A 110,893-nucleotide genomic window follows, 5' to 3' on the forward strand; every position below is an offset into this window, starting at 1 on the left:
CCACCAGGGGGCGTTGCTTCATTGCAACCAGAGCCATTATAGCACCTGAGGCAGAGGCCACAGAGCCATCCTCAGCGCCCTGGCCAACTTTGCTCCAATGGAGCCCTGGCTGCGGGAGGGGAAGAGAGAGACAGAGAGGAAGGAGAGGGGGAGGGGTGGAGAAGCAGATCGGTGCTTCTCTTGTGTGCCCTGGCCGGGAATTGAACCCGGGACTCCTACACGCCAGGCCGACGCTCTACCACTGAGCCAACCGGCCAGGGCTGTTCTTTCTTCTTCTTTAACCACTCAATGCCTTCTCAGATATATGGGATGGGGAGAGAAGGACCTGGAAGGACCCTCCAGACCTCCCTTCACCTTCTATAGAATTATGAAGCAGTGAAAGGGCAGGGTGTTCTGATCTAAATCCTAATATAATTGCACACAGTTTTGGAAAGAAAAACATCTGAGTACTGTTGGAAAGAAGTGGATGTGTGGAAAACAAACAAAAAACCCCAGAAACCAAACAATAAAAACCCAACAAATATCCATTATCCTAGGGAAGAGTCTTTATTTCCAGATGAATGTGCTCAACTACAGGGGCATGAAAAGGAGTTTAGCAACATAGGCCAAATGCAAAAATAAAATCACCAAAATGATCTTGAGAGAAAATTAAAACAGGCTTTCTGAGCAAGGGTACATTGGGAATGACTTAAAAAAATTTTTAAAGTTGAAGTTTTTTTAAAAAAAGATTTTATTTTATTCATTTATTCAGAGAGGAGAGGAGAGGAGAGAGAGAGAGAAAGAGAGAGAGAGAGAGAGAGAGAGAACAAAGGGGGGGAGGAGCAGGAAGCATCAACTCCCATATGTGCCTTGACCAGACAAGCCCAGGGTTTTGAACCGGAAATGTCAGCATTCCAGGTCTATGCTTTACCTACTGCGCCACCACAGGTCAGGCCCATTGGGAATGACTTTAAAAATAAGTAGATGTAGCCGGCTTGAGCAAGGTGCTACTCCGTCCGCTGAAGGCCTACGGTCAAGGCACATATGAGAAAGCAATCAATGAACAACTAAGGTGTTGCAACAAAAAACTGGTGATTGATGCTTCTCATCTCTCTCCATTCCTGTCTGTCCCTATCTATCCCTCTCTGTGACTATCTCTCTGTCCCTGAAAGGAAAAGAAAAAAAAAAGTAGATGTATTAATTAGGATGCAGTCTAAGCTGCTGTAACAATGAGACACTAAAAGTACAGTGGCTTAAACAAAATAAAAATTCATTTTTTTACTCATAGCACAGTTCAGAGGTAAGCAGCCCCAAACTGTCATCTTCCGTATAAAGCTTCCATCTCTGAGTTCAAGTTAGGCTGCTCTGACTCCTGCCATCAAATCTGCATCTAACCAGTGGAGAGGTAGAATGGGTTAGGCGGGAACATATTCTTTACGGAGTATGCCTTTTTTTTTTTTTAATTTTTATTTTTTGTATTTTTCTGAAGCTGGAAACAGGGAGAGACAGTCAGACAGACTCCCGCATGCGCCAGACCGGGATCCACCCGGCACGCCCACCAGGGGCGACGCTCTGCCCACCAGGGGGTGATGCTCTGCCCCTCCAGGGCGTCACTCTGCCACCACCAGAGCCACTCTAGCGCCTGGGGCAGAGGCCAAGGAGCCATCCCCAGCGCCCGGGCCATCTCTGCTCCAATGGAGCCCCGGCTGCAGGAGGGGAAGAGAGAGACAGAGAGGAAGGAGGGGGGGGGGTGGAGAAGCAAATGGGCGCTTCTCCTATGTGCCCTGGCCGGGAATTGAACCCGGGTCCCCCCCACGCCAGGCCGACGCTCTACCGCTGAGCCAACCGGCCAGGGCCCGGAGTATGCCTTTTAAGGTCATAACTAAGAAAAGATACAAATCACTTTCAGTTACATTCTGTTGGTTACAACTTGGTTGGCCATGCTTAGCTGTAGGGAAGGTTGAGAAATACTTTCTACCTGGGTAACCCAGATAAAATACATTAAATCTATCATAAAAGAAAGAAGGAAGGAGTAGATACTGGGGATAACTTGCAGTATCTGCCACACTGACATTGCCAAGTTCTCCTGAGGCTGGAGTAACAGTAGCTCTCATACACGGTTGATGGGAATACAAATGTATATTTTATAATATCTGTTATAACTGAAGATACACAATGCCTTATGACACAATTTCACTTCTAAGTACTGTATATATTTTGGACTTGAGATACTTTGTACATGTGTACAGGAGGCATGTAAAAGAATGAAGCCCTGATCATAGTAAAAACTAGAAGAAACTTAAATGATTGTTTATAGGAGAAAGGAAAACAAATAGTTTAATATTTCCCACAATGAAATATCAGACAGCAATTGAGGTGAGTGAACTATAGCTACACATATTAACATGGATGAATGTCACAAGCAGAACTCAGCAAAAGGAGCAAGTTGTGGATGACTATATACACTGGGCATATACCCAAAGTATTAAAAGCATGTATCCATGTTCACAGAAACATTATTCACAACAGTCAAAGGGTAGAAGCACCCCCCAGTGTCCTTTGCTAGAATAAAAGACAAACAAAATGTGGTATATACATTGGAATATTATTCAGCTTTAAAAGGAAGAAGATTCTGATACATGTTTCAATGTGGATGAATCTCGACTATTATGCTAAATGCAATAAGCCAGTCACAAAGAAACAAATACTGTATGATTCTACTTACTCATGAGGTACCTAGAGTCAAATTCACAGAGACAAATAATAGAATCATGATTCACAGGGGCTGAAAGAAGGGTTATTATTTAATGGGTATAGAGTTGTTGTTTTCTTCAGAGTTTCAATTTGGGAAAATAAAAAAATTCTGGAGTTGGATGGTAGTGATGGTTGCACAACACTGCACTGAACTGTGCACTTGAGAAAGGTTAAATGATAAATTTTATGTTATGTACATTTTACCACAATAAAAAAGACTACATTCAGCATGGTTTCATTTATAGGAAGCTCAAAAACATACACTTTACAAATATACTGTTAAGTTATCCAAGGTAAAAAAAACTATAATGAAAATCAAGAGGATTACAGATACAAAATCCAGGACAGTAGTTATCTCAGAGATGGGGTGGAGTTGAGGGAAGAGAATGTAGTCAGAGAGGATTATTATATACAGAAATTAAATTGTACACACATATTACACAGGTACATTTAAACACACATATATTTAAACATTAATATAAATGTATATCTCTGGAAACACAGATATATTTAAATATTAATATAAATTTATATCTCTGGATGTATAAAGTATTACCTATTTCTGTGTGGAAAAATTATAGAAGAATGAAGAAATATTAAAGTGGATTAGTTGGGGCCCGACCAGGCGGTGGTGCAGTGGGTAGTGTTGGCCTGGAATGCAGAGAATCCAGGTTTGAAACCTCAAGGTCGCTGGTTTGAGCGCGGGCTCACCAGCTTGAGTGCGGGGTCACTGGCTTAAGCATGGGATCATAGACATGACTCCAGGGTCGCTGGCTTTAAGCCCAAGGTCACTGGCTTGAACCCAAGGTTACTGGCTTGAGCAAGGGGTCACTTGCTTTGCTGTAGCCTTTGGGTCAGGCACATATATATAAGAAATCAAGCAGTCAATGAACAACTAAGGTGTTGCAATGAAGAATTGATGCTTCTCATTTCTCTCCCTTCCTGTCTGTCTGTCCCTATCTGTCCCTCTCTCTGTCTTTGTCTCACTTGCAAAAAAAAAAAAGTGTATTAGTTGAGGAACTCTTATAGAAAAACTGCTGTTCAGACATTCTTTGTACATTCTGAAACATAGCTCTAACTTGTATAGTTCCACCGGGTTTGACTGTTTGAGAATGACGTACAGTAAATGCTATTGTTTGCCTACAGAACATCCATTTCTTTTCTTCCTCCCTCTTAATAAAATAACCAATTTTATTCAAGTGTACACATCTCCCCTTACAGACCCCATGTTACTCAGAAAAAGGTAGTCATCTCCAGCTCTAAGAGTAGATCATAATTAATTTAAGACAATCATAGAGATAGTCATCTTCCTTGCCATTTAGCCATTTATTGGTTCAGAGATTCAGGCTTAACCTAATCAGCATGTGACCTTTTTTTTTTTTTTACAGAGGCAGAGATAGACAGGGACAGACAGACAGGAACGGAGAGAGATGAGAAGCATCAATCATTAGTTTTTCATTGCGCGTTGCTACACGTTAGTTGTTTATTGACTGCTTTCTCATATGTGCCTTGACCGTGGGCCTTCAGCAGACTGAGTAACCACTTGCTTGAGCCAGCGACCTTGGGTTCAAGCTGGTAGGCTTTTGCTCAAACCAGATGAGCCTGCGCTCAAGCTGGCAACCTCGGGGTCTCAAACCTGGGTCCTCTGCATCCCAGTCCAACGCTCTATCCACTGCGCCATCGCTTGGTCAGGCAACTCCTTATTCTACTGTTGGATTTTTCCCCTGCAAATCCTAACTATTGCTCATTGTACCCATCTACTTCCTTTTCCTAAATAAAAAAAAATTTGTTAACCTGGTTTTAAGTGTCCCATTCAATATAACACCTTCAACCCCCCACATCATGCCCTCCATGCTCACGCAAAGTGTCTTTCCATTCTCATTTCACCCCTTTTACCCCTCCTTCTACCTCCATCCCCCTTTTTCCTCTGGGACTTGCTACCCTGTTATCTGTAGCTACATGTTATGTATATATAATTCGGCTAATCTTTCACTTTCTTTGATCCTGTCCTCTCATCCCCCTTTCCTCTGACAGCTGTCTATCTGTTCCTCGTGACTCTGCCTGTTTCTATTTTGTCCCTCAGTTTATTGTGTTCATTAGATTCCACAGATAAGTGAGATCATATGATATTTGGCATTCTCTGCCTGGCTTATTTCATTTAGCATAATAATGTACAGGTCCATCCATGTCATCACAAAAGGTATGATTTTCTTTTTCATAGCCATGTAGTATTCCATTGTGTGAATGTACCACAGCTTTTTTATCCACTTGTCCATGGATATTACGGTGTTTCCAGATCTTGGCTATTGTAAACAATGCTGCAATAAACATGGGAGTGCATATCTTCTTTTGAATTAATGTTTTGGGACTCTTAGGATCTATTCCTGAAAGTGGGATAGCTGGGTCTTAAGACAGTTCCATTTTTAATTTTTTGAGGAAATGCTGTACTGTTTTCCACAGTGGCTGCACCAGTCTGCATTCCCACCAGCAGTGCAGGAGGGTTCCCTTTTCTCCACATCTTCACCAGCACTTGTTGTTTGTTAATTTGTTAATGACACCATTCTGACAGGTATGAGGTGGTATCTCATTCTGGTTTAATTTGCATTTCTCTGATGATTAGTGATATTAAACATCTTTTCATATGCCTATTGGCCATCTGTATGTCCTCTTTGGAGAAGTATCTATTCGTGTCCTTTGCCCATTTCTTAATTGGATAGTTTGTTTCATGGTATTGAGTTTTATAAGCTCCTTATTTATTCTGAATAAAAACTCCTCATCAGATTTATTGGCAAATATGTTCTCCCGCTTGGTGGGCTGTCTCTTAATTTTGTTGATGGTTTCCTTTGCTGTGCAAAAACTTGGAAGGCACCAAATGGTTATGCAGCTTGCCTAATTCATATAGGTATTTGTTTTGTTTTTATTTTTTTATTCATTTTAGAAAGGAGAGAGAGAGAGAGAAGGGGGGAGGAGCAGGAAGCATCAACTCCCATATGTGCCTTGACCAGGCAAGCCCAGGGTTTCGAACCGGCGACCTCAGAATTTCCAGGTCGACGCTTTATCCACTGCGCCACCACAGGTCAGGCTCATATAGGTATTAACTGATAAAAATCAGGATTCTAAACCTCACAGACTGCACACTACTTGGCCTTCTAATACAATTTTCTTTTTCAGGGAAATTGAAATACAACCTTTATAATAAACCAAATCGCCATAAATATATGGGGAGGGGTTTATGGACTTTCTCTTGTTTCAGTGATCTATTTGTCTCTTCTCACACTACCTTGTGATCATTTAAAATATCTATTCTGATGTTATGTACCCTAATTTAAATTTCAATAACTCCCTATTGACCTCAAGATCAAGTCCAAACCCTTTAGCAAGTCACATAAGGCTGCCTCCCTCCCACCTCATGCCTCTGGAGTCTGAGACTTTCCCCATATCCTAGTTATAAAAAACCTGGCAGTTGTCTGAACATGCAAAACACATTCATTCCACGTAGTATCTGTGCCTGTGCTTTTGTCCACATGTTTCCTGTGCATTTTCTTTATCTCATTCCCTGGGCAAGCACCTATTTATTTTTAAAGATTAACTCAAACATCACTACCTCTACTCTTTCCTCCCTCCATATACCAATAAGTAGAAAAAAAATCATTCTTTCCTTGAATGGGTCCACTCCCTTATATTTTATTATCTTAACATTCTTTGACTGTATTTATTCATATACATGTTTCTCTTTCCCACCATAATATATCAATGTCTTGAGGGTAGGACCACATCTTATTAAGTACCTAGTAAAACCTTAATAAATATGTATTGAGTAAATCAGTATAAAGTCACCACCATCAAAGTTGTGAGCAGTCATTTCATTCATAAAAAGATGCAACAAATTTAAAAATGACACAAAATATCATTTTCAACATAACATCAAAGAGTGAGTGTAACCACACTCAGCTCATAACAGAGCAAATGGGTGAGGGGAGCAATAACTCAGGCCGGAGCATGTTTCATACACTGAGAAAGGAGAGCTGGTTGAAGGAAAGCAGAGGAACTTTGCCTTTTAAAAGTATGGATATTAGAATCGAGGAGCTCCATAATCATCTGGCATCCGCTCAATGTTGTACCTGATCAGGACAAAAAATGAACACTGGTAAGAAAGTACCTACATAAAAATCCATCCTTTACTGACTGCAACACTCTCACCCCTCACTCACTATGAATCCTTTTTGTCAGTGGATAAATTTTAAAGGGATATAATGACAAGTGATTTAAAGTAAAGCGCTGACTATAGTATATTTCCTTTATTCTTTTTTTTTTTTTTTTTTGTTTTTGTTTTACAGAGATAGAGAGAGAGTCAGAGAGAGAGATAGATAGGACAGACAGACAGGAACAGAGAGAGATGAGAAGCATCAATCATTAGTTTTTCATTGAGACATTAGTTGTTCATTGATTGCTTTCTCATATGTGCCTTGACCGCGAGCCTTCAGCAGACCGAGTAACCCCTTGCTCAAGCCAGTGGCCTTGGGTCCAAGCTGGGGAGCTTTGCTCAAACCAGATGAGCCCGCGCTCAAGTTGGCGACCTCAGGGTCTCAAACCTGGGTCCTCCGCATCCCAGTCCAATGCTCTATCCACTGCACCACCGCCTGGTCAGGCCCTTTATTCTTCAAAGTCAGAAAGTTAACGAAACTGGGGGCCAGGCATTGAGTCCAGATAAGCCCAAATCCTTAGCCAATATTACTCCCTCTATACTGAGTTCTCCCCAGGCTGAAAGGCTGGACAATAATAGTCTGAGGACTCATATAGGAGCATCCAAGAAGGATAAACAGCAGATTAAAAAAAAAAAAGTTTTAGTTTCCCAGAAAGGTGCTAATCACATGCATTAGGCTTTCATAATAAAAATTTCTGGCCAAAATGATTAGCTTGATTTAAATTACTGCTTTGTGTTTAAAGCAATATCATCCTCTATTTCTTCTGGTAATCATATTGTAACAATGTGGGTGTCTGCCTGGTTCCTAAATCCTAGCTTTATCTTTTCCCTTGTTCCTGTAATTTTGTCTCATTTCTTCAAATACAACTATGTAAACATTTGACACAGCAATTTGAAATTCTTCCATAACCTGACCCTATTTTTAATTGATATCAACTATATACTTTTAATCACTTCCCCCCAAAGAAGTTCTCACCTATGGTTAGAAATGTACATGATGGGAACGCCAGGGATCTTCCTGATTCTTCGTTTAAGGTCCCGGTCAACTGTGGCTACAATATAGCACTTGTGCTGCAAGAGACACACACACCGAATTTATAGAGTCTACTTAGTGACACTATAATGGCACAACCACTGGCCAGTCTGAAGAATTAATTCATTTTCACAGTAAATAGCAAAGGAAAGGTTATAACAATTTGTTGAGTAGATACTATGACATAGGACAGGGGTCCCCAAACTTTTACACAGGGGGCCAGTTCACTGTCCCTCAGTCCGTTGGAGGGCCGCCACATACAGTGCTCCTCTCACTACCAATGAAAGAGGTGCCCCTTCCGGAAGTGCGGTGGGGGCCGGATAAATGGCCTCAGGGGGCCGCATGCGGCCAGCGGGCTGTAGTTTGGGGACGCCTGATAGGAGCTCATATTTATAAAACAAATCACGAGCTGTCCACACTGAATGTAGCTCTAAGGATCTTGAGGGGGAAAAGATTGAAAAACTAAGAGTAACAAACCATTTTTTTGTCTTACAAGTGGATGGCACTTTCACATCTAGGGTAGACAATACCTTGGTTTGGGAAAATGCCCCTAGGGACTCCACGCAAAGGCACTGGTAAGTGCCTTAGATTGGAAGGCACAGCTTTTGCCTTACCTTTTGGGAAACTGGAAGTCCTACTCTGAGGCCTCCTGGTGGCGGAGGTAGACTACCTTCTTGGCCCTGAAGCCAGAATATTATCTCCAGGACAAGGTTGAGCCTAGCAATTCTGAAAGCAGTAATATAAATCTGCTGGCTTGGGGGTCAGTTTATATTGTACTTTACTTCCATCCTACCCAAATTTCCCGTCTTTTTTAGAGACAGACACGAAGGGAAAGAGATGAAAAGTATCAACTTGTAGTTGTGTCACTTTTCTTGTTCATTGATTGCTTCTCATATGTGCCTTTACTGGGGAGCTCCAGCCGAGCCAGTGACCCCTTGCTCAAGACAGCATCCTTGGGATCATGTTGATGATGCCATGCTCAAGCTGGCAACCTTGCACTCAAGCTGGTGAGCCTGAGCTCAAGCTGGATGAGCCCACGCTCAAGCTGGTGACCTCAGAGTTTTGAACCTAGGACTTCTGCTTCCCAGGTCAACACTCTATCCACTGCGCCACCACTGGTCAGGCTCCTGTCGAGTTTTATAAAGAGTTGTAGCCTGATGTCAGTAGTGTTGTGGGAGATGCCAGCCATGCCTATAGGACAGAGTTGCTAAAGGGCTGGCAATGTAGTCACCCAATGAAGATGATTACTCTCAGCTGAAAGAGGCTCTTATAAGGGCAATCAGTAGCAAAAGTTCTTGTAATGCTTGACAAGGAACTAAAAACCCACTGATTCCAGGGTGCTTGAGAGATAGCACCCTAGGAGACTTAGATGTAAATGAGAATACTGGGTTAGGCATGGTTGACAGGAACAAAATTCCTTCATTGGGAAATGGAACCTTATTTCTGATTCACAGGGAGGTGAAATCTGGTATAAGTTGATCCTTGAACAACACGAATTCTATTGTTTGGGCCCACTTATATTTGATTTTTTCAATAAATATACAATACTTACATTGTTTTTGTTTTATATAGGGGCCTTGAGCATCTGCAGAGTTTGGTATCTGCAGAGGGTCTTGGAGCCAATCGTCCACGGATACCAAGGGAGTCAAAAGTTATACGATGACAAAGCTTTTCAATTGCTCAGGGGGTCAGAGCCCCTAACCCCAGTGTTGTTCAAGAGTCAACTGTATTATCTACTCCAGTGGTTTTCAACCACTGGTCTGTAGACCAGTGCTAGTCTGCCAGAAATTTTGTGCCAGTCCTTGAAAGAGTTAACCACCCTGATGTTGTATAAGATTACAGACTCAATGGTATCAGGCTCTATAATCTTCATACAGTATCAGGGCGATTAACTCTTTCAAGGACCAGCAGTTGAAAACCACTGGTCTATAGTCACTCACTTTAACCACTTTATAGAGAAGACTTATGTAATAAAGAATCAAATCAGTAAGTGTTCCAGATCACAGACATAATAAATAGAGGTGCTGTTATTAGAAACGCATGTCTCTTCCCCAAGTCCATGATCTTTCCATATGGTTACAGTATACAGTCGAATCCACTTTCTCAAGTATTTATCAATATATGAGGACATCTATGCTATGAAGGGATACTATGTGAATTTTTTTTTTACCATTTATATTCCCAGACATTTTTCTGACTGTGAACATTCAGGAGACAGTAGTTTGCCTTCTCTTTTTATTAAAGCACAAAGTAAACATTTGAAAACTGATGATACCTGAGTTACTCTCTGTACTAAGCAGTCGTCTGCATAGGTTCCTTTGTGTGTGCACGGTAATCGTTCAAATCTTGGATCCTTGGCGATCCTACAGGGTTATAAAAGTGGATTAAGAAAAACATTCTGGGGACTGGCTAACTTTGAAAACATTTTTAAAATTGATTTTAGAGAGAGGAAGGTGAGCGAGAACAAGAAAAAGAGAGACATCCATTTGTTGTTTTACTTATCCATGCATTCATTGTATGCTTGAACATGCCCTGTATGCTTGTACATGCCCTGTATGCTTGAACATGCCCTGTATGCTTGTACATGCCCTGTATGCTTGTACATGCCCTGCCTGGGGATCAAACCTGCCACCCCCTTGGTGCCTGGGACATCGCTCCAACCAACTGAGCTACCTGGCCAGGGTTGCAACTCAGGGCTGCAACTGGATACTTTCTGAGTCTCTCTCAATGAAATAAGAGTAACCTGATCTATGTATAGATTTTAAGGCATCCCTTTCCTCGTGAAGCTTACCTTTCTATTGGAAAGATGATTTACAGAAAAGCAAATTAAAATTTCCTGACTGAGGAAATTTTCTTAGGTCTTGTAATATAAAACTCTGAATTATTGTATTTCCATTTTACAGCTGATGTAGAAAATTCAGAAACAAATTAATTTGTTTAAAGTAACCCAGCTGGGAAAGCCAGGATTCAAAACAAAACCAATTACAACCCAACCAATTCACTTTTAGAAAGTTGTCTTACACAAATGTACAAGAATATAGGCACAAGGATGGCAACTGCAGCATAGTTTATAATAGTGAAAAATGGAGATAATCTGAATGTCCATCAACAAGGGAAAAGTTAAATAAATTTTGGTGCCCCTATCCTACTAAAAAAAATGAGGTAGAGTTGCATGCATAGATGTGGAAGGACCTATAATGAACTGTGTAATAAAGCAGGCCAATGAACTATTTATCATTCAGTTAAGAAACTACAAATCTCTTCTTTGATTCTTTCTCTAGATTGGCATTTGCCTGGAAAAATACATATTAACTACATACTAATCCTTCTCAGTTTCCAATCTCAGGGTAGGAGAACGCACAAAGTGTGAATATGGAGGGGAAATTTTATTTTTATTGTACAGGGTGTGGCAAAAGTAGGTTTACAGTTATTTGTATAGAAAATAATACAATAAATAATAATACAAGAATAAACTGTTTCACATACACACAACTGTAAACTTACTTTGCCCACCCTATATGTATATTGATATTGTTTGCCCTTAGCAAATCAAATTCATTAATTTCACACAACTTTGAAATAGAAAAACCCAAGTCTGCGATCCCCAGAGCCATACACTATTAGTCAGTGATGATGAGTCACAAATTAATAAAAATACAAGGCAGCATACAGGTACCTAGGGCAACAAAAGTATTCCAAATTGCAGGGGTTCAGAGCTAGGTCAACGTGGGCTGAGTATATTTAGAAAAAAATGACACGAAGATAAAAATAAAATGAAGATAAAAGAATGTTCCAAGCAAAGTGAAGGCAGGCACATTTCAAACAGGGCACCAACCATCTGTGAGATGGTCTGGGTGTGTTTGGGGAAGAGTGAGAAGAATGTCTGTGCAGAGGAAAGTGAGATAGGACTGGAAAGGCAGGCTGAGGATGGACTGGGTGTCTCCAATGCCAGGCTGAGGAGCGTGAGCTGCATGACACGGGCGATGGGGAGTCACTAATGTTTTCTCCAGGACAGAGTAATACAAGCAAAGCTTTGTCTTAGACTAAGCAGACTGTGGTGAGGACACACTAGAACAGCGGTTCTCAACCTGTGGGTCGCGACCCCGGCGGGGGTCGAACGACCTAAACACAGGGGTCGCCTAAAGCCATTGAACCGCTGCACTAGAAGGAAGGCAGACTGCTGCTGTGAAACAAGGTAGGCAGCAGTCTCTGCCTCTGCAATCACTATCTCCTGCTTCCCACTGTTCTTTTCCAGAAACAAGCCAATGTGCTCTTGTACCTTATCTACCTTTAAAAAGAAAAAAAAATCCTTTTTACTTGTACCAGCCCCTCTAGTTAACATCCCATTTCTCTGTCTTCCTAGCCAAACTTCTACTCTATTACCTCTATTTTCTCCCCTATCACTGTTTATTTTTAAAATAATTGCCTCTCTTCCCCTTTTAATTTGAAGTATAAAAAGTATAAGGAATAATGAGCTGTACCTACCATCTAGTTAAAGAAATAAAACATTACAAAACAAAATGAAGCCCCCTCTCTACAGCTATGATCTTAAATTCATTACGTATTTATTACTCCCACACAAATTTTACTGTGTATGTCACATTGCATATATATCTACCTGTAAACAACATAGACTGCATGTTTTTAAACTTTACATAAACAATATGTTCCACATAGTCTTGCTTATTTTTTAAGCTCTTTATTTTTTAGTGAATTTATTGGGGTGACATTGGTTAATAAAATTATATAGATATCAGATATACAATTCTAGAATACATCAACAGTATATTGTATTGTTTTCACCAACACAAGTCAAGTCTCCTGTCACTATTTATCCCACCTATACCCTCTTCTGCTTGCTCCAACCCCCCTTCCCCTCTGCTAATTACCATGCTGTTGTCTGTGTCTACAGTTTTTTCTTTCTTTATCAATTCCTGTACCTTTTATACAAAGCTTGTTTTTTTTCTCCACTTTTTTTTTTCAGTGAAAGGAGGGGAAGCAGAGAGACAAACTCCCACATGTGCCCTGACCTCAATCCACCTGGCAAACCCACTAAAGGGGCAATGCTCTGCCCATCTGGGGTGTTGCTCCATTGCTCGGCAACTGAGCTCTTCTTAGTGCCTGAGGTGAAAGCCATGAAGCCATCCTCAGTGCCTGGGGTCAACTTGACCCAATGGAGCCATGGTTACAAGAGGGGAGGAGGAGGAAGAGGAAGAAGAGGAAGAAGAAGAAGAAGAAGAAGAAGAAGAAGAAGAAGAAGAAGAAGAAGAAGAAGAAGAAGAAGAAGAAGAAGAAAGAGAGAGAGAGAGAGAGAGAGAGAGAGAGAGAAGCGAGAGGGGGGAGAGGTGGAGAAGCAGATGGGTGTTTCTGCCATTGCCCTGACTGGGAATTGAACCTGAGACATCCACAGGCTGGGTAGATGATCTATCACTGAGCCAACAGAACAGGGCTTTTTAAAAAAAATATTGGCCCTGGCCGGTTGGCTCAGCGGTAGAGCGTCGGCCTGGCGTGCGGGGGACCCAGGTTCGATTCCCGGCCAGGGCACATAGGAGAGGCGCCCATTTGCTTCTCCACCCCCCCCTTCCTCTCTTTCTCTCTCCTCCCCTCCCACAGCCAAGGCTCCATTGGAGCAAAGATGGCCCGGGCGCTAGGGATGGCTCCTTGGCCTCTGCCCCAGGCACTAGAGTGGCTCTGGTCGCGGCAGAGCAACGCCCCGGAGGGGCAGAGCGTCGCCCCTGGAGGGCGTGCCGGGTGGATCCCGGTCAGGCGCATGCGGGAGTCTGTCTGACTGTCTCTCCCCGTTTCCAGCTTCAGAAAAATACAAAAAAAAAAAAAAAATTTTATTTATTAATTTTTAAAAAAAATTTTTTTTAAATTTATTTATTCATTTTTAGAGAGGAGAGAGAAAGACAGAGAGAGAGAAGGGGGGAGGAGCTGGAAGCATCAACTCCCATATGTGCCTTGACCAGGCAAGCCCAGGGTTCCGAACCGGTGACCTCAGCATTCCCAGGTTGACACCCCATCCACTGCGCCACCACAGGTCAGGCCTATTTATTAATTTTTGAAAGAGGCGAGACAGAGAGAAAGGTGGGGGTGAGTGGGAGAGAGGAGCAGGAAGCATCAACTTGTAGTTGCTTCCCATATGTGCCTTGACCAGGCAAGCTCAAGGTTTCAAACCAGCAACCTCAGCATTCCAGGTTACTGCTTTATCCACTGCACCAGCACAAGCTAGGCCTTTTGCATTGTTTATGAGATATATCTATATTGACACATATAACTCTACTTACTTTCACTCTGGTATATTATTTTACCCATGAACATTCCACAATGTATTCATTATCTTTTTTTATTTTTTATTAATCTTTAGAGAGAGGAGAGAGTGAGAGAGAGAGAGAGAGAAGGGGGAGGGAGGAGCAGGAAGCATCAACTCCCATATGTGCCTTGACCAGGCAAGCCCAGGGTTTTGAACCAGCGACCTCAGTGTTTCCAGGTGGACGCTTTATCCACTGTGCCACCACAGGTCAGGCCTGTATTCATTATCTTAATGGATCTTTTAGCTGCCTGCATTTTTTTGCTGCAATACACATAAGAAAATTCCAATTTTGTCTCTAATATATGTATATGAGCTTTTCATTGGCAGCTGCCTCCCTCATCTTTTTTTTTTTTTAACCAGGCCCACAGTATGAAATACATTTTCCCTAGCACACAGTAAGCACATGTATACATACACATATAGAAGTGAAAAAATTTCTATGACACAATACTTAAGCTGTGCTACATGCAATGCATGATGGTATTTTATAGTTGATTCTGTATTTCATTAAAAAAATACTAGTTGTAACCCATTAAACAGATTTTACAACTTGCATATTTGTGATCTCCAGGTTAAAAGACACAGTGTTGCAAGAGCATGAACAACTTCATTTTTATCAGATATTATCAAATTGCTCTCCAAAATGATTGTCCAATTTATGTCCTTAGCAACTATGAGAATTCCTACTGCTCCACAACTCAACTACTCTTGCAATTGTCAAGCATACTTTCACTTTAACCAATCTGCTGGGTATAAAGTCATATTTTATTGTGAATTTAAGAATTTTGTCTTTGTTTTATGGATTTTTCATATATTTTAAAAATAAGCTTTTGCTTGACTGGTGGTGGCGCAGTGGATAGAGTGTTGAACTGGGATGCTGAGGTCCCAGGTTTGAAATTCTGAGGTCAGTGGCTTGAGCATGGGGTCATCAACATGACCCATGTGAGATCAGCAACAAGGTTGCTGGCTTGAAGCCCAAGGTTGCTGGGCTTGATCAAGGGATCACTGGCTCAGCTGGAGCCCCCTGGTCAAGGCACATATGAAGAAATGGAGAAGCTATTATGTGGGTGAAAGAGAAAGAGCTGGCAGAAGATACAGTGACGAAGACTGTAATATGCGAAAAGGCACGTAGTATTTACGGTGACTTGAAGAAGAAAGAACCATCAACCTCAAAAGAGGCAGCAGAAGATACGTTTAAGGCAAGTCACGGCTGGTTTGAAAATTTCAAGACCAGATCTGGCATCCACTTGGTGGTGAGGCATGGTGAAGCTGAGAGTGCTGACGTTAAGGCAGCTGATCACAAGGCAGGCTACATCCCCCAAGTGTTCAACTGTGATGAAACAGGATTGTTTTGAAAAAAATGCCCCGGAGGACTTTCATCACTGCAGAGGAGAAGCTGCCAGGCCAGAAACCCATGAAGGACTGTCTGACCCTTGCATTGTGTGCAAATGCTAGCAGTGACTGTAAAGTAAAGTCACTGCTAGTGTATCATTTCAAAAATCCTCGAGCCTTTAAGACTCAAAAGATTTGTAAAGAAAAACTGCAGGTTAAGTGGCTGCCAATGCTAGGACATGGGTTACGTGGCAGTTTTTTATTGAATGGGTAAATCTCATCTTTGGTCCTGCAGTGAAGAAATATCTTCAAGAAAATAAACTCCTGATAAAAGCATTACTAATCCTTGATAATGCTCCAGCCCACCCACCTGGTCTTGAAGATGACATTCTCGATGAGTTCAAATTCGTGAAAGTCCTCTACCTCCCACCCAACACGACTTCAATCTTGCAACCTGTGGATCAACAGGTCATTTCCAACTTTAAAAAGCTTTACACAAAGCACCTGTGCCACCGCTGCCTTGAGGTGACTGAGAATACAATTCTAACCCTTCGAGAGTTTTGGAAAGATAACTACAATATTGTGATATGTTTACGCATTATTGACTTGGCATGCCAAGAGGTTACAAGAAGAACCTTGAACTCGGCATGGAAAAAGTTATGGTCTGATGTTGTTGCAGATAGGGACTTCGAACCAGAGACTGAGACCAAGGTAGAAGCGTTTGAGGAGATTATGTCCCCCAGAAAGTCGATGGGTCTGAAGGAAGATGAGAGTGACATAAACGAGCTCATTGAGGAACACGAGGAGGAACTCTCAACTGAGTTGAAGGAGCTACAGATGATGCAACATACAGAGCTTCTGCAAGAGATTAGTAGTGAGGAGGAGGTAGATTTGGAGGAATTGATTTCTACAAGTGAAATTAGAGACGTGCTGGCAATGTGGGAGAAGCTTTCAAGTTTCATTGAAGAGAAACACCCAGAAAAAGTTCCAACTGGTCCTGCTTCAGCACTTTTTAATGACACTTTTTTGTCACATTTCCGTAACATTTTAAAAGGCAGGCAAAAGCAAACCTTTTTGTATAGATTTTTTTTTTTTTTTTTTTCCATTTTTCTGAAGCTGGAAACAGGGAGAGACAGTCAGACAGACTCCCGCATGCGCCCGACCGGGATCCACCCGGCACGCCCACCAGGGGCGATGCTCTGCCCACCAGGGGGCGATGCTCTGCCCATCCTGGGCGTCGCCATATTGCGACCAGAGCCACTCTAGCGCCTGAGGCAGAGGCCACAGAGCCATCCCCAGCGCCCGGGCCATCTCTGCTCCAATGGAGCCTTGGCTGCGGGAGGGGAAGAGAGAGACAGAGAGGAAAGCGCGGCAGAGGGGTGGAGAAGCAAATGGGCGCTTCTCCTGTGTGCCCTGGCCGGGAATCGAACCCGGGTCCTCCGCACGCTAGGCCGACGCTCTACCGCTGAGCCAACCGGCCAGGGCCTTTGTATAGATTTTTACTCAAGTCCTGCAAGTGAAAGTGCCGAAGGTGCAGCCAAAAAGGCAAAAACAGGTGATGATTAAATGAAAAATACATAATGTTAAGCTTAGGTTAAGTTTAAAGTTAAGAAAGTGCATTTTTTTACAATTAAGTTTTTGTGGTTTCATTTTAAGTAAAGAAAGTGCAGTTTTAGTTTTGTTTAAGATAAAGAAAATGCAGTTTTAGTTTACATTTAGTGTTAAGAAAGTGCAGTTTTAGTTTACGTGTCTACGGTGCCTGCATCCCTTCCTCCCTCCCTCCTCCTCTGCCATTCACCTGTTAGCCTCACTCATCTGTCTCCAAGGTAAGAATACAGTACTAAATAACACTTTTTTCTTTTATTCCATATATTTTGCTATGCATTGGTAAAGTATAAATGTGTGTTTATTAATTAAAAACATGTCTTTTTTCATAATTTAGGATGGTTTGGGGATGTTTCACAGGGCTGGAACGGATTAAATCTATCTCAGTTATTTTAAATGGGAGAAATTTGTTTGATACACGAGTTGACTGACTTACGAGCTTGGTTATAGAACTAATTAAACTCGTATCTCAAGGTACCACTGTATATATACTTGGTAGTATCTTCACTGATCTCAACAGAAAGGTCTTTAGTACCAGGATTGGGATAGCTCATGATTTTCTAAAACTTAAATTTTCACTTGAAAGGTCAAATTTTATCACTGGCAAGTAATACAGTAAGTTGTTTTCCTTAAAGTGACAGGTTCACTACATTTTTGAGGAAATATTTGCTAAATACCAAAGTCTGAAAAACCAGTATTTGTCAGGTGTTCTTCACATAAAAATTCTATCCCATGAAAAAGCAGCTGGTTCAACCCACAAGTCAAACAAGCACACAAATCCTTTTCACTGAGATAACCTTCACCCTTTTGTTATCAGCAGAAGTGCTTCACGTGTACTTCACCTTATCATGAAGCACACTGATGTGCACTCCAGGGTTGAGAGCTAATGAAGTTAAAATACTTTTCTGTTTCATAAGGACATTTTTAAACGACTGGTTGTTTTTTTTTAACTGTCAGAATGTGGCGGTGAAAATTACAAAGACAACTACCATTATTTGAGGCCATAGCCTTGATTTGTACTAGGGCACCAAACCAGTCTTTCCGCCATCAGTACAAATGTCAGCACAGTGACAAAGGCAATGTCTTGGTATTATTATGAAAACAGTTTTGCAAACTCCTTGCAAAGATCTCTGGGACTCCCAGGGATCCATGACCATATTTTGGGAACTGCTACTCTAAACTCAAGGGTAAACTCAAAACTTAGAATGTGAATTCTTTAAAAAAAATTTTTTTTAGATTTATTCATTTTTATAGAGAGAGGAGAGAGAGAGAGAGAGAGAGAGAGTAGAGGGGGGAGGAGCTGGAAGCATTAACTCCCATATGTGCCTTGACCAGGCAAAACCAGGGTTTTGAACTGGCGACCTCAGCATTCCAGGTCGACGCTTTATCCACTGCGTCACCACAGGTCAGGCAGAATGTGAATTCTTTAACTGTGAGATTCTGAAGGAGATGATGAGATAAACAGAAAGACATCAACAGAAAGACACTTTCTAAATAGAAACCTACCGACCAATATGACTAAGTAACTTAGTTCAAAAAGCTTCAGCTTACATTTTTTCACAATAGCCAAGGCATAGAATCAACCTAAGTGCCCTTTAGCTAATGACTGGATAAAGAAGATAAGGCATGCTTGACTGGTGGTCGCAAACTAGATAAGAGTGCTGACCTGGAATGCTGAGGTTCCAGGTTCGAAACCCCAAGGTTGCTGGCTTGAGCCCAGGCTTGCCAGCTTGAGTGAGGAGTTGCCGGCTTGAGCGTGGGATCATAGAGATGATCCCATGGTCACTGGCTTGAGCCCAAATTTCACTGGCTTAGAGCCCAAGGTCACTAGCTTGAGCAAGGGGTCACTGGCTCAGCCTGAGCCCCACCCATCTGGTCAAGGCACGTGTGAGAAAGCAATCAATGAATCAAGTGACACAACTATGAGTTGATGCTTCTTATCTCTCTCCCTTCCTGTTTTTCTCTCTCTTGCTAAAAAAAAAAAAAAAAAAAAGATATGGTACATAATACATACAATGGAATACTCAGCCATAAAGAAGGTAAAATACTGCCATTTGTGACAACATGAATGGATCGTGACCATATGATTTCACTCACATGTGGGGAAAACAAAAAGCAACAAATGAATAAACAAAACAGATACAGGCAACAGTAAGGTGGTTACCTACATTAACAGTAGGGGTCAAATATATGACGACAGATGGAGACTAGACTTGTGGTGGTGAGCATACAATGGAACAGACAGACATAATAAAGTTGTACACCTGAAATTTATATAACGTTATTAACCGATGTTACGCCAATGAATTTAGTTTTAAAAAACATTCAGCTTAAAAGTCTCTAACATTCAAATGTCTTGTGTTCTTAACCATAGTCAACTAGTGTCACATTTTTGTTTAATCTAATCAGACAAGAAATCTGTGGGCAGCAAACAGATGAAAGAAGATCAAAAGACTCTTCAGTATACCAATCTAGAACAAATCTAGACCAACCAGCTCCTTCCTACCTTAGAGCAACTCGATACTTCTGCCCCAATTTCTCAATTTCAGCCATGACACAGTCAGTTATACAAGGGATACCTGCCAGGGGGAAAACATGTCAGTAAAAGGACTTGTGAAGAAACTGATTTTACTCTTTCTGAATTATAGCCTGTTGAGAATCTTAAAAAGATCCACGAGACTTCTGGAATGAAGGAGAATAAGCACACTGAAATGAACAACAGGAACTACAGAAGGCCCTGGTTGGGTAGTTTAGATGGTTAAGAGCGTCAACCTGACATGCTGAGGTTGTGGGTTCGATCCTCAGTCAGGGTACACACAAGAATCAACCAACGGGCTCTGGCCGGTTGGCTCAGCGGTAGAGCGTCGGCCTGGCATGCGGGGAACCCGGGTTCGATTCCCGGCCAGGGCACATAGGAGAAGCGCCCATTTGCTTCTCCACCCCCCCCTTCCTCTCTGTCTCTCTCTTCTCCTCCCGCAGCCAAGGCTCTATTGGAGCAAAGATGGCCCGGGTGCTGGGGATGGCTCCTTGGCCTCTGCCCCAGGTGCTGGAGTGGCTCTGGTCGCAGCAGAGCGACGCCCTGGAGGGGCAGAGCATCGCCCCTTGGTGGGCAGATCGTCGCCCCTGGTGGGTGTGCCGGGTGGATCCCGGTCGGGCACATGCGGGAGTCTGTCTGACTGTCTCTCCCCGTTTCCAGCTTCAGAAAAATACAAAAAAAAAAAAAAAAAAAAAGAATCAACCAACGATGGCATAATAGGTAGAACAACAAAGTTGATGTCTCTCTCCCTCTCTTTCTCCCTTCCTCTAAAATTCAATCAATTAAAAAAAAATAAAAAAAACGAATAACTAGGGGAAAATAAAAAACTTACTTATAAAGAATCTCGAGAACTGTTCCAACCTCACACCACAGATTCTATAAAGTATTTGTCATATACATATCTGGAGAAAACAACCTGAATCCCTGTCATTCTTTATGTATTAAAATAAATTCTAGGATAAAAAAATTAAATATGAGCCCACCAAAACCCCATAAAATTAACCAGAAAATGTAAATTTGATAACATAAAAATATAGAACTTTGGTTTGACAACTATAAAACAAAAAAAACATACTAAAGTAAAACAAAAGTAAAACTAGGAAATATATTTCTATACTTTCCTCAAAGGGCTAATATCCTTAACATACAAAGAGCTTATAATAGCAGCTTAGAATTATGTGCTGTTTTCCAGGTACTATGGAAACTACTTTAAAAAAATTCCTATCAGGTAATGTTATTATTATTATTATTATTATTCCCATTTTATAGATGAGGAAGCTGAGGCACAAAGCAGTAACTAGAGAGCAAATGGTGAGGGTGAGATTTGAAATGAGACTGTCAGGCTATAGACGAGTTTCTTTTTTCTTTTTTTGTAGAGGTAGAGAGAGGGAGGGAGGGCGAGAGAGGAGAGGACAGGAAAGGAAAAAGATGAGAAGCATCAAATGAGAAGCATTTACTTGTAGTTGTGGCACTTTAGTTGTTCACTGATTGCTTCTCATGCATGCCTGGGGTAGAGGGGCTCCAGTTGAGCCAGTAATCCCTTGCTCAAGCCAGTGACTTTGGGCTCAAGCCAGCAACCTTTGGGCTCAAGCTAGTAACCATGAGATCATGTCAATGATCCCATACTCAAGCTGGCAACCCCATGTACCAAGCTGGTGACTTTGGGGTTTCAAACCTGGGACCTCAGCGTCCCAAGTTGATGACCTATCTCCACTGTGCCACAACAGGTTAGGCTAAGTAGGTTCTTAACTACCACATTATTTCAGTTCTAGAAGAAGACATACAAATAGTCAATGAGCATAAAGATGCTTAGTCACATTAGGAGATATAAATTGAAATAGGATTTCATTTCTGTTAGAGTGGCAAACACTAAACAGATGAAAATAGCCAATATTGAGGAAACAGGTATCTTCATGCAGTTAGAAGGTATACAAATTCATGTAACTATTTGAGGGCAATTTTACAACTCATTAAAGTGAAAAGATATACATAACCTCTGAAGTATCAGTATAGGGGGCCCTTGGGTTCTGACACAGTTCTGTTCCTGTAATAATGATGTAATTCGAATTATGGTGTAAGTCAAAATACACCCTACCTAGCCTCACACAAATGGAAACACTTGCCCTTTTTTTTTTTTTTTTTTTGTATTTTTCTGAAGCTGGAAACGGGGAGAGACAGTCAGACAGACTCCCGCATGTGCCCGACCGGGATCCATCCGGCACGCCCACCAGGGGGCAATGCTCTGCCCACCAGGGGGCGATGCTCTGCCCCTCCCGGGCGTCGCTCTGTTGCAACCAGAGCCACTCCAGCGCCTGGGCCATCTTTGCTCCAATGGAGCCTCGCTGTGGGAGGGAAGAGAGAGACAGAGAGGAAGGAGAGGGAGAGGGGTGGAGAAGCAGATGGGCGCTTCTCCTGTGTGCCCTGGCCGGGAATCGAACCCGGGACTTCTGCACATCAGGCTAATGCTCTACCACTGAGCCAACCGGCCAGGGCCAACACTTGTACTTTTAACAGTCCAAAATGGTGTAGGTAAGCGTACTGGGGGATGCCAACTCCCTCATTCATGTGCTGCATTAGTGCGTATTCTTCTGCCACGTGCAACCAAACTAGTTTACCAATGTAGTCCGTAAGTACGATGCTAACGGCATAAGCCGACACACTCACATCTCAATATTTTTAGGTTTTTATGGGAGTGAGCCTGGTAAACTTGAAATGTTGTATGTCAAGATGGTCGTAACCCGAGGACCCCCCTATTGCTCTAGAAATGTATATTAAAGAAATACTTCACTCTAACAGACATATTTACAAAGATCTTCATTATAGCCTTGTATATAACAGGGTAAAAACTAGAAATAATCCAAATGTCTAACAGACTATTGGTTTTTAAAAATTATTAACAGGCCCTGGCTGGTTGGCTCAGCAGTAGAGCGTCAGTCCAGCATGTGGAAGTCCTGAGTTCAATTGCCAGTCAAGGCACACAGGAGAAGAGCCCATCTGCTTCTCCACCCTTCCCCCTTTCCTATCTCTATATCTCTCTTTTCCCCTCCCGCAGACAAGGCTCCACTGGAGCAAAGTTGGCCCAAGTGCCAAAGATGGCTCCATGGCCTCCGCCTCAGGCACTAGAATGGCTTCTGCCGCAACGGAGCAAAGCCCCAAATGGGCAGAGCATCACCCCTTGGTGGGCGTGCTGGGTGGATCCTGGTTGGATGCATGCGGGAGTATGTCTGACTGCCTCCCCGCATATATATAAACAATTCTCTGTAACTTAAAAAAGAATGAGGTACATATATAGATACTGACACAGATGTTTGTTAATATTTTTTCAATATAAAAATCAAGAGAAAATGGATAAGATGTGATCTATCTTTACAAAATATCATTTGGTAATAAGACAAATGTACTGATATATGCTATAACATAGATGACTCTTAAAAATGTTATGCTAGGCCTGGCCTGTGGTGGCGCAGTGGATAAAGCATCGACCTGGAAATGCTGAGGTCGCCGGTTCGAAACCCTGGGCTTGCCTGGTCAAGGCACATATGGGAGTTGATGCTTCCAGCTCCCCCCCCCTCTGTCTCTCTCTCCTCTCTCTTTCTCTCTCTCTCTGTCTCTCTCCCTCCCCCCCTCTCTCTCCTCTCTAAAAATGAATAAATAAAATTAAAAAAAAAATGTTATGCTAAATGAAAGAGGACTAAGTATTTCATGATCTCATTTTAATAAAATGTCCAGAATAGGCAAATCTATAGAGATGGAAAGCAAATCTTGGTTCCCTAGGGATTTAAGAAATTACAATGCCCAGAAGAAAAAGCAGTTGTAAAATAGAGGTATGAAGTCAGTAAGATCAGATCACCATGAAATCAGAGGGCAATATATACCTTAAGAGGATCAATTTATGAGCCATGAAGCAGTTAAGCAAGGGCTTGCATCTGGAGCAGGGAAGCAGGCCCAGAAAAGTCACTACAAAGAAACGGAAAGTAACAGGGAAGAGGATTCACGGGCAGAAAAGAAAGGTGATGGGAAGCTAAGTATTCATCCATGCAGGAATATCAAATAGAAATGGAATATACCAGGAGCTATGAAAGTCAAAGAGGCATTATCAAAGCAAGAAGATATAAAGGCAAGTGAAGAAAAATTAAGTAAGCAGAGATTATAACAGTTAAGTTAATCTCCTAGGTGAATGGGTTTGCACTTTACTTAAATGTCTCTTCAGCCTTTAGTTTGAGGTATTATGTTACACAAAGACTGCAGAAAGTAGCATTTTATTTAATAAGCTTGTTTTTAGAAAAGGCATTATAACTGTACTCTAAAGTATCCATATCTAGAGAAAGCCTAACTACAGGGCTAGATAATAACAATGGAGCCATAGAGTCAAGGAGACCATTCACCTCCAAGGGCCCATACTCCAACCCTGGATCCATCTCATTTAGAAATAGGTCATAGCACTCCTGAGAAGCTAGAGAAGCAGCTAAGATAACTTTAAGAAATACCATTGAATATAAGGAGTCTACCAAGTTTAGTGTCTTTCCTCATATAGGGGCTCCCCAGACTTTACAGGCATGGAGTGCCCCAACTTCAGACTAATCTTTATTATTTCTAAGAGACTTTCAAAAAATTAAAGTATTACATATACATAGCTTTAAAAAGATATCCAGAAAGGCCTGTATGAACAAGTAATGGTCCCCTGGAACTTTCCCACTCCACCAATTCTAATCCTTAAGAGGTAACTATTTTACTCTATTTGCTATTTTGCTCACTTGGTGGTTACCTCTGTATATTAATAAAACTTATGCAATCATTTTTTTATATTTATTAATTCTGGGCATTTAAAGAATATAGCTCTCTTACCTATCACATTCTTACTTGCTAGTTCTAATAAATCAATAAACATTTACATTACTATCACTCCATAATATTTTTTAGTAAATAGCATCTTTTAAATATTAAAATAGGAGGTGCAAAATTTTTCCTTAGATTCTATAATATATTCTTTATAGCCAAATATAAATCTAACTTTCATTTGCACCTTTAATTAGATGACTTGAAAATATTATGAATACAACCCCACCACCAAATGCACCAGAACTCACTTTTAGGAAGTTATTCCCTGGTACATGGCCTAAATTTTTTTCCTACTCATGGTAGTGAAGGAAAGTCCCTGAAGGAGGAAACCTCCAAATACACAGGGAAATTGATTAATGGTAAGCCACATACCAAGGTGGAAATAAACTACCCCAACCCCCTTGTGGTACAAATAAATACCAAACTGAATAAACTGGGAATTGGTGAGCGTCATCACTTCCGGTTCTGTTATTATAAATGACAAAATGTCTTATTTAGCTTTTCTACACTGGAGTGGCATGAAGAGTACCCCCTCCACAAAGTAAAAGAATATACACATTAAGAAATAAAATAAATTTTCATTTATCCAGAATTTTAAAATCCAGACTTAAGAAACAGAAAACTCCCTTCCTCTGTTCAAAACTGATGTCCATAATGACGATCCAAACACTGTTTTCTGAATTGCGAAAGTTTAATTATTCCCAGTAAGCTTGCATTATATTTCAGTTTATTGAAAATGGTCATTGCTATGGTGAGCACATTAAATGCTCAGCAATTAAGTTAACTAGAACCCCATTCCTTTCTTTTCATGAATTTGGAGAAATATGATTATTTTGTATAAATGTCACAGAAATGTAAAAGTATGCTACTCACACTTGGCATAGAGACAGTCCATCATTGACTGCACTAAATCCAGTTTGGCTTTAATGGAAAAGTTGATAAAGTTGGTATCAACCAGGATGTGGTAAGGTGGGCCCAGCTGTGTGTTATATTGGAAGAACAAGCAAGAAGGGTATTGGGGGCTGAAAGAAAAAAGAAACAAAATACAGAGTAATATCTACACTGATACTTTGGTATCAACAAAAACAAGTCCCTACTTGGAGCAGTTTGAAGATTAAACTCCTTTTTCCTTGTTCTTCGAAATAAAATCCTAATAAATCCTGTGATGATTTATTCATCATCACTCCACAGTAAAATGAGAAAGATAAGGAAAATGTGCTGAAGTTTCATCAAATTAAATATATTTCTCTAAAAGAAACTTTACTCTGAAAATATGGTCTTACTATTTTTTTGATGATACATTTTTTCTTTTATGAAACGCCAGTGTGTTAATCAATGGCAGTTATTCCTTCTGAACGATTCTTGGCAAAAAAAAACAGCAACAACAATTAATGATCCTAGATTTAATCCCTAGGATTTTAGGGAAAATTTAATTGCTCCATGAAATTCAAAAATCTTTGAACCACTGGAGTTGGTTATGCTCATCAACATCACTTCATTTGCACAGTTCTGCTGTACTTACAAAGGACTAAGCAAATCAGTTCCAGAAAGCCTGGGTTTCTAAGAGGTCTATAGTTTTAGAATGTTTTAAAAAGGAAAACTTGAAAATGTTGACTACTTACACTTCTCTTTCCTTGAGTGCACTGGGATCTTTCTTTTCTTTTTTTTTAGGTTTTAATCTATCCTTTTCTTTACTAGGATAAAAAAGTAAATTAAATGCCGGAGAGAAGAAAAAACAATAGTTATAATCTCATTCAAAATTAAAGTTTCTCTTTGTCTTCAGATGAAATCCTACTTTGTGAAGCTTTTTACTTTTATTTTTTGTGTGACTTCTTTACATTAATAAAAGCATATATACACACACATATATATTTTTTTAAGTGACAGAGAGAGAGAGAGAGAGAGAGAGAGACAGACAGACAGCTAGGGACAGATAGATAGGAAGGGAGAGAGATGAGAAGCATTAACTCATAGTTGTGACACCTCAGTTGTTCATTGATTGCTTTCTCATATGTGCCTTGACCAGGGGGCTCTAGCCAAGCCCATGACCCCTTACTCAAGCCAGCAACCATGGGGTCATGTCTATGATCCCATGCTCAAGCTGGTGAGCCCGCGCTCAAGCTGGATGTGCCCATGCTAAAGCCTGTGACCTTGGGGTTTCAAACCTGGGTCCTGAGCATCCCAGGCTGACACTCTATCCACTGTGCCACCGTCTGGTCAGACAAGCATCCTTTTTTAAACCTTAATATAAATATACCCATTTTGAGTACAAATAACTGTGGGGGAAGTAGCCTGAAATTAACATAATTCATTAAACATAAATTTAAAAATCTCTAGCCAATAACCCATAAAAATTGTTCATGGATAAATAAAAAGTAGTTATACTATACAATTTCTTTCTTAGCCTGAAACTCTTATCAAGGATCAAAATCCACTTTCAAGTAGTGGGTAAAAAAGTGGATATTTAACTTCTGAGGACTCAGATGCTTTAACAGTAGAGAAAGGTGAGGCATACCCATATACCTTTTTTTTTTCTTCTTAAGTTAGAAGTGGGCAGCAGAGAGACAGACTCCTGCATGCACCCTGACCAGGATCCACCCAGCAAGCTGCCTACAGGGTGATACTCTGCCCATCTGGGCCCTTGCCCTGTTGCTTGGCAACCAAGCTATTTAAGTGCCTGAGGCAAGGCCATGGAATCATCCTCAGCACCAGGGACAACCAGCCATGGCTGCAGGAGGGGAAGAAAGAGATGGAGAGAAGGGAGAGAGGGAAGAGGTGGAGAAGCAGATGGCTGCTTCTCCTGTGTGCCTTGACCAGGAATAGAACATGGGACATCCTCAGGTCAGGCTGATGCTCTACCACTGAGCTAACCAGCCAGGGCCTCATATACCGTTTATAAAGGGTTAAAATGTAACAACACATATACAAAATTTAATCTTTACCTAGAAATGAAATATAATTAATGGGCAAATTTCCTAAAAATTACCCAATATACACAATTTAATACCTCTGAAGGCTTTAATGACCATTCCTTTGCATTGAGGCTCTCTCTCTCTGTCTCTCTCTTTATTTTTTTAAGTCAGAAATTAATGGCCCTGGCCGGTGGCTCAGTGGATAGTGTTGGCCTGGTGTATGGACGCCCAGGTTCGATCCTGGGTCAGGGCACACATGAGAAGCAACTATTTGCTTCTCTTCCCCTCTGTCTTTCCTTTCTTTCTCTCTTGCCCTCTTGCAGCCAGTGGCTGATTGGTTCCAGAGTCAGCCCTGAGCGCTGAGGATACCTCAGTTGACTCGAGCATCGGCTCCAGATGGGGGCTGCCAGGTGGATCCCCGTCGGGGCACTGTGGCAGTATGTGTATTTCCCCTCCTCTCACTTAAAAAAAAAAAAGTAAATACAAAATAACGAAAGTTTTACTACTTATCCTCTCGTGACTCTTATATCTCTGGGCAGTCAATGAACCCAGGTGGTTCCAAACACTTACAGTCTCTGATCTCTGAGACTAAGCATTCGCTTCATGGTCGCATACTTCCTTGTTTTCTTTTGCTTCCCCTTGAAAGAGAAACGTTAGAGTTAAAATTGTTGGAAATACATACCACGCCCGTGAGTTCCGTCTTTTATTTTGTCCATTCCCTTCCCTTCCCTTTTCCCCTCAAAAACCCAGCTCCTCTCATCCTCTACCCCGACCCGGCCCTCTCCCTACTAGTTAAATCATAACACGCACCGCTGGGAGCAGTTTAAGAACTAAGATCAGAAAGAAAATAAGCAAGGGGAATTCGCAAGAAATCTGGCCAAGGGCTGACTCTCAATCTTCGCCCAAAATGTGGTTTGACAACCTCCCTGACCAAATCCTCCTCTCTTACCATGTTCACACCGCACTCTTGTTTCTGCCGGAAACAGTGCCGGCGCGACACTTTTGCGTCATCCGTATTTGCTTCCAACAAAGGCTAGCCCGGAAGCGGAAGCCGCTTTGGGAAACGGAAAAGCCCGGAGCCGGTTACCAGCGGAGGTTTGTTCTTGTTCTCTCGTGGGGAGGATCGAGGGCTGGTCTTCTGCGGGGGTTTGCTGCTGCCTGTCAGGGCAGCAGAGCTGGGACGTCGCCACGCTGCACTTTCCAGCTCTGGTAACGTTTCTCTCCTCCATCACTTTCGCTCGGGGCAGAGTCCAGAGGACCTGCCCGCAAGAGAGTTCCAAAGAGAGAGAGGACAGGGTGTGTGTGTCGGGGAATAGCGGTGGAGTTCTGGATTGTCCAGTAGTTTTGGGAAACACATTTTCATCCCTCAGAGCTGGGCGTCAGGTCTCTATTGTGCAACTCGGAGGCTCTGGTTCCTACTTGGTCCTCCTAGCCAGCGTGGTGCTTCGTGCAGCTAGGTGGACGATTCTCAAGGTTCTTTTAGAGTACGTACCGTGTATTCCTCTCGGTGAAGAGAGGGACGAAGCAGCGTTTGAGGGTCGTTTTTAGAATGTTTTTAGAATTGAGGCATAATCTGACATATGTTCTAGTTACCAAACCAGGAAAATGGTGGGAAATAATTGACCTTTATTGTGAAGCCTTGTTGTGTCATTCGTAATGGAAAAGGGAGAGTTTTAGAGAACATGAAGGGAAAGATAACTTTCGTTTTTTGAGGACCTGCTATGTACTCCGGTGGTTCTTAACCTTTTGGAGATCACTATCCCTTGAAAGTTTATGGAAAGCCAACTACGATTCTAAAAAAATGGGTACACATACAGTATCTGTCATACAATTTAGGAGACTCCTGGACTCTGAAGTTCATTTGTGGACCCTCTAGATGTCTGGGAACTTAACCCTATTTTGTACACTGTACTTGGCACTTTAGTTATATTCTTTGACCTTCACAATAACTTAAGTATCCTCATTTTACATACGAGGAAGCTGAGGCTCAAACTTTATTCAAGGGTTTGTTTGAGTCCGTTTGAATCCCAAACCTGTACTTTTCTTATTGCATAAAGCTGTCCTTGTTTTTGAGATTCAAAGAAGTTTTTAGGTTTAAAAAAAAACAAGCTGACCATCACATGAGCTTTACTATGAAACATAATGTATTGGTTGTTATGAACTTTGGATTTGACTGATGGAGCTAAAATCCATGCTCTGCTTCTTGCCCATAGCTATATGACATTGAGTGAGAGTTCATTTACCTTTGCATCAGTTTTTTCATCTGTGAAATGGAGATAATTGTAACAGTACCTGTCTTACAGGGATGTTATTAGGACTAAATGAGTTAAAATGTGAAGTCCCTAGAACAGTGTACCCACCACAAGTAAACCTTATTAAAATGTTTTCTGTTACTGTCATTGTGTCTTCCAGCATAGTATGTGGTGGTGTTGGAATTTTATGTCAATTGTATTTTAATATATATAGTTGCTCTGTTTTGGAACCTGAATGTGTTAATAACCTGAAAAACCTTACTAAGTTTTCAGTTTTTGAAAAGCTCAATCGAAGGGTGATTTCTCATGTTGATTTGAGTATAGACAGTTTTTGTTCTGCTTCTTTCTCTTTTAGACATGCATACATTTAGATAGATTTGCAGTTCACATTTATGACTTTATAGGCTCTGAATTTTTTATGTTGAAATAGCTTTATTATTGAAATATGTACAGATACTGTATTTGCTTCCTGTAGTCACTGGAAGCTCCTAATCTTTTCAAAACAGCTTGTCAGCCAAACTGTCATTCATGGGTAGTGCTGAAGTGACCACTTTTTTGATACATTAGAACTTCTTGCTTTTTAGGCAATAAGCTTTTTAAGTAAACAGGACCATTTGTTTGTTTTTTTAAACATCTGGAGACTGATGAGTAGAGGTTTAGAGGGAGAATTGCATATAAATGAAATGGTAATTTGCATTTAAATTTGGGCATTGAAAAACTTGAAAACACTGTACTGATAATGTGTACTCTGAATTTTGAACAAGAATAAATTAAAAAACAAAAACAAAAGCCAAAGCAGTTTGTAGTATCCTGAGAATTTTCTGATTTCCTTGATTGTTAATACTTGATAGGGAGCTAAGTTAGTGTAGGGACACCAAAGGGGATGAGAACATACTTAGAGAAAAATGTTGTTTTTGCATTATAACTTGATTGCAGTCTGAGATTCTTATGGTTTAAGATTAAAGTACTCCCATACTCTATAGCGTGTTTTGATGGTGATAGGAGGGGGAGATGGTGTTGCTTTGTATTGGTGGGAGCAGAAAATACTTTTGATTATAGACTTGTGAGAAATAAATGACTTTAGCCCTTCTCAGCAGTCAAGAGGATTGTTTTGTATTTTTCTGCAGTCTTAAAGAGAAAAAATTGCTTAAGACATTCATCCCACAGTTAAACTCATAATTGGGCTTGGACTTCATCCAATTCACTAATTGGTTTAACCTACTCATTTAAGTTCATAACAAATTTCTTTATAAAATTATGGATGGTGAAAGATTCCATAAAGAACATCTTATAATTCAATGTTAGAAAGTTAAAGGTAGATTCATTTTTGTGGCCATCTAGGGGAGGAGAATTAATTTACAGATACTTTCTCCATTCTCAAGTTACAATTTCTACATGTGTTTTTATCTCATGTGACCTGAGTTTTTTTTCTCAACAAATATTAGTTGCTGTTAATTGGGGTTTTTTTGGGTATTTTTTCTGAAGTGAGAAGCAAAGAGGCAGACAGACAGACTCCCACATGCGCCTGACTGGGATATACTCCACATGCCCACTAGGGGGTGATGTTCTGCCCATCTGGGGCGTTACTCCATTGCAACTGGAGCCATTCTAGCACCTAAGGCAGAGGCCATGCAGCCATCCTCAATGCCCGGGCCAACTTTGCTCCAATGGAGCCTTAGCTGCAGGAGGGGAAGAAAGAGGTAGAGAGAAAGGAGAAGGGGGAAGGATGGAGAAGCAGATGGGTTCCTCTCCTGTGTGCCCTGGCTGGTAATTGAATCCGGGACTTCCACATGCTGAGCCAATGCTCTACCGCTGAGCCAACCGGCCAGGGCCGCTGTTAATTGTTTTTCTTTAAATGTATTCATTTTAGAGAGGAGAGAGAGAGAGAGAAGGGAGGGAGGAGCAGGAAGCATAAACTCCCATATGTGCCATGACTGGGCAAGCCCAGGGCTTTGAACCGGAGACCTCAGTGTTCCAGGTTGACGCTTTATCCACTCCGCCACCATGGGTCAGGCTGTTAATTGTTTTTCAATTAACTTGACTGCCTCTTGAATGTGGTAACATGGTATACAGCATTCTCTGCTCCCAAGGTATTGATATGGAATTGGTTTATAAGGGTGCCTCAGAGGTATATCACTGCTGAATATTTATTCCTTCAAAAGGCATTTATTGAGCGTCCATACTGCCCTAGACACTGTTGGTTACTCTTTAAGAGCTGAGGCTTGTATTGGAGAAAGATTTGTGAACAGATAAATTGTGGTAGGTGATTGACAGGTATGCAAATTAAAATATTTTAAAGGATTTACTCTACCTGTTAATCTTTCTGGAAGTGGTCCAGGTCAGAGTACTGTTGTATCATATTCATTTAATACTATAACATACCATATAACAGATCAAATTGTATGACCTTAATGCATTCTAGTATATCATTTTACCTTTTAAATGACTTAGCCATTTAATAGCTTAGGTTTAAATTTCAGTTATCTTTCTTTGTGTTTTTTTTTCTTTGAAGGGTTCATGAATATTTAGCCTTCGCTGATACTCTTTATATTGTAGTTTTCAAACTTTTGAGGTTGTTTGACCTTACTGTAGTTTGTGTGTGTGCACATGCCTGAGGCCTTGATATGGTGTTCTATCACCGTGATGTTTTCCTGATGGAAACTCTCAAAGCCTGTTCTGCAAACTGGTTTTAATAGAGAAAGGTGAGTATTCATTTACTTATTAGAAATCAAATAGTCATAGTATTATGTTTTGTCATTTAGCCTGACTTAAACAGTACCATGTGACTTTAATATGGACTTTTGTTGCCTTGTATATTTGAGGAATTTGCACCATGCTTTTCAGAGCTTTTGACTGAAGCATTCATTTCAGTGCAGTTTGCTTGTTGGTGTTGAGATGTGAAATAGTCAGTGTCTGTTCATTGTATTTTCTAGTCATTATCTTTTTTGGCCAGAGATGAAGTAAAGGTAACCTAATAATATATAACATCCATTTTTGTTTTCCCTTTGCTTTTATCCAGATATCCAGCACAGGCTATTTTAATCCCTCTCTTGTCCAGGTAGGAAAATTTAACTCTCAAGATCCCCCCTGGGGTATATGGTGAAGCTATTAGGAAGAGAAAACAGTTAAAACCTCCCAACTGTGATACAGTTTTTCATGTCTTGGTGAAGAAAGAAATCCAGCTGGGCTGCATAAATGGTTTATTGAAATGAACCGAAAAGGATTTGAGAAAACATTTCAGTCAACTGGGACAGTGACTAGGAAAGCATGATCAGAATCCTAAAGGGGAGTGAGAATGTAAAATGGCTAACCATATGTCATTTTTTTAAAGCAGATTTTATTTTGGAATAATTTTAGATTTATAGAAAAGTTGCTAAGATAGTATAGAGTTCCTGTATGTGTTTCATCCAGCTTCCCCTAATGATACTGTTTTACATAACCGTGGTACATTTGTCACACCTAAAAAAGCAACATTGGTACATCACTATCAGCTGAACTACAGACTTTTTTTTTGTTTCACAAGTTTTCCCTCTAATATCTTTTTTCTGTTCTAGGATCCAATCCAGGATACCACATTGCATTAAGACTATGTACAATTTTGATAAATAGATTGGGGTTTCCAATGAGCTATTACTTAGCCATGTATGTGATTCAGTAATCTCTTCTGACCAGTGCTGAAGAGAGAGGGTCATGAGCCATGAGAATAAGCAATACTGCATAGGTAGTGTTTTGCACCCCTTGACTCCCAAAGCACTGGTAACTCAGTGGAAGAGTTGGCTTTGCTCCCAGCAGGATGGTGTGAAGTTTTCTGAGAAGCTAAGAGCTGATCCTTATTGTGGGGCCCTTCCTGGGCTCCACGTACACTGTGTACTCACCTCATAGATTTTACCACATGGAACAATCATGTTATTTTCTTGTCTTCTTACTAACTTGTGCTTTTCTAGGGGGTCAGGGACCATCTTACTCATTTGGGAACCCTCAGGGTCAACATATTGCTTGGCATGTGGTTCTTAATCACATCTGAAGAAATGAACAGACCCTTGTTCGGTGACATTATTCAGTTAACAGAAGTTTTGTTTTGAATTCCTTAAGTGTACTCAAACCATCTTAGGTGGCCATTTATGTGGCTGGCTGAGTTTGTCTTCCTGGAATCTTAAAGAACTATAGAATGCTCATTTAAAGTTGTTCTTCTTTCTGATTATATAAGTAATTTATTTTTTCTAAAAAATAAGAGTAGAATGGAAAGTAATGGGTGGTGGTAGAGGAAGAAATTTTGTTAGCTTTTAAGTAAACGTGTGACAGTTGTGGTTCCACCCCCTGGGCTGTAGTCTGACTGTTTGCCTGCCACTTCATGCACAGTTAATGAAATAACAACTTCCTAGACTTATTGAGGGAGACAGCTTGTCAGATTGAGAGAATTAGTTAAAAAATTTCCCTGGTATAGCCAAGATTCAGTGGCCCAGGGTCACTTAAGCGTAAAAGCTGCCATGGTATGGGAACACAGAGGCCTAATTCTGTGGAGCAGGCACGGTAGAGCCCTTTTGGTGAATGAACAGAAACATCAGAATAGAAGAGAATTGTAAACCAAAGCTGCTATTTTCTTGATTTAGACTAATGTCTGCAACGCAGGCATAGTTGAGTCAGTTTACTATTTTGTTTTTCTCTGGATATCTCACGAAGTTACAAAATAAGCAATGATTAAATTGTACTTCCTGTTTTCCTCCTATTAGCTTAGAGTCCCTTTTTCTATAAATACTTTCTGAACTTCTGAGAATGGCAAATTGTATTCCAGGGGTGCAGTTGAATCTAAACTATGCTTTCATTTCATTTGGAGTCTGAAATATACATTTTGAATCTGAAAATGTACTATTATCTTGGTGAACTTAACCTTTAAAGCCTAAATTTTCTTTTAACCAGTGAGTGATAACTTTTTCCAGCCTTTCCTAGGTTAGAGTGACTCAATATGGTGAGAATGATCTTATAAAAGTTTCTCTTTAAAACTAGAAGGGTAAGTAGCTCATTGTCCCTGGCTTAACTTGAAGGTGCATGCTCTGGGTTTTGGAATTTTGTTGTTGTTTTAAGAACCAGCATCAGGGGTCCAGAAGTTTTATGTTAGTTTGAAGAGAACTGAGGGACTAAAAACCTTGGCTACATTTTAAAATGCCATTTATTAGGTTGAAGTGGGGGACATCTGTTAAAAGATAAAAATCTTTCCAAATTCTGAAATAGACTCAAATGGTGCTTGGTAATGTGGGAAGTTGAATTTGAAAGAAACAAAGGGATAATAAAACTGAATAACTAATTATAAGATAAATAGAATGCATGAGTTTTAAAACTCTTGTTAAAATTTTTGAAAAGGTTTTTTTTTTTGTGTGTGAAACTTCTAGATAAACTTTTATAAGAAAATCTTTATGACCTTGGGTTCAGCAAAGATTTATTTTAAAAAAAATGAGACACAACACAAACTGTAAAAAATTTGAATTTCAGCAAATTAAAAACTTTTACTCTTTTTAAACAACACTCTTTAAAAATGAAGAAACAAGCCAGTATTTGTGAAACGTATATCTAATGACGGACTTGTATTCAGAATATGTATAGAAGTTTTACAACTGAATAGTAAGACAAACAGCTCAATTTTTTTAAATGGCAAAAAATTTGGATACCAAAGGCTCACACATAGCCAAAAAGCACATGGAAAAGTACTCAATATTGTTAGTCCTTAGGGAAATGCAAATTAAAACCACTTCACATTTATTAGAATAGGTAAGATTTAAAAGATTGACAATGCCATTGTTGGCAGATGTTGGTAACTGTAGCTCATCCATTGCTGGTCGAAATGCAAGTTGGTACAGCCCCTCTGGAAATCAGCTTGCCAGTTTCTGGTAAGTTAAGTAGTATATTCTTTCTATATGACTCAGAAGTCCTGCCCTTTGTTGTTTACCCAAGAGAAATGAGAACGTGAGTTCACACAAAGACTTGCACTTGTATAGTCATAGAGGCTTTATCCATAATAGCCCCAAACTAGATGCAACTCAAATGTCCTTTGGCTGATGCATGGTTAAACAAATTGTTACATGTCCATATAATGGACTACTACACAATAACAAAGAGAAATGAACTTCTGATACATGTAGCAACATGTATGGATCTAAAAATTATGTCAGTGAAAAAAATGCAAACATGTAAAAGACGAAACCACTTAGTTCTTCAGGTACACTCGGTGCCATCTTCCTCATTGTGGGTTGGGCTCCCATGGCCTGGCCAGAAACCACCATCATGTCATATCCTGGGAGTCCAGCATCTTGGTTTGCACATAGAGCTCCATCTCCCGAGGCACTCCTGCAGTGCCAAGACGCCTGGATCTATTTTCCAGTCTCAACCGGTCCTCTCCAGGTCTTGCTCCTTCCTCTTCTCAGTGGATCTCCATTTGAGATCTGAGGTGACTGAAGAGAAGTTAAGTAACTTGTCACTCAGGAGTGAGATTCATACTCTTGACTACTACACCTTATGGTACTTATAATCAGTCTCCCTAGTTTGGCTCCAGGTGGTCTTTCTAAACACAGTGCATTCATAATGCTGAGCTTTTCATCACTCTTTCTTTTTTTCTCTCTCTCTATGTTTCTGAAGTGAGAAGCAGGGAGGCAGAGAGACAGACTCCTGCACGCGCCCGACCAGGATCCACCCAGCAAGCTCACTAGGGGGTGATGCTCTGCCCATCTGGCCACGTGGCAATGGAAGCCATTCTAGTGCCTGAGGCAGAGCCCATGGAGCCGTCCTCAGCACTTGGGGCCAACTTTGCTCCACTGGAGCCTTGGCTGTGGAAGGGGAAGAGAGAAAGGAGAGAGGGAAGGATGGAGAAGCAGTCGGGTGCTTCTCCTGTGTGCCCTGGCTGGGAATCTAACCCAGGACATCTACATGCCAGGCTGACGCTCTACTGCTGAGCCAGCCGGCCAGGGCCTCATCACTCTTTCTTGACTCAGTTCTTTTGCTTAGGTTGTTTTTTTTCTGCCTTGCACACTGGTCTTTTCCTTTTTTCTGCCTTGCAAATGCTTACTCATTCTTAAACAACAGCGATATTGTCTCTCCTGTGAAGACCTCCCCACTCTCTCAGGCAAAGTTGCCTCTCTCTTTCCTTTTCCCACTGTACATTGTTTATCCCTCTTCTGTGGTACTTGCCACATTATATTGTTCATCTCCCTCTCTGTCTCATTTATCCTTGTGACTTTAACTTTAGCACACAGTCTGGCTTAGAGCAAATGTTTAGGAAATAGGAAATGAATGAACAATAGAGAACCCAAAGATGTTTGTAGTCATTGGGGGAACATAGCGTGAAATGTAATTCTATTTAAAATGTGAGTATAAAAGCAAAAATAAAAAGTAAAAATAAATAAAATGCGAGTATATAGGATGAGTGGTAATAGAAAAGAAGTTGGGTGGAGTTATAGTGGTTTCCAAACTTTTCAGCGCAAGTACCTCTAGTGGTGGAGGATGGTGGGTGTGGCCCCCTGGGGGCGGGGAGTCGAGCTCCAAGCAGCCTTTCTGCCTCAAGTATAAAATACCTGGACATATTTTGAACATAATCCATATTTTAGGTTTAGAAATCCATGCATATTTTATTCTATTTTATTATCTGTGAATTTGTTTTAACATGGAAATACTTTTTCTCCTCACCCAAGTCATTTTCAAGTAACTGGATGCTGCAGGAACATGTGTCACGTATCCTCTGGCTTCTAGCACATTCTGGCATGCTTCCGTGCCCAAATCTGGGAAGCATGGAATGGGGTTATAGTCTAATATGGCACATTCTAGCTTTCTGCGATTTGGGGATTGTCTACTCAGGAGTATTATGTCATGGAACCGGGGAGGGTGAGCTCATCCTGTTCTGACTAACGCGGCTGTTCCTGGAAGGCTGCAGTCAGTTGGAGGCACCTCATTACCAGATCGCTGGAGACTAGCTGGAGAGAGTTCACAGAAGACCCACAGGAATGATTAAGAGACTGGAGGGGCTGACTGATGAGGAAAGAATATATAAATGAAAACTGTATAACTTGGCTGAACAAAGATAGCAGGAATACACAACTATATAAATATCTCAAGAATATAAACTTAATGTGGGAGGGCAATCTTTTATGGTAGGATTTTGGGGTGGGGAGAATAAACCGAGGGTGAAAGCAAGCAGAGGAAAATGTAAACTAATAATCTAAAGTATCTAATGGTGCACTTTATTTCTTGGAACCTCCTTAGACCACTAACCAATGGGTCTTTTGCTAATTGAATGATTTTTTTAAAAAAATTTATTTCCCTGAACTTGTGGCTGGTGCTTCTCTGTAAACAGTGCCTGAGATTGCATCTTAACAATCCAGTGTCTTACTTTTTGTTCTGTCTTCTTCTGTGGAACTCAGTGGGTGATGCTTGGAATCCTAGGTGCTGTCACTACCTCTCTCTTCACCAGAACTCTAAGTTGACTTCCACATTATTTTTCACAGCTTTTTAGAATAGCACTTTAAAAGTAGAGACTGAGTAGATGCTACTTACTGCAATAATTTCAGAAACATAGATATAGTCTTTGGTTCCAAGGTCCTGGTTTTAGGAAGATACAGCCTTGGTGAAAGGCAAACATGTTTGTATGAAACATGTACTTTGGGAAATGATTGTAGCAAAATTCCTACTTGCGGTGTGAGAGGCATAAAGCTTTTCAATAACAGTTGAAATCAGCTAGGAGAAATATTTACAAAATGTTGCTCTTTTCCTAAGAGGGGATAGTAGAAGTGGAAGAAAATGATTTTATGCTTTTTTGACTTATAAAAATGAGTTTGTTCTTAACTAAGACTTCTACACATAGCTTTATCTAAGCCTCTGCACCAAAGATTGGTAAACTTTTTTTGTAAAAGGTCGGATAGGAAAACTTTGTAGGCAACTACTCAAGTCTGCCATTGTAGTATAAAAGCAATCGTAGACCATATGTAAACAAATGGACTTGGCTGTGTTCATTTTTTTTTTACAAAACCTTTTTTTTTTTTTAAAGAAAACGGGCAGCTGTCTTGATTTGGCCTGAAGGCTGTAGTTGGCCAACTCCTGCACTAGACCTCTGGCTCCTCAAAGCTTGATCTACAGACCAGCAGCATCATTGTGACCTGTAAGCCTGTTAGAGATGCAGAATATTGGGTCCCTTCCCAGACTGACTGCAGTAGAGTCTAGCTCACGCTTCTCAAATTTAATATGTGCACAGGAATCACCTGGGAAACTGGCGAAAGTACAAACTCTGAGACAGACTCTGAACATCATACTAGCCACTGGGACGCAAAGATGAGTAAAACCCACTCAAGTTTCCTCAGGAAGCCCGTAATCCATTAGGTGTAACTATTGTGTAAACAGATAATTGTTATGTAGACTAATAAATGCTATAATAGAAGTGTCTCCAGATAGGAATATCACAAAGAAATAAGTGGTTAGTTCTGCCAGGCATTGGGGGAGCTACCCGGGGGGCCTGGGTGTTGTATCTAGAAAAAAGGTGGTGCTTGAATTGAGTTTTGAAGCTCATTAGAGACACTGAAGTGTTGGGGGTTTTGGGGGCAGCGGGTGGAGGGTTGGTCAACATGGTAGTTCATAGTGGGGCACAATAAAGATAATAGAACTAGGAGTTATTTGATTTAATAATCAAGTAGCAGATCACAGGGTTGGAGGCCCATTAAGATCACAATTAAAGAAATAAAAGTTGAGTGTGTTCTATTATCTTTAGCTAATTTTTTAACTTATTTGAAAAAAGGACAACTTGCCTGTTCTTTGCCTTTTTTAAAAAAAGTATTCTCCAGAATTAGAAACTTTTTATATGTTATTGCATCATTAAGAATTTGGAAAACAATAAAATGTAGAGGTAGAATACCTACCTGGCAGGGAAGATACCATGATCACGAAGGTGGTTTTCTCAGGGCGAGGTTTATCCATTGCACTCCAGTGGGCTGACCCCTGCAATTTCCCCACGTGTGGGAAACGCGACTGCATACCTTGTGGTAGTGGGGAATGGCATTTGTACTCTCCCATATAATAAAAAGAAGAAGAAAAGATGTAGAGGTAGAGAATAAAAGTTATTTGTTAATATAATTTTGTGCACCCAGAGATGACCACTGTTAACATTTTTGCGTTGTCCCAGTACTCTTTATGTACTGTCATATTTTTTAAAATGGGCTCATGCTATGTCAATAATTTTTTGCTTGTTTTTCCTCCAGCATTTTATTTGTGAGGGATTCCTTGTGTTGTTATTCTTTGGCTCCTGTACTTGGCAAGTCTGTCACCATATTTTCCAATAATCACACATTTATCTTTAATTATAAAAGTTTGCCAACTTGTTTGATCTGCTGGCGTTCACTCATTCTGTTCTCGTGCTTTTATTAGCATTTTGCGTTTTCTTTCCTGGTTTCCCGTGGTGGAGAGGCAGTAGAGTATTCATTGAAGCTTGGCTTCTGGGTGCAGGTTGTCTGGGTTTGACTCAATTTGATGAATTTGTGCATAATCTTGAGAAAGATCCTCAGTTTCCTCATCTGTAAAATAGAGATAAGTATAGCTCTGTATTGGGATTGTGAATTAGTACATATAAAGCACTGAAAACCGTTCCTGCCCTGTAGAAAGAGACTAGCTCTTCACGTAGTGATTAGTAGTCTCATTTGTTTTATGGTGGTTGTTTGTTTATGCCTTTCCTTAACCTCCTTTCTGCTACATTAGTTCATGAATATTTTTGAGTGAGTCTTACTTGACTGAACTTTATTAGTGATTCTATATTGAAAGCTCACAGATTTTCTCCCCTTACTCACAGTAGCATAGTTTGAAAGATAAGATCAGCATGTTTAACCGTGTCTTGGAAATGCATGGGGGGGGCCTCTGTAAGCTGGCCCCACCTGTTTGCTGGGCTCCTTTTTCTTCACTTTCTGCTCCAGCCCCATCAAACTGAAATGTGGTGCGTGCGGCTCCCTCTAAACCTGTGCTCGGGTTTGCTGCTACCGAAGAGTTCAGTGCTAGAGTTCCTTCCGAGAGTGACACAATTAAAGAAAGCAACAAGATTGCCACTTGACTTTTCTTGAGGTGTTTTAATTGGGAAAATTTGGTCTGAGTTTACCTGTCCTTGGTTATTTTTAATGCCCCAGGGTTTCCATTGCCTTTTCTACCTCCTCTTTTTTTGTTTTCTGGGATTCTTTTTGGGAAATAAAATCCTGTCCTACCACCCTTTTTTTCTTCATAGGACAGGACCCTTAGACAACAGCAGATGCGTCCTTTGGCCGTTGATTGCACCTTACACTAGAGAGAAGCCCAGGGATGATATATTTTGGGGTCATATTTCTTCACTCCGCAGTCATCTGTTCGTTCCAGAAACATTGACTGTCAGCTTCTTTGACACACCCTCAGTGAAGGGCTGATGAACAGACACTTTCCGTTGACTTTGCGGCTGTTTCCTCTCATGTGGAAGTTGAAGACAAGGTGAGAGGGCCAAGCTGCCTGCTTTGGTGAATAGGAGTGCTCCACTTGGTTCTAGAACATGGGCCCTCGTTTGAAGGTAAGGCAATGGTCTAATTAAGATTCACTTGTTACTGAGATGCAGAACATAGACTTGGTGACCAGTTCCTGCACCTTTTCAGCAAAGAAAAGCTGTTGAAGTGCACATTTGCAGTTAGAATCAACTTTGCTCCCAGCAGGGCGTCTTTGAGTATGAAGAAATCAATTCTCCATTTCTGGGAAATGACTTTGCACATCTGATCTTCAATGTTAGGGCTAAAATTTATTTGATGTAGTTATAAATCTTTATACTCCAAAAAAAGCAGAGTTTTACAATATGTATATCAATCAACTTTCTAAATTCCCTTGAGACAGGTGTTTTCAAGCCTTCCCTTCCCTGCTTTTGTAGGTGATGTGAGCCAAAGTGCTGCAGTATTTAGCAACTTGCCTGAGACCTTTTAGTAAGCAAGTGATATTTCTGCATTAGATAATTGATACTGCATTCCATTTTCCTCTGTCATGCTTTATTTTTATTTCAAAAGATTTTAAAAGGGGCCAAAAGCATTTATCTTTCTAATTTTAGCCTCATGATGATATTCTCACAGCAAGTAGGTAATGCTTTTCATACTTTTTTTAAACCTTTTTTCTTAAATCTTTTCTCTTCCCAAATACTTCACTATCCCTATGATCCCATTCTTTTTCATTATTTAGTATTGTATGAGGTTAAGAACATGGGGATTTGGAATTAGACATGGGCTTGAGTCTCAGCTCTGTCACTTAACCAGCTGGGAGATGTTTGGCAAGTTAACTTCTAAGCCCAGCTTTTAAAAAAAACCCTGTAAAATGAGAATAAAAATGCTTATTTTACCAAGTTGTTATGGTGACAGTTATTTAAGCTAACATGTAAAACAGTGCAATGTTTGGCCTATGGTTAGTGGGTCAATAGGGAGTTGTATGTTATTATCACATACATTAGTAATAACTACATATATAGTAGTATGTCATAACTATATAACTTATAGTATATGTGTTTTATACTACTGCTATTTTGTTAGCTTGGAGTATCACAGTTTGCTGAATTGTATAAGGGCAAGAACACTGAACTAAAGAAATGAATTTGAAAAAGTATTTATGTAGCTGAATTGCATGAAATAGTAGGCAGAGTCTTAACATGCTTCTTCTCTGTACTTGAATTAGACTGTGGAAGAATTCCAAAATAATTTTATGAAGGAGAAATGTGAGCAGCAGAAAGTAGAGGGTGCAGTGGAAACTGTTGTAGAAAAATGGAAGCTCAAGATAGAGAAGATAGTACCATAAAATTGGATGCTGTGCCATGCATGAGAACTCATGACTCTTAAGTGTGGGCATTTGAAACATTCTTGTGGAACTGAAGTAAATTGGCAACTTTTGGTCTGAAGAGCTTATAACCCCTGGCTCAAGTGAATATAATGCTAATTAGAGAAGTCTTTAAAAACCTATATCTAGTCTTGGCTGGTTGGCCCAGCAATAGAGCATCAACCTGACGTGGAAGTCCCGGGTTCGATTCCTGGGCATGGTACACAGGAGAAGCAACCATCTGCTTCTCCCTGCTACTCTCTCCTCTCCCCCCTACACCTGCAGTCATGGATGGAATGAGCAAGTTGGCCCTGGGTGCTGAGGATGGCTCCATGGCCTCGCCTCAGGTGCTGGAATAGCTCAGTTGCCAAGCAAAGGAGCAGCAGCCCCAGATAGGCAGAACATCAGCCTGAGACAGGGGTTGCCAGGTGGATCCCAGTTGGGGCACATGCAGGAGTCTTAATAAAATAAAATAAAATAAACTATATCTAAAATGAAGACCCCACCTGGAATATTCCTGCTCCCTAGACATTCTGGACAAAGATAAGAACAGATGTTTGACCCTATCCATTCAGCAGATATTTTCTTCATATTTATTGCAATTATTCTGTGCAATTATGTTGGATGCTGTGGAGAATTGTTAACACTAGTCATTGCCTCATGTTATTTACCACTCTTAAATGGAAAATAAGGGACTAAAAGAGAACATAAGTGGTATAAGGTAAATAAAAACAATAATGTGGGAATCCATAGGTGATAAGAAGTTTTTAAATTGAGGATCAGGGAAGGTTTCAGGGAGGGGAGATAGGGTTTTCCCCAGACTTTAGGATTTGGAGACTTTTCATGGGTAGAGACTGAGAGGGGAGAAGATAATCCAGGCAGAAGAAGTGACTTTTGTAGAGGCATGGAGATGGGACATTTCCGAGCTCATGTGTAAAAGTGTAAAGGATCTGATTTGGGTAGGTCATAGGATGATTAAGAAGGTATTGTGGGTGGCATGGCCAAGGAGAATACTGCAGGGTGGGGTGGGAGCAGAGACAGGGCAGAGAGGGCACGGCAGGGTCAGTAAGAGGACAGAAAAGGCTACAGAAGAGGTACACTCTGGAATAAAAGTGATTTGAGGGGTCCCTAAAAGGATACCCTCTGCTCAAAGACAAAGAGGTAGGCTTTATGACAGAATTCAGGAAGAACTAGAAAAGGGAAAGTGTGAAGGAAGGCAAGTTCAGAATGTGACTGTGGGTAAAATTGGCAGATGGGTAAAATATTGGCAGAGAGGTTTTTGAGAACTGTTATAGAGAAGCTGGCTATTTTGTAGAGGTCAAATCAATGAGGTTTCAAAGAAAGTTGTTTGGAAAAAAGCATTAATTGGTATGCTGAAAATTAAATAATCAAGGGAATTGGACTGGAAATGTAGAATTGGCCAATTGGAAAAGGATCTAGATCAGTGGTGATTTGGTTGAGAAATGAATGGGGCAGAAGTGGACAAGAACTCAACAAGGTCAAGTTTATTATTGCCAGCTCGAGACCTGAGACTGGCTGTTCTTCATTGCATTTGTTGAATGGATTATATTAAGATGAATTTTAACTTCTTATTTTAAGAATTTTCAGACATAAAATTAGAATAATATAAAGAACTCCCATGTAAGCAGAGATTTTAAGTACAGTAAGAGAACCACGCCTTTTGTAATTCTGAAGCATTTCCCATTGAAGAAAGTGTGAGCCAATAGAGGAGGTCCCTGAGTTTCCTGTTGGCTCCTAAGCCAAAGATACTGCTACTACTATTAATAATTATAATAATAATTAAAACTGAGAACTCACTGTGTGCCAGGCACTGTTACAGGCTGTTTACACATTTTGTTTTGTTTTTTGACAAAGACAGAGTCAGAGAGGACAGATAGGGACAGACAGGGAGGGAGAGAGATGAGAAGCATCAATTTTTCATTGTGGCACCTTAGTTGTTCATTGACTGCTTTCTCATATGTGCCTTGATGGGGGGCTACAGCAGAGTGAGTGACCCCTTGCTCAAGCCAGCAACCTTGGGCTTCAAGCCAGGGATCTTTGGGCTCAAGCCAGTGACCATGGGTCATGTCTATGATCCCATGCTCAAGCTAGCGACCCACGTTCAAGCCAGTGACCCCACACTCAAGCCAGTGACCCCATGCTCAAGCTGGTGAGCCTGTTCTCAAGCCAGCAACATCAGGGTTTTGAAACTGGGTCCTCCGCTTCCCAGTCCAGCGCTCTATCCACTGCACCACCGCCCAGTCAGGCTGTTTACACGTTTTAACTTATTTAATCCTCACAAACACCCCTCTGGGGTACACACAGATATTATCTCCATTTGATGGATAAGGAAACTGGCACTCTATAGAGAGATTAAACAACTTGTCCACGGTCAAACAGTCAGTGGCAAAGAATGGATTTGAACCCAGGTTGTCTAGCTCAAGAGTCCATGCCCTGCCTTCATCCTCTGTACTATGTGCTTTTCTTATACTGTTTGATTTTAGAGTCTTGATAACTATGGGGAGTTATATTGGAGTCCTGTCACACTAAGGGAGATGGTGCCATGGAAATGATTAAATCCCAACTCTGTACAGCAGTGAAGCCTACACGGGTCACACTCACACAGTTACAGACTTGGAACTGGTCTCCAGGCTGCCTCTTTCACAAAAAGTTGTAGTTATCAGAGATAGTACCGAGGAATTTCCCCAGCCCTTAAGAAGTGTGCCGTAAATTTGGCATTGCTCTTATTCCCTCAAGGAGCAAGAGACTTGAGACCAAAAGTCCTGTAATATAAGCCGCATGTGCTCCATTTTCTGCTGAGTGTTATCACATGACTGAGGACTGGAAGTGTCACATTCAGGATCAGATTGGGTGGCATCTAACTGAAGGAGAACCTGAAATAGTTAAACTGCCAGTTTTGGCCACCCAGTCATCTGGCACACCTCATAAGGTACATACAGATTTCTTTAGAGAGATGATAGCATCTCTCCTAGGGTCCCAGGAGATGACGTACTTATTTGGGAAGGAAGGTCAGTAACTGTGATCCCAAATTTTGGGTCTGTGTTTTGTCTGTTTATAATAGCTCTTTTTGGGAGTAGCTTAATCCATGTTTATTGACAATGCCAATGTTGCCTGTGTGGATTTCTTTTCTGGTGAGACTTTAGTCTAAACTTGACATGGCCATTCCTCAAATTACCTACTGTCTCTGAATTCCATTAGGTATGTTGTTATCAAAGGGAATAATGCCATTTTCTGCCTCACTCTTAAAATTTGTTCACACAAACATAAAAGCACACCCTCTTAAAAAAAAGTTACTTTGGCCCCTCCCAAATCAGCCTATAAATTTTCAGCTGTCTTATCTCTAAGGAACATTCTAGTGCTCTTAAAGGGTTCTGGGTTGAGATAATATTGATAAGTTTAACGTATATTGACCCTAAAAGAAAGACTGTCAGTGCATTGTGCAATAGAGAGCATATACAGCTCATCCTAAGGCCAGAACGATCGAATGTCAGTGTACATTGCAGTTTTTCTTGGCAGTACCTTGGGTGGTTCAAATGAGTAATGGTCATGGAAGTCTTTGCTCTGGAAATAAGTTTAATAACAGTGAAAGTTTACCCTCAAACTCTAGTCCCTGTCTGAAGTGTTGTGACCTTGGCAGGCATCACTCAGTATGAGAAGTACAGTCTCCTCCTTTTGGTCCTCTCCTTGGCCTGTCTGCTGAGCTCTTCTTCTTCCACAGGGCCCATTAGTTTATCTGATTGGTAACAGCAAAAATGCCTTCCCTCACAGGCCCGCTTCATGTTATTGGAATGACCCAGAGTTCACTTTAATTATGTAATGCCAACATGATGATAATAACACTTGCTTTTAAAAATCCACATTTTTATATAACTATTTCTACTTAAATGAATTACTTCCAGAAGGCAAATATGAGGGGAAAGTGGCTCCATTATCCTCTTTGCTTGTGTTAATTAGCACCAATTTGCATTGGGGAGGGAAACTATCCTGGGGCTTTGGATCTAAGAAGATGAAAGCCATGTTATTGCATTTTGTAATTAGCAATAAAGCAAGTGGCTGTTTGTGGTATTCTCAGGGTGGTCGGTAGATTAGGAGTCTTTAGAGGGAATGGTGCAGTCTGTGTATGAAATATGCAGTAGGGCACCTGTCAAGCTGAAATGGCTGTAAGAAAGAGTTGGAGAGAAAAACTAAACGAGTTTTCTTTCGTAGCTGCAGCTGTGATCCTCGGCTCTCTGTTGGCATTGAGGGGACCTGATGTTTTACGTTATTGGTATGTTATGGAAAGAGCTCTTTATTCTTTTTGTTGGAGATACTTGCATCCTTTTTTCCTCCATTTCTATCCTCCTTCCCCTTGAAAATACACTTGGACATATTTCCAGTCGTGCCAGAAAGTACCTTCACAGAGTTGGCAGCGGAATTCATTTATTTGGGAAATATTTATTGAGTAATTATAGTCAATGCCAGATACTGTTTCCCGCTGAGTCAGAGTTGGATAAAGCAAAAATCTGCCTTCAGGAAGTCATACCACGAACAAGTAGATAGATGGTCAAGGGGGAGCAAAGTTATAATAGATGAATGTACAGGAATTTGAGGGAGCCCCAAACAAAGGGAGCCCTAGAACAGAGAACCCCAAACTCTAGTGGGGGTTGAGGAGGGCTTTTGCCAAGTGGAAAAGGGAAGGGAAGGTTTCCAAATGATGGATAAAGTGCACATTCCTTTTACTACTTCTATGAGAACCGAGCACCTGCAGGAATGTAGGGGGCGGGCATATGTAGTCCATGGTATAAAACAAAGGTGGGCAAACTTTTTCTCTGTTTTCAGCTTCTCAGCCTATATATACAATGTCTGTTACAACTGCCCAACTGCTATTTAGGGCAAAAGCATCCCTAGAATATATGTAAATGAATGGGTGGGGCTTCATTCCAATAAAACTTTATTTTCAAAATCAGGCACTAGGTGGGATTTGGCCCAAGGACAGTTGTATCTGAGTCCTGGGATATAAATTCCTCACTTCACCCACAGGGGTACACCCAGTGCATTGTTTCTTTGGAGTCTTGCTATCTCTTTCTGACTTCCTTTAATTTTTGAGAGATGACTAGCCTGTTCCCTAATGAACAGCTGTAATGTGTAACTGGCAGGTTTTGTGTTCTCTGTTTCACTTAGGCGGAATCACAGTGTCTGTGGTTGCATTCTTCTTCACAATTAAGTTCCTCTTTGAGCTCGCCGCACGTGTAGTCAGCTTCCTCCAGAATGAGGACCGTGAGCGCCGAGGGGATCGGACAATTTATGACTACGTGCGGGGAAATTACCTGGATCCTCGGTCTTGCAAAGTCTCCTGGGATTGGAAGGACCCCTATGAGGTGGGCCACAGCATGGCCTTCCGAGTGCATGTAAGGGAATGTTTCTGTCTCCATACCTGCGGTTCTGAGTCACTTGCTTTCCAGAGCCTGGTTCAGTCTGTTGGTGATACTGGCCTGGAATGTTAACGTTTTTCTTTGTTTTTTAGTCCCTCCCAAGAATTTGGGAATTGTTAATACCTGAAGAGTCACACACATTGGTTTAATGGGTGCTTAGCTTTGAAGAAGTGTAAAGCTTAATGCTGCCCCTTCTTTGTAAGAAGAATATTACTAAAAAGAGTTGGTGGTGGTGTAGATCAGAGGTTGGCAAACTGTGGCCCAAGGGTTAAGTCAGGCACACCTCCTGTTTCTATAGATAGTTTTATTGGAACACGCCACACCCATTCATCTTCCTGTATTGCTTATGGCTGCTTTCACACTTGAGTAGTTAACAACAACTGAATAGCTGTATGCCCCATAAAGCCAAAAATATTTACTCTCTGGCTGCCCTCGTGATGACTTCACTGAAGCAGTGTGCTTGCTTGCTAGCCTGCGCCCTCCTAGCTGTGCTGGGTGCTCTAGTTCGCTCAGGGCCAGTGGTGCCCACTGATTTACCGTTACATTTGGATCAGCAGTGATGACGTTCAAAAGGGCTGACAAGTCAGAGGAGGCTGCATTTGTGGTTTAGAAATGCCTAGTTGAAGTTGATTTAATGGTATATGTTACCCTACCCTGTCCTTGAAACAGGTTAAGAATTTGTTCGTGATTTAATGGTTTTTCTTTGAAGTGTGGAGAGAATTTGCTTCTCTCTGTGTCTGCAGGACTGTAGGTGGTGGGGTGGGTACTGGGCTGGACCAGCTACCTCCCCTCTCCCCACACTTCTGAGTTAGCTAGGTAGTGGTTTTCTCCCCCTGTTCACTGATGGGTGCCCCTCTTCTTCCCACTGCAGTTATTCTATAAGAACGGGCAGCCTTTCCCCGCACACCGGCCTGTGGGACTAAGAGTTCACATCTCTCATGTTGAGCTAGCAGTGGAAATTCCAGTGACCCAGGAAGTTCTCCAGGAGCCCAGTTCCAACGTGGTCAAGGTGGCCTTCACTGTGCGCAGGGCGGGGCGTTACGAAATCTCAGTGAAGCTTGGTGGATTAAATGTGGCCTACAGTCCCTACTACAAGATTTTTCAGCCTGGTACATTCTTTTTTCTCCCTTTTTCCTTTCTCTTCTTCCCTCCTTTTTTCCCGTTTACTTTGTAATGACACTTAAAAAAAAACAACATGTTTATTGAGATTTAATTCACAATACATAAATTCATCCATTTAAAATATACCAGCCATAGGCCAGCGCTTATCTGCTGCCTCTGGATTTGCTTATTGTGGCGACTGCTCTACGGTGTACATTTATTTCATAGCAGTGTAATCATAACGTGTGGGCTGCTGTCACTGGCTTGTTTCAGTTAGGTATGCTTTCAGGCATTTTAAGGTTCATCCATGCTATAGCATGAATCAGTACTTTATTTCTTTTTATTTCCAAATAATTGTCCATTGTATGGATATGCCACAGCTTATTGATTCATCAGTTGATGGACATTTTGGGGTCATTGCTTTTGACTACTGTGCAGAATGCCGCTGGGAACCTTGTATACAGTTTTGTGTGGACACACGTTTTCTTTTGTCTTCTCCGAAGATTTTATTTATTGTTTTTACAAAGAGATGGTAAGCGACAAGTATCGACTCATAACTGCTTCACTTTAGTTGTTCATTGCTTGCTTGTTGTATGTGCCTTGACTGGGCAAGCCCAGGGTTTCGAACTGGCAAACTTAGCATCCCAGGTTGACACTCTTATCTGCTGTGCCACCACAGGCCAGGCCATTTTCATTTCTTTAAGTGTGGAATTGCTGGGTCATCACCCTGGTACGTTCTTAAGGAGTAAGGATGCCAGAATGGACAAAAGGTAAATTGTTCTGATTTTTGAAACCTTGTCAAGTAAAACCACCTTGACCCTAATCCCACCCTTGCTTCAGTGCATTTTACTTCTCACTGAAGAGCGTCTGCTCAGGCTCTGTATCTGGGAATTGAGGCCCCTGTCTCTACTGTTTTTACCTTCATGTCCTCTATGCTGGCTAGTAAGTGCTCACTGGCTTCGAAGCCTAAAAATACCATCACTGACTCCTGCTTCTGTAGCACATCTGTTTAGTGTGCTGAGGTCCTCTGCCTGGGATGTCTTGCCTTGGCTTCCTTTTTTTTTTTTTTTTTTTCCAGAGACAGAGAGTCAGCGAGAGGGACAGAAACAGGGACAGACAGGAACGGAGAGAAATGAGAAGCATCAATCATCAGTTTTTTGTTGCGACATTTTAGTTGTTCATTGATTGCTTTCTCATATGTGCCTTGAACGTGGGCCTTCAGCAGACCAAGTAACCCCTTGCTCAAGCCAGAGACCTTGGGTCCAAGCTGGTGAGCTTTGCTCAAACCAGATGAGCCCGTGCTCAATCTGGCGACCTTGGGGTCTTGAACCTGGGTCCTCAGCATCCCAGTCTGATGCTCTATCCACTGCACCACCGCCTGGCCAGGCGCCTTGGCTTCCTTTTGAGGGTGTCCTTTTTGATACCTACAGAAATGAGAGGACCTTGGGAACCTTTTGGGGTCAAATCAAAACAAGATGAGTTCTAAGATTGGTGTATCTTTGCGTGACTAGTCCTCAGTTTTCTTTCTCAGAGCCGAGGAAGGCCCTGGACGAGGTGGCTCTCAAGCATCGCCCTCTCCGTGGACCTGGCTCTGCGTTTCAGTCCCTCAGCACAGATACCTTTCTGCGTGAAGTGTCATCCCCCCCACCTCCTTGCCACCATGTCCTTAGAATACTTATAAGCCCTGTTATTTTTTAAACTAAACTCTTTATTCTGAGATAATTATAGAGTCTTGTGCAGTTGGAAGGAATAATACAGAGGGATCTGGTGTACGCTTGACGCAGTTTCCCTCAGTGGCTCCATCTTATAAACATAATATAGTGTCACAGCCAGGTTACTGACACTGATGCAGGCGCTTCCATCACCACAAGGATCCTTCATATTGCCTTTGAAAAGCCACACCCATTTCTCCTCTCCCACCCATCTCTTTCTTAACCCCTGACAATCACTAATCTGTACTTCATTTTTATAAATGTTGTCATTTCAAGAATGTTATATAAATGGAGTCATAGAGTATATAACCATCTGGTTGCATAACCTTTAAAAAAATTTTATTTTTATTTTATTATTATTTTATTTTATTATTATTATTTTTAGAGATACAGAGAGAGTCAGAGAGAGGGATAGATAACGACAGACAGACAGGGATGGAGAGAGATGAGAAGCATCAATCATCATTTTTCATTGTGACACCTTAGTTGTTCATTGATTGCTTTCTCATATGTGCCTTGACTGCGGGCCTTCAGCAGACCAAGTAACCCCTTGCTCAAGCCAGCAACCTTGGGTCCAAGCTGGTGAGCTTTTTGCACAAGCCAGATGAGCCTGCACTCAAGCTGGCGACCTTGGGGTCTCGAACCTGGGTCCTCCGCATCCTAGTCCAACGCTCTATCCACTGCTCCACCGCCTGGTCAGGCTTTATTTTTATTTTAGGTGAGAGGAGAAGAAATAGAGAGAAAGGCTCCCACATGTGCCCCTACTGGGATCCACCTGTAACCCCATCTGGGGCTGATGCTTGAGTACTGAGCTAATTTTAGCACCTGAGGTTAACTCGCTCAGGCCAACTGAGTTATCCTCAGCACCCGGGTCATGCTTGAATCAGTTGAGCCCCTGGCTGTGGGAGAGGAGGAGGGAGAGAAGGGGAAGAGAAGCAGATGGTTGCTTCTCATGAGTGCCCTGACTGCGAATTGAACCACTAGCCACCAGCCAGGGCTGTAACTTATTTTTTTAAACTTTTTATTTATTGATTTTAGTGGAAGAAGTGAGACAGATAGGAACATCGGTCTGTTCCTGTATGTGGCCCTCCCTATTGGGGATTGAACCAGCAACCTCTGTACTTTGGGATAATGGCCTTACCAACTGAGCTATCCAGCCAGGGCTGGTTAAATAACTATTTTCACTCAACAGAATTCTCTGGCAATTCATAATTGGTTCTTTTCTATTGCAGACTAGTAATTCCATGTTGTGAATATACCATTGTTTGTTCACCCATTCAACAGTTGGAGGACTTTTAGGTTTTTTCCAGTTTTTGACTATTATGAACATTCATGTACTGGTTTTTGTGTGACCATAAGTTTTCGTTTCTTTTCTGTAAATGCCCAGGAATGCAATTGCCAGGTCATATAGTAGTGGCATGCTTAGCATTTTTAAGAAACTGCCAAACTCTCTTGCAGAGTGCCTGTAGCATTTTACATTCCCACCAACAATGTATGAATAATCCAGTTTCTTCACATCCTTGGTAACATTTGATATTGTCACTAGTTTTCATTTTAGCCATCTGGTGTGTGGTCATTTTAATTTGCACATCCCTAATGGTTAACAATGTTGACATCTTTTCATATGCTTATTTGCCATCTCTGTATTCTCTTAGGTGAAATGTCTTTTCATATCTCTTGCCCATTTTTGAATTAGATTTTTTTGGGTTTGTTTTTAATTGATTTATTGATTGATTTTAGAGAGAGGAAGGGAGAGAGAGAGAGGGAAACATAGATTCGTTGTTTTACTTATTTATGCATTCGTTGCTTGATTCTTGTATGTGTCCTGCCTGGGGACCAAACCTGCAGACTATGCTCTAACCAGCTGAGCTCCCCAGCCAAGAATAATGTTTTGGGTTTTTTTTACTATTGAGTTTTGAGAGTTCTTTATATATTCTACATACTAGTCCTTTGTTAGATAATGTGGTTTGCAAATATTTTTTCTCAGTCTTCAGCTTTTCTTTTTATCCCAATAACAGGATCTCTCACAATGCAAAAGTTTTTCATTTGGATGAAGTCAGTTTTATCAACTTTTTTTACAGGTTGTACTTTTTTTTTTTTTAATATTTATTTTTATTTTATTTTATTTATTCATTTTAGAAAGGAGAGAGAGAGGGAGAGAGAGAGAAACAGAGAGAGAGAAGGGGGAGGAGCAGGAAGCATCAACTCCCATATGTGCCTTGACCAGGCAAGCCCAGGGTTTCGAACCGGCAACCTCAGCATTTCCAGGTCAACGCTTTATCCACTGCGCCACCACAGGTCAGGCACAGGTCGTACTTTTAATGTCTGAGATCCCTTAGACTAGTCCTAGATCCTGAAGATTTTCTCTTATTTTTTTTCTAAGTCACATAGTTTTACATTTTATATTACAAGTTACAATCTTTTTTTTACTTTATTTTTACATATGAAATGAGTCAAAATTCTTTTTTTCTTCTTCTACATATAGCTGTTCCTTTGCTCTAGCACTATCTGTTGAAAAGGCTATCTTTGTCCTGATACGTGCTTTTGCATCTTTGTCAAGGATGAGTTGGGCATATTTTTAGGGGTCTATTTCTAGGCTCTCTGTTCTGTTCCATTGATCAATGTGTCTATCCTACTACCAATACCAGAGTCTTGATACTGTAGCTATATAGTATAGTAAGTTTTAAAATTGGGTGAACTGACTCTTCCCACTTTACTCTTCTATTTCAGAATTATTTTAGCTATTCTAGATCCTTTATCCTTCCATATTCATTTTAGAATAATATTGTCTAATGCTATAAAAATTCTTGCTGAGATTTTGGTAAGAATTGTGTCAAACTTTTTTTTTTTTTTTTTTTTTTAAATTTTTATTTATTCATTTTAGAGAGGAGAGGGAGAGACTGAGAGAGAGAGAGAGAGAGAGAGAGAGAGAGGAGAGACAGAGAGAGAGAAGGGGGGGAGGAGCTGGAAGCATCAACTCCCATATGTGCCTTGACCAGGCAAGCCCAGGGTTTCAAACTGGCGACCTCAGCATTTCCAGGTCGACGCTTTATCCACTGCGCCACCACAGGTCAGGCCAATTGTGTCAAACTTTTGTATCATTTGGGGAAAATTGATATAGTTACTGTGTTGAGTCTTTCAATTCATAAGCATGGTATATCTCTCCATTTACTTAGACCTTTTTTATTTTTTTCATCAGTATCTTATTTTCAGTGTACAAGTCTTGTATATGTTTTGTTAGATTTGTACCTAAGTTTTTATAGTTTTTTGTTTGTTTTGTGATTTTTCACTTGGTTTGAAGGCCTGTCTCATTTGTAGGTTTCCAGTGGGACTTTAGGCCTTGTGTCTGTAACTCTCAATTCTATTTTCTCCAAGTTCTTTTCTTATTTTGTTTAGTGCTCACAGTGGTTGCAAATTTGTAAAAATGAGTCCCCATAGTTTATTTGAATTAATCTCTTTGTTTTTATTTTCTTTTTCCCTGCCTCTTAATGGTGTTGTTTATCCCTAGGAGTTGGGCTGGGGCCCAGCTCGCTAGGACTCACTGATTGAGCAATCTTCATTCCCTGAAGAGTACCTCTCTAAATGTTAGACTCCATTTTGATTCCAGGAATGGTGGTTCCTTCCAAGACCAAAATTGTTTGCCATTTTTCTACTCTTGTGTTGACCTGTGGGGAGCCACACACCCTTCAAATAGTGCCCCGAGATGAATATGACAACCCTACCAACAATTCCACATCCTTGAGAGATGAGCACAATTACAGTTTGTCCATTCATGAGGTAAGCAGCCCCCCTTGTTCCCGTGTGCTCCTTTCTCCATCGTTCTCACCCTTTCTAATTCAACTCCGCCACTTGCCTCCTTCTCCCTGACTTCCGTGCTGTTTTTCCTTCGTGTGATAGCACGTCTTTCATTAGTAACTCGGAGACAGATTAGCTCATAGATAGGAAAGGTCTTTGTAAAGAGTAAATTAATGTGCGAATAGGGGAAATTATACATGTTTGGTGATGCTTTGTTTTTCTCCTCTAGCTTGGTCCCCAAGAAGAAGAGCATACTGGTGTCTCATTTGAGAAGTCGGTGACATCTAACAGGCAGACCTGCCAGGTGTTCTTGCGACTCACCCTGCATTCTCGTGGCTGCTTCCAGGCCTGCATTTCATACCAAAATCAGCCAATCAATAATGGCAAATTTGACATTATTGTTTTGAGTGGTGAGTGGAAAGAAAAGCTGTGATTTGTTCTTTGCATGTCTGCGCTCTTCTGATCAGCCTCACAGACATTTACCGTTTGAGCCAAACTTAGGTTAGAATTCTGTGGACTAAAGGTCTAGTGATAGGTAATTTTTTTTCTCATCTGATTCCTTTTCTGAACTTTATTCCTTAATCTACCTCAGAGAACGAGAAGAATATTGTTGAACGCAACGTGTCCACCTCAGGAGTGAGCATTTACTTCGAGGCTTATCTTTATAACGCTGCCAACTGTACCAGCACCCCGTGGCACCTTCCACCCATGCACATGAGCTCCTCCCAGCGTCGGCCCTCCATGGCTGTTGAGGAGGAAGATGAAGATTCACCTTCTGAGTGTCACACCCCTGAGAAGGTGAAGAAACCGAAGAAGGTGTACTGCTATGTGTCACCGAAGGTTGGAACTCCCATTCTTGCCTCCAAATCCCCTCACCTGAGCCTGCGTGTAATTGGCATTTAGTGACACCACAAAATAATAATCTGAGTATCAGGGCAAGATCATTGACTTGCAGGGTTTCTAGGATACTAGAGAAGCTACTTAAAGTTAAGCAGCAGGTTGTGCCGCAGGCTGCGAATGTTTGGTTTGGACTAGACTAAATCTCTGTCTAGAGTTTCCGTGTGCCTTGCAGCTTTAGAGGACTATGGAATTCTGCCCTTTGAGTGCTTCTGGGCACAGCTCAGGCACAGCTCTTAGGGTTTAAAGAGAGCTACTTTAACCATTAAAAATTGTCACGAGTATGAAGATTACTCTTGTCCCCTTGTGCTGTTATGAAACAATTTGATCTTTCATCCTGTGATTTCTGAAGCCACAATAAATGGATGTCACCAATAGGCTACAGGATTGGAACAGAGAAATTTTGGCAGAGACGAGGAGGTGAACTTACCAAGGCCCCTGAGCTAAGAGGTGCTTTGTGTTAGGGATTTTCCCTTTAGTATTTTTGTATTTTGCTTGAAATACTCTTTGAACATCTCATTACCACCTTTTAATGTTATAATCAAAATTGAGTTCTAATTCTCTTCTCCTCCAGAACACTTTTTTTTTTTTTTTTTTTGTGGCAGAGACAGAGTCGGAGAGAGGGACAGATAGGGACAGACAGACAGGAAGGGAGAGAGATGAGAAACAGCAATTCTTTGTTGTGGCTCCTTAGTTGTTCATTGATTGATTTCTCATATGTGCCTTGACCATGGGCCTTCAGCAGACTGAGTAACCCCTTGCTCGAGGCAGCAACCTTGGGCTCAAGCTGGTGAGCCTTGCTCAAACCAGATGAGCCCGCACTCAAGCTGGTGACCTCGGGATCTCGAACTTGGGTCTGGTGACCTCAGGATCTCGAACTTGGGTCCTCCACATCCCAGTTCTATGCTCTATCCACTGCGCCACCGCCTGGTCAGGCTCCTCCAGAACACTTTGCCATGTACCATTCATCATTTCAAAATCTAGCCTCAGTTGGGCCAGGTCAAATGATAATGAGGGAACTGATGGAGAAGGGATGAAACAAGATTGCTTATAAATTGATAATTTGGAAGCTGGTGATAGGTTTGTTATACTCTTTTCTTTAGTCTGTGTGTGAAATTTTCTTTAATCAAGAAAAAAATCTGACTTGCTACACATTCAGATAAGTTTATTTTTTTAGATTAATTGCATTATTTTTTCCTTTTTGTAAATATCATAAAGAGATCCTTCCTCATTTTACATAAGGGATTTTTATGAATTTTTTTGTATGAGACTGCACCTCACCCCCATCACCCTTCTATCCCTCACCCCATTTTCTGTGCAAATCCTTGGTACCATTCAAATAGGGATAAAACTGTGGGTATGGGCCACTATTGTTCCCTAGCCACTGACTTGGAAGAAGTCGAGAGAGAGAGAGGAGAGAAAAGAGAGAGAGAAGCATTCATTTGTTGTTCCACTTAGTTGTACATTCATTGGTTGCTTCCCATATGTGCTCTGATTGGGGATCGAACCCATAACCTCAGTGCTTTGGGACAATGTTTTAATTGACTCAGCTAATCGGTCAGGGCCAGCAGAGGTAGAGTTTGGTTTGTTTCTAGGTGAAATGTTCTCTACTCATAAAGTGAAAATCTAAGCTCGTATATTTACAAATGGTAGTTAAGACTTGAGTGTTAATATTATGAAATGTCTTTGTGTGAAAATGCACTATCAGAGTAATAATTTTTATTTGCCTATTTCAATACAGTGATGTTATTTATTTGATTTCAGTACTGACGTAAATTATCCTTTTTGTCTGTATAGGAAAAGGGTTATTGTGAAGAATGTAGATAGGGTCTTTAATATTTGAGTTACAGTACCCAAATATAGCCTTTTTAATTCTTTTTATTTATTTATTCATTTTAGAGAAGAGAGAGAGAGAGAGCACCAAATAGAGCCTTTTTATTCATTTTTTGCTTTTTGGTCCTCCAGCAATTCTCAGTGAAAGAGTTCTACCTGAAGATCATTCCCTGGCGCCTTTACACCTTCCGAGTGTGCCCAGGAACCAAGGTAAGTAGAATGTTATATCGGGTTCATACTCAGCCGACTTCAGCTATGGAATGTCTCAACCTTCGTTGGTTACCTCCCCATGAAATTGTGTGAAGACTACAGACTCCTGGAAAGACACATGCTTGCAGAATCAGGAATTCAGAAGCAAATTAGAATATTTCTACAGTGTTCTTTTCCACTAAAACAAAGTTAATGGAGACAATGTTGGTAACTTTGCCCCCAGATTGGTCTCCCAGTGTGCTGAAACTCTTTTAGAATCAGTATTCTTATATATTTAAAAATTGTTTTAATTTTTCTGAGCTTTTGAAATCTAAAGGCAAATCACTTTATCCAGTTTGCCCAGCTTCTTCAGGTAGTCATGTGCTATTTTAATTATTTGTTATTGATTTGAGAGAAAGAGGGGAGAGAGACATAGTTGCTTCACTTTAGTTGTTGATTGCTTCTCATATGTGCCTTGATGGGGGGCTCAAGCCTAGCCTGTCACCCCTTGCTCCAGCCAGTGACCTTGGGCTCATATTGATGATCCTGCGCTCAAACTGGCAAGCTCGGGGTTTTGAACCAGGCACCTCAGTGGGTCAATGCTCTATTCACTGTTCCACCACCGATCAAGCAGTTATGTGCTATTTTATATATCCTTATAGTCTTTATTGGAAGGTCTGTAGTATTGCCTGCGATCTTTACTAAAGACACTCTCTGTGATTCAAATAATTTAAAATAAAATTTGAATTGTAGAGCACTGAGGTGAAAAACGAGATGTACTCCTGGTAGGTAACTCATTTAGAGAAAACAGGCTTAATTTGTTTTTGTTGGTTTGTATAGAAAGGTAGGGATGTGGATGGTTTTTGCTGGATTTGAGGGTTTTATAGATTAACTCCTTTTTTTTCCCTTTTGCTAGTTTTCGTACCTTGGCCCTGACCCTGTCCATAAGCTCCTTACCCTAGTGGTAGATGATGGCATTCAGCCTCCCGTGGAGCTCAGCTGTAAGGAGAGGAACATCCTGGCGGCCACGTTCATCCGCTCCCTCCATAAGAACATAGGTAAAGTTGGGCAGGGATCTGATAGGAAGGCAGTAACCACAGCTGCTGTGGATGCCGGAGGGCAAGGAGGGGCCCTGCACAGATGTCTTGTAATAAGGCAAGACTTTTGGATAATGATGAGTCTTGCTCCTCAGGAGGCTCTGAGACCTTTCAAGACAAGGTGGACTTTTTCCAGCGAGAGCTGCGGCAGGTGCATGTGAAGAGACCACACTCCAGGGTCACCCTGAAGGTCAGCAGACACGCGCTGTTGGAATCGGTGAGTCAGGTTTTATCTCTGTCAGCAATTATTCGCGTTTTCCAACTAGAAACCTCTTTGGTATTTGATTGTATTTTGCAGGTATCTTTTTCATGAAACCCAAATTTCTCTCTTCTTTAAGCATATCTGTTAAAGAGTGTTCTTCTGTTTGATTATACTAAGTTTGGGGAGATCAGTTGGAGGTATGTTACTGAGTACAGAGACTGGTTGACACGTTGGCTTTAGAATCTGTACTGAACTAAAATAAACTCATGGAGCGCCTGTGTGAGGCAGGTGTACGTAGTTGTAACAGAAGAAAATTCTTGTTGTTGAATCCCTGGAATAGAAGAGCTCTTGTTGAATTCAAAGGCAGTGATTTTTGTTGTCACTCTGGTCTGATGGAAAAGGAACACCTGATGTGTGTCTGTCTCCACTGCACAGACACTGGCATAGTTCTTACATTCCCCACGAATGAGAAGGCCTGGGTCCAGTCCAAAATGTGTTTGTGATGTTTGGCTCTGGGAGGTGTGACTGGAAACCCCTTTTCTCAGCCACATTCGCCATGTGGTATGGCTCCCTGTCTGAACCTCGCCTTTGGATAAAGACGTCTAGCAAATAGACTGTACTTTACTGAAAACCAGGACTCCGTGGTTCTCTTGCCGACAGCTTACTAATCTGAGCCATTTTTAGTTCTTTAAGTGTTTTCTCATTAATAAAAATGGGGCCTGTAAAAAGAAAAACCAGCTTCAACTTTTTAACAAAGCAGTGGTGTAAAGATGAATGAGATTATTTTTTTAAACTTTAAATTTCTTCCGGAGATACACACATTTAAAACATAAGATGGTGTTATTAAAGTATATTTATGAGTAATAGATTGCTTCTTGAACAATAGCATTATTCTTTTTTTTAAGATTTAAAAAATATTTTATAGAGAGAGAAAGGGGAGAGGGGAGCAGGAAGCATCAACTCATGATAGCTGCTTCTCGTATGTTCCTTGAATGGACAAGCCCAGGAATTTTTTTTTTTTTTTTGTATTTTTCTGAAGCTGGAAACGGGGAGAGACAGTCAGACAGACTCCCGCATGCACCCAACTGGGATCCACCTGGCATGCCCACCAGGGGCAACGCTCTGCCCACCAGGGGGCAATGCTCTGCCCCTCTGGGGCGTCGCTCTGCCGCGACCAGAGCCACTCTAGCGCCTGGGGCAGAGGCCAAGGAGCCATCCCCAGCACCCGGGCCATCTTTGCTCCAATGGAGCCTTGGCTGCAGGAGGGGAAGAGAGAGACAGAGAGGAAGGGGGGGGGGTGGAGAAGCAAATGGGCGCCTCTCCTATGTGCCCTGGCTGGGAATCGAACCCGGGTCCCCCACACGCCAAGCCAACGCTCTACCGCTGAGCCAACCGGCCAGGGCCAAGCCCAGGATTTTGAACTGGTGACCTCAGTGTTACAGGTCAACGCTTTATCTACTGCACCACAACAGGCCAGGCAACAGTAGCATTAGTCTTGTGGTTTGTCATTAACACCCAAGAGATGCCAGCCAGTGTTCTGATACTTTCTTCCTTTCACTGATTTCAGTCTCTGAAAGCCACTCGAAATTTTTCCATCTCAGATTGGAGCAAGAACTTCGAAGTGGTTTTCCAGGATGAAGAAGGTCAGTTTTGAAATTTCATGATCATCTTTTTAAACTCTCCTCCCCACTCCTATTCTCCTTCATACCCTTGCTCCACAAAAAACAAAACCCCCTTTACACACTCAGCTTCTTTTTCCAAGGGAAAAAGAATCAGGAGTCAGGATAAAAAGGGTGGTGTTTATGGTCAGATGATGTGGTGGAGCTCATAGAGCACAGATGGACAGGGCTGGAAGGGAGAGCTCTATGAGTTTGAACCAGAAGGGCAAACTTTTAAAATATTTTATTTATTGATTTTTTAGAGAGGGAGGAGTGAGAGAGAGAGACAGAGAGAGAGAGAAGGGGGAGGAGCAGGAAGCATCAACTCCCATATGTGCCTTGACCAGGCAAGCCCAAGGTTTCTAACCGCTGACCTCAGTGTTCCAGGTCGACGCTTTATCCCACTGCGCCGCCACAGGTCAGGCCCAGAAGGGCAAACTTTTAATCTTTGTAGAACTAGGAGATGTGGCCATTTTCTGGGATCTGTCATCCGTGTTTCCACACTAAGAGGTATTAGCTCAGTGACCTTTACTCCTACAGAAAGGGGTGAGATTTCAAAAAAAGACCACACTTTCAGTGGGTTAGAAGCAGGAAACACTAAGGTGGTGAATAGAGGGAGTGGAGAGTATAAAATGAGGAATTAATGAACAGACATGATACGAGGTAGTAGGCCAGAGTCATTTTTTATTTTATTTATTTATTTTTTTTACAGAGACAGAGAGAGTCAGAGAGAGGGACAGATAGGGACAGACAGACAGGAACGGAAAGAGTTGAGAAGCATCAATCATTAGTTTTTTGTTGAGACACCTTAGTTGTTCATTGTTTACTTTCTCATGAAAGCCTCGAATGCGGGCCTTCAGCAGACCGAGTAACCCCTTGCTCGAGCCAGCGACCTTGGGTCCAAGCTGGTGAGCTTTGCTCAAACCAGATGAGGCCGCACTCAAGCTGGCAACCTCTTGAACCTGGGTCCTCCGCATCCCAGTCCGATGCTCTATCCACTGCACCACCACCTGGTCAGGCTCATTTTTTATTTTTATTATACTTTTCAGCTCTGGACTGGGGAGGGCCTCGCCGGGAATGGTTTGAGCTAATCTGCAAAGCACTGTTTGATACCACCAATCAGCTCTTCACCCGGTTCAGTGACAACAACCAAGCATTAGTGAGTCTGTGGCTTCTCTTGGGTGGGTGGCAAATGTAGATTATGTTAAAATGAAGTAGACTAACAAGGGCCTGTTCTCAATACTTACAGTATGAACTAATGAAATTGCCTCCCTCCTGTTTGCCTTCGTTATTTCATCTCTAGAATAAGAGGCAATGTAGATAGATGAATATTTGACCAAAAAGCATTGTAATGCAATGGCTATTATACTAATTGTTTTAATAATAATTCAGTGACTTTCTAAAAATGTACCTGAAGCTATTGAATGTATTTATTTATTTAAAGAGAGAGACACGGACACACAGGAAGGGAGAGAGATGAGAAGCATCAACTCATGGTTACAGCACTTTTGTTGTTCATTGATTGCTTTCTCATATGTGCCTTGACTTGCGGGGGGGCTCCAGCAGAGCAAGTGACCCCTTGCTCAAGCCAGTGACCTTTGGGCTTAAGCCAGCAACCGTGGGGTCATGTCTATGATCCCACACTCAAGCCAGTGACCCTGTTCTCAAGCCGGGTGAGCCTGTGCTCTAGCCGGCAACCTCAGGATTTTGAACCTGGACTTCTGCATTCCAGGTCGTGCTCTGTTCACTGCACCAGCACTGGTCAGGCAAGCCATTGAATTCTATACTAGACTTGACAAGGCAGAGGTGTCAAGAGTAGAGAATTAGACTTTGGCTGAAAGAAGTTCTGGTTCAGGGAGAAGGCATCACATATAACCACTGACTAACTTCTATACTCAGCCAGATGAAGCCACAAAGTTAATGTAAGATTCTTCAGCCTAATGTAAGTCCATCATTGTCCTGTAACCTCCAGTCACTCTGAATTACTCAGTAGCAGCTACCAAAACACCAGTACCATTTGGGCTCTTTGATTTAATATTGAAATTTTTGCTCCTTTGGGATAGAGTTGGGAGGGAGGATATTTTCAGCATTAGGCTGGAAAAAAAAATGGTCCAGAGCCTTTTAATGTCTTTCTTTGACAGGTGCACCCCAACCCTAATCGCCCCGCTCATCTGCGCTTGAAAATGTACGAGTTTGCGGGGCGACTTGTGGGCAAGTGTCTTTATGAGTCCTCTCTAGGGGGAGCCTACAAGCAGTTGGTCCGCGCTCGCTTCACCCGTTCTTTCTTGGCCCAAATCATAGGACTACGTATGCATTACAAGGTAATGTCTGAGGTGTGTCTTTTCTGCGAAGGTCCCTGCCTGTTAACTCTGGAGCCTCTCCACTCTGAACTAATTCTTAATGTTAAAGGGGTACGTGGTTTAGTTATACATTTCATTTCTGGGTAAGGATAGTCATGTTCTATTCTGTATCTTTCTATCTCCTCAGTACTTTGAAACAGACGATCCAGAATTCTATAAATCTAAAGTTTGTTTCATCCTTAACAATGACATGAGTGAGATGGAGCTGGTCTTTGCAGAAGAGAAATATAACAAATCAGGTCAATTGGATAAGGTGAGAGAAAGACCCAGAGCCTGTGGGTCCCCCGGTTCCCACCCTCTTCCAGAGTAGCCTGTCTCACAGAACTTTCTGCAGTTATGAAAGTGTTCTCTGTTTGTGCTATCTTTTGGGCACTCAGAATGTGACTAATGTGAACAAATAGCTGAATTGCTCATGTTATTTTCATTCACTTAAATGTAAAAACCACCTGAGGCTAATGGAAGCCATGTTGGGAGCATAGCTTTAGGGCATTGCATCCCACACGTTATGATCCTGGCCCATTTGAGTGGAGTGAACGACACTTGAGCCTGTCTGTCCCACCATTCCACTTTCCAGTAGAAGAAGAACTTTGTGATAATGAGGTACCCCTGCACAAGGATCTTTGGATGCGGTGGCAGTGCCTGTTTCAACTGGAGTGGTAGTGAAATAGGTGAATCCTATTTTAGCACTGTGCTTGTGTATTTTCGTTACAAAACTATTAGCCCAAACTATTTCTGATGCAAATGTGGTTCTGTTTACATTGTAGGGTTAAACAATATCAAATGATAACGATGAAGCTAAAGTCACAATAACATACAAGTGAAAGCGAATTAGCAATGACTAAACAACTGTGACCACTGAATTGACCACTGATTTGTCCTGATAATTACATATCCATTGTGACAATTATGGGACCGTATGGGAGGAATGTAAGGGCACAACTGTTCCCAGCTTAGAATTTCTGGGACCTAAAAAGACTTCCTCACTACTTATCTGGCTTTATTTATTCTCAATGGGCCTTAAGAGAAGAAGTCGGTGACAATTTAATTTTGGACCATGGCGACATTAAATATTGCTAACAAGGAACTCTAATACCTTCCTGCTGCATCACCATTATTTGACCAAGTCAGAGCAGACTCGCTCAGGTACCCACTGCAGAAACAGCAGCTCGTAGAAAACAGCAATAGTGGTGGGAACCCTGAAGCTTAATAACTGTATATAACCAAGCGTGGTGAGAAGCTGAATGCACAGTAGAAATCTGTGACTGATGACTTCAGTAATGCCATATTGGTGGGACATGACAGGCTGATATCGACTTATAAACTCTCACCCACAACCTCTCCCTGCCTGTCTTTTGCCTCTTATTTTAGGTTGTAGAACTCATGACAGGTGGAGCTCAAACTCCAGTCACCAATGCGAACAAAATCTTCTATTTAAATTTGCTGGCCCAGTATCGGCTGGCCAGTCAAGTGAAAGAGGAGGTGGAGCATTTCCTAAAAGGTGGGATTTTCTCTAGGCTTAGCTTTGAGATGAAAATACCTGTATTCATGGTGTGGGTGTGGTTCTAACTGGCTACTTTGTTTCAGGCCTGAATGAGTTGGTCCCTGAGAACCTTTTGGCTATTTTTGATGAAAATGAGCTTGAGGTAAGTGTTTACAATCTCAGAGCCCTGTTCTTGACTCAGTTTTTTAGTAAGCCCACAGGAGCTAGCTTATTCCATCTTTTGTTATGAGATGTGGGAGGAAAGCCCTTTATTCAGGAGTTGGTTTCACTTTTATCACTATTCCCGTGCATTGACCCGTTCTTCAGCTTTTAAAAATTTAGAATGTGAAAATTAGAAACCCGCAAATAACTGTTTTTGAAGAGTAATAATTAGTATTCACTTATTTATGAGATATTGTTGATACTGGTTGTGTCCTAAAGAATGTTGGTATAGTCTTTGACATTTAGTCTTAAGGGTGGCCTGGCCTGTGCTGGTGCAGTGCAGTGGATAGTGTCGACCTGGAATGCTGAGGTCGCCGGTTTGAAACCCTGGCTTGCCTAGACAAGGCACATATGGGAGTTGATGCTTCCTGCTCCTCCCTTCTCTCTCTCTCTCTCTCTCTTTGTTTCCTCTCTCTCTAAAAATGAATAAATAAAATCTAAAAATTAAAGGCGACTTAAGGGAATAATATAATTTATTTTCTCAGGGCCTGTTTATTGAGTGCCGTCCATCTGTATGCCCTGTACATGCGAACCCCTGGGGAGATAGTGATGAGTAAGGCAGCCCCTGCCCTTAGGGAGCTGTGTTCAGTGCGGGACACAAACCAAAAGATGTGACATATTTCAAAGTTTGGGGCCACAGTGCTATACAGTTAATATATTTTTATTTCAGATCCTGTAACAACCAAAAAATGGCTCTAAGATGGTAAATACCATTCTATAAGTAGCAAAATTGAAGTTCACATCAGGTGTGGGCAAAAATAAAATCAGTTGGTTTTTACCTGCTGCTCACAGATGACACATTTAATGCAAATTATTAGTTTCAACTTCCCATAATCCTTGTGAACCGTGTGTTTTTGCAAACTATTTCCTGTAGAAAGTTCTTTTTTATTTATTTTTTTCTTTCTTTCTTTCTTTTTTTTCATTTTTTTAGAGAGGAGAGGGAGAGACAGAGAGAGAGAGAGAGGAGAGACAGAGAGAGAGAAGGGGGGGAGGAGCTGGAAGCATCAACTCCCATATGTGCCTTGACCAGGCAAGCCCAGGGTTTTGAACCGGCGACCTCAGCATTTCCAGGTTGACGCTTTATCCACTGTGCCACCACAGGTCGAAAGTTCTTTTTTAAAAATGAAAAAAAAAAACCCAAAAATGTTTTAGGTGGTTTTATACAATTTTTTTTTGCTTATTAACTGAACTGTCTTTGAGAACAAGACTCAAAGTCTTGCACAATTTTTATCACATTTTGTACCCTTGGATATGAAATCTAAAACAAAATGAACTCTTTATCTGAGCCTAAAGTATCTGATAGAAACCTAGTGCTATTATTCTGGGGGCTGAGGAATAGTTACCAGTATGTTTTGTTTTTATCATGAAGCAGAGCATTTATAACAATTTATAAAAGTGAGTAGGAAGGAAGGATGGCTTCTTATAGTTGTTCCACATCCTGTTCTTAGTTACTCATTAGCTTAACAAGTTCTTTTTGAAGAAGCCAAGGCTCCTGAGGCTTAATTTGAGCTTTTCTTGTCTCTTGATTAGGATGGATCATTCTTATAGCTATTGGATGAGGTCTTACAGTGCGCTAAGTAACATGCAGGATCCTGAACCAGATTAGGACATGAACAAGATGTTTAAGGCTCAGATCTCATTAATGTTCTCATTTTTTGGCATGCTTTTAAATTTATCTGATCAAGTAGAGGCAGGGATGCAGGGAAGGAAGGTAGTAAAATTCGGTCCACAAAAGGACGGGTCCCGCGGGAAAGGAAAGGCCATCTGACAACTGTATCAATGGGCTGAGGGCCTTCATCAAAGGGAAAAGGCTGCATTGCTCCTGGTGTTTCCAGGCTATGTCCAGAGCAGATGTCAGTAAACTTAGTTCCTTTTCTGTCCTTGTTTCTATTGAAAATCATTCACAGCAGCAGTTCTTAGTTAGGTGTGTGCATCAGAAATGCTTGGGCAACTTTTTCATAATGCACAAGCTCGTAACCCATTGCTGGAGATTATGATTCAGTAGGTCTAGGGTAAGGCTGCAGACATCCAGATGTATATTTTAAAGCTGTGTGATTTTTACCGTACTGGTTAGGAACCATTGGCCAATTATAATTGATTTTCCTAAAGTACTATTCTGGCATTGTGACCTCATCTTTTGTCTTTTTCCTGGAGTTTTCTCTATTTTACATTTTTGTATATTAACATAGGTACTAATTGACCTTATGCTGGGTCTCTGTCCCTCTGACTGTCCTAGTAACACCTGCCTATCTTCTCCAGCTGCTGATGTGTGGGACCGGGGACATCAGTGTGTCTGACTTCAAAGCCCATGCAGTGGTTGTTGGCGGCTCCTGGCATTTCAGAGAAAAGGTAAATGGGCAGATTTCTTTTAGTTGGACTTGTGCCAATTTGTAAAGAATAATATCAGAAGAAAAAGTTGAGGAGTCAGAGAAGCAGACATGTCAAGTGGGAGAACGTGCTATATGTGGGGAAGACAAGTGGTCATTTAGCCAAAGGGGAGCCCTGGTCCCTGTTGGCTGTCACACTGACCGCCACAGGCGGTGCATTGGAAAGTCGGAGAAATAGAACCAAGTGGTTGGCAGCCAGCCTCCTGACCGTGTGACAGTGCAAACCCCTGAAGAGTTCGCAGTCTGACCGCTCCTCCCTGTGTCCTCACAGAGCAGTGACTGGGGCACACCCTCACTTTGGGGTTCAGGTCAAATCCTGGGCTGCATACTGGTATGACCCCAGCCCTGTGCCCTTCCTGCCAGGTCATGAGGTGGTTTTGGACCGTGGTTTCCAGTTTGACCCAGGAGGAGTTGGCTCGGCTGCTTCAGTTCACGACAGGCTCCTCTCAGCTACCACCCGGAGGCTTTGCCGCCCTCTGTCCCTCATTTCAGATCATTGCTGCTCCGACCCACAGCACGCTACCAACTGCACACACATGGTAGGTTGTCTGAGCGCCCAGTGAGTGCTCTCGTGGGGGTGTCTTTGCAAGCTTTGCCAGTGTCTCTGAGTTAATCACTTCTCCCCTTGCCCTTCCAGTTTTAACCAGCTGTGCCTCCCCACGTATGACTCCTATGAAGAGGTGCACAGGATGCTGCAGCTGGCCATCAGCGAGGGCTGCGAGGGCTTTGGCATGCTCTGACCACTCTCCTGCCATCCTCTTGGCTCCCGTGCTTTCTGGAGCATCTGGGTGCACGCAACAGACATCATAACCACTGATGCTAATGTAACACATAACCATCAACTGGAAGCTGCTGCATGCTCCCCAGGGTCTGGAGGATTTGGTCACCTGTGAGCCTTGTCCGGCCCTCACCCCCTCCCTGCCCATTTCCCCACAGGCCGGTTTGGCATGGTACGTAGTCTGAGCTATTCATTCCGTCATGAGAAGAGGACCGTGCTGCTGTATTTCACCTGGTTCTTAGAAGCGCTCAGCGGGAGCTGCCTCAGGAGCTGAAGGAGATGACACAAAGGACTCAGCTGTCACTGGGAAGCTGGTGTGCTCGCCTTGCTCAGCCTCCTCTGCCTGTGCTCCTCCGAGGTCCCCTCTGTGGCCCTCCTTACTTGACCCGAAGTCTGCGAGTCCTTCCTGTGGGCAGGGCTATTGCCTCTTTCTGTCGGGAGCCCGGAGAAGCACAGATAGGAAGTGCCCACATGCGCCCAGATGGTTGTGGCCCTCTGCACAATGGCTGGCACAGGCAGTAGCACTGGACTACCCCTAATGGGGACCGAGAGCACAAAAGGATCTTTTCTTGTGGTGTCTGAACTGGAAAAGGAGCTTTCCCTGCAGGCATTTCTGGAAATGATCATTAATTCCTAAAGAAGAACTCTCTAAGCTTTGTCTTGAATTTGAGCCAGTGAGAAAAACAGACCTAAGCATGTGAAAGACAGCCAGGCTGTGGCCTCCAGGGCCAAATATGATTCTGTTCAAGGTCTGGGGCACATCTGGGCGAATGGCTGGGTTGGAGACTACTGATGCTTGTCCCTGAGTTTGTTCTTTACACTGGAGTGTGGCTGGGTCTGGCCACCTACCTCCAAGCTATGCAGTCTGCTAAGAGCTGGGGACTCTTCAGCTTTCTACTGAAGGAAATTTGGAGCAAGGGACTGGGACCGTAAGAAACATGCCAGTGATCCCTGCGTCCTCTTTGCTTGGTGTTTTCTGACAGCACTCAGGCAGAGGAAAGGGTCCAGTGGTTTAAGTGCTTACCACAGGTCCTTGGCGTCAGGACACTAGGAGCACAGAGGAGCTAGGTCAGAAAGCAAGCACCTAGCCATCCCAGTTACTTCCCTTCACCCCGTCCATTACCAGCAAGGGGAACTAAGGGGGGAGGAAGCTGTCTTAGGTTCACTGTGAACATGATGATTGAAGAGGAACTGCTGCTGTCTCTTGGACGATGGCAACATCCTTTATCATTATGATTTAAATGAAAACATTTTCAAGACTCAAAATCTCATCAGCTTTCCCAAATTTGTTTTTAAGAAGGCTTTGCTGCAAGCTACCATTCCCCATGGGACATTCAACTCTGAGAGTATTACAAGCCATCTTTATTGCCAAAACCAGCAAGTACGCAGAGTCCAGAGAGGGGCCTGGACTTGTGGCAATACCTTGGCCTCCTGGAAGCGGGTCTGAGCCCTCCTGTTCCCAGGGATCATGAGGAACAAGCCCTCCTGAGCTGCTTCTGTTCCCGCCTGACCTTACTCCTTTGCAGTTGTCATTTGTTCTTCTTGGTGTGGGTGCTGACCTCGCTCATTCTTGGGGTCCAGGATCCAGCATCAGGGCCTCTATACCACAGGGTCCTCCATGCCACATGGTCACTGCTCTCCTCAGGGACCAGGACAAGGTGCTGCTGCTTGCCCCAGTGTTTTCCCATGGGATGTGTACAGGCAGCCTTCGTCATCACCCTGGGAAACACGATGCTGCCCTTCCAGCCCAGAGAGGAGCTTCCAGCTGGGGGCACAGTGCGTGTGGGCTGGTCTGCTATCTTTGGCAGTATTCCTCTTCTGGAGTCTTCATCTCCCCTCCAGTAGCCCTCTACACACTGACGCTGGAGCTCGATTTCGTTTTCTTGGCTAGACCTGTCATTTTAAGCTCTAGTCATAGCACTCTTCATCCTGGGTACCACTGCCACCCAGCTGGGCAGCTGTGTCCCTGTGGTGGTCCTTAGCCCTAGGATTTTTGTTTAACAAAATGCTTTAGTACTGATGTGGTTTTCTACCAGTTTTCTCTCTCTCTTCTAACTCTGTTCAAATGTATCTTTGCTCTTTTTGATTTTTCTTTTACCTTTTTTTCCGAATCCTACTTTGGTACTAGCCAGTGTGGGGAAAAGGTACAATGTGTCAGAGAGAAGGAATAGTGCCTGTTACTTCTTGGACAGTTTTCTATTCTTGTTTCTTATTTTGGCCAGTTCTTTTATTTATGCCCTTGTGGGCCCAGGTACGTTGGGTCAGCTCACCTCCTGGCCTCTCAGTGCCTGTGAAGGAGACCAGACACGACGTGAGCGTCCAGCAGAGCATAGGCATGCCTCCAGAACTTCAGCAGAGACCGAGCCCTGCTGTCCATTTGTCAGGCCAGGCAGAAGAGCCAGACAGTTGCAAGGATAGTGTAAATATTTTGTACAGTAAATAAATAAATGTTTAAAAGGACTGAGGAGTAGAAATGTTTTTTGCATTTTCCCAGGAATTCCTTCAGAAGCAATCAGCTCAGGGTAGAGTGCACACGGGGAGCCCTGGCCTGTCTCGGGCCTCTCGCCCTTTCACCCTTCTGCCCTTCTCTGATTGCTGTCCATGGTGCCAGGCAGGGGCGCTGTCATTCTTACTGATAGCCAGTGGGCAGGACAAGTGCTTGTGCAGTTTGCCAAGAGCAGAGGATGTCTGTTCTCTTCAGTCTTTTAAGCATTAATTTGTTTTACTGCATAAGAAACTCACTGTAGAAAATTTGGAAATAAAAAAAACGGGAAACAAATCACCTTCCGTCCAGAGGTAGTCACTATAAATACTTTGTTGTATCCTGATTTTTGTATAATCACACATTTATTTTCCAACACCCCTCCCCCCGACCCTCCCACAAGTGCTCTGGGTGTGGCAAACAAAAACATTGCTCCTCAAAATTGGCAGTTGGTACCAGTTCTTTTCCAACCAAAGATAAGCTTGGCAGAGAGAAAACCAGGCCTGGTTTGGGTCTAGAAGGAGAAGTATCTGGCTTACTAAGGGAAGTAATCATGGTGTCTTATACAGTGGTTCCCAATCTGAAAAATCAGAATAAAATCCCATTTGGAATTTTTAAAATACAGATTTTTGCCCCAATGAACTGGAGTCTTAACTGGGAAACTCGTTTAAAGTGTATTTATCCTACCCTCATTTCATCAAACTCCTGAGGGATAGAAGATGTTAAAAGTACAACAACAAAAAAATTCTGACTTTACATATTCAGGTTAACCGTCCTACATGGTTTATTCTTGGTGCTCTTGTGGTTTTGAATGGGTCACTGTGAACACACATTGAGTTCTTACGACTCAAGAAGCTGGAAGGATTATTCTTGAATTAAATACTAGCTTCAGCTTCTCATGTGCTGTTACCTCTGAGCTGCTGCAGGTAGAGCTTTCAGCCAAACTTCTCTTAGGACCACAGTAGGGGCTGAACCAGAGGGCTCCTGACCTCTACTGTGGCTTCACTTAGATCCTGAAGCAAGATAGCCCAGCTCCAGGTATCTTGTAATGCTTTCATTTAAAAGTGAGAAACTTCTGAGATGTAACATATATACCAAGAAAAAAAAAAGGTATACAAGCATGCACAATTTAATAAGCAATTATAAAAGAAGTACACAGGTGACCACCATCTGGGTCAAGAAATCCAGGTCTTACCACACACCTCTACCAGTAACTATCATCCTGACTTGTATGATAATCGTTTGACCAATTCCCTTTGCAAACAGCCAGTCCTAAAATTCCCAGTGGGGAGAGGGAAAGAAAGAGCCCGTGTGGCCTCTTGATAAGATGCGAAGCAAGGTCAAATTCCCTGTGGTGATTACTATACTTCCTAATTAGTTTTCAAGTCTTCTGAGACCATTGATGCCCCATGAGACTCTAGTTCGGATTCCTAATTCTGAATCTGAAGAATCACATTCAATGTCTACAAGGTCTGTCTGCCAGAATTTCCCCCTAGATATTGTAAATTGGGTGCTCCTTTGTAGTACCCTGAACAGGCTTTGTGGCTGGTTGAACGTGATTATGATTCTCTTTGGGTGGTCGGCGGTAGGTTCTTGAGTATCATGTGAGTGCAGTAATATTGGAAATGACTCAGCACTAAATTGTCTCAAAAACTGTGGAATGGCAAGAATTTCTGAGTGAATACAAATCACCATTTAACAGGAAGCCACCCCAAAGTTATTGGAGCTTAGTTTTTCTGTTTGGAGTTCAAAGGGAGTGGATTTGGGGGGTATTGTCATGATTTTGGTTTGTATTTGATGGAGTGGTGATGACTAGCCTGGGGATAAGCCTTGCTGTGAATGCTCCCAACCCGATTCAATTCACCTTCATTTTGCTTGTGGAAGAACACTTTGTGATGCAGGGACCTGGTCCTCTGCAGTGAACTCGGGGGTCATTTCTACAAGCTGGTCAGTGAATTCCTGGTCAGGAGATGTGCAGGGCAGTTTATTACCAGAAGTCAGAGGAGTGACAGCTGTAGGGTTTTGATATGGCATCAGAGGTGGCTTAAACAAAGTTGTCCAGGTTGTCAGTAGAGCTTTGGCTTCTTAACACCAACCAGCAGCAGCAGCAGCTTCTTAAACGCAAGGTGGTAACAGTGTTGGTATGTCAGGAGCAGGATCAGACACACCAGTACAGAACCATGGCATCCTGCCACCTTGAGAGAACAGTGTGGGGCTCCTATCTCGTCCTTGTAGCTTTCCTTCAGGAAGGTGATGACTTATCCTGGGTGAAGTCTGCAGCTGTGGTTGCGACTTCCTCAGTGTCTCCAGTTAGCAAGCCAGCATGGCCTTTGTGGACTGATGTCCACTGGCAAACCAGACAACTTTCTGAGTGAGCAAGGTCTTAGAACTTCATCTCTTAGGGTGACTCTGGGAAGAAGTCAGTGTCAGACTACTGAAGGAACTAGGTTAGGAGGTAAATTTTTTAAACCTCATTGTGTCCTTGACCCGGTGGCACATCCTGATGGCAGGAGCCTACCTGTATCCTATGGTTCTGATTTCAGTGTCCCTGGGCCTCAGCCTCCGTGCAGCACAGGCATCTCCTGTCACTTGATCTTCTCTCAAAGAACATCATCTTAGACATTTTTGCATCAAGTGTGCAGAATGGGATCCTCAAGGGGTAAGAGCCAGGATTGATGAGCTTGAACATTCATATTTTATTTTTAACTCCTATGGTTCAACTTTGGGCAAGACAATCTTTTAATATCTGTTTTCTAACCCACAAAATGATATGATTGAGTAAGAAAATTAGCTAATAACTTGGAGAAAAGTTGGAAAACTTGGGGAAAAGTTTTCTATATGTAGTATGTGTGATACCATAGTGACTATGGCTTGTTGCCCTGGTATTGAATAATTTTCGTAGTGAGGGGCAATATGGATCTGGGAGCAGTAGTAGACTGTACTAGAATGGATGACTGGTATCTCCAGGCAGGCCAGAGAGAATGAGTATTTAAGACACCTAGCCCAAGCATCTGTGAAGAAGTTCCCAGGTCAGAAGAGACCTATTCTTTCCTTCATTTGACTCACTCTCTTAGGGCTAGAAGGTATTTGAGGGGACAGCATGTCAAACCTATGTCATGTGGTAAGCAACCTAACAATAGGCAGCTTAATATCCTTGATTTTCCTTAACTTACCTGGATACTGAATCATGCTAATAGTTGCCATTGTTTGAGCCTTTCCTTACAGGTGTCCCCAAATTATGGCCTGTGGGCCCTGAGGCCATTTATCCGGCCCCCCTCCGCACTTCTGGAAGGGGCACCTCTTTCATTGGTGATCAGTGAGAGGAGCACTGTATGTGGCAGTCCTCCAACGGTCTGAGGGACAGTGAACTGGCCCCCTGTGTAGAAAGTTTGGGGACCGCTGTAGCTAAGAGGTTTACTACAGATTGTCTCATATTAACAATAACCCTGCAAAGCAGGTTTTGTTCTCTCCATTCTACACAAGACAGTTGAAGCTCAGAGAGGGTGAGTAACTGCCAAGTTTCCTTACCTGGTAAGTGGCAGAGCTGTATTTGAGCATGGGTTTGTTTCATGTCAAACTCTCCACATTGCTGGTTTGTCTCAGGCAGATTAGTTTAGACTAAAAACAGCCCAGGCACTGGGCCACCTGAGCTCACTGACTCTGCCTCATGTTCCCTCGGTGACAGTGTGTGACAGATAAACACTTTATGCCTTTGTTTACCTGTCAGTCACTTCAGGATTTGGGATTTATGAGGAGGAGGCCCAGCTTTAAGAGCTACAGCTAATGGTAGTGCCTTTAAAATGTAGAAAGTTCCATAGAATTCCAACTAATGACTTGAGTGAAGTGACTTCCAAGTTTAAATGAATCCTGCATAAGAAATACAAGACACCCTAAGGATATAACAGAGGGGGGTGGGAATCCTGCAATTTTAATATCCCCACTTTGGTGGAAAATCCATAGGTTGCATGCAAATGGAATAATTAAGAGTGAGGTCAGACACACTACACAATATTCTGATGTTTATCTCTGGTAACTAAGTCTGCAGAAAAAAGGCTCATTTCAATAAATCTTTTGTCTCTAAACTCTCCTTACAAGAAACACGGCTCCATTTGGCAAAGGCCAAAGTCCTGGTGGATATCTCGGGGAGGAAGCAAACATTTCAAGATCGCCATAGTTAGGGGGAGACATACACCTCAAACGAGACTATGAGTCTACTAGAACGATAAGCACGCCATCTCCAAGGCAAAGGGCCCTGGACCTCGCTGGGGTGAGGTCACCATTTCTGCAGCCCCGTTTTACCTGTATTGTGGATTTGCACATGAAGGAATCTTTCTGAATCTTCCTGTTCTTTTCCTACAGACCAACAATGTTCCCTCTCTTCTCAGAACTCCCACTCAAAAGAGTTGCCAAGACATTCCTCTGCTTGCCCATTAGCAGAGTCAGGGATAGCAGAGAACTTGCAAGCCAGCTGGAGAGCCTTTAAAAGATGCCTTTTATGTTTGTTGAAAACAAAATGTTGTATTATTGTGTAAGAGGAAATTATGTGTAAGAGGAAATCATTTTGGGCTAGTAGGTTTAATCCTACTCCAAATTGTCGTTTTATTTCTTATAATATACCTCCCCCCAAACCCACCACCAAAAGAAGAGAAAATTTGACGCTGCTGTCCCATTGCTGGGTCTGTGGCCTACCTTTTCCCTTTAGTTCTGGCAGCTCTACATTTCAGCAAACATTTCCTGTGTATTGGGCTCCGTGCAGGGAGCTAGAGATACACAAGGTAGGACATGATCCCGGCCTTTGAGTAGCTCAGTCTTGTTGGAGACAGACGTATAAACAACCTGATTTCCTTGGAGTTTTCTTCCCCGGAGGCTTGAGCACCCAAGCCCATCACCACCCGCCTCCATTGTTTCTCTCATCCATTGTTTCTCTCATCCCTGTTTAATTGGGGAGTGGGGGGGGGCGTTTCTGTTTATGCATTTGGAGACTTTCCATAGTATAGAGTAACAGCTGCAAGTGAAATTTGTATAGCTCCTTACACATGTACAAAGGGAAGGAAATCACTCTCCCTATTGATTTTCAGAGTAGCAGGAACCCTTGCAAAGATGAATTCCAAACCAAGAGACCTAAGGAGCAAGCCCCTCGTTGTGCCGTAAATATGCCATCACCTGAGCAGGTCCTGGGAAAGGAAACTTCACGGTCTTAGGACCCACTCTCCCTTTTACCTACTCTCCCAGACAAAGCAGCCTGAGGTGTTGACTTTGGCAGCAGGGACTGGCCAGCAGCCTGCAGCTTGGTGAATGAAATTAAAATCCTGAGTGGATGGGGGAGAGGGAATTATCTCCAACACTAACAACAATCTGAAGGGCTTGTACTATGGTCAGATGACCAGGGTGTGGCAGAGAAAAGACAGAGTAATGCCATTTCCAACGAACCAGAGACATGAAGAGGCAGACCCAGTTCATGAAAAGCCATGAGGTTGGTTGGTTGGTTGCAACCACTGTGGGTGGAAACACTGGTCTTCACTCTAGTTTCCCTTGATGCTAATCGAACCCAGGAAACTGGGGTCCTTGGTCATCTCTTTGTAGGGTGCTGCAGAGAGGTCTGTTCCTCTCTAGGTTTGGGATCTTAACATTGATTCCTCAAGCTTCTGAGCTGGTCGCAGCTGGATGGGCCCTGGGTCTGGCCAATGCCTTTAGGAAAACTTTCAGGCTTCCTTTCCTGGAGGGATTTCTTCCCTGACGCCTCGTTCATGATGGTGCCAGATTGTGTCTCCTCAAAAAAGTAAAAGCAACAGAATAAAACTTGGGTGTTTTCCTATAGAGCTGACACTTGCTCTGCCCGTCAGGGTAGACAGACATGTCGTATCCTGGCGGAATCTTGTGTGTAGCTCTGGAAATGTCTGGATGTGGGTCTGGGTACCACAGCCACGCATCTGCCTCCCACAATGGTTCTGGTTTCAACAGTTCTGACTTATGATTCCCCTTCACCTTGAAAAGTCTATTGTTGCCTGACCTGTGGTGGTGCAGTGGATAAAGCGTCAACCTGGAAACACTGAGGTTGCCGGTTCAAAACCCTGGGCTTGCTTGGTCAAGGCACATATGGGAGTTGATGCTTCCTGCTCCTCCCCCTTCTCTCTCTCTCTCTCTCTCTCTCCTCTATAATGAATAAATAAAATCTTTAAAAAAAATCTTTTAAAAAGTCTATTGTTTTGGCATCCAAGCTATGTCTTACAGCCTCTTACAGTCGGAAGCAGCACAACCCTCTTTTGTCAGACCATATCTTGAGTTTGGGCTCCAAAAGTGTCACTGTGGATTAACTACGAGAGGATAAGCAAAGCGAAACTCTAGCCCTGACTTTGGGGGTCAGGCTGGGCTTAGGGGTTTGGCGTGGTGGGAAAAGGGGGCCAAGATAGTGGTTGGCACAAGGATACGGAGAACTTTGGAAACAGAGCCAGAGACTCTGAGGATTGAGGCCCAGGAAAGTTTGGCACGAGTGAGAGCTGGGTATTTAACCAGGAACAGTCACTCCATTTTTCTCAGCCTTGGCAGTAGGTCAGAGCAACAAGCAGTTCTAGCAGGGTCTACATCCTTCCTATTGTCTCCACCCCAAACTCACTCGTCGTCCCAAACATCTGCTTCAGATTTGGGCCCTTGCCTTCTCCCTGATTCCTGTACCAAACCGTGGGTGGCAAGGGCGAGGGGCCGGCCTGCAGGTGTGGGATGAGGAAGGAAAGGGGTGGAGGGCTCTGGGAAAAGCTGCTCACAGATTTTATTTCAGGTGCTGCAGAAGGATTGAGGTCTGACTGATTTTTTTTTTTTTTAATGTGCATATGAATCACCAAAATCTAACCAGTAGATTGTTTCTCTTTCCGGGTAAGGGGAGCAACTAAGAGAATTGGGACCAGCTGGAGAAGTCTCTGGGTTGTCACATGGTCAGCTTTCAAAGGCAGCTTAGAGTCACTCTAGACCAGGGGTAGTCAACCTTTTTATACCTACCGCCCACTTTTGTATCTCTGTTAGTAGTAAAACTTTCTAACCTCCCACCGGTTCCACAGTAATGGTGATTTATAAAGTAGGGAAGTAACTTTACTTTATAAAATTCATAAAGCAGAGTTACAGCAAGTTAAAGCATATAATAATAATTACTTACCAAGTACTTTATGTCGGACTTTCGCTAAGTTTGGCAGAATAAATCTTTATAAAACAACTTACTATAGTTAAATCTATCTTTTTATTTATACTTTGGTTGCTCTGCTACTGCCCACCATAAAAGCTGGAACGCCCACTAGTGGGCGGTAGGGACCAGGTTGACCACCACTGGTCTAGAGGGAGCGAGCTGAAGTGATTAGCGCCCACAACAAGCCATCAGGAGGTGCTAATGAGGTATTAAACACTTCCCCAGCTAGCAGCTGCGTCTAAGCTGGAACAGACCTTGAGCCAGCGCGGTAGAGCTCGCCGGGGACTAGCGACTGGCCTGGCCGGAGGGCCGGGCCAGCTGCTAGTCACAGCCTCCAGTGTCTCACTGGGAGGAATGTTCAAGTTTCTCTAACACTTGCCCTGGAATCTCAAGCCAGTTTAAGAGACAGAAACTCCCCACAAGAAAATAGTGAGGCGTCCAAGGGAGTAATCTCAGAATTCTTGTAATAATAATAATGGCCGACATCTGCGGCCGGCCGGGCCTTGCCCTCCCTGTTGTAAGCGCTGCCTGTGTGAACTCGTTTACTCTTCAATCAGTCTACGAGGTGAAGACACTTGCTATTCCCATTTTACAGAGAAGTAACTTGTCCAAGGTTCCATGTGTCAGGTTGGCCTTGATACTTTTATATCACACAAGCTCAAAGGAGAGGGAGATTGAGGGCAAACCAGTCAGATCCAAAGAACATTGGTAAGAGAGTTGTTAGTGTTCTGTGAGTCCTGTGAACCAGAGAAGGCTTGTGTAGTCCTCGGACCTCTGGGTCCCCAGGAAGCCCATCCGGCAGGCACTGCTCCTCACTGTCCCACCATTCTGTGCCTCCCGAGGCTCCTGCTGCTCCGTCAGGGCAGAGCCTATGCCAGGGGTCCCCAAACTTTTTACACAGGGGGCCAGTTCACTGTCCCTCAGACCGTTGGAGGGCCGGACTATAAAAAAAACTATGAACAAATCCCTATGCACACTGCACATATCTTATTTTAAAGTAAAAAAACAAAACAGGAACAAATACAATATTTAAAATAAAGAACAAGTAAATTTAAATCAACAAACTGACCAGTATTTCAATGGGAACTACGGGCCTGCTTTTGGCTAATGAGATGGTCAATGTGCTCCTCTCACTGATCACCAATGAAAGAGGTGCCCCTTCCAGAAGTGCGGTGGGGGCCGGATAAATGGCCTCAGGGGGCCACATGTGGCCCACGGGCCGTAGTTTGGGGACCCCTGGCCTATGCTTTCTACCTTCCCCTCCAGGGCAAACCAGCTGGGGGAGGCAACTAACTTAGGGAGTGGCCTGGACTCCAGGCCCTCAGTGCGACTGCAAAAGGAGCTAAAGGGCCAAGCTGGCCAAGGCCTGGGCTGCCAGGGGCCCCATTAAACTTTAGAGCTGAGGGTTGGGAGTCTCAGGAACATACCCACTCACCCTGGCCAGCCTGTCTCACAGAGAAGCAACTGTACGGGTAAGGACAGGCTGGGGGCCTCTTCCAGCTGCCGCTGCCAGGGCCATGTCAGAGCCTACTTTAGGTGGGAGTAGCCCCTTTCCACTAAGAGAGAAGAGTGTGTTGGTGAGGGGGTCCTAGGAAGCCTGCCTGACCAGCGGCCCAAGGATAGCAGCTGTGCAGGTGTGGCGAACGTGTTTGAACAAGCTCACTCGTCCTTTGAGTCTTTGCTTATGTTGGTCTCTCTGCCCAGCTTGGTCTCTCCAACCTCCCTGTCCTTCAAACCCAGCTCATGTCAGAGGAAGAGGATGTGAGGATTAAATAAGAGAATATGTGAAAAGCACTAGCCTAGTCTGACAGGTATTAAGCCAAAAAAAAAAAAAAAAAAAAAAAAAGGGTAGATATTATCATTATTGGTAATAACGGTAAACCCGTATATAGCTGTCTTTGGCTTTGTTGTAGATTTGAATTTGGAAGAGCTGAGTTCAAATCCTGACCTCACCACTTCTTAGTTGAAAACTCTTGGGTAAATTTCTTAATCTCTCTTTTCTAGAAAAGATTGATTCTAACACCTACACAATATACCCCAAAGGAATGTGAAACTCAATGAGATGATGGATGTGGAAAAGTGTTTTATAAGTCACAGAACCTCCTATGATGTTGGCATTGCCTTTCCACTGGCTCATGTGGGGCTCTGACGCCCACCATGCCCGTTCCTTGGGGTGATCTGATCCCTACCACTGGCCCGGCCTGGGTGAAGCTAAATCCCTTCTCCCTTTTCTACTCAGCAAAGGCAAACCTGGAATTTTTTTTGGAAGAAACTTTGGTTTAAAAATTAAGAGGGTAAATTAAAATTTTAAAATGTACAAGAGGAGCAAGTAGATTTACGTATACTGATGTCTTCTGCTAGGAAGTCCAACCTTGGGGCCAAACTCATTGAACTCTGACCACAGGCCTCGCTGTCCCTCCTCAGCTTTGCCTGGTGGACTTTGGGTTGAGGGACACCAAAGAAAGGCAGAGCTCAGAGCAACAGTGAGCCACCCTCTTCTCTCACACACACGTAAGGTGTGGTGGAAGTCTGCAGACCTTCAAACATTGTGTCTAAGCCTCACAATGCTCTACAAAGATCATGAGGCTTACACTTAGGGCCTTTTTTTTTTTTTTTTAAAGCAAAAGAGACAGTGACAGAGAGAGGGACGGACAGACAGGAAAGGAGAGAGATGAGAAGCATCAATTCTTTGTTGCAGCACCTTAGTTGTTCATTGATTGCCTTCATATATGTGCCTTGACCTGGGTTGAGGGGCTCCAGCTGAGCCAGTGACCCCTTGCTCAAGCCAGCAACCTTGGGCTCAAGCCAGCGACCTTGGACTTCAAGTCAGCGACCTTTGGGCCATGTCTATGATCCCACGCTCAAGCCGATGACCTCAGGGTTTTTTAGTTTGTTTGTTTGTTTGTTTTTTGACCTCAGGGTTTTGAACCAGGGTCCTTAGCACCTGAGGTTGATGATGTACCCACTGCGCCACCGCCTGGTCAGGCGGTAAGTTGTTTTCTGTTTTTTTTAATGTAGTAGGTTTAGTCCACTGTCTCACCCCAATTTCTCTTCTATTCCACCTTCCTCCATGTCAGGTGGGGGAAAGTGGCTGTGGCATTTGAGGATGATGAAGGGAATTTGAGTTGGGAATATATTAATTTCGGTTTACTGTCATATATTCATTTGGTTATGTTGGGAAAACATTCAGTTGGATTATAAGTGATACATTTATGTCATGTAATATATTTATTACTGGCAGATCTGGTTAGAAATGGCTTTCTGGAGCCCTGACCCAGTAGCTCGGTTGGTTAGAGCATTATCCTGAAGTATAGAGGTTGCTGGTTCGATCCCCAGTCAGGCCACATACAGGAACAGATCAATGTTCCTGTCTCTCTCTCTGCCCCCCTTCCTCTCTCACTAAAATCAATAAATAAAAAATTTAAAAAAAGAAATGGCTTTCGCCTGACCAGGCGGTGGGGCAGTGGATAGAGCATCAGACTGGGATGCCGAGGACCCAGGTTCGAGACCCCAAGATTGCCAGTTTGAGTGTGGGCTCATCTGGTCTGAGCAAAGCTCACCAGCTTGGACCCAAGGTCGCTGGCTCAAGCAGGGGGTTACTCGGTCTGCTAAAGGCCCATGGTCAAGGCACATGTGAGAAAGCAATCAATGAACAACTAAGGTGTCACAACGAAAAACTGATGATTGATGCTTCTCATCTCTCTCAGTTCCTGTCTGTCCCTATCTATACCTCTCTCTGACTCTCTCTGTCTCTGTAAAAAAAATAAAAATAAAATAAAATAAAATAATTAGTTTAAAAAAATAAAAAAAGAAAGAAATGGCTTTCTGGAATATTACCGCCACACACCATGGGTACTCACTTGATGCTGTGATAGGTGTGGGCCACAGCCTTACCACATCTGGCACCAGAAATATGTGGGTAAAAGAAGAGAAACAATTATTCCACTCATCAGATGGTCAAAGCGTATTGAGGTTTTCTGTTGTCTAAAGCAGTGGTTCCCAACCCCCGGGCTGCGGACTGGTACCGGTCCGTGGGCCATTTGGTACCGGTCCACAGAGAAAGAATAAATAACTTACATTATTTCCGTTTTATTTATGTTTAAATCTGAATGATTTATTTTTTTTAAATGACCAGATTCCCTCTGTTACATCCGTCTAAGACTCACTCTTGACGCTTGTCTCGTAAGTTCGACAATTATATTTAAAAATGCCACCGTTTTTACACCGGTCGCATAATTTTATTTTGTGCATTTATCCGTCCCACCCTAAAGGCTGATCTGTGAAAATATTTTCTGACATTAAACTGGTCCGTGGTCCAAAAAAGGTTGGGGACCACTGGTCTAAAGTTTATAAAATTTGGGGAGTGTGCTTTAAGAAAAGAAATGTAAGATTAGCTATTAAGGAGAATATTTATTTGGAATGAGAAATCTATCCTTCCCCCACAAGTCACACAATTTTAAAAAGCTAGCCACTACCACAAACATCAGAAATCCAGGATGATAACCCAGGCTGGCATCTGCATTCGTCCCCGCCAGCCGCTGTGTCTCTGGCCTGTGTCGGTTGCCATTTCTCCTCTGATGAGATGTGGGGAAAAGGTCAAAAAAGTTAATTTCAGGATAATCATTTGGGACTCCCAAGAATAGAGAACGATGGCAATAATAATTAAATAGGAATTTTATGCCATTTTTTGGCACTCTTGACCGCTGTGGGGAGGACACCAAGAGTCCCGGAGCCAGAGGCTCGGTTTCCTGAGGGCTGAGAGCTCCATGCCCAGCGCCATCCTGCCAGCTTCCCAAGGCAGTGGCCATTGCCATGTCCAAGCACAGGGAGGACAGATTTCCTCGGACATAGAAGGTTACTGTGACTGATTTCTTAGTTTCTTGGCCTCAGCCAGAGGCAGGAAGACTGGGTCACACAGTCTAGGAGACTCTTCCGAATGTCTACTTGGTGTTTCCCAGTGTCTTAAGTAGTGTTCCCCAGAAAACAGACCCTCCAACAAAGATTATGTGAACGTGATGATTTCTTAGGAATCTTCCCAGGAGTGGGGGAGGGGACTTGGAAGAGAAGGAGGCCAAACAGGGATGTGATGTCAAGCAAGAGGTCACAGGGGGAAGTGGCTCAGTGAGTTTGGGACATGGAGGTATTTATACCCTGCACATGGAGTTGTTGGTTAGGGCTATCTGTGGGGGTTGAGGGTAGTAACTTCCCACTTACTTCCCTGACCTCCATGCAGGTGGCCAAAGCAGGTTTCAACATCTGGGGACAGGTGCTGGCAGGGACGTCCTGAAATAATACAGACACCAGAAGACATGAGGGCAAAGTACTGATAGCATCCGCAACACCCATGCCCCATGTGCTGCTGCTAATTGCTTAGCCTTGTGGCCCTTATTCATGTGTTGTTATCACTACGGTTACATGATTATCTCATTGAAGCCTCAAAACAGCCCTGTTATTGCGCCCATTTCATGGATGAAGCAACTGAAGTTTAGAGACAGCTGCTGTGATCTGTCCAGCTGTAACGATCTGCTCCAGCTGCAACGTGCTCTCTCCTAGGTCCTCCCTGAGATCCCAGTTCTCACCACCCTGTTTGCTTCCTTCATGAGCCAAGGCACCCTGTCTGGTTTGCTCACCACTCACACCTACTGCCTAGCCCAATGCCAGCACATAATAGGTGCTCAGTGCATTCAGAACCAGGGGTTCAGCAACCACTTGAAATGCCAAGTCTCTGGGCACTGTGCCTCATGCTGTGGCACTTTAGTGATATTCCCTCCGTGGTAGCCCAGTGTCAGGGATGATGGGGTGCCTGGGTCCTAGAACAAATGCATGCTGGGAGGAGAAGGCAGCCCTGAACAGACTGGGAGAGTGCCCAGAAGACGGGCCGCAGCTGGATTCTGACAGCATCCTCATTCACATCCGCAGAAGCATTTGGGAAATTGCCCTCTAGACGATTCCAGTCTCCTGGGAACGACAGCGGCCTATTTTGGGATGTGTTTCAGTGCGTCCCTCAGCTTCCCCCTCAAAGTTGTGTTGCATTCACAGCCTGCATATGAGATTAAAGTTATTGTGTGAGATCACTAGTGGCCTCTGGAATGTGCCACAAATGGCCCCGAGGTCCAGCCTGAGAGCTCAGAGGGTTGTGGACAGACCCATAAGGGAAAAGAAGACAACTGGATGTGGAGTCCATATCAAATGGATAAAGTATTTAGACTGTACACAAGCCAAAGAAAAAGCACTTTTGCCTTTGGAGACTATCTGAGGCCTGGCAGGGGTTGAAAGGGATGCTTGCTCCCAGTTCTCGGGGGAGCAGGGGGGATACAAAACGCACGCCACCCTTTCCTGCCTGCCCTTCACCTGGGCTTGTGTCCTTGGAGAAACTGTCACCCTGGTGCCCAACTGTGCTGCCTCTTCCCAGTGCCGGAGTGGGCAGGGTGCAGGCCAGAGACACAGAGATGTCACACCGGAGGGGACCTCAAGCTGGGGAGGGGCTGCAGCAGAGCTGTTTGCGCAGGCTCTGGAGCTCCAGGCTGGATGCCACCTGCGTCCCCCACTCAGACTAAATATCCAGCCCTGCGGCTAAGTGAGACATTCTTGGCCTTGGCCTGGCCATGACTCTCTGGCTTGCGCTGGCCTTCCTTCATGGAACCGGGGCTGCTGTCTGCCCTCGGCCTGTTCTTTCTGTTCCTCACCCCAGAGCGCAGGGTGATTGGCAGACTTATCCAAGCATGGAAGGCAGGGCACTGGCCTTGGGAAGCAGCCAGGAAGAGGGAGGGGGTGCGAACCAGAGACCGAGGCCAGACGCGGAGTCAGAGACTGTCTGAGAGGGAGAGACAGAGTAAGACAGGCGTTGCCGTAAAGACAGATATATATAGAGAGAAACGCAGGGAGACTGGGAGGCAGAGAGATAGAAGCAGAGAGAGACAGGCGGCTGGGAGAACAGACATAGCCTATAGGAACGCAAGAGAGAGACAAATGGAAAAGAAGACGGGGAGACAGCTGAGCAGACTGGGCCCTGAGCTGGGGCTCCCATGGGGTCCAAGCATAACCTTGCCCTTCAGCCTTCTGCAGGGAAAGGAAGGAATGCTCCAAGGTGGGCCTTCACGCTAGAGCAGGGACTTCCAACAGCCCACATCTGCTTCCCATCTGGATCCCACTAATGGCGGATTTGCATCCCCAGGCTTTCTCTCCATTCAAAACAAACCGTGGCTGTGAATCCACGCAGACATCTGCGGTTCTCTTGGGTTGTGTGGGGCCCCGCAGGCCCCTGCAGTGCCAATGTGCACTGGGGATGGACAGTTGGTGGCAGAGAGTGGAGAAGAGGAGCCTTTAGAGGGGAGAGAGTGGCCCCCTGGCTCTGAGCGGGAGAAGCCTTGGAGTCCTTGCCTAAGGGATTTCAGGAGCTGCCGCAAGTCCCCTGGACCTGCCAGGTCCTTCCCCTGAGGCTGTACCTGGTGTGCTGGTGACATGGTCAGTTTGTCCTTCCCGCATCTGGGGGTGGGATATACCAGTGCTGAGCCTTCAGCCATTAAGACTGGCCACGTCAAAGCAAGCTGCACAATGTCCTTGACAAATGGCACATGTGTAAAAATTTTAAAAATGCTTTTAAAAGCTAATAAATGCCCTCTGTAAAAGAGCCGAGGCCCAAGCTCCAGGGTTTTTATTGTTGTTGTTTTGTTTTGTTTTTCTTAATGGAAACACAAGCTGAGAGATCTGATGGCATGGGTCTCCCTCCTGTCATTCTGACACTGCAGCTGCCATCTTCCTGCCTGGTTCCGTTCTCTGCTTCTCCCCCCCTGCTCCCCACCCCAAACCCCTAGGACTTTTTGACCCTTCTGCCACACCACCCCGGTCCTATTACTGCCTCTCCTCATTAGTCTATTCATTTATTCTTTTATTCACTCACTTCACCATCTGTTTAATAATTCATTTATTCAACCACTGATTTCTTCATTCAGTGTTTATTGAGCACTGTGCTAGGTTTATGGCCCAGCTGCTATGGACTGAATGTTTGTGTCCCCACAAATTCACATGTTGCAGCCCTAACCCTCCAGTGTGATGGTATTTGGGGGTGAGGTTTGAGAGGTTATTAGTGTTAAATAAAGTCAGAAAGGTGAAGGTTCCATGATGGGATTAGTGTCCCGATAAATAGAGGAAGAAACCAAAGCCCCCCTCCTCTGTCATGTGAGGACACAGAAAGAAGGTGACTATCCCTAAATCAGAAAGAGGGCTCTCACCAGATTCTGAGTTTGCTGGCCCCTTGGTCTTGGACTTCTAAGCCTCCAGACTGTGAGGAATAAATTTCCATTGTGTAAGCCACCCAGTCTGTGGTATTTTATTATGGTAGCCGGAGCTAAGACACCACTCAGTCAAAGAGCCAAGTCTTATACTGAATAGAAGTTAATACGAGAGTTAGAGGACAACACAAAAATGTCCTAAGTCAGTGTATAATAGAATGGTTTAGACAGTAGATTTCCTAGAATATGGTGAAGGGAGTTGAAAATCTTCTCAAAGGGAGTGGAAGGTTCCCCTGGTCTGCCGTTACAGTGTTACTTCTACCGGAATATTGAGGTAGAACTCAACCATCCTGGAGTCAGCCCTGAAGCTGCCCAGGAAGACCTTAGGGACAACAAATTAGAAATAAAAGGTGGGGGTGGGGCATTCTACGGTGTGAGCCTCCGTGTGACTTTTTTTTTTTTTTTTGTATTTTTCTGAAGCTGGAAACGGGGAGAGACAGTCAGACAGACTCCCGCATGCTCCCGACCGGGATCCACCCGGCACGCCCACCAGGGGCGACGCTCTGCCCACCAGGGGGCGATGCTCTGCCCCTCCGGGGCGTCGCTTTGCCAAGACCAGAGCCACTCCAGTGCCTGGGGCAGAGGCCAAAGAGCCATCCCCAGCGCCCGGGCCATCTTTGCTCCAATGGAGCCTTGGCTGCAGGAGGGGAAGAGAGAGACAGAGAGGAAGGAGGGGGGGGGTGGAGAAGCAAATGGGTGCTTCTCCTATGTGCCCTGGCCGGGAATCGAACCCGGGACTTCCACACGCCAGGCCGACGCTCTACCGCTGAGCCAACCGGCCAGGGCCCTCCGTGTGACTTTTAAGGTTGGGGATAGCTTGCTTCTGTTGGCATCAGAAAGTGGGCAGTGCCCCTCAGTCCTGCTGGAGAGGAGGAGGCAGGGCTGTGAAGCACAGGACTGGGGCCAGGAGTTGAGCTAGACATCCCTGGGAAGGAGAAGTTTGGGCATTAGAGTCTGGGCGTTGGGGGCAAGGTGTTCATGAGGGAGAGGCTCCAGCTCTGGAGAATGGAGGAGAGAAGGCTGATGATTGTCCTTGGACAGGGTTCTTCGCTGGAAGGAAGCAGGGGTGGGTGGGCCAGAGGTGGAAAATAGAATGGAGTGGGGTCATACCTGTGTGTGAAGGTTTATACTTGGGGACAAGACAGGACACTGGGAAGTGTTCAGAGCAAGAGCTGGGACATTCAGCTTCCTCTTGCTACGAAGCCAGCTTTTTGAAGGATTGAAATAAACTATGAGTCGTTAAAGGGAATTTATTGGCTTGTGTAACTGGAAAGTCCATAACTGGACTGACTTCAGGCCCATTCTTGACTCAGGGGCTTGAACAATGCCATCAGGACTCCGTTTCCCCTCCACTCTTGACTCCACCCTCAGTGGTGGTGTCTTATGCTCAGGCCAGGCCTCTCACTAACTCAGCTCTTCACTCACAGGCTTTTAGCAATAGCCCCAGCACAAAAGTCTCACAGGTGCTTATTGGGTCATGTATCCTTGCCTGAACTCATCACTGTGGCTAGGGCAATACAGTGCACTGATTGGCTAAAACCTGAATCCCATGATACCACTGGGAGGTTCCCCAGAGGAAAATGAATACTTTTACCAGAAAAGAGTGAATGAATTTGGTGGGTGGCATCAGCATAGCTGTTCTCATCCCTTTCACTAATGCCTTTTTTTTTAAATTTTATTTATTTATTTATTTTTACAGAGACAGAGAGTGAGTCAGAGAGAGGGATAGACAGGGACAGACAGACAGGAACGGAGAGAGATGAGAAGCATCAATCATTAGTTTTTCATTGCGCATTGCAACACCTTAGTTGTTCATTGATTGCTTTCTCATATGTGCCTTGACCACGGGCCTTCAGCAGACCGAGTAACCCCTTGCTGGAGCCAGGGACCTTGGGTTCAAGCTGGTGGGCCTTTCCTCAAACCAGATGAGCCTGCGCTCAAGCTGGCGACCTTGGGGTCTCGAACCTGGGTCCTCTGCATCCCAGTCCGACACTCTATCCACTGCGCCACCGCCTGGTCAGGCACTAATGTCTTTTTTAACTTTTATTTTTTCTTCTTTTCCAAGTGAGAAGAGGGGAGATAGACTCCCACATGTGTCCTGGCAAAGAGATCCTCCTGGCAACCACTGTTTGAAGCTGATGCTCAGCCCATCTGGGGCCATGCTTGCAACTGAGCTATTTTTAGTGCCTAAGGTGGAGGTTCCAAGGAGCCATCCAGCACCCAGGGCCAATGCACTCAAACTAGTCAAGCCGTGGCTGTGGAAGGGGAAGAGAGAGAGAGAAAAGGGGGAAAGAGAGGAGTGGAGAAGCAGATGGTCACTTCTCCTATGTGCTCTGACCAGGAATTGAACCTGGGACTTCCACACAACTGGCCAATGCTCTACCACTGAGCAAACCATCCAGGGTCTCTTCACTACTGTCTTAAGTATTGCAGCCTTTTGTTAGGGTTGGGCTATTTTTATTCAGGAGAATGCAAGCTCCAGGAGAGCAGTGACACTGTCTCTTGTTCACTGATGGAACCCCAGGACTCACAACAGTGCGCAACAAATAATGGCTAAATGAATTCAGCAAGCTGAGTTATTGTTGGAAATGCCAGACTTTGGGCTAATAATTCTTGAATGTTTATGTGTGTCGCAGACTGTTCTAAACCATTTCAACATTTAAATCAGGGGTCGGGAACCTATGGCTCGCGAGCCAGATGTGGCTCTTTTGATGGCTGCATCTGGCTCACAGACAAATCTTCAATAAAAAAATAATAATGTTAAAAATATAAAACATTCTCATGTATTACAATCCATTCATTTTCTACCGCTCATGTTCATGGTTGTGGGTGGCTGGAGCCAATCACAGCTGTCCTCCGGGACAACATCAAATTTTTATTGGATAGTGAGTAAGGTACATGGGTTGTTGTATGGCTCTCACGGAATTACATTTTAAAATATGTGGCGTTCATGGCTCTCTCAGCCAAAAAGGTTCCCGACCCCTGATTTAAACTAATTTAGTCATTACTCAGTTTCATGGCAGGTGCTGTTATTTTTACCTGCATTTTACCGATGGGGAAACTGAGGCACGGGGAGGTTCCACAGTAAGCAGCAGAACTATGGTCAGACCCAGGCTTCTGGCCGCAGCATATGTATTTTTAAGCCCTCCATGTTACTGCCTGGTAGATATGGAAAGTTCATGAGTTGGACTCACAGGGAAGATCAATTTTCTAGCCTACCATTTGCACAGGTACTATTTATTTATCTATTTTTTTGTCTTTCCTTGACCCTCATAGGGAAGTAAAAGTGAGAGATTCTGTGGGGCATCTGAACATTTTCTGTCCTTCTTCCCAGTTGAAAATGGAAGTGATAAATCTTCCCAGTTATGAAATCCCAGAGGGGCTGAGCACCTTCTTTTTCATTTTGCCGGTTAGTCATTCAAAAATATTTACTGAACAAGATGATACTGGAACATCTTGTGGTACCAGAAAATAAGGAAGCGCTTGAGAAGGGTGGGTGTGTCAAAAGGACACAGGAGCCAACTGTGGGAGCTCCCAATGGGTGGAGCGATTTGAATAACAAAATCAAACAAGTATAACATTAAATTAGAACTCATAGAATAAAATAAATAGCTATGAGTCCCTACTGAAGTAAAAAAAAAAATTGTAAAAAAGGGGGAAAGAAAGTACAACTCTCCCTTACAGAAAATTCCAATTAATAAATATAGTGGTAAGAAGGAACATACAAAATCACCGTTAGGCCAACGCAGCAGTGATAACTGTTGTAGGCAAGAGCCACCTGTGTCGGATGCTAAAATCCATGGGAGAGAGTTGGAGGAGAATCAGGATGTTTGCACAGTCTCAAAGTTTTCTGACACCAATATATTTATTAATTCCGAAGGGAAGGATAGCAGTTATTTTGCAGCAGAGAAATAGTGAAGAAACCTGGAAGACACGGGCGTAACCACGTGATCAAAGTTTAACATCACCAGTAATAAGACACGCCCCCATCATGTACCGTTCATAACGAAACGAGAAGGATACAGCATCATTTCTGTGGCTTTCTTACCAAAAACTAATCTAATCACACTAACAGAATAGTGTGTGCTTAATATTACCTTTTTCTATTTTATAGTGTCACAGTGGTTAGCATTACTGGGCACACAGAGAGGGCCCTGGGGCCTAGTTTCCAAACTTGGAGATGATGCTCTCTGTCTGACTCCCTACAGTTTTGCCTTACCTTGTTAACCCAGTCGGGAGATGATGTTGAAAGCAGCTGATGCTGTCTGTTTGGGGACTCGGAATTGTTCCTGGACCTTGTATCGGCACTGTAAAGGGGGGCAGGTTACAGCCACGCTTAATGAGGAAAACAGGAGCTGAGCGGCTGCCAAAGGGCAGCAGGAGGAACACCAGCCCTTCCTCCCAAGGAGACGCTGTCTGCCTGGGGTGCTGGGCTGATGTGTGTTGTGAGGTCTGACTTCCCTCTTTCCATTTTTTAAATACAGAATAACTTTCCCTGACTCAGGTCCACTGCCACCCACTATCCAGCTCAGCCTCCAGTTTTGAAATGGAGTTTAAAATTTTTAGAAGCTCCCCACTCATTAAGCACCCCATTTTGAAAATTCAAAGGTCCCCAATACTTCCCCATCCCCCTGCCTCTCCCTCTGTCCCATCTGAAGTATCCACAATAGACTAAAAAAGAGCTGAGATCTTGACCTTCATTTTCTCATTCATTCATTTCCATAGTCTTACAACGTAGGTCTCATTCATCCCATTTTTACAGAAGGGGAGGTGGAGTCTCAGAGAGGTTGAGATCTTTGCTGAAGATCACACAGCTACCATGGGGAGCAGCTAGAACTTGAATTCAGGTATCTGTCACCTGCTTCCTTGCCGTTGCGCACAGAGCAGTGGACCGGATGGGTAGGAGGGATAAGTGGGAAGGAAGGAGGCTATGGTGGCACAGTTCAGCCTCAGGCCAGCCTTGGCTGATGAAGCCACCTTCTGAGCCCCAAGAGACTATCTCTCAGCAGCTACTCCTGATCTGGCCCAGAGGCAAGTGCCTCTGCCTCCTTGATCCTCCTCAGAACCTTCCCACCAGCCCAGCCTGCTAGCCTTTATCCCCTTGCAGGGATCCAAAGGGGTTTGCAGTGCCTGCATTGACTGCTCCTGATGGGGGCTCTTGGCCCAGCTGCTGTCTCCAGGCTGGTGGCTGCTTTTGGCTTCTGCCCCAGAGCTGCAGATAGGCTTCTGCCCCAGAGCTGAGGGTCTCCAGGGAGGCCAGGCCCCATTTAACCCAGAGGGATTAGTTGGATGAGGACCAGCTGGTTTGGGGCAGGAAAATCTTAGCCTCAGCTCTGACTTCTGCCATGCATCTCCTCTTCCCATCAACTAGCTTCTATTTCTACCTCCTGGGGCTGAACCTGGATAGCTATTTCAGGCCCCTCCTCGCTAGGTCCCTTCCCCTAGAAGCCCTGGTTCCAGAAGTACCTGATGGCTCTCCTCTCTGGCCTGCCTTCCCTGGTCACTGCCCTTCTAGCCAGGGGCAGTAGCTGTAGCCATTCCCCAGGGCTTGGGAAAGTGCCCCACACTTGACCCTGACCCCTGGGTGGAGAGGAATGTTGAGGCTGGAGCTTGTGTGGGATCTGCTGTCCTGGAAAGTGGCCTCCCTAGGCCTCAGGATGAGTGATTGGGAGGGGCCAACAGGGATCAGACACTCTCCCAGAGTTGTGGGAGGGGGTGGGGGAAGACTGAGAGCCCAGGCAGGTAAGGGGCACAATCCCATCCTAAGAGGCCATTCCCCATGCCCAGTGCTGGGCTGGCTCTTGTGGCTGCCCCCTCCTTCTTGAAATATTAAGATATGCAGTGTTCTCGGAGTCAGTCCCAGACCCCCCCCCACCACCACCACCAATTTTCTCCACAGGGAGGCTGGGTTAGGTGCCCAGAGTTAACAGAGAGGGCACTAGGGGTGGATGGCTGTCAAGTCTCACTCTTCACATCTGAAAATGGCAAGTAGGGCCTGATTAGTGGTTTTAAAGCTATGTTCTAATAAGCCCTGTGGTTCCTCACATGCCTCAGAGGCCACAGAGCAAGGGAAGTGTGTGTGGGTAGGGGTGTGGGAGAGTCTGGTTGGCCCCCTCTCAACCAGAGCAGCCCACGGGTGCTTCAGAAGGACAATAATAGTAAACAAAAGAAAGGAATCCCAAGAAAGGCAGGGCACGAGCCCCCTCGCCCCCCACTGGACTAGCAGGTGGGGGTGGGAAGGACAGCAATGTGCTAGAGGAAGAGGGCAGAGCCCAGTATTGAGTCCCAGGGGTTTTGCTCATCCCAGGGCTGTCTAAGGAGGTGAGGGGTGGGCAACCACTCAGGCCACAGTGACCATGGCTCTCAGGACAGCTGTATCTTTGCCTTTGAATTGATGGCTGACCCTGCACTGTCCCCAGCCTGTTCCAGGCAGCCTGGGAGACTTCCAAGCATATCTTTTGCAGGCCAGATGTGTGTCCACTGGCTGTGAATTCTTGCATGGAGAACAGGTGGGTGGTAATTACTCTAGCAGGAGCCAAGCGTGACTGGAAGCTAAGGAGACAATTCTGTTGAGCTGTCAAGAACTGAAAAAACAGTCTTCTGTTCCTGAGCTTGCTTTTATAGGGGAAAATGGAGATGGAATCCAGGGCTGTAGCAAGAGCCTGGGTCCCCATGACAGATTCTGGAGTATCCTGGAAATTCCCATACCCAGCCCCCATCACGGCCCTCCTCTCTAAGCTGTATGACATGTGTAGTGAACATCTGCTCTATGCATATGATCAGCACTCCTTTCTCTGCCTTGAATAACAGAAACTCAGCTTTCCTTTTCGGGATCTCTACCTCTCCTATTTCAGGCATTCCTGGTGGGGCTGTCAGCCATGGGGCCCCTCCCATTCCTCCACCCCCAAAGGGTGGGCATGGGACCCCAGGGACTTTCATCAAACTCTCTTGGAGGGGAATTGGTTTCTGGGGTGGAGTTGCTACTAATCACAGCAGGCGATTGGCTTAAAATCATCCAAAGCCTGCCAGCCAGCCATGTGTTCCTGCCCACCCCCCACTCCCAGAGCTGCCCTAATCGCTGGCTTTCCGGTCCTCTGAAAACCTTTCAGCTCCCAACCCTTTTTCTCCTTCGCAGATCTAGTCTCAGGAAAGGGTCTACGGCATCTATACTTGAGAGTGAATAAAAACTTTTTCTGGCTTTCCTATGGGTAGAGACATTTTCAGCCCTATATCTAAGTGTTAACTGAGTGCCTTTGCCTCTTGTGTCAGGACTTAGAAGTATTCATGAAGAAGGGGAAGACTTTGGAGACAGAGTGGGGCTTTCCCCAAAACGCCTTGCAATGAGTCCTGACCATGTCTCGCCAGCACTCGTCACTTGCATGCACTGGGAATTGCCTTGTCCCAGCACTTGTCTGTTCAGTGGTTGTTTATATCTGTCCTCCACGTATTAGCCCCCTGGAGTTCCTTGCTTCAAGCTGGAAGATCTTGATTCAGTGCAATTGAGCACCTACAATGTGAAAAGTCCAGAGCCATTGTATCTGAGATAACGTGTGCTTGTTTTGATGTTTGCAGTCTTGCTGAGCGAATAGACGCCAACCCACACTGTCTCCTGCATGAGATGAATGTTGTTGTACAGCTGAGCCAATCTGCCCTGGGAGCATAAAGAGGGGGCTGCACAGAGGAAGGGCCCAGCTTCCAACCCACCTGGCCTCCCCCTTTCTCTCGGTTTGTGTGTCAAGTGAGCAACAACAAGGACTCTGACTAATTTGTAAATGAAACTAGAGTGGAGTTACTAGAAAGATTTTTAGGAGCAAATGTAATAGAAATAAGAACTGAATAGATAGGTATGAAGAAGGTCAGAAATCGAGGCAGCAGGAGGGCTCTGAGTACCAGGAACTCCGTGGAGTATGTCTTTCTTTTTTTTTTTTTAGCACTGTCATTGCCAGGTTCTGTTTTAACTGTGTGGGGGTCAAATCATGGAGGGATTCTTTTACATTTTTAAAGATTTATTGATTGATTTTAGAGAGGCAGTGAGAGGAAGGGAGGGAGGGAAGGGGAAAGAGGGGGAGAGAAGCATTCATTTGTTGTTCCACTTAGTTGTGTGTTCATTGGTTGCTTCTCGTATGTGCCCTGACCTGGGATCAAGCCTGCAACCTTATCATTTCAGGATGACACTCAAACTGACTGAGCTAATCAACCACGGCCATGGGAGAGATTCTGACTGGCCAGTTTGGGTCATGTGCCACATGGCAGGTATTGCGATCGACTGCCCCATCAGAACAATCTAGAAAACGAAGGAAAGTTCCTTAAAGTTAAAGGAATGCTGTTACCAGAATAAGAGGAAGGAGGATGCAGGGCAGACAAAATGACAAAGTCTACCTTAGTAGGAGGCTCCAGGGTGACACCCCTGCCTGCTGGGTCCCCTTTGACTTAGGTTGTTCCCATGGCAATCACAGGCTGAGGGAAGGGCTGTAACTAAGGAAAATCACTACATACTCAGTCTCCACATGATACAGGTGGCTAAACTGAGGTCCCAACAGGGGAGATGACTTGTTCTGTTAACAGCCTGGGTTTGAACCTGCAGCCAGTGCTGAATGAGAGGCACACAGACAGTCAGACTGGACCCACAGGCTCTTGCTTCTGGTAGAAAGTTTCCCGGTCCTGGCTAGTTGGCTCAGCAGTAGAGTGTCGGTCTGGTGTGTGGAAGTTGCGGGTTCGATTCCTAGTCAGGGCACACAGGAGAAGTGACCATCTGCTTCTCCACCCTTCCTCCTCCCCCCCTTTTTTTTCTCTCTCTCTCTCTTACTCTCTTTCTCTCCCTCTCTCTCTCTTATCTCCTCCTGCAGCCATGGCTTGAATGAACAAGTTGGCTCCAGGCACTGAGGATGGCTCTATGGCCTCAGCTCAGGTGCTAAAAATAGCTCAGTTGCCAAGCAATGGAGCAGTGGCCCCAGATGGGCAGAGCATCAGCCCCAAATGGGGGTTTCTTGGTGGATCCCGGTAGGGGCACATGCGGGAATATGTCTCTTTGCCTCCCCTCTTCACTAAAATAAAAAAGAAAGAAAGAAAGAAAGAAAGAAAGAAAGAAAATAGTTTTCATACCAGAAATGGAGTGACAGTGAGGGTCCCTGTGAGAGCCACTGGGAGGGACCTTAGGGCCCTGCATGTGAATGGTTAATGTGAGTGCTCCATAGATATTTGTCCAGGTGCCCTGGCTGTACATGGAGCTAGGAGGCAGAGATGGCTTCCTCACACTCCTAGCGCCATGCCCAGGATCCAAAGAGAAATATCAGGGACCTGGACCCCTGTGGCAGTGACCTCTCTGGGGCTGCGTCCAGCTCCTGCTCTAGCTCCTGGCTCTTTGGAGCGGGCTCTGAGGCTCCCAGATGGACCCTTCCTCTAGGGCCTCAGGATGGTCTCCTGCAAGAATGCCTGGCTCAGGCCTCCGTCTCGGCCTGCCCCACCCCTGCCAGGCCTAGCCAGGTTCCCACAGACCCAGACAAGCTCTGTCCCTCTTGGTATTTACAGTCTGTGAATACTTGTGGCTGTTTCTGCCACCCTGCGGGGCTGGGAGGACTCATCCAGTCTGCTTGTCCCTTCTTAATTCAGTAGACTGTCCAGCCTTTGCTTCTGCTCTGGTTCCCCCCCCCCCGGGGGGGCCTGGGCTGACGACGCGCCCCCACCCCCACCCTTTCCCTCTCCTGGACTGGCAGGATGCCTCTGCTGTTCCTTGCCATTGTCCCTTGGCATCTTTCTAATCCCTTTTCCCCAGGAGTTCTCATGTCAACCTCAGTTCCTTCGCTTGGAAGGTCCAGCCTCCCGCTTGAGAGTCCAGGGTGTGGACATGGACAGGACCTCATTCCATCCTATTCCGTCGTCTCCCGTCCAGCTAGCACGGGGAGGGCCTCCCACTGCTGGCTTTCTCATGCTGGGCCGTTTCCTCCGGCTCCCAGATCATTAGTGCAGGTACATCAGGAGCCAGATCTGCTCCTGCCTAATGCTGACCTAAGGGCCCTGCCAGGACCTTCCCTACACCCCTGCCCCAGCCCCCCGGTGTGTCCCAACCAGTCTAGAGCTCCTGGCATGCAGAGAGCAGTCCCCTCCCCTCGCCTGCCCCGTGAGCTCTCCCCCCCTCTCTCTCAGCCAACACCGACACTGAGCCAGCATGAAAATCCACACTCAGGTTTTGTTGGGGGTGATCCAGTGATCTAAAGAGGCTGGATGGGACTTCCTCAGGCCTTCTTGCTGTCTCGTCTTCTAGAGGAAAAAGCACTTAAACCATCCCAGATCTACAAGAATTTAATCAGTTTTTAAGGACAGCTGCCTTCCCTTCCTTGCCTTTAAGAGAAGGGAACGTCACATGAACTCTTTTCAGTGTGTAAAAACGTCTTGCTGTTCTTTCTCCCTGCAAGTATTTGCCTACAAATCTCATGCCGAGCTGAAATAAATTCCACTGCTGTCTTAGTCCACAATGCTTCACACTGCAAGCATGAAGAAAAAAGGAAAAGAAAAAGAATAAATGCTCACTATCGTCTACCTTAAATAAGTACCATAACATATATGAAGACCAGGTGAAATCTTCCTCTGCCTCCTTTTTCTCCGGGCTGAGGGAATTCAAGACCTTTCTTCTGGGGCACACACACTGACCCTCCCTGTTGTTTCTTTGTGACTTGCCCACTCGGATCTGCCTTGAGTTATTTGGCCTCTTCAGACTCCAAGTGGCAGAACCGGTACCTCTAGCCTAGGTGAGCCTCGAAACACACTCACAGGTTGTGAAATTAGTGTGATGAGTCACAACCAGCCTTTTTCTTTAAAAAAAATAGAAGAGAGGAGGTGACAGGAAGCATGAGAACACATTGCGTATAAGCCTAAGCAGTTCCAGTTAAGGACGTATGACCTTGTGTCGTGGGTTGTGTTGTAAGATGTATTTCTGACTGTGAGCTATGGTTACAGTTTTTTGTTTTTTTTTTTTTCATTTTTTCATTTTTCTGAAGCTGGAAACGGGGAGAGACAGTCAGACAGACTCCCGCATGCGCCTGACTGGGATCCACCCGGCACGCCCACCAGGGGCAACGCTCTGCCCACCAGGGGGCGATGCTCTGCCCATCCTGGGCGTTGCCATATTGCGACCAGAGCCACTCTAGCGCCTGAGGCAGAGGCCACAGAGCCATCCCCAGCGCCCGGGCCATCTCTGCTCCAATGGAGCCTTGGCTGCGGGAGGGGAAGAGAGAGACAGAGAGGAAAGCGTGGCGGAGGGGTGGAGAAGCAAATGGGCGCCTCTCCTGTGTGCCCTGGCCGGGAATCGAACCCAGGTCCTCCGCACGCTAGGCCGACGCTCTACCGCTGAGCCAACCGGCCAGGGCCTATGGTTACAGTTTTAAAGCCACTGCTCCCAGTGGACTGGTGCTGTGGAAGTGGGGGACATCGTCGTCTCTGAGCTTGCTGGGCCCTGGGGCTCCCTCGGGGCCAGGGCATGCAGAAAGAGAGACCAGGAAAGGTGAAACCTGGAACAGTCAAGCTAATGGAATCTGTGGGCGCAATGTCAGACGGCTGCTGGGGGAGTGGTGGGGGAGTGGATGGGCTGGAGGTTAGATCCCCCTGGAGGTTCCTTTGACTTAGAGCTTCTGCTGAGACCCCACCTCTGCACTGTACACTGTCACACTATTCCTCTGCCTCTCCTGCGTGCGGGAAACGGGCTCAGGTCCCTTGGTTCTGATTCTTTGTGCCACAAGATAAGATATGGGGGACGGTTGTTTCAGTTACTTGTCATGCCCGTTGTGGCTAGACATGCAGGAGTCCAGATATCAGTATTATCACTTATTACAGCAAGAAACTCTAACTGACGCTGTCTCGTCCTTCTTCCTCCCACTCCCCCAGCTGTGCCTCTTGTCCAGAGATAAGGAAGGAAGACCATTGGGGGTGACTTTGTGGGGCAGGTTCAGAAGCTTGCACTTAGCTCTGTTACCCACCTGACTTGTCATGTTCCCAGAAACTTTGGGGCCATTGCTCTCCTACCTCAGAACGAACGACAGCAAGCTCTGTGAGGGAGCCTGGCACCTAGAAGGTGCCCAGCAGATGTTTGCTGGCCCACGGAGTCACTTCTGGAGAGTTTCTTTTGGTGACCAGGCAGCACTACAGCTTTTCAGGTCTACTGTGGAGGCCCTTAGGGATCCTTTCTCCTTTGCCGTAGAATCAGAGCTTATGCTGGAGCAATGCCAGCAGCGACAGTCAAGGCCACTGTAAGGCAGGCCGTGTGGAAGCTCCACACAGCTTTTCAAGTCCTTGAAAACAAGATTCTTCCAACATCTTGATGTTGTTTTTTTATTTCTATACCGCGATTGCCATTCCTGGTGGATGACAAAGAGAGGGCATCAAACAAAGCCCCAGTTAAGAAGCTGTGTTAAAAGTCTTCTTGAACCCACTCCCTGTGTCTCCAAGGAGATGTGCAGATACCCATGTGTTTCATCTTCTTCTCTTCTTTTTTTCTTTTTCAAAGATGAAATAATAGTATATTTTAAAAAGGGGTGGTTGATATACGGGTGTTTTTTATATTTTGGATTTATCTTCTTCTCTTCCTATCTCAGGAACCCTCCACATGCTTATCATGAGCTTCATTTCATATCCTCTCCTTCCTGCATCCTCGCCTTCTCGCTTCTTATCTCTAGGGGAATGTGGGACAAATGTGAGGTAGAGACGCAAAGGCAGCCATAGGACTGGATTTTTTAAAATTTTATTTAAAAATTAGATTTTTTTTCTTAAGTGAGAAGCAAGGAGGTAGAGAGACAGACTGCCTCATGCACCCCAACCAGGGATCCACCTGGCAAGCCCCCTACTGGGCGATGCTCTGCCCATCTGGGACTGTTGCTCCATTGCTGGGCAACTGAGCTATTTTAGCACCTGAGGCTAGGCCATTGAGCCATCCTCAGCACCCAGGGCTAACTTGCTCCAACCCATGGCTGTGGAAGGGGAAGAGAGAGAAAGACAGAACAACAGTGGGAAGGGTGGAGAAGCAGATGGTTGCTTCTCCTGTGTGCCCTGACTGGGAATTGAATCAGGGGCATCCATACACCAGACCAATGCTCTACCACTGAGCCAACCAGCCGGGTCTTAGAAATTAAATTTAATAGGGTGATATTGATCAATAAGAGTACATAGGTTTCAGGTGAACATCTCTATAGCATTTGAATTGTTGATTGTGTTGTGTGCTCGTAACCTAAAGTCAAATCATTTTCTGTGGATTGGCTTTTAGGCACATATTTAAAATGGGCACTGGTTCTCTCATGCCATCTCTCTGGCCCTTCAGTCTATTTCCCCCTGGTCTCCCAGGATAAATCAGTTCTTTGTACTCCTTGGTGAAAACTGCTACCGTGTGACTGCTGATCCCTGAGCTAGCTCATGGCTCAAGGGAGCCCTCAGTGGCTGAAGGACTCCTGCACAACACAAGTGAGGTCCCTGTAGTATCAGGAGGCAGAGCCACTCGGCCTTCCCGAGGGTCAGCTCGCAATGTCTGAGATGAGGAACCTAAGGCCAAGAGTCGAGAGGAGACCTTGGACAAAGAGAGGTCATGAAATCTTAGGAAAACCCTGAGCCTTTCACAGATTCAGACACTCTTTAGACATCTTCTTCCCATGCAGAAATCCTTTCTACAATGCCTATCCAGTCTTTCTTTGAATACTTCCACTATCAGAGGGCTCATTAGTCAGAAATTGGATCAGTCCTGCTGTTGGACAACCCCAAATGTTGTGTTTACAGTAAGTGAAAATCTGTGTTCCCATGTTTTTTCTTCCTGACCTGGGCTCTGGAACAAAACTATGAACTTGCTGGGGCAGAGACAATACCATTAACTTGCCATCTACGTAGCGTCTCAGTAACTTTGACTAGAGTTGGCCATGCCTTTCTTCCTTCAATCTAATTTTTCCTTCGATTCTGTGCCATTTCCTCCTTCCACTTTGATATTCCTTTCTTATTTCCTTTGCAGGATTATTCTCCTTTCTCCAACCTCAAAGTTCTAAACCCTTAACTCCTAAAAAAAAAATGTTATTCAGACATATTTTGCATATCATGCAATTCACCATTTCCAAATGTACAATTCATTTATTTTTAAATAAATTTACCAAGTTGTGCAACCATCTTCATAAATCAGTTTTAGAATATTTTTATCACCCTAATCAGAATTCTTGTGCCCATTTACTGTTAACTCTTCCTCCTCCCACTCCTACCCTTGCCCCTTGAATCTACTTGCTCTCTCTATAGCTTTGCCCTTTTTATATTTCATATAGATGAATGTGTGGTGCTGTGAGTGTCTTCTTTCACTACATATAATGTTGAGGTTCATTCATGTGGTAACATGTATTGGTAGTTTACTCCTTTTTATTGTTTAATTGTATTTCATTGCATAGATATATCAGATTTTATTGATCCATTCATCAGTCGATGGACATTTAGCCAATAACTAACCTTTGATTTTAATGAATAATGCTAAAGTCTACATTATTTATGTACAAGTCTTTGGGTGGATATTCTAAACCCTGAATTCTTTCCACTCTTAAGGCAGTCTCTTCCAAGTCCAGAATGCTAAGGCCTCCACCCACAGCCTCTATCTCCTGGGTGCACAGATTACATTTTCCAGCCTCCCTTGTTATAAGGCAGGGTTGGGAACCTATGGTTCGTGAACCAGATGTGGCTTTTTTTTTTTTTCTCTCTCTCTCTTTTTTTTTTTGTATTTTTCTGAAGCTAGAAACGGGGATCAAACAGACTCCCGCATGCGCCCTACTGGGATCCATTTGGCACACCCACCAGGGGGCGATGCTCTGCCCCTCCGGGGCGTCGCTCTGCCGTGACCAGAGCCACTCTAGCGCCTGGGGCAGAGGCCAAGGAGCCATTCTCAGCGCCCGGGCCATCTTTGCTCCAATGGAGCCTCGGCTGCGGGAGGGGAAGAGAGAGACAGAGAGGAAGGAGAGGGGGAGGGGTGGAGAAGCAGATGGGTGCCTCTCCTGTGTGCCCTGGCCGGGAATCGAACCCGGGACTTCTGCATGCCAGGCTGACACTCTACCACTGAGCCAACCGGCCAGGGCCCAGATATGGCTCTTTTGATGGCTGCATCTGGCTCACAGACAAATCTTTAATTTAAAAAATAATAACATTAAAAATATAAAACATTCTCATGTATTACAATCCATTCATTTCCTACCGCTCATGTTCATGGTCGCAGGTGGCTGGAGCCAATCACAGCTGTCCTCTGGGACAACACTAAATTTTTATTGGATGATGTGTAACGTACATGGGTCGTTGTATGGCTCTCATGGAATTACATTTTAAAATATGTGGCATTCATGGCTCTCTCAGCCAAAAAGGTTCGCGACCCCTGTTCTAAGATATGGCCATGTGGCTGAGTCAATGGAATGTGAACAGAGTCATGTTTGCCTCTTTCAGATATTGCCCTTAAAAAAACATGTGCAATTCCTTTTCTATCCATCTGCTGGCTGGTGAGAAGGGAGAATCTCTCTATTGGAGCTCCACAATGGAAGGATCCTTAGGTCCTATGTGACCATGTGGATCAGAGCCCTGCTTGATGCGAGCAAACATAAACTTACTGTTTGGGAGTTGTTACTACAGTTAACCTGTTACATCTAATGAAACACAGAACAACTGAACCCCTCTCTTACCTGATAATCCGGCAAACAGTTGAAAATTGCCATACTCTTCTCCACCAAGAATTTTCTCCAGTATCTCAGTTGCTCCTCTTGAGTTGTATTTATCTCTACTCAGGTCACTTTCTCATAGACGTGCTTCAAGATTGTAATACACCATTTAAAAGACGGTAGCAGAATCAGGCCCCAAACTGCCACTGTGCTTAACAGTTTGAAATACACTGTTATCCTCCCTGTTCTGAGCCTTGGATTTTATCCAAGATGGCACTAGACCCTTTAGAAGTTTACACTGTTAGTTTCTTTTAAACCAGTAGTTAACTAGGCACTCCTTTTCCAACAGCCTCTTCACCTCCCCCCTCAAACACCACCACCCACATAAGGTCATTTCACATGAACTACTATCAAAGCAAGTATTCCTCATCCTTTAATTATTGCTTTTTTTGGACCAAGATGCAAGACTTTTCTGCTTATCTTTATTAAATCTCAACTTATAGAGATCTGTTTATATCTTGCTTCTATCGTCTAGTTTTATAATTTATTCCTCCAGTTCCATGTCATGTGAAAATTTGATAAAAATGCTCTGACTTCATCCAAATTGTGAGGAGCCCTGTACGAATTCCAGCCCTGTCGCATGTACTGCTATAGCTCTCAATGACCCCCGTTCGCTTTTCAATGTGGGGAATGGTTGTTTAAACATCTGTACCTATATCTTATTGCATCACCATGGGCTCCACATTTCCCCAGCATATCCACATTGAATATCATTTGAATTTCATCTGACTATCATTCAAAAATATGCTAAAAATCTCTCTGATCAGAAACCTCACTGAAAAAGGAAATGGAGCAGACCTTGTTGTGGTTTAATTTTTGCAACCTTGGCTCTGATAATCATTGCTGTGCCTCCTCCTCACCATCTTTTCCGCCTTCTCTGGGCTGAACCTTGTCCTGCCTCCCAAACCCTCTCAGATAATATCTTCTTTAGGATCTTCCCTGGTCAATTGTCCCATATTCCCATCCTGGAGTGCTCTGTGCTTGAATTCACATTGTACCCTGAGCTTATCGCAATCACAGCACTTACTATGAGAGGTGTTGCTGCTTTTTCTACCACACTGGAAGTTCCTTGAGGATAGGAACTAATCCTTATTCTTCTTGGTAACACTGATGCCTGACAAAAAGGTGCTCAATAAATGATGGATAAAATGCACCCGGCACTCCCCAGCTATCTGTCTGATGTCGGACACATATGGCTTATCTATCTGTGGGCCAAGCTATGAGGGAGGCAGCAGGGTGGGTGGGCTTGGACATGTATATTATGACACTTAGACATGATGTAACTTCAACATGTGCTCGTGGGATTGGAGAAGAACCTGAGGCCAAGTATGAACGAGACTGGGGACAGAAACTGATTGGGAAACTGAGTCTCCAGGGGCACCTGGTCCAGTGCAAGTGGGCAATTCAGATCGCTGAGATACCTGTGAAAGGGCCGAGAAAGAAGGGACAGTCGGGCTGGTGGGTCAAGGCCGCAGGGGCTCAGAGACCAGGCCAGACCTGCCACATCAGCAGCTCCATCAGTTCTGCAAAAGAAGAGCCGTGTGGGGAGGAACAGACTAGTTGGAAGCAGGGCTGGAGGGGTTGCGTTTCACCAAGGCGAGTTCACTGGCTTTATGTCAATTGGTGTTTATTTGGAGTGACTTTGGGTGGGTTGACGGTGCTTCCTCCCTACACAAATGTCTCCTTGCCATTGACCAAAGGGCATTAATTTCAGAATTCCATATAAATAATCTGCGCCCTTTGAGGCCAGCTGGTGGCCTTGGATGTAGGGGACAGGCCCATGTTTCTGAGAAAAGGAGCTGACTAGAGCTAAGCCCTCCATACATTGACCCCAACCTGCACTTCCAACCTTTACCCCCTTCCATAACTGCTGTTCTTATCTAAACTCCAGCTGCATAAGCTGCTTGTTATTCCCCCAGCAGCGCCACCTGTGTCTCACACGGATGCTTTGCAGATGCACTGCTTCCCTTGGCATGCCCCCTGCCCCGCAAGGAGAACTCTCCCAGAGCTGCCCTCCGCGTTCAAGTCAAAGTCAGGACTCTCTGAGAAATGCTCCCTAGCCAAACCCCATGGGGCTTGGCACATACTAAGTGCTCAAAGAATGTTTGTGGACTGGAAGGCATCACGTTCCCAGACAAAGACAAAGAAGCCGGACGTTAGAAGGTAGGCGGACAAGTGCGTGGAGGCATCTCAGCCAGCAAGAAGAATTCCAGGCCCGCCAAACAGCACACCTGAGAATATCAATGCACATCTTGAGAACGAGGATGTGGGTGGCAGGGTTCATCAGTTAGGGCTAGACAGTGTGTGTGTGTGTGTGTGTGTGTGTGTGTGTGCGCGCACGCGCGCGTTTGTGATTGTGTGTGTCCGGGACAGAGAGAGAAATAAAGAGACAGACAGACACCAGTACTTCATGGAACGATGGCTTGATCAGAAATGGGGACTGTTTCTCCTCAATCATCATGGACACTTCTCTGTTTCTTCCTGCCAACTGGAAGAGGGGAGATGCTGACAGCTTATCTCTAATACACCTTCCCCGGCCCCCATCCCCACCCTCTCCACCAGCGGCTTTGGCGCTCGCACTGTCAGAGAGGAACCCCGCCGCTGACGTACACAGCCGCTCGTGGCTTCCCCAGCCCAGACAGTCAAATAGCTCCCAGCTTCTTGGAGGAGTCAACAGAGAAAGAGCTGAGAGGCCTGAGAGTCAAGAGACTCTGGTTCAAGTGCTGGTGCTGCCCAGAACCAGTCGTGTGACCTTGGACAAGCTCTTGGGGCCTCAGTTTCCTCACCCGTAAATTGAAGGACTAGGCTGGCTAATCTCTCAGGGAGATCTGTCCTATAGTTCTTGGACCCACATCCACCCCTTGTCTGTCTGCTCCTCAAATCAGCATCTTAATGTTGACAGTGAATGTGAGTTCATCTAGTAAAATCCTCTTTTTCTGTAGAGGAGGAAACTGAGGCCTTGGGACGGGAAGGGGCAGGATCAGGGAGGGAGACCCTGGGGGCACATGTCAGCCAGGGTCTGTGCTCCCTGCCAGGATGTGACCTTGTCCTAAACACTGCCAGAAAATGTATGACAGCATTCACAAGGCTGTATGTATTTCCTTCAGCGCTGTCTCTGGGCAGAGGCAGGGAGGAGGTGCCGGAAGCAGGACCATCTTTAGGCAAGGACGAAGATGTGACGAGAGGAAGAAGAACAAAGGAGGAGGAAGAGCGATGAGAGAGTAGGTCGAGGGCCGGGCTTCACGACTGGATGTGGGGTTCAGAGGAGGGGGAGGAGCGGAGATGCCTTCCCTTCCTCCCTTGGCCTCCAGCCTCCTCCGGCCTCAGGTCTGGTCTGCTGAGGCCGCGCACAGAGCATGCCTCTGCTGTCTGTGTGAGTTCCTGAGGAGTGAGGTCTTTAATTTTTGTCTGCTGAGCCCTGATGGGCAAGGGGCCAGCCTGTGTTACAACCTCCCGGAGGCCCCTGGGCCAAGGCGCTCAGACCAGAGTGGACGGAAATAAAGAATGAGTCATGGCAGACCGGCTGGGACCGGGTTGCACCTACTCCCTCTCAGCCTGGCGTCTGTGCCCTGTTGTGAGGAGTTTTAAGGTCTGGACCTGTCCCTAAGGGATTAGGGTCCTAGAGAATACTGACAGGCACCAAGGCAAATCTCATTGAGTCTCCTCGTTCTCAATATATGAGCCAGGGGGAAACGGAGATCAGGAGATGGTGGCAGAAGGTGTCATCCCCTTCCCTTGATTTAATCATGAAAAGTAAGCAGGAGGTTGCTTATAAGCCTCTCCGGCAGAACTTAATTTAGGAAAGACCCTATAGCAGCCACTGTTTTTGTCTCTACAACCTCTATTCCTTGGGTGGTGAGGGATGTCACTGTGTACCAGCCAGAAGCCAAGATGGGGACAGGCTGGGAAACCCCGATGACGGCCAAAGGGAGTTGCTTCCTACTCACCTTGTCTTTAAATTCCTGTACGACCATTCCAGAATCAGGGATAGATCTGCACAGTCCTGAGGACCACAGGGCTTTCTCCCTGGGGATTCTGAAAGGATAATACAATGTGTGAGCTCTTCCTATCCACACAGCTCTCCCGTCCAGTAGAGCACTTGAAGCCCCTGTGGTAATGTGGGGAATTAAAAGAAGGAGCCTTCTAGACAGCTCACATTGTTTTCCTGCTCAAGTCTCCAAGACTCTGCTTGGGGAGAAAAAGTTATGCTTCGGGCCCCCAGGAATTCGAGAAGATACTGAAGAAATTTAGGCAGGTAAATAAGACCTGTTGTCATAGCTTTACCTAAGTGCACAGAACTTACAGATCAGCCCACCCTTGTATCAGGGACTGGAAATGAAGGGAAACAAGTGAAATCAGTTATTTGAAGAGCTGCCCATTTCACATTATTGCAGGACATCCTGGAGCGAGTACAGTGAGCTATAGTGGAAACAGCACGGACTTGGAGCCGGTCAGACTTCTTAGCTGAATACTGGCTCGACTCCTAGCTGTATGACCTTGAGCAAGAGACTTCACCCTTCTGGGTTCGTGAAATGGGAAATGTGATGCCTCTCACTCAGGGCCACAGAGATGCTCTGTTTCTGTCACTTCTCCTGTCCAAAGAGAAATGCTGAGGGTTGAGATGAGCCTTACTCAGCAATTGAAACTGAGGAAACTGAGGTCTTGGGATGGGAAGACCTCAGTTTGACTTGATATAGGGCAAACTTGATTTCTTTCCTTCTCCTTGGTGAGTGGGAATCAGATTCACTGAAACTAACCAGGATGACTTCTGTCTGCCCTTGACCCAAAGTGGACCCCTAGTTGTAAAGGGTAAGTGTGCTTGGTGGGGGCTAATTCGTGACAGCAATTCAGTGTGGCCATCAGCATCCCTGACCACTCTGACAGCTATCGATGCTTCTATTTCAGACAATGGAAGCCAGAGCTGTGTTTCCAGAGAAATGTTCCTGTGCAAGCTGGCATTGGGTTAGGCATTGGGTTAGTGTCAGGAAGCAGACAGACTGGGAGGGAATGCTTGTGTATCCATTTACGAGCTTTGCAATTGTGAGTAAGCCATTCTACCTCACTGAGCCCTCGTTTCCTCATCTGCTAAATGATGAAATAATAGAACTTCCTTCAAAAGACTATTGTGAGGACTAAATGAGAACATGTCTGCAAAACACTAAGCACAGTGCCTGGCAACTTTTAAGCACTCAAGAAATATCCACTGGCAAATGGAGTAGCAGTCGTTGATCTTCTCCCATCACAGGGTAGATGAGGCCGTTATCGACTTTGCTCTGATGGTGGGAGTGGCAAAAAGAGCATCATTATCTCTATCTTCAGATGAGAAAATAGAAGCCAAGCGTAGCTGAGAACTGAGCTCAGTTTGCAAAAGACAGAAACATTCATGCTCATGGGAGGAGACAGCACAGGCGGCCCAGGGCAGGGTGGCTGTGAGTTCTGGGGGGGGGAGGAGGGATGCCAGGCCATGGTGTCTGAGGTGGAGTGGTCTTGGCAGCCTCTGTGGGCCTTGAAAACCTTGTGCAGAGGGAGCCGGGGCCTCTTCATACAGCTTGCATGTTCCAAACTGGAGGCTGAGGCTGCCCAATGCAGGGGTCCCAGCTGCCCAGGGTCTGGACAAGGACATCCCAGCCCCTGAGCTGCTCCCATCTGGAAAGCTGGGGTCCAATCAACCTTCCTTCAGCTATTCTGCCCACTCATTAACCAGGAAATGTGTTATTTGTTCTGAGCAGGGGAACAAGCTCTCCTGGGGAGAGGAATTCAGGGCTGGAGGTCCAGTCACTTCCAAGGAAGAAAAATCCCTGGAATTCTGTTGGGAGTCTGGGTCTCAGCAAAGGGAGCAGAAATGCAATCTTTGCTTTTGGTCCTTATTTACCAAATTAGTTCAGGTTCTGGTAGCTTTCTGGCTGCCAGCTTTACTCCAGCAAGACATGGCAAAGCAGTTAGGTAGCCCTGGATGTCCAGCAGACTACCAGCCCTGCTCATGGTGTACAGGTCCTGGCAAGCCTTTCCCCACTGGAATCTTATCAACCCCTTGGGGCTCTCTCTCTGCAGGACTTCCCCCCAGGGGTGATTTCCATCCCCAGACCCAAGAGTAGGCTTAACAACTTTCTCTGCCTCATTGGGGGGGGGGGAGCTAGGATCAGGGGTGAGGAAGTGACACATGGCAAGTCAGGGGTCCTGCTGAAAACTGTTCACCCCTCTTCTTTTAATGGGCAGGGGGGCAGATGTTTTTATAGCTCCACATCTCCAGGGACTGGAATTGTGGGCTAGCAGGCAGCGCAGAGGGCACTGGGGAATATGCAGTTGAGCTATGTAGGTGGCGACAGCAGAAAAGGTTGGGAAGGATGCCACTTCAATGTGAGGGGAGGGCTAAAACAGAGTCACAAGCCCATGGGTAAGGCAAGATGGTGCAGTTTTAACAGCTTGGGCTCAGGTGGGAAATGACCAAAGTTTGAATTCAGCATCTGCTACTTACCAGCTGTGCAGACCAGGAGCAGGTGCCAACCTCAGTTTCCTCCTCAGTGTAGGTGGGAATCATGATGCCTCCTTCATTTGGTTAAACGGGTCAACTCATGTCGCATGCTTAATGCCGTGCCGGAACCATAGCAGACTCTATAAATTTGGCAGCTTAAAAAAAGAAAGAAAAACCCCAAGTGTGTACGGGATTGGAGATTCCCAAGAGCTGCACCAACAGATTCCAACAGTGACAGAGAAAGGAAGTGAGGGGCAGTACGTGGAAGACAGGACAGGATGGTGATGCTGGCGCTGGCACTGGAGGGAGGAGTAGGAGATGGCAGTCTTTAGATCAGCCAGGTTGTGGGCTCCCAGGAGGGGAGGGTGGGAATTTCCAAGGACCATTTGTACTCACCAAGGAGTGGGAGGGGTGCCTAGCGGTGAGGAAAGTGTGTCTGCCTGAGGGTTTTGGCTGGGGCCAAGCGGTGAGAGGCTGAATGGGCGGCAGCCTTCCAGAAGTGCAGACGGAGGAGACGGAGCAGCAATAATGACTTGGACACACGGGAGGAAAAAATAGCTCAGGGACGAAGATGACGCCAAGGTTTCTGGCCTTGGGAGGCTCGTGGGGATCTGAGGTGAGCGCTGAGGGAGGAAGAGGAGAGCTCCCGAAGGAACTGGCGGGGAGTGCGGAGAGGAAGAGGGCCGGGGCCTAAAGAGTTGGGTGGGTGATGGGGAAGGCGAGGCAGTGTGGATGGAGCTCAGGCTGCCCTGTAGCTGTGAAGGAGCACTGTCTCCAGGAAACAACTGAGCTTTCTGGGAACCAAGATGGCGTTCATCCCAAAACACAAGGCACAGAATTCAAGGAGATCCTTAGGGCCATCCCTTGAGGTGGTAAGCACGTGACCTTGGACCAGTAGCTGCCACCAGGAACTCAGTTTTTCTCTCTTAAAATGGGTCTAATGATACCAGCCCTCCTTACTTCATGGGATCATTCTGTCGTTCATTCAGTTAGCCATGCACTGAACTCATATTTCTTTGCTGTCTATTTTTTTTTTTTTTTTTTTTGCATTTTTCTGAAGCTGGAAACAGGGAGAGACAGTCAGACAGACTCCCGCATGCGCCCGACCGGGATCCACCCGGCACGCCCACCAGGGGCGACGCTCTGCCCACCAGGGGGCGATGCTCTGCCCATCCTGGGCATCGCCATGTTGCGACCCTCCTGGGTGTCGCCATGTTGCGACCAGAGCCACTCTAGCGCCTGGGGCAGAGGCCACAGAGCCATCCCCAGCGCCCGGGCCATCTTTGCTCCAATGGAGCCTTGGCTGCGGGAGGGGAAGAGAGAGACAGAGAGGAAGGCGTGGCGGAGGGGTGGAGAAGCAAATGGGCGCTTCTCCTGTGTGCCCTGGCCGGGAATCGAACCCGGGTCCTCCGCACGCTAGGCCGACGCTCTACCGCTGAGCCAACCGGCCAGGGCTCTTTGCTGTCTATTAAAGTCAAGCTCTGTTCTAGGTTCTGGAGAAACAGTGGTGAGTCAAGCAGACAAGATATCAGTTCCTTTAGAGCAGGGGTCGGGAACCTATGGCCCGTGGGCCAGATGTGGCTCTTTTGATGGCTGCATCTGGCTCGCAGACAAATCTTTAATAATAATAATAATAATGTTAAAAATATAAAACATTCTCATGTATTACAATCCATTCATTTCCTACCGCTCATGTTCATGGTTGCTGGTGGCTGGAGCCAATCACAGCTGTCCTCCAGGACAACACCAAATTTTTTTGTTTGTTTGTTTTTGGGTTTTTTTTTTGTATTTTTCTGAAGCTGGAACTGGGGAGAGACAGTCAGACAGACTCCCACATGCGCCAGACCGGGATCCACCCGGCACGCCCTCCAGGGGGTGACGCTCTGCCCACCAGGGGGCGACGCTCTGCCCACCAGGGGGCGATGCTCTGCCCCTCTGGGACGTTGCTCTGTTGCGACCAGAGCCACTCTAGCACCTGGGGCAGAGGCCAAGGAGCCATCCCCAGCGCCCGGGTCATCTTTGCTCCAATGGAGCCTCGCTGCGGGAGGGGAAGAGAGAGACAGAGATGAAGGAGAGGGGAGGGGTGGAGAAGCAGATGGGTGCTTCCCCTGTGTGCCCTGGCCGGGAATCGAACCCAGGACTTCTGCACGCCAGGTCGACACTCTACCACTGAGCCAACCGGCCAGGGCTACAACACCAAATTTTTATTGGATAATGTGTAACGTACATGGGTCGTTGTATGGCTCTCACGGAATTACATTTTAAAATATGTGGCATTCATGGCTCTCTCAGCCAAAAAGGTTCCCGACCCTTGCTTTAGAGCTATCACTGTGGCTTGGACAGCCAGGCAATAATGATTTCTTTCAGTTGATGAACAGGATTTTTCCTGTGGTTCTGATTTTTTTGCCAGAAGGGTAGAACCACAGGGGTAGAACAATAAAGACTAAAGATTCTCACATTCCAAAGGGAAGTACCACACACTTGACTAACAGCAGAACGGGTTCAACAACTATCAAGACACATCCCTCCATACCAGTCTGTAAATGAAAAGGATTGAAACAAGTGTTGAGGTGGAGAATGGCTGCATTAGGAGGCAGGGCTGAGAGTTCCCTGAGAGAGCTCCCCAGTGCAAACCAAGTACAGGGGGTTCCAAGAGAACCAGTTACAGAGATTGGAGGCCTTCAGGAAGAGGAAACTAGCATGACGCCCCGCAACTCTCCCTTCACTGATGCTGGCTGAGTTGCCTGAAGCTGCAAGTACCCCGAGGTACCAAAGCACAGCAAGAAAGTTCTTGGGAGAACCTGACATATGACTTTAGGGTTTGAAGGTGCGCATAAATGAAGAGACTTGTGGAGACTTCCTGTCTAGAGAACTCTGACTGTGGAGCCAGGCTGGAGTGGCTTCTATGGCAGGGTGAGGAACAGCTAACTCACCATTGGTTTGCTGGCATGGGTGGGTAAGTCCATGATGAACGCAGAGGTCTGTGAGAGGTTGGCCAGAGAGTGTTCTGCTGCAGCAGGGCAGGGTGGAGGTCTTGCAGGGAGCCACCCAA

The 110,893-nt window shown here is 44.3% G+C and overlaps 2 protein-coding genes and 2 non-coding genes across 15 annotated transcripts; 2 read left to right on the forward strand and 2 right to left on the reverse strand.

Moving 5' to 3' along the window:
• Positions 1–6,640: 6,640 nt before the first annotated feature.
• On the reverse strand, positions 6,641–28,498 carry FCF1 (FCF1 rRNA-processing protein). 3 transcript variants are annotated; one of them, XM_066276027.1, is made up of 8 exons: positions 28,457–28,498; positions 28,078–28,145; positions 26,218–26,289; positions 25,469–25,617; positions 19,727–19,799; positions 10,246–10,333; positions 7,914–8,008; positions 6,641–6,854 (listed from the first exon to the last, which is right to left on the reverse strand). In XM_066276027.1, the coding sequence occupies exons 1-8, from the start codon at positions 28,457–28,459 to the stop codon at positions 6,806–6,808; spliced, it is 597 nt and encodes a 198-aa protein (XP_066132124.1). In that variant the 5' UTR covers positions 28,460–28,498; the 3' UTR covers positions 6,641–6,805. The 3 variants fall into 3 exon arrangements, with proteins under 3 accessions (XP_066132124.1, XP_066132125.1, XP_066132127.1); XM_066276028.1 differs by lacking the exon at positions 28,457–28,498 and adding an exon at positions 28,318–28,342; XM_066276030.1 differs by lacking the exon at positions 26,218–26,289.
• On the reverse strand, positions 22,174–22,249 carry TRNAI-GAU (transfer RNA isoleucine (anticodon GAU)). The gene has a single exon. It is a non-coding gene; the product is annotated as a tRNA-Ile (tRNA).
• A 54-nt stretch (positions 28,499–28,552) lies between the features above and the next one.
• Positions 28,553–70,496, forward strand: AREL1 (apoptosis resistant E3 ubiquitin protein ligase 1). Of its 10 annotated transcripts, none has more exons than XM_066277728.1 (21): positions 28,575–28,602; positions 38,785–38,895; positions 40,993–41,304; positions 46,806–46,866; positions 47,760–47,986; positions 48,882–49,119; positions 54,431–54,600; positions 54,848–55,028; positions 55,211–55,416; positions 57,481–57,558; positions 58,454–58,595; positions 58,730–58,851; positions 60,404–60,479; positions 61,544–61,653; positions 62,636–62,815; positions 62,982–63,107; positions 64,223–64,352; positions 64,439–64,497; positions 66,816–66,905; positions 67,307–67,482; positions 67,581–70,496. In XM_066277728.1, exons 4-21 carry the CDS (start codon positions 46,851–46,853, stop codon positions 67,681–67,683), a joined length of 2,430 nt encoding a protein of 809 aa, XP_066133825.1. In that variant the 5' UTR covers positions 28,575–28,602; positions 38,785–38,895; positions 40,993–41,304; positions 46,806–46,850; the 3' UTR covers positions 67,684–70,496. The 10 variants fall into 10 exon arrangements, with proteins under 10 accessions (XP_066133817.1, XP_066133825.1, XP_066133824.1 ...); XM_066277727.1 differs by having other exon boundaries at positions 47,760–47,956; positions 55,211–55,458; XM_066277726.1 differs by having other exon boundaries at positions 40,993–41,228; positions 55,211–55,458.
• Positions 39,639–39,801, forward strand: LOC136336767 (U1 spliceosomal RNA). Its single transcript, XR_010731588.1, has one exon. It is a non-coding gene; the product is annotated as a U1 spliceosomal RNA (small nuclear RNA).
• Positions 70,497–110,893: the final 40,397 nt, after the last annotated feature.

This window comes from Saccopteryx bilineata, chromosome 4, assembly GCF_036850765.1.
Source record: "Saccopteryx bilineata isolate mSacBil1 chromosome 4, mSacBil1_pri_phased_curated, whole genome shotgun sequence".
In the NCBI taxonomy this organism is placed as follows: Eukaryota; Metazoa; Chordata; class Mammalia; order Chiroptera; family Emballonuridae; genus Saccopteryx; species Saccopteryx bilineata.

Coding starts and splice junctions, on each gene's coding strand:
- FCF1 (XM_066276027.1), bottom strand. Junction 26,290..28,077: donor AGTCTCAGAGATCAGAGACT/GTAAGTGTTTGG, acceptor TTTTTATCCTAG/TAAAGAAAAGGATAGATTAA. Junction 19,800..25,468: donor GGACTGTCTCTATGCCAAGT/GTGAGTAGCATA, acceptor TCCCCCTGGCAG/GTATCCCTTGTATAACTGAC.
- AREL1 (XM_066277720.1), top strand. Junction 58,852..60,403: donor GACACGCGCTGTTGGAATCG/GTGAGTCAGGTT, acceptor CACTGATTTCAG/TCTCTGAAAGCCACTCGAAA. Junction 60,480..61,543: donor GGTTTTCCAGGATGAAGAAG/GTCAGTTTTGAA, acceptor TATACTTTTCAG/CTCTGGACTGGGGAGGGCCT.